Genomic DNA, 144,179 nt, shown 5'->3' with positions numbered 1-144,179 from the left:
TTGTGGAGACCCCATTGAACCCCGAGCTGGAGAGTGTTCCCTGGTAAGGTCGGGACAGCTCAGATCCAGGGTCCCAAATGGAGATGCAGGTATAAAAGACGAAGGTATGAGTAAAGCCGGGAGTGTAAGGTTGCAGAGGCAACTGGGGACGTGCGCATGAGGAACCCTCTGACACTGGTCATGGATGGGGCTGGGGGTCAGGGTAAATTAGACAGAGCGCTCACTAGATAGCAGTGTCCGGAGGCTCAGGTTCGGCTGCGACATACAGACATATGCTCAGAGTTGCCGGTGTAGTCTGCGGCGTGATATAGTCACTGAGGCACTGGTAAGAGTACAGAGGAAACTGTACCAGGGGCCTGAAAGCAGATACTTAGGTGACAGAATGACCCGCGGGGTTAGTGAACCCAAAATAAACAAGGTTGAGACCACCCAAAACTGGCCCAAATCTGCGGTTAATCAGAAAAGAGGGCTTGGCTTCTGCAATGGAGAACGGGGTGTGTGGACCTGTAATGAAATATGGAGGAGAAACGCCAAGAGGAGGGATGCATGCACCAATCGATGGTTCCGGTCCCTACTTTGGTTTCTTAGTGTAGTTTCAGGCGGGGATGTCATAGGGGCATGCAGATGCCCTGTCTCGCACCCATACAGGGTAACATATGTTCAACCCCACAAGTATGAATAGGGGGGAGGATATGTGAGGCAGTGACCCCTGTTACAGCCAGGGCCGCTGTTTGTGCTCTCCAGAATGTGCATGTAGGCGTAGTGAGGCCATGAGGCCGTATGGTAGTCACAGGTGTAGCTCTGATTAGAATGGTGAAGCAGTGACTGATTAAAAAGCCCTGTAGTAGAGGGGGAGGTGTGTCAGAGTTGGTCTTGGAAGCAGACAGAGCAGTTGTCTGCAGAGCTCTTTCTGTATGGAGCAACACAGAGACAAAAGGAACTAAAGAGACTGACACCCTGCATCCCGGGCTGTCTTATGTTTGCCAGGCTGCAATCCGGAGGATAGCGTGGTGCACGGTGTGAGTAAAGAGACTTGATAATGGCGTGCCGTTGCCCCAGGGAAACTGGACAAAGGGAAGTCTGGCCTGTGTAGGGACTGCAAACTGAAACTGTTTACTGTGTATTTCTAATGGACTGTGTGAAGAAGCCGTGTACTGTGTATTTTCCATTGGTCTGGATGAAGAAGCCGTTTACTGTACATTGCTCATAGACTGTGTGAAGTAACAATAAAGGAATATTTAGTCTGAACTTGTTGGGTCACTGCCGTTTCACTGCGTATGGTCCTACCGCTGTATCACAGTATCAAATATTTTTATTTATCATATTTGTTTTTTATGAGGGCGGGGTTATTAACAGTGCTTCAGATTGGCAGTCGCATTATCATTTTTTTATTTTATTTATTTAACCCATAAGGAGTTATAAAAATCTGAAGGTGTAGAGAAATGTCATCTTTCTGCATGACAATGACCCTAAGCATACCTCCAAATCAGCAAAAGAATGGCTTTGCCAGAAGAAGTTCAAAGTTCTGAAATGACCAAGCTAGTAACCAGACCTAAATTCGATTGAAAAAATGTGGGTTGACCTGAAAAGGGCACAGGGGATACCCTCGCGATCTGGCAGATTTGAAGCACTACTGTATGATTAGGAAAAGATTGTCAATCCTAGATGAGCCATTTTAATACTCTTAGCTAGGGTTGAGAGAAACGGATTGGTCATTTTCATAAGTCGCCGACTTTTGGCAAGGTCGGGTTTCATGAAACCTGACCTGATCCCTGTGTGGGGTCGGCCACGCGGTACGCAACTTTCGCGCCAAAGTCGCGTTTCGATGATGCGTTCAGTGCCATTTCTAAGCCAATGAAGGTGGACGCAGAGTGTGGGCAGCGTGATGACATAGTTCCTGGTCCCCACCATCTTAGAGAAGGGCATGGCAGTGATTGACTTGATTTCTGCGGCGTCACAGGGGCTAAAAGGGGCGTTCCCGCAGACCGCCATCTTGCTGCTGCTGATCTGAGCATAGGGAGAGGTTGCTGCAGCTTCATCAGAAGCAGGGATAGCGTTAGGCCGGGTACATTAACCCCCAAACTGCTTGTGCTGTAGCGATTTCCACTGTCCAACACCACCTTTTGTTTGCAGGGACAGTGGAGGGTTCATTTTTTTTTTCCTCAGCGCTGTAGCTCATTGGGCTGCCCTAGTAGGCTCCCTGATGGCTGCATTGCTGTTTGTACGCCGCTGTGCAAACCAACAGCTTTTTTCAAAGCACAAATCCTGTTGCTCCTTCATTTCTGCACAGCTATCTTGTTTGTTTATCCACACTTTTGACTTTTTTGTGCAGCAGTCCACTCCTTGTTATTGCTGAGATTACTGCAGGGAGATAGTAATTGTAGTACAGTCCCTTTTTTTCGTTATATATCTTCAAGCCACTTTCTGCCACAGAAAATATACTCAAATACAGTGGCCTAGATTTATTCACTAGTCTCCCTGAAGAAAAAAAAAAAAAGGGTGTAGATTAAAATTGGCAAATCTGCATCAGTGGCAGTCCTGTGTGTGGCATCTGTGTCTCATTTTCTGGCACAGAAAACATACAGTCTAACAGTGGGCCTGATTTCTTGCCAATTCTCCCATAAATAAAAATAAAATAGTGGGAGATTAAGATTGGCCATTCTGCCTCAGTGCCAGCGCTGTGTGTGGCATCTGTCTCTCATTTTGTGCCACAGAAAACCTAGTGTGTAACACTGTGCCAGATTTTTTGACAATTTTCCCAGAAAACAAAAATAGTGGGAGATTAAGATTGGCCATTCTGCCTCTGTGCCAGTCGTGTGTGTGGCATCTGTCTCTCATTTTGTGCCACATAAAACCTAGTGTGTAACACGGTGCCAGATTTTTTGACAATCCTCCCCCCCCCCCAAAAAAAAATAGTAGGAGATTAAGATTGGCATTTCTGCCTCAGTGCCAGTCTTGTGTGTGCCATCTGTCTCTCATTTTGTGCCACATAAAACCTAGTGTGTAACACTGGGCCAGATTTTTTGACAATTCTCCCAGAAAAAAAAATAGTGGGAGATTAAGATTGGCCATTCTGCCTCTGTGCCAGTCGTGTGTGTGGCATCGGTCTCTCATTTTGTGCCACATAAAACCTAGTGTGTAACACGGTGCCAGATTTTTTGACAATTCTCCAAAAAAAAAATAGTGGGAGAATAAGATTGGCATTTCTGCCTCAGTGCCAGTCCTGTGTGTGCCATCTGTCTCTCATTTTGTGCCACATAAAACCAAGTGTGTAACACTGGGCCAGATTTTTTGACAATTCTCCCAGAAAAAAAAAATAGTGGGAGATTAAGATTGGCCATTCTGCCTCTGTGCCAGTCGTGTGTGTGGCATCTGTCTCACATTTTGTGCCACATAAAACCTAGTGTGTAACACGGTGCCAGATTTTTTGACAATTCTTCCCCCCCCCAAAAAAAATAGTGGGAGATTAAGATTGGCATTTCTGCCTCAGTGCCAGTCCTGTGTGTGCCATCCGTCTCTCATTTTGTGCCACATAAAACCTAGTGTTTAACACGGTGCCAGATTTTTTGACAATTCTCCCACAATAAAGTAAAACAAGTGGGAGATTAAGATTGGCCATTCTGCCTCTGTGCCAGTCGTGTGTGTGGCATCTGTCTCTCATTTTGTGCCACAGAAAAACTAGTGTGTAACATTGGGCCTGATTTCTTGACAATTCTCCCAGGAAAAAAAATAAATAGTGGGAGATTAAGATTGGCATTTCTGCCTCATTGCCAGTCCTGTGTGTGCCATCCGTCTCTCATTTTGTGCCACATAAAACCTAGTGTGTAACACGGTGCCAGATTTTTTGACAATTCTCCCAGGAAAAAAAAAATAGTGGGTGATTAAGATTGGCATTTCTGCCTCAGTGCCTGTCCTGTCTGTGGCATCTGTCTTTCATTTTATGCCACAGAACATATACTGTATAAGAGTGGGCCACATTTCTTCAATATTCTCCCAGAAAAAATAAAAAGGGGGAGATTTTAATTGTTAGTGTCTGCATCAGCGTCAGTCCTGTTAGTGGCATATCTGTCTGCCACTAAAGCTGCGTACTGTTATACATTGGGCCTGATTTTCCCTGCAGTCTCACCCACCTATAAAGGGATATATAAATCCAACAGAAGTTTGAGTTCACCTTGTAACTGGTTTTACAGTAACAAATACCGTTAGTTTGGTTACGTATTTCAAACAATGAGGAAGTCTGGTGGAAGAGGTCGTGGCCGTGGGCGGTCATTGCCAGCTGGTAGTGATGGTGGTGGTGGTGGAGCATCAGGTGGTCGTGGGAAAAGCAATATAGCACCTAAGTCTCGAGTTGTTGAGCCTGCTTCGTCGTCTGGCTACACAAGGCCTCGAACGCTCCCTTTTTTAAAGCCGGAGCAGCAAGAACAAGTTTTGGCTTTCCTTGCTGACTCTGCCTCTAGCTCTTTCGCCTCCTCTTCTGAAACTGCTAAATGTAAAAGCAGTGCGTCATCAGTGGATGTTCACAGTCAGGGACAAGTCGCTTCCTTGTCTTCTTCACCAAGAACAACAGAGAAGGATGCGTCAGGCGACACAACGGGTTACTCCATGGAGCTCTTTACACATACCGTTCCTGGGTTAGAAAGTGAAATAGTTAACAGGCCATGCCCATTACAAGTTGAATCGGACATGGAGTGCACAGTTGCACAGCCACAGCCATATTACTATGCTGTTCCTTTGACTTAGACCAGAACATTGCCCTCGCAGTGTACTGATCCAGAATCTGACCCTGATGAGACTATGGTGCCCCGTCACGAACGCTATACCACCGGCTTACAGTGACACAGATGAAGTTGCACACGAGATAGAAGAGGAGGTCATAGATGACCCAGTTGTTGACCCCGATTGGCAGCCATTGGGGGAACAGGGTGCAGGCGGCAGTAGCTCTGAAGCGGAGGAGGAGGAGCCGCAGCAGGCATCAACATCGCAACAGGTTCCATCTGCCAGGCCCGTATCTGGCCAAAAGTGCGTGGCAAAACCAAAACCAGTTGGAGGACAGCGTGGCCATCCGGTTAAAGAAGCTCAGTCTGCAATGCCTGAAAAGGTATCCGATAGTAGAAAGAGTGCAGTCTGGCTTTTTTTTAAACAACATCCAAATGATCAGCGCAAAGTCATCTGTCAAAAATGTTCAACTACCTTAAGCAGAGGTCAGAATCTTAAAAGTCTAAATACAAGTTGCATGCAAGACATTTAACCACCATGCATTTGCAAGCCTGGAATAACTACCAAACGTCCCTAAAGGTTGTAGCACCCTCAGCCAATGAAGCTAGTCAGCAACGCTACATCCCTTCCCTCACTGTAAACCCACCATTTCCCGCACCACCTGAAGTAAATGTGCAGGTTTCATCGCCAGGACAAAGCAGTCAGGGAATCACCAGGTTCGTGGTAGGAAACACTGCATGTATGGCACCAGCAAGAATACCATCTCCAACCCTCTCTCAGTCTGCCATGTCCACCGGCACCCCCGCTAGTTCCGCGATCTCCAGCTCTCCAGTCCAGCTCACCCTACATGAGACTCTCGTTAGGGAAAGGAAGTACTCATCCTCGCATCTGCATACACAGGGTTTGAACACCCACATTGCTAGACTAATCTCGTTAGAGATGATGCCCTACCGTTTAGTAGAAAGCGAAGCTTTCAAAGCCCTGATGGACTACGTTGTACCACGCTACAAGCTACCCAGTCGACACTTCTTTTCGAGAAAAGCCATCCCAGCCCTCCACCAGCATGTAAAAGACCGCATCGTCCATGCACTCAGGCAATCTGTGATTACAAAGGTGCACCTGACAACAGATGCATGGACCAGTAGGCATGGCCAGGGACGTTACGTGTCCATCACGGCACACTGGGTTAATGTGTTGGATGCAGGGTCCACAGGGGACAGCAATATTGGGACAGTTCTGCCTAGCCCACGGTCTTGGAAACAGTTGGCTGTAGGCGTTCGCCCCCCTCCTCCTCCTCCTCGTCATCCTGCAGAAGCAAGGGCTCGTCCACGGACCGCAGTCGCACGAGCACTCCATCCGCAGCTGCCACTGTTGCACACGAGGTGTCCCATTATGGGACAGCTAGTGGCAAACGTCAGCAGGCTGTATTGGCAATTAAGTGTTTGGGCGACAACAGACACACCGCGGAAGTTCTGTCCGAGTTCTTGCAGCAAGAAACTCAGTCATGGCTGGGCACTGTACATCTTGAGGCAGGCAAGGTAGTGAGTGATAACGGAAGGAATTTTATGGCTGCCATAGCCCTTTCACAACTGAAACACATTCCTTGCCTGGCTCACACCTTAAACCTGGTGGTGCAGTGCTTCCTGAAAAGTTATCCGGGGTTACCCAACCTGCTCCTCAAAGTGCGCAGACTTTGCTCGCATATCCGCCGTTCGCCCGTGCACTCCAGCCGTATGCAGAACCATCAGCGGTCTTTGAACCTTCCACAGCATCACCTAATCATCGACATTGCAACAAGGTGGAACTCCACACTGCACATGCTTCAGAGACTGTGCGAACAGAGGCGTGCTGTTATGTATTTGTGGGAGGATACACATACACGGGCAGGCAGTTGGATGGCAGACGTGGAGTTGTCAGGTGTGCAGTGGTCGAAGGTACAAGACCTGTGTCAAGTCCTTCAGTGTTTTGAGGAATGCACACAGCTGGTTCGTGCAGACAAAGCCAGAATAAGCATGAGCATCCCCCTAATGTGTCTGCTGATGCAAAGTTTGACGCACATAAAGGAGCAGGCGTCTGCAGCCGAGGACGAGGGAAGCCTTGATGACAGTCAGCCATTGTCTGGTCAGGGCAGTCTACAGGACGAGGTAGCAGGCGAAGAGGAGGAGGATGATGGGGATCAGTATTTTTTTAATGAGGAAGCTTCTCCGGGGCCAAGAGAAACTCATGGCGTTGCAAGGCCGGGTTCAGGCTGAAACTGCCCCTCAACCCAGCACAAGCGCAGATTTGACAACTGGAACTTTGGCCCACATGGCGGATTATGCCTTACGTATCCTCAAAAGGGACCCACGCATTATTAAAATGATGACCGATGACGATTACTGGTTGGCCTGCCTCCTTGATCCTCGCTATAAAGGCAAATTGCAAAATATCATGCCATATGAGAACCTCGAACAAATATTAGCAACCAAACAAGCAACTCTTGTAGACCGTTTGATTCAGGCATTCCCAGCACACAGCACCGGTGATGGTTCTCACACGAGCTGCAGGGGGCAACAGGGAAGAGGTGTTAGAGGTGCACAAATCAGAAGTGGCGTTGGACAGAGGGGTTTTCTGACCAGGTTGTGGAGTGATTTCGCAATGACCGCAGACAGGACAGGTACTGCAGCATCAATTCAAAGTGACAGGAGACAACATTTGTCCAGTATGGTTACTAACTATTTTTCATCCCTTATCGATGTTCTCCCTCAACCGTTATTCCCAGTTGATTACTGGGCATCCAAAATAGACACCTGGCCTGAATTGGCAGAATATGCATTGCAGGAGCTTGCTTGCCCAGCAGCTAATGTGCTTTGAGAAAGAGTATTCAGTGCTGCTGGTTCAATATTGACCGAAAAAAGGACTCGTCTGGCTACCCAAAATGTTGATGATCTAACCTTCATTAAAATGAACCACTCATGGATTTTGAATTATTTTGCCCCACCTTTCCCGGCTGACACCTAGCTTTCCTATGAAAAGGTTTTGCTTGTGGACTGGTCCTACTGACTGTTCCAATCTCTTAATTTGCAGCAGCTGTTTGTCCAGCATACGACATGTTTACACCTCCCTAAATGGGCTAACTCCCCCCACGGGGCCATGGTCTCGCCACTTGGCGCAAGCACCCGTGAGAGTGCCATTTGTCTGAAGAGGTGGGTGTGCCCGCTTTTGGTCGACGGCACTGCCACTGGGTCCCTCATAGTACAATAAAGTGTCTCAGGCGGTGATGGCACGCACCCAATGTCAGACACACCGTTGTAACATGAGGGGCCCTGGGCCTGTACCGCCGGCCACAAGAGAGTTTCCCCTTCCCCCCAGCTCAAACAGTGCTCTACCACTTGCAAAATTATCTCTCACAGCTCCACCAATGTTTAGTCTATGCGCTGACATCCTTCAATGCCTGGCACTGACAATACCAATTTGTTGACATGTATGATGCTAGTTAAAATAGTCAGGGTCAGTGTCCTATATTGACACCAGTAAATACTTAGCGCCAAATTACTATGTCTGAAACTCAGCAGAGGAGCCCACCGCTGTACCTAAGTATGCCACCCTTTTTTGGGGGGTTTTGTTGTTTTGCGAGACATTAACATCTATTTCTTTTTTGGGAGTACTAACTGTGTCAGACACTCCTTCTAATCGTCCTCTGCTGACCACACCAATGCTGCCTGTGTACCCCTGCCACATAATCGAAGGTGCTTTGAGCCTATTATTTTAGTTTTAGGCCTGCTAAGTCTGTCTGCGGTCCCTCCTTCCAATAGTCCTCCGCTGACCACACCAATGCTGCCTGTGTACCCTTGGAACCTAATTAAAAGTGCATAGAGCCTACTTTTTTTTATTTTAGGCCTACCAAGTCTGTCTAAGGTCCCTCCTTCCAATAGTCCTCCGCTGACCACACCAATGCTGCCTGTGTACCCCTGGAACCTAATTAAAAGTGCATAGAGCCTACTTTTTTTAGTTTAGGCCTACTAAGTCTGTCTGCGGTCCCTCCTTCCAATAGTCCTCCACTGACCACACCAATGCTGCCTGTGTACCCCTGGAATCTAATTAAAAGTGCATAGAGCCTCCTTTTTTATTTTAGGCCTAATAAGTCTGTCTGCGGTCACTCCTTCCAATTGTCCTCCACTGACCACACCAATGCTGACCGTGTACCCATGTAACCTTTTTTAAACCTGCGTTGAGCCAAATTTGTGGTGTAAGGCCTACTAGCAGTGTCTGTCTGTGCCACTCTATTTAGCTGTCCTTTTAAAAAAAAAATGACCTGCAATTGTCAGGTTTTCAGCCTATCGGCATTTTAAAACTGCAGTGGGGCTACTAGTTTGGTTGGGGCCTACTAACGGTATCTGCCGTTCCTTGCTGTTCTCCTGGTTTCCTGTCCTGAACTTCCATTTTCAGGCTCTTGTGAAGTAGCTGTTAATATTTCACTGCATTTGACCTACTAGTGCGGTTGGGGCCTACTAACGGTGTCTGCCACTCCTTGCTGTTTTCCTGGTTTCCTGTCCTGAACTTCCATTTTCAGGATCTCGTGAAATAGTTGTTAATATTACACTGCATTTGGCCTACTAGTGTGGTTGGGGCCTACTAACGGTGTATGCCGCTCCTTGCTGTTCTCCTTGTTTCCTGTCTTGAATTTCCATTTTCAGGCTCTCGTTAAGTAGTTGTTAATATTACACTGCATTTGGCCTACAAGTTGGGTCTCGGTTGTAGGGACGGTGTATGCCGCTCCAAGGTGTTCTCCAGGGTGCCTCTCCCTAGCTTCTATCTTCAAGCTCTTGTTAAGTAGTGGTTGAAACAACACTGCATTAGGCCTACAAGTTGGGTCTGGGTTGTAGGGACGGTGTCTGCCGCTCCAAGGTGTTCTCCAGGGTGCCTCTCCCTAGCTTCTATCTTCAAGCTCTTGTTAAATATATAACACAGTACCCAAGATTATGAACAAATAAGATTAATAATGGAGATTAAATACAATAATATAAAATATATATAGGGTGCTGTGCACGTTGGTTGTAAGCTCTTGTTAAGTAGTTGTTGAAACAACACTGCATTAGGCCTACAAGTTGGGTCTGGGTTGTAGAGATGGTGACTGCCGCTCCAAGGTGTTCTCCAGGTTGCCTTTCCCTAGCTTCTATCTTCAGGCTCTCGTTAAATTGTTTTTAATATAACACTGCATTTGGCCTACTTGTTTTGTTGGCCCTACTAACGGTGTCTGCCGCTCCTTGATGTTCTCCTCCACTGAACAAACCAGTGCTGCCTGTTTACTTCTGTTAACAATTTTGAACTGCATTAAGACTACTTATTGATTTGGGCCTACTCACTGTGTCAGCCTCTCATTACAGTTGTACTCCACTGAACAAAGCAATGCCCCCTGGTTAGTCCTGTTACCAATTTTGAACTGCATTTAGCCCACTTTATTATTTGGGCCTATATCTGTGTTTCCTCCTCATCCTGCCCATTGCCCAGCCAGTGATAGATGAGTCTGCTGGTACATTGACCCAGAACGCTACATTCCCTGTGCACGCTACACAGCCAGAATGTGACCCTGCTGAAAGTCAGGTTCCCCTTCCCGCATACTATACCACCTTACACGGGGACAAAGAGGAAGGTGCAGATGAAAGTGCAGGTTCCTTCATCAGGTGGGGGGGGGGGAATACTCATTGGTGACGTCACTGGCACAGGGCCCCTCATAGTATGCAAAAGTGTCGCTGCCGGTGGGAGGCGCCCCAGCCGTGCAAACACACTGCCGTACTTTGAGGGGCCCTCTGCCAGTGCCAATGCGAATGAGTGGCCCCCCCCCTGCTTGCTCAGGATCACAGCACTTGCAAAGTTGAAATACTTACCTCTCCCTGCTCCACTGCCGTGACGTGGTCCACATTTCCTGGGCCCACTAAATACTTGAACCAGCCCTACCCCCCCAAACTTTAGCCAAATGACCCCCAATTTCCAATGCCTAACTATTATTATAAGGTAAATTAAGATTGATAAGCTTCAGTAACAAGAGTGGATGTTTTTGCCATTAAAATGGGCACTGTAGGTGTTTTCCTGGCCTCCACTCACTGCCGACTATGCTTCCCCATTGACTTGCATTGGGTTTCGTGTTTCGGTCGATCCCCGACTTTTTGTGATAATCGGCCGATTTCACTCGACTCGACTTTTGAGATAGTCGGGTTTCGCAAAACCCGACTCGACCCTAAAAAAGTAAGAGTCGCTCAACCCTACTCCTAGCCAAAAAGATTAAATGCTTTAATAAATTCAAAAAGCACTTTGCCAAAAATTAATTTAAGAATGTGCATATTTATGCAACCACATTATTTTAATTCCTTATTTTTCTTATTCAATCTGAAAAGATTTCAGTTTATTTTTTAATTCAAAATGTGCAGTGTGGGTAGCATTAAAAATGGATAGAGTTCGGAAATGATTTTCCTTAGTATGAATTTTTTTACATGACAAAAACCTGGAATTCTAACAGGGATGTATAGATTTTTAAAATTCACTGCCTATAGCAAAGTTTTCTAGATGCCCTGCAGGCTTTGTGTTCCAAATGAAGGAATTCGGGAGATGATAGATGTAGTAATGAAACAGGATTAAAAGAACGACAAAAAAACAGCATCAACTTTTGAGGCTGTAGTCATATACCTATCCAAACAAAAGGACATTTCATCACTGCTACAAGATTATATGCTCTAAAGGTACCATCACACTCAGCAACGCTGCAGCGATATAGACAACGAGCCGACCTAAACTAGATCGCTGGAGTGTCGCTGTTTAGGTCGCTGTAGACACAGCAACTCCAGAACGATGCAGGAGCGATCCAGTGACGTAACGGCGACTCACTTCTCGTTCTCGCTGGCTGTTAGCTCCATGTCAAACAGCCGGAGTGTACCGATCCGACACACATCTTGGGGCCCTATGCTTGTTGCTGGCGTCGTTGCTTTTGATGTCAACCATGACGAAACACGCCGACCTGGCGACGAAATAAAGTTCTGGACTTCTAGCTCTGACCAACGATGTCACAGCAGGATCCAGATCGCTGCTGCGTGTCAAACACAACGAGATCGCTATCCAGGATGCTGCAATGTCACGGATCATTGGCGTTCTCTTTGCAAAGTTGCTGAGTGTGACGGTACCTTTAGATTTGGAAGATTGAGACTTCCTAAAAATTTAGCCTGCTAAAGTTTAATCTACATATGCGATGAGAAATAATTACCTTCAAAATAAATAATCAAAACACTTTTATGTATTTCTGTTTGTCAGATATATTTAGTAATACTGGCAAGTGGCAAGCTTTAAAAAGTTAGAACAGTTTTGACAAGGAGATCAGTTTTAAAAGATGTACCCTTCCCAGATAGGATTGTAGTGATTGCCAGGACTGAATTTCTTGGTAATCGTTGTTATAATTGGAATAATGTTTGCCTGAGGGTTAGCTGTTAACATGTGTACCTTTAGGAATAGTGGGCAAACTGAAGTTTTCTATAGATATTCAGTGGAGATTAAGGTTCAGTATAATTTTCAATCACTATAATTCTTTAGACATTCCAATAAAAATTACACATTACCTAGTGATGTACCGTTCCTTTCCCTATATCCAAGAATAATTCTGACTAGAAAATTGGTAATTCATTAAATAGCACAAATGCACTTTTATCATGATGTCTTCAGCACCAGGGAAAGTGGAAGACTCTGTTCTACAGACTTTCTTATCTTGCTACGTACATGTCTATTTACATTCTTAAGCCATAAAGTCTCCATACTGATACCTAAAGCAAATGCCCTTTAGGGTACCGTCACACAGTGGCACTTTTGTCGCTACGACGGTACGATTCGTGACGTTCCAGCGATATCATTACGATATCGCTGTGTCTGACACGCAGCAGCGATCAGGGACCCTGCTGAGAATCGTACGTCGTAGCAGATCGTTTGGAACATTCTTTCGTCGCTGGATCTCCCGCTGTCATCGCTAGATCGGTGTGTGTGACACCGATCTAGCGATGCGTTCGCTTGTAACCAGGGTAAACATCGGGTTACTAAGCGCAGGACCGCGCTTAGTAACTCGATGTTTACCCTGGTTACCAGCGTAAATGTAAAAAAAAACAAACCAAACAGTACATACTTACATTCCAGTGTCCGTCAGGTCCCTTGCCGTCTGCTTCCCGCACTCACTGACTGCCGGCCGTAAAGTGAAAGCAGAGCACAGTGGTGACGTCACCGCTGTGCTGTGCTTTCACTTTACGGCCGGCAGTCAGTGAGTGCGGGAAGCAGACGGCAAGGGACAGACACCGGAATGTAAGTATGTACTGTTTGTTTTTTTTTACGCTGGTAACCAGGGTAAACATCGGGTTACTAAGCGCGGTCCTGCGCTTAGTAACCCGATGTCTACCCTGGTTACCCGGGGACCTCGGCATCGTTGGTCGCTGGAGAGCTGTCTGTGTGACAGCTCTCCAGCGACCACACTACGACTTACCAACGATCACGGCCAGGTCGTATCGCTGGTCGTGATCGTTGGTAAATCGTATAGTGTGACGGTACTCTTATTCCTGAGTTTTGGTGTTGTGGATGGACCAGGAATATTTTAATTGTTCACAACATCCCAATCTATTTGTATCATTTAGGGTATAGTGTATTGCTTTTCTCAGTTTTGTTCAAATCAGTGTTGGGACTTAAGCTGGCTTACTCATTAGATAGATATTGTTGACCAAAAGATGAAAGCAACCCCAGTCCATTGATATTATTGGACAATATTACAACTTTTAATAGTAAAGAGCTCTATGTGTAAATACAACCTACCATTGTAATAATACCCACAATGTCAATCATTTAAGATATCACTAGTGCTTTATAACACAAAAGAATTTAAACAAATTGAGACATACAGGAAGATCACTGTTTTGTGTATGTTCATAGTAGCATTAGAGATGGGTAAGTTCCTACTAGAATTCTGGAGAATATAGATTATTTTGTAATCCACTCCATGCGAGTTTAGCTACAAATGCAGCCAGCTGAGGTCGCTGTATTGCTGAATGGTGAGGAGCTGACAAAAGGCGAAAAAGAAAAAAAACATACTGTTCACGTCTCTGGACATCCCCACTACTCCCTGTCCAATGTACCGCTTTCCAAGCCTATTTCACATCATATGTCCGTCCAGTTGTTTACTGTAAGCTGGGGTTTCTGGCCACAAGTAGGCTTTGTAGTTCAAGTGGAATTCTCCGGGGCCTATTTAGCAATCATTCAGTGAACAGTGGGCCAGAGATATAATATGATTGAGTCATGAAGGACTAGACAGCTAATAGGGATGTGTAGGGACTGTCGGAAAGGTGAGTAGTGAGTTGCCTTTCTTTTATGTCTTTAACTTTTTGCCGACTGGTTACTTCCAGCTACTCCTGCTGCTCCCTGCTCACTGTCCGGTCTGTTGAGTTTAATCTCCGGCCCCAATCCCCAGAAGTGAGTGGTACATTTATTATCCTTTTGGATCTGGAGAGACCCCAGATCATAAACAGGAATATTGCATTGAATAAATTCTTTGCCATTCCAATTTCCTAGGAAAATTAAACGAAGCGACTATGAATTTTGTTTGGTCCAATTACACTGTGTTACAAAGGTTTTGTCCCTCGGACACTTTTGAGTGTTCCTGATAGATTTTTTCATGTTGATTTCAGAAATGACTTCAGATTTTTCCTATCACGTAAGGTTTTGAGAAATTGTACGAAACATTTTTAACTCTGACAGCGGGCATTTAAATGCACTTCCGGTCGCCGGTCCGGAAATCAAAGCACCAGAATTACATTTTTTTGGTCACTGCGACATTGTATTAAAATGAAATAACGGGCCATCGAATGAACATATCTGCACAAAAGTGGTATCATTAAAAATGTCAGCTCAGCACGCAAAACAAAATAAGCCCCGATCCAACCTAAGATCACGAAAAATGGAGACGCTACTGGTCTCTGAAAATTGCGTTGTTTTTTTTTTAAGCAAACTCTGGATTTTTTTTTCACCACATAGATAAAAGATAACCTAGACATATTTGGTGTCTATTAACTCGTAATGACCTGGAGAATTATAACGAAAGGTCAGTTTTAGCATTTAGTGAACCTAGCAAAAAAGCCAAACAAAAAACACTGTGGGATTGCACTTTTTTTGCAATTTCACCGCACTTGGAATTTTTTTCCTGTTTTCTAGCATGCGACATGCTAAAACCAATAATGTCATTCAAAAGTACAACTCATCCTGCAAAAACTAAGCCTTCATTTGGCCATATTGACAGAAAATTTAAAAAGTTATGGCTCTGGGAAAGAGGGGAGCGAAAAACGAAAACGCAAAAATGAAAAAAGCTCCGGTCATGAATGGGTTAATACTGGCTATTATTGTTCTCCTTGCTGGGCTAGACCATGTGATCAATTCTGTCCTTTATCTGCCTGCCCATTCCCTGTGTGATTTATATCTGCTTCTTTACAGCTTTTCTGTGACAGTCATAGCTTTCCTTCATGCTCCTGGACATGTCACAAACAAGCTGTGCAAATGCAGTTTGCGAGCGAATGCTGAACAAGCCATGACTGTGATAGTGTGCACTGTCATGTGTCAGGCAATGAGCTAATTAATCATCATATACACTGTCATGGTGTCAGATTGGGTGTCTTAACATACTACTGCAACTCCTGGCCTGACTGCTAGGCAATGCCAATCTAATACCATGGTTACTGTTGAATACCAACAACATGGGGCAATTTAGCTTTAAGATTGCTGAGACTAGTTGTTTCTTTCCCGTCCACCTGTTTTTTTGCTGCAGGGAACTGGTATGTATTTAAATTTCTGCTGGGAGCCATGAGCAGGACTCCATTTTATTTAGACAGTTTGTAGTGGCCAGCTAATTAGTTAGTTCATCTAGACCTGGTCACTGTGATCCTTTGCTATTTTGTATTTTTAGTTGTTTAACCTCAGTTTGTATTTTGACCACCTGCTTGCCTTCTGATTTTGAATCTGACATGATTTCACAATTTTGACCCCTCGTGAAGACCCATCTTTCCTCTGGTTGGCTCCTGGGGCTGGCAGCCCTTCCGTGAAAATAATCCAGAGTACCATAAGATCAAATTCCTGTACAGGTATTAAAGGGTGAAAATCGGATTTCCCCTGCTATATGTCAGAAGGAGTGTCCAAGGTAGCCTTTTTCAGCCTGTGGCCTCTAAAAGACATTACATATGACTTGTTTAGCTGATGCTTGGCACCAGCATCTGCACAGCTTGTCTGTTGCATGCTCAGGAGCATGGAGGAAAGCTATGACTATCAAAAAACGCTTTGAAAAAGCTAAGCATAGATCACATTGTGGATTGGGCATTCAGACCACAAAGGAGGAAAAGAAAAAGGGCATCATTCTTGATCAGGTGGCTGGCTTGCATAACGAGCAAGGAGCAAGCCATGCCCCCTAATCTGTGATTACATGTCAGAGGCATTATCACGTGGTTGCATTAGGATCCAGAGGCAGGCCATACACTCCTGATTGCTGGGACAATTGAAAATGCTACTATGGATGTGAACCTTTATAGTTTACGAAATTATGTGAAGGTGATTTTTTTTGTGACCCTGGATTACGTTTAAAATAGAGATAAAGTGGCTAAACCATTGAAATGTTTTTAAATTGGACTTGAACGTCTGATCAATAGAGATGAGCAAATCTGTTCGGATCTCTCCTTATTCGGCAAGCTATAGCGCTTACCGAATAAGCTGCAGTGGGAACCCGGATACCTGGAGCGCTCCCGATAATTACGTGTCCAGCACCGCAGCTGCATGTGTCATGGCTGTGTCGCTGTCAAAACACATGCATGGAGAGCCTGTGTGTTGGGCTCTCCATGCATGTGTTGTGACTGTCACACAGCAGCGACGCATGCAGCTGCAGAGCCGAACATCTGATCAGCAGGAGCGCTCCAGGTATCCTGGTTCCCTCTGGAGCTTATTCGGCAAGCACTATAGCTAGCTAGCTTTGATCATCTCTACTCATCAACTGTCTAAGGCTACGTTCACATTAGCGTTGTACGGGGCTGCGTCGGGCGCAGCCGCGGCTAAGCATGCGCCATGTGCCCCTATATTTAACATGGGGGGCGCATGGACATACGTTGTCTTGCATTTTGTGACGCATGCGTCTTTTTGGCACAACAGAAAACGCTGCATGATGCAGTTTTTTCTGCGCCAAAAATCATGAAAAAATGAACGCATGCGTCACAAAAAGCTGCATTTTGCATGCGTTGTGCGTTGCGTCGCCGACGCAGCACCGCACAATGCAAATGTGAACGTAAACTTATATAGACTGTGTTTTCTATAAAAACTGAATGTCCACAAAGAGTAGTTTGCCCAAAAAAGGCCACTCTAATAGCTAATAACAAAAAATTCCATAGGGTACAATGGCCCCTGGAAAATGAGTGATGTAGGCAAGAAATATATAAAAATATATTTTTATTGAAATAATAAGTGACCAAAAACAATAAACAGGGTTAAAACAACCTCCATAGGGAAGGGCAACTACAGACACAGCATGAAACAGTGAAATAATGTGTAAGGCCTGGCAGTGAACAATCACTGATCTATATGTCTATAAGAATATATATTTTATACTGGATACCCAATCATAGCAAGTAATATGTATACTCTATGTATAGAGAGCCTGCTGGTATAAATACACAGACGTATATAATAAATAGAAATAAAAATGCAATATAGTCAGCAGGTATTCTTATACAGGTCCTTCTCAAAAAATTAGCATATAGTGTTAAATTTCATTATTTACCATAATGTAATGATTACAATTAAACTTTCATATATTATAGATTCATTATCCACCAACTGAAATTTGTCAGGTCTTTTATTGTTTTAATACTGATGATTTTGGCATACAACTCCTGATAACCCAAAAAACCTGTCTCAATAAATTAGCATATCAAGAAAAGGTTCTCTAAACGACCTATTACCCTAATCTTCTGAATCAACTAATTAACTCTAAAGACATGCAAAAGATACCTGAGGCTTTTATAAACTCCCTGCCTGGTTCATTACTCAAAACCCCCATCATGGGTAAGACTAGCGACCTGACAGATGTCAAGAAGGCCATCATTGACACCCTCAAGCAAGAGGGTAAGACCCAGAAAGAAATTTCTCAACAAATAGGCTGTTCCCAGAGTGCTGTATCAAGGCACCTGAATGGTAAGTCTGTTGGAAGGAAACAATGTGGCAGAAAACGCTGTACAACGAGAAGAGGAGACCGGACCCTGAGGAAGATTGTGGAGAAGGACTGATTCCAGACCTTGGGGAACCTGAGGAAGCAGTGGACTGAGTCTGGTGTGGAAACATCCAGAGCCACCGTGCACAGGCGTGTGCAGGAAATGGGCTACAGGTGCCGCATTCCCCAGGTAAAGCCACTTTTGAACCATAAACAGCGGCAGAGGCGCCTGACCTGGGCTACAGAGAAGCAGCACTGGACTGTTGCTAAGTGGTCCCAAGTACTTTTTTCTGATGAAAGCAAATTTTGCATGTCATTCGGAAATCAAGGTGCCAGAGTATGGAGGAAGACTGGGGAGAAGGAAATGCCAAAATTCCTGAAGTCCAGTGTCAAGTACCCACAGTCAGTGATGGTGTGGGGTGCCATGTCAGCTGCTGGTGTTGGTCCACTGTGTTTCATCAAGGGCAGGGTCAATGCAGCTAGCTATCAGGAGATTTTGGAGCACTTCATGCTTCCATCGGCTGAAATGCTTTATGGAGATGAAGATTTCATATTTCAGCACGACCTGGCACCTGCTCACAGTGCCAAAACCACTGGTAAATGGTTTACTGACCATGGTATTACTGTGCTCAATTGGCCTGCCAACTCTCCTGACCTGAACCCCATAGAGAATCTGTGGGATATTGTGAAGAGAAAGTTGAGAGACGCAAGACCCAACACTCTGGATGAGCTTAAGGCCGCTATTGAAGCATCCTGGGCCTCCATAACATCTCAGCAGTGTCACAGGCTGATTGCCTCCATGCCACGCCGCATTGAAGCAGTCATTTCTGCCAAAGGATTCCCGACCAAGTATTGAGTGCATAACTGAACATTATTATTTGTTGGTTTTTTTGTTTGTTATTAAAAAACACTTTTATTTGATTGGATGGGTGAAATATGCTAATTTATTGAGACAGGTTTTTTGGGTTATCAGGAGTTGTATGCCAAAATCATCAGTATTAAAACAATAAAAGACCTGACAAATTTCAGTTGGTGGATAATGAATCTATAATATATGAAAGTTTAATTGTAATCATTACATTATGGTAAATAATGAAATTTAACACTATATGCTAATTTTTTGAGAAGGACCTGTATAATCTCCATATATATACAGGCTATAATATGGTGAAACAGACCGACATACCAAGCATATACAAAGCCATGCAATATGGTATAGAAAAAGCCAATAGTACAATAGGTGCCAATACTACCGGTCTGTTCCCAGTATAATCAGTAAGTCATAAATAGCAAGTGCCAAAACTCATATAGGTGTAGATATCCGTGTGCGAAAGCTTACCGCCTGGACATGCGTTGTCTTGCATTTTGTGACGCATGCGTCTTTTTGGCGCAACAGAAAACGCTGCATGATGCAGTTTTTTCTGCGCCAAAAATCCTGAAAAAATGAACGCATGCGTCACAAAAAGCTGCATTTTGCATGCGTTGTGTGTTGCGTCGCCGACGCAGCACCGCACAACGCAAATGTGAACGTAAACTTATATAACTTAAATAGGTTATTTTTTGTATTTTTTTTTCTCACCTTGAATCCATACATACCACCGTGACATGGTGGGATGGCTTTTTTCATTTTTTTTTTTAATCAAAACTACATTAAATAAGGACCCCATATTATTTTCATGCACTATTGCTGTATATTTACTGCAGGGTTTTTTGCTTTTTCTGCTTTTATCTTGGGTTTTATACTATATTTTAATGTAGGGAGAACTCCTTTAAGTGGTCAAAAATGTTGTGTTTAGTACGTTTTATAATGCTTCGGGTTTTTTATTTTTATAAATTTTTCCGGCACGTGAATTAACCGTAAACTTTCCATTTGTCGAAATAAAAATTATTGTTAATCTTGTCAATGTTTAGGCTATTAGGCATAAACCAATGGGCATCTATATGTCTAATAACTTTATATCTGCACCAACATACCTATACCAATAGTGTAATAAAACCTATATTGAGATTATCCCAAGTAGACAAGTAAGCATACTAAATAAACTGGTAAACCTCAATAGCGTAATATATGCACCAGTATATGTGCCCGTTCTATAATTTTCCTGAAAAATTACATACATGTATATCAGAAGCTGAATTAAATCCCACTGTGTGGACGGCTTTCGTATTGAAAAGGTCTTTATTGTCCCCATTCTGAAATCTCCTACTGCGCCGCTCAGTTTCCTAGTGATAATCTCTGGAAAGTGACTAGAATAAAGAAATGTAAGAAAGAGGTGGAAAAAAAAAACAGAGAGAGAAATTATTTCTGTGCGGCCGGAGATTAATTTCAGCATGTACAACCCAAAGGCAGTTATCTCTTTAACAGGGAAAACAGTTTGGCTCCATTGTCCGCCTGCCAGAGCCGCCTTTAGAGAAAGGGAGACTGGCCAGTCTTGTGATCCAACTCAAAGGTTAGTTAAAAGACAAAAAGAGCTGGAAATCTTCATGAATAATACTGTCCCCTTTAGCTCTGAGCAGTGCGGGCGCCCATTTCAATAGTGGAGCACTTTGTTTTTCTGCTCGCCTGAGTTGGGATTTCACAGAATAGTAAAAAAAAGAAAGCCAAAGAAAAGATTTAACAATTAGAGGTCGCCTGTCAGAAAACATTAACGCATTCCTCACCCCGGCTGTCAAACAGTCTGAAAATAAAAAATTACCGTAGAAAATTGCACATACGCCCTCTTTTCTGCCCTGGGAGGGAAAAGGACAAAAAGATCACCTTTTCTTCTGTGCAGTGACATCCCACCATTAGAATAGTCCAACATCTTGTTGCGTGTGTTTCTCTAGGTATTACCATCAGACTCTATTGGGTTGAAAATAAATCTTTATACTTCAAATGTTTCTTCAAGGGGTTTTCTGTGATCGCACTTTTTATCCTATGGGGTTGGGGATGTTTAAAATAGCATTTGCTATATTCTCCAATTGCAGCTCAAGAAAGGGCTTTCTGCTGCTGCGAGTTTTTGTTAGCAAATTGCAGTGGTGACATCACTACTATAGTGCAGTGATAGTTGTAGGCAATCACCCAATCACTGGGTTCTGTGCTCTTGTGCCTTTTACATTAACACGTCCACTGAGCCCAGTGATTGGCTGCAGTGTAGTCGTGATGTCATCACTGTAGCCTCTCAGCAAAGACGAGTGACAGTAGCTGAGAGGTAGTGACGGAGCATTCATAGGTGAGTATAGCAAATGTTCAAGAAAAGTAAAGTTGATTGGCACATCCAAAAAACAGATAAAATCTTCCAACTTTATTCCGTAAGTATCAAACAATTAAAATCCATAGGCGGGAGATAGAAAAACACTTTGATGTGTTTCTAATCTAAGCATGGTCTAAGAAGCTTCTGTATAGGTATAATGCATTGCAATGGTGGTGCATTACAATGAATTATACCTGCACTCAAAGTAAAAAAAAGTGAAAGTCCCATAGAGGCAGCTAAAAAAAATTAGAAAATATAGAAAAAATACAAAATACCGGTAATAATAAAAAAACATCCAGTATATCTAATATATAAAGCTGAATGTGTGTGTGTATGTGTCTGTGTGTATGTCCGGGATTGGCATCTGCACCGTCGCAGCTACAGCCACAACATTTGCACAGTCACACGTCTGGACCCCGAGAGCGTCTATGTTGTGAGGCAAAATTTTAACCCCGCGCATTCCAATTCACCAAAAAATTTTGCCCCTATCTACATAATGGGGAAAAAGTGAAAGGAAAAGTGTTGGAGGCAAATTGACAGCTGCCAGATGTGAACAAGGGGGACTTAAAGAGTGAGAGCGATGGCGCCAAAGAGTATATACTGTACAGTTGCTTAGATGGGGCCCCGACATGGGATACTCACCACACACGGGGATATGAACACACACACAAAATGCGCCACACACTACCACGTGCTTGAACACATATCACCCTCAGCACACATTTCACCACACATACACCAACCTCGCCACATAAAAGTGGAAACACAAAAGTCGCCGCTCAAAACTCGCCACATGCAAAACTAGGCTCACGCAAAACTCGCCACATGTGCAAAACTCACCTCATGGAAAACTCGCCACACGCAAAACTTGCACACGTGGAAAAATTGCCACATGCACAAAAGTTGCAACACATGCAAAAGTTGCCTCACACAAAACTTGCACATACTCAAAACGCACCATACATACAACTTGCCACACGCAAAACTCGCCATGCGCAAAACTTGCTGCACAGAACTTGCTACACTAACCTGTCACATGCAACTCGACACACAAAAAGTTGCTACACGCATGTCGCCACACAAATCTCATCTCACAAAAGTCGCTACATGCATGTCGCCACATGCCACTCAACACACACAACTTGACACATGAAACTCGCCCTAAAACACACACGTCTGGTATTATCCTTCAAAAATAAAAATCTGATTAATAAGCAGACAAATTACAAGAGCAACAAATGTACTATATAGGAAATACGGCAGCTGTCAGTCACATGACCTGTCTATTATGTGTATGTGTGAGCTAATATATACTGCCAGGGGGAGGGCTTCCTGTTGGCTGGGGATTTATCAGGCTGCCAATTTAGCTTACAAATACTGAGGTAAAAATACTGACCAAATAACGTGTGAACGCGGTCTAATACAGGAGGAGATGACATACAGATATATACTATATACAGGGGAGATGACACACAGATATATACTATATACAGGAGAGATGACACACAGGTATATACTATATACAGGACGAGATGACACACAGGTATATACTATATACAGGAGGAGATGACATACAGGTATATACAGGAGGAAATGACACACTGGTATATGCTATATACAGGGGAGATGACATACAGGTACATACTGTGATGTGCTGCTGCAGTGCAGTATGGAGCAATCTCCACCAGGGGGTGCTGGATAAGGAAAGGAGGCTGCACACACAGCACAGCTACACTGAACAACAACACAGGTGTCACAGGTAATGAAAGGGACATGAAACAAGCCAAGGTCATACACGGAGATAGCAGCGCGGTACAGAAGGGGCGAGCAGAGACTCGTCGGGGGCAAGCAAGATGTCAGAACCTACCGGGAACGTGGTAACCAAAACGTGAGGCGTAAGACAGAGTCGGGGTACAGGCCAAAGGTCAGAACAAGTAACAAACGGGTGCAGTCAGTCAGAGGCAAAGAGGAACACTTAGAACAGGGATCCAGGTTAGGAGCTCAAACAGTGCAGGATGAACTTATAGCTGACACTGGCCCCCAGGCTGCAGAGGACTTAAATAGCACAGCCAGCTCCAGGGTGAGGCAGAGAGGATTAACTCCCACATGACCAGTCCAGAGACAAGAGAGCTGAACATAATCTCAGAACTGGATCATGACACATACTATATACAGGGGAGATAACACACAGGTATATACTATATACAGGGGAGATGACACACAGGTATATACTATATACAGGGGAGAAGACACACAGGTATATACTATATACAAGAAGAGATGACACACATATATGCTATGTACAGGAGGAGATGACATACAGGTATATACTATATACAGGAGGAGATGACACACTGGTATATACTATATACAGGGAAGATGACATACAGGTACATACTATATACAGGGGAGATGACACACAGGTATACACTATATACAGGGGAGATGACACACATGTATATACTATAAACAGGAGGAGATGACACACAGGTATATACTATATACAGGAGGAGATGACACACGTATATACTATATACAGGAGGAGATGACATACAGGTATATACTATATAAAAGAGGAGATGACACATAGGTATATAGAGGAGGAGATGACATACAGCACTATACTATATACAGGGGAGATGACATACAGGTATATACTATATACAGGAGATGACATACAGGTATATACTATATAGAGGAGGAGATGATATACAGGTATATAGTATATACAGAAGAGATGACATACAGGTATATACTATATACAGGAGGAGATGACACATAGGTATATACAGTATACAGGAGGAGATGACATACAGCAGGTATATACTATTTACAGGAGAGATGACATACAGGTATATACTATATACAAGAGATGACATACAGGTGTATACTATGTATAAGGGAGATGACAAACATGTATATACTGAGGGGAAAATGAGATGTGTGAGGTGAAAATGAAAAGGTGAGAGTGCAAAATGAGAAGAGTGAGGGAAAATAGTGGAGTGATCGGAAAATGACAGATGTGAGGTCGAAATGACAAGTGTCAGGGGGCAATTAGAGGAGTGAGGGGGAAAATAAGAGGAGTGAGGGGAAAATGAGAGGTGTAAGGGAGAAAATGAGAGATGTGAGGGGGAAAATGAGAGGGGTGATGGGAAAATAAGAGAAGTGAGGTGCTATAACTAACCACAGATATTTACTATGCCCAGGCAATGCTGGGCTCTTCAGCTAGTATTGTGTATAAATGTCATGATATAGGGTTCCAAACTAATTTATAATAAATTCTATAGTAGCTGTGACTAATGTGAAAAGTGTGGAGACCCACAGGACTAGGTGGAAGGAATTATACCTATAGTAAATGGTAAGAAACATTACAGTTCACTATAATAAGCTATATAAAAAGCATAACTGTTTTTCTTGCATAAGAGGTGAGCAAAAACCACCTCAAGCTTCTTTACTTTCAAAAGAATAACCATTCTAAGCTCAGCGACCACACTTATTCTTTGTTCGCTTGCCCCCGACAAATTCTCAGGGTATCAACTGGACATACTGTCACTAGAGCTTCCTGTATGTCAGGCGGTGACAGCCATTGATATTTGTCAAAAAGCCAGTGTAGGATGCAGATTTCAGCTCTACCTCTGGTCTCGAAAACATTTTGTAAAACCACTAGTATATACATATATATATATATATATATATATATATATATATATATATATACACAGTACAGAGCAAAAGTTTGGACACACCTTCTCATTTAAAGATTTTTCTGTATTTTCATGACTATGAAAAGTATACATTCACACGGAATGCATCAAAACTATGAATTAACACATGTGGAATTATATACTTAACAAAAAAGTGTGAAACAGTTGAAAATATGTCTTATTCATTCTAGGTTCTTAAAAGTAGCCACCTTTTGCTTTGATGACTGCTTTGCACACTCTTAGCATTCTCTTGAAGAGCTTCAAGAGGTAGTCACCGGGAATGGTCTTCCAACAATCTTGAAGGAGTTCCCAGAGATGCTTAACACTTGTTGGCTCTTTTGCCTTCACTCTGCGGTCCAGCTCATCCCAAACCATCTCGATTGGGTTCAGGTCTGGTGACAGTGGAGGCCAGGTCATCTGGCGTAGCACCCCATCACTCTCCTTCTTGGTCAAATAGCCCTTACACAGCCTGCAGGTGTGTTTGGGGTCATTGTACTGTTGAAAAATAAATGATGGTCCAACTAAACACAAACTGGATTGAATAGCATGCCGCTGCAAGATGCTGTGGTAGCCAAGCTGGTTCAGTATGCCTTCAATTTTGAATAAATCCCCAACAGTGTCACCAGCATAGCACCCCCACATCACCACACTTCCTCCTCCATGCTTCACGGTGGGAACCAGGCATGTAGAGTCCATACGTTCACCTTTTCTGCGTCACACAAAAACACGGTGGTTGGAACCAAAGATCTCAAATTTGGACGCATCAGACCAAATCACAGATTTCCACTGGTCTAATGTCCATTCATTGGGTTCTTTAACCCAAACAAGTCTCTTCTGCTTGTTGCCTGTCCTTAGCAGTGGTTTTCTAGCAGCTATTTTACCATGAAGGCCTGCTGCACAAAGTCTCCTCTTAACAGACTCTTGGTCTTCCTTTCCTGGGCAGTCCTCATGTGAGCCAGTTTCTTTGTAGCACTTGATGGTTTTTGCCACTGCACTTGGGGACACTTTCAAAGTTTTGCCAATTTTTCGGACTGACTGACCTTCATCTCTTAAAGTAATGATGGACACTCATTTTTCTTTACTTAGCTGCTTTTTTCTTGCCATAAAACAAATTCTAACAGTCTGTTCAGTAGGACTATCAACAGAGTATCCACCAGACTTCTGCACAACACAACTGATGGTCCCAACCCTATTTATAAGGCAAGAAATCTCACTTATTAAACCTGACAGGGCACAACTGTGAAGTGAATACTTTTCCTGGCTCATCAAGAGAATGCCAAGAGTGTACAAAGCAGTCATCAAAGCAAAAGGTGGCTACTTTGAAGAACCTAGAATATAAGACATAATTTCAGTTGTTTCAATTTTTTTTGTTAAGTATATAACTCCACATGTGTCAATTCATAGTTTTGATGCCTTCAGTGTGAATGTACAATTTTCATAGTCATGAAAATACAGAAAAATCTTTAAATGAAAAGGTGTGTCCAAACTTTAGGTCTGTACTGTGTATATATATATATATATATATATAAATATATATATATATATATATATATATATATATATATATATATATATATATATTTACTACTCTAATAAATACACATTTTATGTAAAATTAAAATAAACCAAAAATGTACACAATATTTGTACCACCACGTCTGGAGTGACCGATCTATAAAAGTGTCACACTAGTTAACCACTTCAGTGAATGCATAAAAAAGTGGCACACTATGCTTTTTCATCATACTGCTAGAAAAAAGTGGAATAAAATGATATCAAAAAGACAAATGTGCATAAAAGTGATTTCTCTGAAAACATAATTTTGTCCTGCAAAAAACAAGCTGCCATACAGCTTCATCAGTGGAAAAATTAAAAAGTAATAGCTGTTAGGGGTCGAGTTCCCGCCTCTGCACAGGGGGAATCTTGAGCCATCTCTAATGCAGTCTCCCATTGCTCTCCTGCCGCAGTGGAGCCTGCTCAGCGGAGGCGTCGGACCCAGCGTCTTGCCCAGTCTGACACTGTGCAAAGGGTTATTGCTGCTTTTCCAGCTTCTGCCATTGTAGCCAGTACTGGTCAGCGGTGAGCAGACGTCTTTGGGACTAAGTCCTACTTTTCCCCTTCTGAGCATGCCCAGGGTACCCATTGGAGATCAAGGGTCACATGTTCAGGTACTGCAGCAACTCCCATTGGTCCTCTAGGAAGGTCCTGAAGTTGCTCAAGTTCTGTGGCAGCCTCCCATTGGTCCTTCTGGGAAGGTCCTGTAGTTGCTGCGGCTATAAAAGGTTTGCATGACCGCACGGCCATGCCCTAGTATCAATCTAAGTTATGTGCTTTGCGCCAGTGTGGTTATGTGTGTATGTATTCAGGGACCCAGCTGAAATAAGCCCCTAGAATACCGGCACCTCCGATGAGGAGATTGTGTTGTGTATGTATTCAGGGACCCGGCTGAAATAAGCCCCTAGAGTACCGGCACCTCCGGTGAGGAGATTGTGTGTTTGCATGACCACTGACAGCTATCAGCTCGGCAATTGGCTTGTGCTCCTGTGAGTCTAACAGGGCGCAGTGCTTTACTTTCACGGCGACTCTGTGAAGTATAACCAAAAAAGATTATTTCAGCTCACCCATATAGAAGAATTTCTCATAGTCCAAATAAAGTCCGAGCACGGAAGATGTCTCTGTCCAACGCTTTAGCATGCATACAGAAAAAAGGAAAAAAGATCCAGCTCCAGAATAAAAGTATCAAAATTTTATTATAGCAAATTAAAAATTGGAAAACTGCTTACAGACGATCAATCACATCGTTTAGATAGACACTGCCATTAGATCTCTGGACGCGTTTCGAGCACTGTCCGTGCTTTTAGACTTCATGCTCTGTCCCTTTCACATTATCATGTCCCCTTCCCACCAGGAGATTATTTCCCTTCTTGTCCTTCCCAAGGGAATGGACGAGATTCTGCTGGGAATACCCTGGCTCCGTTTCCACTCCCCACATATTGAGTGGACCTCTGGGAGGATATTGGGTTGGAGTGAATCATGTAAGGGCAGATGTGTGAAGGAGTGCGTTCAGGTTTCCACTACTGAGATACCCGCAGATCTTTCTTCCCTTCCCAAGTGCTATTGGTGGTATGCAGATGTCTTCTCCAAAAAGGCTGCAGAGACCCTTCCGCCTCACCGCCCCTATGACTGTCCTATTGATCTCATGCCTGGAGCAGAACCTCCTCAGGGACGGGTCTATCCCCTTTCTCTCCCGGAAACGGAGGTTATGTCCCAATACATCCAGGAGAATTTGGCAAGAGGGTTCATTAGGAAGTCAGTGTCATCTGCAGGGGCGGGGTTCTTCTTCGTGCAGAAGAAGAATGGAGAATTACGTCCATGCATAGATTACAGGGGTCTTAACGCCATCACCATTAAGAATAAGTACCCGTTGCCCCTGATTTCTCAGCTCTTTGATAGGCTACAGGGAGCAAGGGTATTTACCAAATTAGATCTGTGGGGTGCTTATATCCTGATTCGCATCCATGAGGGGGAAGAATAGAAGATGGCTTTTAATACCAGAGATGGGCACTATGAATATCTGGTGATGCCCTTCGGGCTCTGTAATGCCCCAGCCATTTTCCAAGACTTTGTTAACGATACTTTCTGGGTTATGCTCTCCACCTCGGTTGTAGTCAATCTAGATGATATTCTCATCTTCTGATATTGACTCCCACCGGAGAGATGTTGGCAGAGTCTTCGACCTCTTACGGGCAAATTCCCTCTATGCAAAGTTGGAGAAGTGTATGTTTGTGCAAGAGTCTTTATCTTTCCTGGGCTATATCATCTCCGCCCAGGATTTGCTCTGGATCCTACTAAATTACAGGCTGTGATGGACTGGCAAGAACCCCATTCTCTTAAAGCGGTGCAGCGCTTTATGGGGTTCATTAATTACTATCACCAGTTCATTCCCCACTTCTCAACTTTGGTAGCTCCCTTGGTAGCCCTCACCAAGAAGGGAGCAAATCCCAAATTGTGGTCTGAAGAGGTCTCCAAGGCTTTCTCTTCTATTAAGTCTCATTTTGCTAGCGCTCCAATCCTACATCGTCCCGATGTTGATAAGCCGTTTATGATGGAGGTGGATGCCTCATCCGTTGGTGCTGGAGCAGTCCTCTTCCAAAAGGATGCTCAAGGTTGGAAGCATCCCTGCTTCTTCTTCTCCAAGACCTTCACACCAGCAGAGAGGAATTATTCCATCGGGGAGAGGGAGTTGCTAGCAATGAAGTTGGCCTTCTCGGAGTGGAGACATCTTTTGGAGGGAGCTCGCTTTCCCTTCCAAGTCTTCACGGATCACAAAAATTTGGTATATTTACAAACAGCCCAGTGGCTAAATTCCACTTCACCCTCCATTATCTCGCTGGGGAGAAGAACATTCGTGCTGATGCCCTCTCTCACTCCGTTGTGTCTTCTTCTGAGGAGGAAGGGGAGCCTCGGCTTATTGTCCCTTCTGAGAACCTGAGAACCGTAGCTCCAGTTTCGCTGGAGTCAGTGCCTCTGGGCAAGACTTTTATACCTACTAATTTGCGACCGGAGGTTCTCTCTTGGGCTCATTCGTCTAGGGTGGGTGGACATTTTTGGACAAAGAAAACATCTGAGCTGCTGGCGAGGACATACTGGTGGCCGCATATGGTCTGTGACGTCGGAGATTATATTCGGGCATGTGTCTCCTGCACCAAAAATAAGTCTCCTCGACAATGGCCAGCTGGGTTACTTTATCCCTTACCGGTGGCAGACAGGCCCTGGGAGATGGTCGGCATGGACTTTCTAGTGGGCTTGCCCAAGTCTTGTGGCTGTACCATCATTTGGAAAATGAGAGCTTTTAGCGCATAAAAATGGCCAATTTTATGTGTACCTCGTAGCCACTTTACGGCATCTCTCTTATACGAGGTCCTACGCTTGACCTACCTCGCTGAGAATAAACGTCTCCATCTGAATGGGTACATGTGAAACCTCTTCCTAGCCTTCTGATCGTGCACTCCCCGCCTCCTAGCTTCAGGTGTTTTAATTATAGTAGGTCCAATACCCCTCCACAGAGAGAGAGAATTTGAGTCCAGGAAGAGGTTTCACATGTACCCATTCAGATGGAGACGTTTATTCTCAGCGAGGTAGGTCAAGCGTAGGACCTCGTATAAGAGAGATGCCGTAAAGTGGCTACGAGATACACATACAATTGGCCATTTTTATGCGCTAAAAGCTTTCATTTTTCATATTTCTAGTGCAGTAATGCAGTTCAAATTTCGTGTTTTCAAGCTTGCATGTTTTGGCGCTGCAGTGTGCTGCCCTATTTACTTAACTATATACGAGTTGGCGACTCTGGGTTCAGCACCTGTTCACACTTAGTCTATGTTTGGATGTGCAGGTCAGGTTTTTGAAATGTATTCTCTAGCCTTCTGATCGTGCACTCCCCGCCTCCTAGCTTCAGGTGTTTTAATTATAGTAGGTCCAATACCCCTCCACAGAGAGAGAGAATTTGAGTCCAGGAAGAGGTTTCACATGTACCCATTCAGATGGAGACGTTTATTCTCAGCGAGGTAGGTCAAGCGTAAGACCTCGTATAAGAGAGATGCCGTAAAGTGGCTACGAGGTACACATACAATTGGCCATTTTTATGCGCTAAAAGCTCTCATTTTTCATATTTCTAGTGCAGTAATGCAGTTCAAATTTCGTGTTTTCAAGCTTGCATGTTTTGGCGCTGCAGTGTGCTGCCCTATTTACTTAACAATATACGAGTTGGCGACTCTGGGTTCAGCACCTGTTCACACTTAGTCTATGTTTGGATGTGCAGGTCAGGTTTTTGAAATGTATTCTCTAGCCTTCTGATCGTGCACTCCCCGCCTCCTAGCTTCAGGTGTTTTAATTATAGTAGGTCCAATACCCCTCCACAGAGAGAGAGAATTTGAGTCCAGGAAGAGGTTTCACATGTACCCATTCAGATGGAGACGTCTATTCTCAGCGAGGTAGGTCAAGCGTAGGACCTCGTATAAGAGAGATGCCGTAAAGTGGCTACGAGGTACACATAAAATTGGCCATTTTTATGCGCTAAAAGCTCTCATTTTTCATATTTCTAGTGCAGTAATGCAGTTCAAATTTCGTGTTTTCAAGCTTGCATGTTTTGGCGCTGCAGTGTGCTGCCCTATTTACTTAACTATATACGAGTTGGCGACTCTGGGTTCAGCACCTGTTCACACTTAGTCTATGTTTGGATGTGCAGGTCAGGTTTTTGAAATGTATTCTCTAGCCTTCTGATCGTGCACTCCCCGCCTCCTAGCTTCAGGTGTTTTAATTATAGTAGGTCCAATACCCCTCCACAGAGAGAGAGAATTTGAGTCCAGGAAGAGGTTTCACATGTACCCATTCAGATGGAGACGTTTATTCTCAGCGAGGTAGGTCAAGCGTAGGACCTCGTATAATAGAGATGCCGTAAAGTGGCTACGAGGTACACATAAAATTGGCCATTTTTATGCGCTAAAAACTCTCATTTTTCATATTTCTAGTGCAGTAATGCAGTTCAAATTTCGTGTTTTCAAGCTTGCATGTTTTGGCGCTGCAGTGTGCTGCCCTATTTACTTAACTATATACGAGTTGGCGACTCTGGGTTCAGCACCTGTTCACACTTAGTCTATGTTTGGATGTGCAGGTCAGGTTTTTGAAATGTATTCTCTAGCCTTCTGATCGTGCACTCCCCACCTCCTAGCTTCAGGTGTTTTAATTATAGTAGGTCCAATACCCCTCCACAGAGAGAGAGAATTTGAGTCCAGGAAGAGGTTTCACATGTACCCATTCAGATGGAGACGTTTATTCTCAGCGAGGTAGGTCAAGCGTAGGACCTCGTATAAGAGAGATGCCGTAAAGTGGCTACGAGGTACACATAAAATTGGCCATTTTTATGCGCTAAAAGCTCTCATTTTTCATATTTCTAGTGCAGTAATGCAGTTCAAATTTCGTGTTTTCAAGCTTGCATGTTTTGGCGCTGCAGTGTGCTGCCCTATTTACTTAACTATATACGAGTTGGCGACTCTGGGTTCAGCACCTGTTCACACTTAGTCTATGTTTGGATGTGCAGGTCAGGTTTTTGAAATGTATTCTCTAGCCTTCTGATCGTGCACTCCCCACCTCCTAGCTTCAGGTGTTTTAATTATAGTAGGTCCAATACCCCTCCACAGAGAGAGAGAATTTGAGTCCAGGAAGAGGTTTCACATGTACCCATTCAGATGGAGACGTTTATTCTCAGCGAGGTAGATCAAGCGTAGGACCTCGTATAAGAGAGATGCCGTAAAGTGGCTACGAGGTACACATAAAATTGGCCATTTTTATGCGCTAAAAGCTCTCATTTTTCATATTTCTAGTGCAGTAATGCAGTTCAAATTTCGTGTTTTCAAGCTTGCATGTTTTGGCGCTGCAGTGTGCTGCCCTATTTCCTTAACTATATACGAGTTGGCGACTCTGGGTTCAGCACCTGTTCACACTTAGTCTATGTTTGGATGTGCAGGTCAGGTTTTTGAAATGTATTCTCTAGCCTTCTGATCGTGCACTCCGCCTCCTAGCTTCAGGTGTTTTAATTATAGTAGGTCCAATACCCCTCCACAGAGAGAGAGAATTTGAGTCCAGGAAGAGGTTTCACATGTACCCATTCAGATGGAGACGTTTATTCTCAGCGAGGTAGGTCAAGCGTAGGACCTCGTATAAGAGAGATGCCGTAAAGTGGCTACGAGGTACACATAAAATTGGCCATTTTTATGCGCTAAAAGCTCTCATTTTTCATATTTCTAGTGCAGTAATGCAGTTCAAATTTCGTGTTTTCAAGCTTGCATGTTTTGGCGCTGCAGTGTGCTGCCCTATTTACTTAACTATATACGAGTTGGCGACTCTGGGTTCAGCACCTGTTCACACTTAGTCTATGTTTGGATGTGCAGGTCAGGTTTTTGAAATGTATTCTCTAGCCTTCTGATCGTGCACTCCCCGCCTCCTAGCTTCAGGTGTTTTAATTATAGTAGGTCCAATACCCCTCCACAGAGAGAGAGAATTTGAGTCCAGGAAGAGGTTTCACATGTACCCATTCAGATGGAGACGTTTATTCTCAGCGAGGTAGGTCAAGCGTAGGACCTCGTATAATAGAGATGCCGTAAAGTGGCTACGAGGTACACATAAAATTGGCCATTTTTATGCGCTAAAAACTCTCATTTTTCATATTTCTAGTGCAGTAATGCAGTTCAAATTTCGTGTTTTCAAGCTTGCATGTTTTGGCGCTGCAGTGTGCTGCCCTATTTACTTAACTATATACGAGTTGGCGACTCTGGGTTCAGCACCTGTTCACACTTAGTCTATGTTTGGATGTGCAGGTCAGGTTTTTGAAATGTATTCTCTAGCCTTCTGATCGTGCACTCCCCACCTCCTAGCTTCAGGTGTTTTAATTATAGTAGGTCCAATACCCCTCCACAGAGAGAGAGAATTTGAGTCCAGGAAGAGGTTTCACATGTACCCATTCAGATGGAGACGTTTATTCTCAGCGAGGTAGGTCAAGCGTAGGACCTCGTATAAGAGAGATGCCGTAAAGTGGCTACGAGGTACACATAAAATTGGCCATTTTTATGCGCTAAAAGCTCTCATTTTTCATATTTCTAGTGCAGTAATGCAGTTCAAATTTCGTGTTTTCAAGCTTGCATGTTTTGGCGCTGCAGTGTGCTGCCCTATTTACTTAACTATATACGAGTTGGCGACTCTGGGTTCAGCACCTGTTCACACTTAGTCTATGTTTGGATGTGCAGGTCAGGTTTTTGAAATGTATTCTCTAGCCTTCTGATCGTGCACTCCCCACCTCCTAGCTTCAGGTGTTTTAATTATAGTAGGTCCAATACCCCTCCACAGAGAGAGAGAATTTGAGTCCAGGAAGAGGTTTCACATGTACCCATTCAGATGGAGACGTTTATTCTCAGCGAGGTAGATCAAGCGTAGGACCTCGTATAAGAGAGATGCCGTAAAGTGGCTACGAGGTACACATAAAATTGGCCATTTTTATGCGCTAAAAGCTCTCATTTTTCATATTTCTAGTGCAGTAATGCAGTTCAAATTTCGTGTTTTCAAGCTTGCATGTTTTGGCGCTGCAGTGTGCTGCCCTATTTACTTAACTATATACGAGTTGGCGACTCTGGGTTCAGCACCTGTTCACACTTAGTCTATGTTTGGATGTGCAGGTCAGGTTTTTGAAATGTATTCTCTAGCCTTCTGATCGTGCACTCCCCGCCTCCTAGCTTCAGGTGTTTTAATTATAGTAGGTCCAATACCCCTCCACAGAGAGAGAGAATTTGAGTCCAGGAAGAGGTTTCACATGTACCCATTCAGATGGAGACGTTTATTCTCAGCGAGGTAGGTCAAGCGTAGGACCTCGTATAAGAGAGATGCCGTAAAGTGGCTACGAGGTACACATAAAATTGGCCATTTTTATGCGCTAAAAGCTCTCATTTTTCATATTTCTAGTGCAGTAATGCAGTTCAAATTTCGTGTTTTCAAGCTTGCATGTTTTGGCGCTGCAGTGTGCTGCCCTATTTACTTAACTATATACGAGTTGGCGACTCTGGGTTCAGCACCTGTTCACACTTAGTCTATGTTTGGATGTGCAGGTCAGGTTTTTGAAATGTATTCTCTAGCCTTCTGATCGTGCACTCCCCACCTCCTAGCTTCAGGTGTTTTAATTATAGTAGGTCCAATACCCCTCCACAGAGAGAGAGAATTTGAGTCCAGGAAGAGGTTTCACATGTACCCATTCAGATGGAGACGTTTATTCTCAGCGAGGTAGATCAAGCGTAGGACCTCGTATAAGAGAGATGCCGTAAAGTGGCTACGAGGTACACATAAAATTGGCCATTTTTATGCGCTAAAAGCTCTCATTTTTCATATTTCTAGTGCAGTAATGCAGTTCAAATTTCGTGTTTTCAAGCTTGCATGTTTTGGCGCTGCAGTGTGCTGCCCTATTTACTTAACTATATACGAGTTGGCGACTCTGGGTTCAGCACCTGTTCACACTTAGTCTATGTTTGGATGTGCAGGTCAGGTTTTTGAAATGTATTCTCTAGCCTTCTGATCGTGCACTCCGCCTCCTAGCTTCAGGTGTTTTAATTATAGTAGGTCCAATACCCCTCCACAGAGAGAGAGAATTTGAGTCCAGGAAGAGGTTTCAAATGTACCCATTCAGATGGAGACGTTTATTCTCAGCGAGGTAGATCAAGCGTAGGACCTCGTATAAGAGAGATGCCGTAAAGTGGCTACGAGGTACACATAAAATTGGCCATTTTTATGCGCTAAAAGCTCTCATTTTTCATATTTCTAGTGCAGTAATGCAGTTCAAATTTCGTGTTTTCAAGCTTGCATGTTTTGGCGCTGCAGTGTGCTGCCCTATTTACTTAACTATATACGAGTTGGCGACTCTGGGTTCAGCACCTGTTCACACTTAGTCTATGTTTGGATGTGCAGGTCAGGTTTTTGAAATGTATTCTCTAGCCTTCTGATCGTGCACTCCGCCTCCTAGCTTCAGGTGTTTTAATTATAGTAGGTCCAATACCCCTCCACAGAGAGAGAGAATTTGAGTCCAGGAAGAGGTTTCACATGTACCCATTCAGATGGAGACGTTTATTCTCAGCGAGGTAGGTCAAGCGTAGGACCTCGTATAAGAGAGATGCCGTAAAGTGGCTACGAGGTACACATAAAATTGGCCATTTTTATGCGCTAAAAGCTCTCATTTTTCATATTTCTAGTGCAGTAATGCAGTTCAAATTTCGTGTTTTCAAGCTTGCATGTTTTGGCGCTGCAGTGTGCTGCCCTATTTACTTAACTATATACAAGTTGGCGACTCTGGGTTCAGCACCTGTTCACACTTAGTCTATGTTTGGATGTGCAGGTCAGGTTTTTGAAATGTATTCTCTAGCCTTCTGATCGTGCACTCCCCGCCTCCTAGCTTCAGGTGTTTTAATTATAGTAGGTCCAATACCCCTCCACAGAGAGAGAGAATTTGAGTTCAGGAAGAGGTTTCACATGTACCCATTCAGATGGAGACGTTTATTCTCAGCGAGGTAGGTCAAGCGTAGGACCTCGTATAAGAGAGATGCCGTAAAGTGGCTACGAGGTACACATAAAATTGGCCATTTTTATGCGCTAAAAGCTCTCATTTTTCATATTCCTAGTGCAGTAATGCAGTTCAAATTTCGTGTTTTCAAGCTTGCATGTTTTGGCGCTGCAGTGTGCTGCCCTATTTACTTAACTATATACGAGTTGGCGACTCTGGGTTCAGCACCTGTTCACACTTAGTCTATGTTTGGATGTGCAGGTCAGGTTTTTGAAATGTATTCTCTAGCCTTCTGATCGTGCACTCCCCGCCTCCTAGCTTCAGCTGTTTTAATTATAGTAGGTCTAATACCCCTCCACAGAGAGAGAGAATTTGAGTCCAGGAAGAGGTTTCACATGTACCCATTCAGATGGAGACGTTTATTCTCAGCGAGGTAGGTCAAGCGTAGGACCTCGTATAAGAGAGATGCCGTAAAGTGGCTACGAGGTACACATAAAATTGGCCATTTTTATGCGCTAAAAGCTCTCATTTTTCATATTTCTAGTGCAGTAATGCAGTTCAAATTTCGTGTTTTCAAGCTTGCATGTTTTGGCGCTGCAGTGTGCTGCCCTATTTACTTAACTATATACGAGTTGACGACTCTGGGTTCAGCACCTGTTCACACTTAGTCTATGTTTGGATGTGCAGGTCAGGTTTTTGAAATGTATTCTCTAGCCTTCTGATCGTGCACTCCCCGCCTCCTAGCTTCAAGTGTTTTAATTATAGTAGGTCCAATACCCCTCCACAGAGAGAGAGAATTTGAGTCCAGGAAGAGGTTTCACATGTACCCATTCAGATGGAGACGTTTATTCTCAGCGAGGTAGGTCAAGCGTAGGACCTCGTATAAGAGAGATGCCGTAAAGTGGCTACGAGGTACACATAAAATTGGCCATTTTTATGCGCTAAAAGCTCTCATTTTTCATATTTCTAGTGCAGTAATGCAGTTCAAATTTCGTGTTTTCAAGCTTGCATGTTTTGGCGCTGCAGTGTGCTGCCCTATTTACTTAACTATATACGAGTTGGCGACTCTGGGTTCAGCACCTGTTCACACTTAGTCTATGTTTGGATGTGCAGGTCAGGTTTTTGAAATGTATTCTCTAGCCTTCTGATCGTGCACTCCCCGCCTCCTAGCTTCAGGTGTTTTAATTATAGTAGGTCCAATACCCCTCCACAGAGAGAGAGAATTTGAGTCCAGGAAGAAGTTTCACATGTACCCATTCAGATGGAGACGTTTATTCTCAGCGAGGTAGGTCAAGCATAGGACCTCGTATAAGAGAGATGCCGTAAAGTGGCTACGAGGTACACATAAAATTGGCCATTTTTATGCACTAAAAGCTCTCATTTTTCATATTTCTAGTGCAGTAATGTAGTTCAAATTTCGTGTTTTCAAGCTTGCATGTTTTGGCGCTGCATTGTGCTGCCCTATTTACTTAACTATATACGAGTTGGCGACTCTGGGTTCAGCACCTGTTCACACTTAGTCTATGTTTGGATGTGCAGGTCAGGTTTTTGAAATGTATTCTCTAGCCTTCTGATCGTGCACTCCCCGCCTCCTAGCTTCAGGTGTTTTAATTATAGTAGGTCCAATACCCCTCCACAGAGAGAGAGAATTTGAGTCCAGGAAGAGGTTTCACATGTACCCATTCAGATGGAGACGTTTATTCTCAGCGAGGTAGGTCAAGCGTAGGACCTCGTATAAGAGAGATGCCGTAAAGTGGCTACGAGGTACACATAAAATTGGCCATTTTTATGCGCTAAAAGCTCTCATTTTTCATATTTCTAGTGCAGTAATGCAGTTCAAATTTCGTGTTTTCAAGCTTGCATGTTTTGGCGCTGCAGTGTGCTGCCCTATTTACTTAACTATATACGAGTTGGCGACTCTGGGTTCAGCACCTGTTCACACTTAGTCTATGTTTGGATGTGCAGGTCAGGTTTTTGAAATGTATTCTCTAGCCTTCTGATCGTGCACTCCCCGCCTCCTAGCTTCAGGTGTTTTAATTATAGTAGGTCCAATACCCCTCCACAGAGAGAGAGAATTTGAGTCCAGGAAGAGGTTTCACATGTACCCATTCAGATGGAGACGTTTATTCTCAGCGAGGTAGGTCAAGCGTAGGACCTCGTATAAGAGAGATGCCGTAAAGTGGCTACGAGGTACACATAAAATTGGCCATTTTTATGCGCTAAAAGCTCTCATTTTTCATATTTCTAGTGCAGTAATGCAGTTCAAATTTCGTGTTTTCAAGCTTGCATGTTTTGGCGCTGCAGTGTGCTGCCCTATTTACTTAACTATATACGAGTTGGCGACTCTGGGTTCAGCACCTGTTCACACTTAGTCTATGTTTGGATGTGCAGGTCAGGTTTTTGAAATGTATTCTCTAGCCTTCTGATCGTGCACTCCCCGCCTCCTAGCTTCAGCTGTTTTAATTATAGTAGGTCTAATACCCCTCCACAGAGAGAGAGAATTTGAGTCCAGGAAGAGGTTTCACATGTACCCATTCAGATGGAGACGTTTATTCTCAGCGAGGTAGGTCAAGCGTAGGACCTCGTATAAGAGAGATGCCGTAAAGTGGCTATGAGGTACACATAAAATTGGCCATTTTTATGCGCTAAAAGCTCTCATTTTTCATATTTCTAGTGCAGTAATGCAGTTCAAATTTCGTGTTTTCAAGCTTGCATGTTTTGGCGCTGCAGTGTGCTGCCCTATTTACTTAACTATATACGAGTTGGCGACTCTGGGTTCAGCACCTGTTCACACTTAGTCTATGTTTGGATGTGCAGGTCAGGTTTTTGAAATGTATTCTCTAGCCTTCTGATCGTGCACTCCCCGCCTCCTAGCTTCAGGTGTTTTAATTATAGTAGGTCCAATACCCCTCCACAGAGAGAGAGAATTTGAGTCCAGGAAGAGGTTTCACATGTACCCATTCAGATGGAGACGTTTATTCTCAGCGAGGTAGGTCAAGCGTAGGACCTCGTATAAGAGAGATGCCGTAAAGTGGCTACGAGGTACACATAAAATTGGCCATTTTTATGCGCTAAAAGCTCTCATTTTTCATATTTCTAGTGCAGTAATGCAGTTCAAATTTCGTGTTTTCAAGCTTGCATGTTTTGGCGCTGCAGTGTGCTGCCCTATTTACTTAACTATATACGAGTTGGCGACTCTGGGTTCAGCACCTGTTCACACTTAGTCTATGTTTGGATGTGCAGGTCAGGTTTTTGAAATGTATTCTCTAGCCTTCTGATCGTGCACTCCCCGCCTCCTAGCTTCAGCTGTTTTAATTATAGTAGGTCTAATACCCCTCCACAGAGAGAGAGAATTTGAGTCCAGGAAGAGGTTTCACATGTACCCATTCAGATGGAGACGTTTATTCTCAGCGAGGTAGGTCAAGCGTAGGACCTCGTATAAGAGAGATGCCGTAAAGTGGCTACGAGGTACACATAAAATTGGCCATTTTTATGCGCTAAAAGCTCTCATTTTTCATATTTCTAGTGCAGTAATGCAGTTCAAATTTCGTGTTTTCAAGCTTGCATGTTTTGGCGCTGCAGTGTGCTGCCCTATTTACTTAACTATATACGAGTTGGCGACTCTGGGTTCAGCACCTGTTCACACTTAGTCTATGTTTGGATGTGCAGGTCAGGTTTTTGAAATGTATTCTCTAGCCTTCTGATCGTGCACTCCCCGCCTCCTAGCTTCAGGTGTTTTAATTATAGTAGGTCCAATACCCCTCCACAGAGAGAGAGAATTTGAGTCCAGGAAGAAGTTTCACATGTACCCATTCAGATGGAGACGTTTATTCTCAGCGAGGTAGGTCAAGCGTAGGACCTCGTATAAGAGAGATGCCGTAAAGTGGCTACGAGGTACACATAAAATTGGCCATTTTTATGCGCTAAAAGCTCTCATTTTTCATATTTCTAGTGCAGTAATGTAGTTCAAATTTCGTGTTTTCAAGCTTGCATGTTTTGGCGCTGCATTGTGCTGCCCTATTTACTTAACTATATACGAGTTGGCGACTCTGGGTTCAGCACCTGTTCACACTTAGTCTATGTTTGGATGTGCAGGTCAGGTTTTTGAAATGTATTCTCTAGCCTTCTGATCGTGCACTCCCCGCCTCCTAGCTTCAGGTGTTTTAATTATAGTAGGTCCAATACCCCTCCACAGAGAGAGAGAATTTGAGTCCAGGAAGAGGTTTCACATGTACCCATTCAGATGGAGACGTTTATTCTCAGCGAGGTAGGTCAAGCGTAGGACCTCGTATAAGAGAGATGCCGTAAAGTGGCTACGAGGTACACATAAAATTGGCCATTTTTATGCGCTAAAAGCTCTCATTTTTCATATTTCTAGTGCAGTAATGCAGTTCAAATTTCGTGTTTTCAAGCTTGCATGTTTTGGCGCTGCAGTGTGCTGCCCTATTTACTTAACTATATACGAGTTGGCGACTCTGGGTTCAGCACCTGTTCACATTTAGTCTATGTTTGGATGTGCAGGTCAGGTTTTTGAAATGTATTCTCTAGCCTTCTGATCGTGCACTCCCCGCCTCCTAGCTTCAGGTGTTTTAATTATAGTAGGTCCAATACCCCTCCACAGAGAGAGAGAATTTGAGTCCAGGAAGAGGTTTCACATGTACCCATTCAGATGGAGACGTTTATTCTCAGCGAGGTAGGTCAAGCGTAGGACCTCGTATAAGAGAGATGCCGTAAAGTGGCTACGAGGTACACATAAAATTGGCCATTTTTATGCGCTAAAAGCTCTCATTTTTCATATTTCTAGTGCAGTAATGCAGTTCAAATTTCGTGTTTTCAAGCTTGCATGTTTTGGCGCTGCAGTGTGCTGCCCTATTTACTTAACTATATACGAGTTGGCGACTCTGGGTTCAGCACCTGTTCACACTTAGTCTATGTTTGGATGTGCAGGTCAGGTTTTTGAAATGTATTCTCTAGCCTTCTGATCGTGCACTCCCCGCCTCCTAGCTTCAGGTGTTTTAATTATAGTAGGTCCAATACCCCTCCACAGAGAGAGAGAATTTGAGTCCAGGAAGAGGTTTCACATGTACCCATTCAGATGGAGACATTTATTCTCAGCGAGGTAGGTCAAGCGTAGGACCTCGTATAAGAGAGATGCCGTAAAGTGGCTACGAGGTACACATAAAATTGGCCATTTTTATGCGCTAAAAGCTCTCATTTTTCATATTTCTAGTGCAGTAATGCAGTTCAAATTTTGTGTTTGCAAGCTTGCATGTTTTGGCGCTGCAGTGTGCTGCCCTATTTACTTAACTATATACGAGTTGGCGACTCTGGGTTCAGCACCTGTTCACACTTAGTCTATGTTTGGATGTGCAGGTCATGTTTTTGAAATGTACCATCATTTGGGTTATCACCGATCATTTTTCCAAAATGGTGCACTTGGTGCCGCTTCTGCGGCTACCTTCTGCACGGGCCTTGGCAGCGTTGTTTATAAATCACATCTTCTGTCTACACGGTATGCCGGACAAAATCGTCAGTGACCGGAGTCCCCAGTCTGCATCTAGGTTCTGGAGAGAGCTTTGTCGTCTTCTCAGCATTGAGTTGAATCTCTCTTCTGCATATCATCCCGAGACGAATGGGTTGGTAGAGAGGGCCAACCAGACCTTGGTCACATATCTGTGACATTTTGTCTCAGCCAGGCAGGATGACTGGGCATCCTTGCTATCGTGGGTGGAGTTTGCGCTGAACAATGCCGACTCCACTGGACAGACCCCATTCCTCCTTAACTATGGTCAGCATCTGCGGACACCTGTGCCTATGCCCGTGTCTTCCACCGGCTCCAGGGTGGCAGACTGGGCTGTGGAGGCACGGGACATTTAGGACCACATTAAGGATGCCATTCGGGCCTCAAAGGAGAGAATGAAGGGTTCCGCTGATGCACATTGGCGCCCCGCTCCGACCTTTGCTCCTGGCGACTTAGTGTGGCTCTCTGCCCGTAACATCAGGCTGCGAGCTGAGTCCACTAAGTTTGCACCTCGCTACTTGGGCCCCTTCAAGGTCCTCGAACAGGTTAACCTTGTGGTCTATCGTTTGGCCCTTCCCCAACGCTTGGGTGTCACCAACACCTTTCATGTGTCCCTCTTGAAACCCGTATACATGTCCCGGTTTTCCAAGTCATCTGCTGGGACATCGGGTTCCTCTACAGACGATTACGAGGTGAACGCTATTTTGGGGTGCAAGGAAGTAAGTGGCAAAAATTTTTATCTGGTGGACTGGAAGGGCTATGGTCCTGAGGACAGGTCCTGGAAGCCTGCTGAGAATATTCAGGCTCTGCAGCTCATTCCAGCTTTTGAGCGTGGCGAGGTCCAGGGAGAGGGGGGCCCTGGGGGGGTGATGTTAGGGGTCAAGTTCCCGCCTCTGCACAGGGGGAATCTCAGGCCATCTCCACTGCGGTCTCTGTTGTGAATTCTGTTGTCAAGCTCCCTCCTGTGGTCATGAATGGTACTTCGGCTGGTTCTGTCCATGGGCTTCCTCTGGTGGTTGTGAGTGGAGCTGCGGCTTCTGAGTTTCCTTCTACAGGTGACGAGGTTAATTCGTTAGCTGGCTGCTCTATTTAACTCCACTTAGAAAATTGCTCCATGCCACCTGTCAATGTTCCAGTATTGGTCTAGCTCTCTCCTGGATCGTTCTTGTGACCTCTCTTCCCAGCTGAAGCTAAGTTACTGCTTGTTTTTCTCTGGTTTGCTATTTTTCTGTCCAGCTTGCTATTTTGATTTTTGTCTTGCTTGCTGGAAGCTCTGGGACGCAGAGGGAGCGCCTCCGCACCGTGAGTCGGTGCGGAGGGTCTTTTTGCTCCCTCTGCATGGTCTTTTTGTAGGTTTTTGTGCTGACCACAAAGTTACCTTTCCTATCCTCTGTCTGTTCAGTAAGTCGGGCCTCACTGTGCTAAATCTATTTCATCTCTGTGTTTGTAATTTTCATCTTTACTCACAGTCATTATATGTGGGGGGCTGCCTTTTCCTTTGGGGAATTTCTCTGAGGCAAGGTAGGCTTTATTTTTCAATCTCTAGGGCTAGCTAGTTTCTTAGGCTGTGTCGAGTTGCATAGGTAGCGTTAGGAGCAATCCACGGCTATTTCTAGTGTGTGTGATAGGATTAGGAATTGCGGTCTGCAGAGTTCCCACGTCTCAGAGCTCGTCCTATATTATTAGTAACTATCAGGTCATTCCGTGTGCTCTTACCCACTAGGTCCATTATTGTTCTTACCACCAGGTCATAACAGTACAGGTGGCCCAAAGTATTAATGCATCTTAATAGAGGGATAAGAGAAGTTCTGAGACCATTTTTTTTTCTATGCAGTGTTTTTTGTCTCTCTTTTCCCCTTTACCTCTGGGTGGTTCAGGATACAGGTGTAGATATGGACATTCAAGGTCTGTCCTCTTGTATGAATAATCTCACTGCAAGGGTACAAAACATTCAAGATTTTGTGGTTCAGAATCCAATGTTAGAGCCTAGGATTCCTATTCCTGATTTGTTTTTTGGGGATAGATCTAAGTTTCTGAATTTAAAAAATAATTGTAAATTGTTTCTTGCTTTGAAACCTCGCTCCTCAGGTGACCCTGTTCAACAACTGAAAATCATTATTTCTTTGTTACGTGGCGACCCTCAAGACTGGGCATTTTCCCTTGCGCCAGGAGATCCGGCATTGCGTGATGTTGATGCATTTTTTCTGGCGCTCGGATTGCTTTATGATGAACCTAATTCAGTGGATCAGGCAGAGAAAATCTTGCTGGCTCTGTGTCAGGGTCAGGATGAGGTAGAAATATATTGTCAGAAGTTTAGGAAGTGGTCTGTACTCACTCAGTAAAATGAATGTGCCCTGGCAGCAATTTTCAGAAAGGGTCTCTCTGAAGCCCTTAAGGATGTCATGGTGGGATTTCCCATGCCTGCTGGTCTGAATGAGTCTATGTCTTTGGCCATTCAGATCGATCGACGCTTGCGTGAGCGTAAAGCTGTGCACCATTTGGCGGTATTATCTGAGCATAGACCTGAGCCTATGCAATGTGATAGGACTTTGACTAGAGCTGAACGGCAAGAACACAGACGTTGGAATGGGCTGTGTTTTTACTGTGGTGATTCCACTCATGCTATCTCCGATTGTCCTAAGCGCACTAAGCGTTTCGCTAGGTCTGCTACCATTGGTACAGTACAGTCTAAATTTCTTTTATCCGTTACTCTGATTTGCTCTTTGTCATCCTATTCTGTTATGGCATTTGTGGATTCAGGCGCTGCCCTGAATTTGATGGACTTGGAGTTTGCTAGGCGCTGTGGTTTTTTCTTGGAGCCCTTGCAGTATCCTATTCCATTGAGAGGAATTGATGCTACCCCTTTGGCCAAGAATAAGCCTCAGTACTGGACCCAATTGACCATGTGCATGGCTCCTGCACATCAGGAGGATATTCGCTTTTTGGTGTTGCATAATCTGCATGATGTGGTCGTTTTGGGGTTGCCATGGCTACAGGTCCATAATCCAGTATTGGATTGGAAATCTATGTCTGTGTCCAGCTGGGGTTGTCAGGGGGTACATGGTGATGTTCCATTTTTGTCTATTTCGTCATCCACCCCTTCTGAAGTCCCGGAGTTTTTGTCGGATTACCGGGATGTATTTGATGAGCCCAAATCCAGTGCCCTACCTCCTCATAGTGATTGCGATTGTGCTATCAATTTGATTCCTGGTAGTAAGTTTCCTAAGGGCTGACTGTTCAATTTATCTGTGCCAGAGCATGCCGCTATGCGGAGTTATGTAAAGGAATCCTTGGAGAAGGGTCATATTCGCCCGTCGTCATCACCGTTAGGAGCAGGGTTCTTTTTTGTGGCCAAGAAGGATGGTTCTTTGAGACCTTAGCAAAGGGATTGTGGGTCACGAGGGCCCAAAAAGAACGATCAACATGTCCAAATAAAAAAATGTATAGAAATAAACAACTTTATTGATACCACATGTATAGAAAAATACATACATATACATATAGTACTAAGAACAGAATGAATGAGTAGTGCCGTCTGGTGTACAGAGACACCACATAGGCATAAAAACATATTAGGGGCGCATGGAGCCGGGAACATCCGTACCCATATTGGTGGATAGGTTGATCAATAAGGGGTGAATATAGCTCATAAATCACACGAATAAATATAAATCATAAGGAACTGTCCTTTATCTAATGTGATACAATATATAAAACTCCCTTATGAGCAACCATAACGGATAGCATGGTAAACATATCACGAGAGGACCAATGGTCCACAATGTCTGATCTGCATAAAAAATGTGACAAATACCTCTAAGTAGAGCACCAGGTGGGATGTACACAGGGTCCGTGACCCACAATCCCTTTGCTATATATCTCAGCGATTCGTCCTGAATTGTAGCTATTATATCTCTATAACATAGCGACACTTTTGCCTGGTGTGGCAATTACATTTAGATTATTTGTAGCTATGTTGTACTTAGTTGTGCTTTTGTTTATTCTTTGAGACCTTGTATTGATTACCGCCTTCTTAATAAGATCACAGTCAAATTTCAGTACCCTTTGCCGCTGCTGTCGGATTTATTTGCTCGGATTAAGGGGGCTAGTTGGTTCACCAAGATAGATCTTCGTGGTGCGTATAATCTTGTGCGTATTAAACAGGGCGATGAATGGAAAACAGCATTTAATACGCCCGAGGACCATTTTGAGTACCTGGTTATGCCATTCGGGCTTTCCAATGCTCCATCAGTATTTCAGTCCTTTATGCATGACATTTTCCGAGAGTACCTGGATAAATTCCTGATTGTATATTTGGATGACATTTTGGTCTTCTCGGATGATTGGGAGTCTCACGTGAAGCAGGTCAGAATGGTGTTCCAGGTCCTTCGTGCGAATTCTTTGTTTGTGAAGGGGTCAAAGTGTCTCTTTGGAGTTCAGAAGGTTTCATTTTTGGGTTTCATTTTTTCCCCTTCTACTATCGAGATGGACCCTGTTAAAGTCCAGGCCATTTATGATTGGACTCAGCCGACATCTGTGAAGAGTCTGCAAAAGTTCCCGGGCTTTGCTAATTTTTATCGTCGCTTCATCAGTAATTTTTCTAGTGTTGCTAAACCGTTGACTGATTTGACCAAGAAGGGTGCTGATGTGGTCAATTGGTCTTCTGCGGCTGTGGAAGCTTTTCAGGAGTTGAAGCGTCGTTTTTCTTCTGCCCCTGTGTTGTGCCAGCCAGATGTTTTGCTTCCGTTTCAGGTCGAGGTTGATGCTTCTGAGATTGGAGCAGGGGCTGTTTTGTCGCAAAAAAGTTCTGATGGCTCGGTGATGAAACCATGTGCCTTCTTTTCTAGAAAGTTTTCACCTGCTGAGCGCAATTATGATGTTGGCAATCGAGAGTTGTTGGCCATGAAGTGGGCATTCGAGGAGTGGCGTCATTGGCTTGAAGGAGCCAAGCATCGCGTGGTGGTCTTGACGGATCACAAGAATTTGACTTATCTCTAGTCTGCCAAACGGTTGAATCCTAGACAGGCTCGTTGGTCGCTATTTTTCTCCCGTTTTGATTTTTTGGTTTCGTACCTTCCAGGCTCTAAGAATATGAAGGCTGATGCCCTGTTAAGGAGTTTTGTGCCCGACTCTCCGGGTGTTCCTGAGCCGGCGGGTATTCTCAAAGAGGGGGTAATTTTGTCTGCCATCTCCCCTGATTTGCGGCGGGTGCTGCAAAAATTTCAGGCTGATAGACCTGACCGTTGCCCAGCGGACAAACTGTTTGTCCCTGATAAATGGACGAGTAGAGTTATCTCTGAGGTTCATTGTTCGGTGTTGGCTGGTCATCCTGGAATCTTTGGTACCAGAGATTTGGTGGCTATATCCTTTTGGTGGCCGTCTTTGTCGCGGGATGTGCGTTCTTTTGTGCAGTCGTGTGGGACTTGTGCTCGGGCTAAGCCCTGCTGTTCTCGTGCCAGTGGGTTGCTTTTGCCCTTGCCAGTCCCAAAGAGGCCCTGGACGCATATCTCTATGGATTTTATTTCGGATCTCCCTGTCTCTCAAAAGATGTCGGTCATTTGGGTGGTTTGTGATCGCTTCTCTAAGATGGTCCATTTGGTACCCTTGTCTAAATTGCCTTCCTCCTCTGATTTGGTGCCATTGTTTTTCCAGCATGTGGTTCGTTTACATGGCATTAAGGAGAACATCGTTTCGGACAGAGGTTCCCAGTTTGTTTCGAGGTTTTGGCGAGCCTTTTGTGCTAGGATGGGCATTGATTTGTCTTGTTCCTCGGCTTTCCATCCTCAGACAAATGGCCAAACCGAACGAACTAATCAGACTGGAAACATATCTGAGATGCTTTGTTTCTGCTGATCAGGATGATTGGGTGTCCTTTTTGCCTTTGGCTGAGTTCGCCCTTAATAATCGGGCCAGCTTGGCTACTTTGGTTTCGCCGTTTTTCTGCAATTCTGGATTCCATCCTCATTTCTCTTCAGGGCAGGTTGAGTCTTCGGACTGTCCTGGTGTAGATACTGTGGTGGATAGGTTGCAGCAGATTTGGACTCATGTGGTGGACAATTTGACATTGTCCCAGGAGAAGGCTCAACGTTTTGCTAACCGCCGGCGCTGTGTGGGTCCCCGACTTCGTGTTGGGGATTTGGTTTGGTTGTCGTCTCGTTATGTTCCTATGAAGGTTTCCTCTCCTAAGTTTAAGCCTCGTTTCATTGGTCCGTAAAAGATTTCTGAGGTTCTCAATCCTGTGTCATTTCGTTTGACCCTTCCAGCTTCTTTTGCCATCCATAATGTATTCCATAGGTCATTGTTGCGGAGATACGTGGCGCCTGTGGTTCCATCCGTTGATCCTCCTGCCCCGGTGTTGGTTGAGGGGGAGTTGGAGTATGTGGTGGAGAAGATTTTGGATTCTCGTATTTCAAGACGGAAACTCCAGTACCTGGTCAAGTGGAAGGGTTATGGTCAGGAAGATAATTCCTGGGTCTTTGCCTCCGATGTTCATGCTGCCGATCTGGTTCGTGCCTTTCATTTGGCTCGTCCTGGTCGGCCTGGGGGCTCTGGTGAGGGTTCGGTGACCCCTCCTCAAGGGGGGGGTACTGTTGTGAATTCTGTTGTCAAGCTCCCTCCTGTGGTCATGAATGGTACTTCGGCTGGTTCTGTCCATGGGCTTCCTCTGGTGGTTGTGAGTGGAGCTGCGGCTTCTGAGTTTCCTTCTACAGGTGACGAGGTTAATTCGTTAGCTGGCTGCTCTATTTAACTCCACTTAGATCATTGCTCCATGCCACCTGTCAATGTTCCAGTATTGGTCTAGCTCTCTCCTGGATCGTTCTTGTTACCTGTCTTCCCAGCTGAAGCTAAGCTACTGCTTGTTTTTCTCTGGTTTGCTATTTTTCTGTCCAGCTTGCTATTTTGAGTCGGTGCGGAGGGTCTTTTTGCGCCCTCTGCGTGGTCTTTTTGTAGGTTTTTGTGCTGACCGCAAAGTTATCTTTCCTATCCTCTGTCTGTTCAGTAAGTCGGGCCTCACTGTGCTAAATCTATTTCATCTCTGTGTTTGTAATTTTCATCTTTACTCACAGTCATTATATGTGGGGGGCTGCCTTTTCCTTTGGGGAATTTCTCTGAGGCAAGGTAGGCTTTATTTTTCTATCTCTAGGGCTAGCTAGTTTCTTAGGCTGTGTCGAGTTGCATAGGGAGCGTTAGGAGCAATCCACGGCTATTTCTAGTGTGTGTGATAGGATTAGGAATTGCGGTCAGCAGAGTTCCCACGTCTCAGAGCTCGTCCTATATTATTAGTAACTATCAGGTCATTCCGTGTGCTCTTACCCACTAGGTCCATTATTGTCCTTACCACCAGGTCATAACAGGTCTCCCATTCTTCTCCTGCCACAGTGGAGCCTGCTCAGCGGAGGCGTCGGTCCCAGCATCTTGCTCAGTCTGACACTATGCAAAGGGTTACTGCTGCGTTTCCAGCTTCTGCCATTGTAGCCAGTACTGGTCAGCGGCGAGCAGACATCCTACTTTTTTCCTTATGAGCATGTCCAGGGTAGGATCTCTCATTGGAGATCAAGGGTCACATGCTCAGGTACTGCAGCAACTCCCATTGGTCCTCTTGGAAGATCCTGAAGTTGCTCAAGTTCTGTGTCAGCCTCCCATTGGTCCTTCTGGGAAGGTCCTGTAGTTGCTGCAGCTCTAAAAGGTTTGCATGACCGCACGGCTATGTGCTAGTATCAATCTAAATTATGTGCTTTGCGCCAGTTTGGTTATGTGTGCATGTGCAGCGCCCCAGGGTGCTGGGCGTTGCAGTAATGTCATTTTCCTCTAGGGGGGAGTGATGTTACGTTTTGAGGCAATGAAGGAGAACTCTTTGTCAGGTAACACAATGCATGCAACATGTTCGCACTCCAGACCACAAGGGGGAGCTCTAAGCCTGTTTAAGATGAACTTCCCTATAAGAACATCCTGATCTGGAGGGAAAGAGTTCAGTTCCTGTCCGGAAGACAGAGGGAGAGGAAGGATAGGAGCCCTGTGGCCTGAAGTGCTGCTGCTCCTAGTAACCAGATGGATAGAAAGCAGAACATATTGCAGCAAACGTGAAGGAAAGCAAAGCAGAGGATATCAGAGGGAGATCAGCCAGGAGCAGGCTGCTTCCTTCTGAGGTGCAGAAATCCGGTGACCGGAATACCGAGGGAGTAATGATTTCTACGCTTTACTTCAGAGACCGGCAGGACATCTATTTCCACAGTACCTGTCTGACCTATACCCAGGATACACGGTGGCAACTCTCAGAGGCTGGGGCATGCTAGAGTTCCTATAAACCGCCTCAAGCCACCAGTCATACGGGTTTGTCCTATCCTATCTGGGGGAAAGAGAGAGAGACATAACATCTACAACAGTTGTGAGGACCTTATGAGAAGCTTAGCAGTAAGGGACTACAACACTGCAGTGCAAAGGAAGGCTACTGATTTCCACCTGGATAAGGGGACTCTGGACTTGCCTCCAAACCGGCCGGACTCTGCCTGCCCTGTGGTCAGGTACCCTGGACTGTGGATGCTGAAGCCTTCAGTAAAAGGTAAAGAGACTGCAACCTTGTGTCCTCGTTCTTCACTGCGCCTCTCCCCATCCACCATCTATACACTGGGAAGCCCTGGGGACATACTTCACCTGTGGTAAGGTATACCATCTAGCTGCCATAACATCACCCCAGCGGACCCCTTAAAGAGGGGTGGTCACTCTGAACGAATACCACTCTGACCAGGTGGCGTCACGAACATATCCCTTTAAAGACCTTTCCCTTTTACACGGACGTCTCAAGGGTCACGGACCGGGTCAGCCACCGTGACATCCCCCTGTGAACCGAAGGACCCGGTTACGAGTACCCCTTAGCCCTTCGGGGCACTCCATATGTATTCAGGGACCCGGCTGAAATAAGCCCCTAGAATACCGGCACCTCAGGTGAGGAGATTGTGTGTTTGCTTGACCACTGACTGCTATCAGCTCGGCAGTTAGCTTGTGCTCCTGTGAGTCTAACAGGGTGCAGTGCTTTACTTTCGCGGCAACTCTGTGATGTAACAGAGCTAGCTTATACCGCCGAATAGTGCCACCATTCAGTAGCAGCAGGTTCCTCCTGCATGGTGGACCCCGGGCTGCGAATGCACCAATAATAAACATCTATATTTACTCAATGCGTTCCGCTAGCCCTAACAATAGCTCTCAGAATATAGCGATGCAAAAATAATATTTTTTCCTATAAATGTTTTTATTGTGCAAAATCAACAAAACATAAAAAAAGATATAAATGAGGTATCGTTGTAATCGTACTGACCTGAAGAATAAAACTGCCTTATTAATTTTACCAATGGCATAAAGTAAATCAATTCCTGATCTGCTGGTTTATGTTCATTCTGCCTCCAAAAATCAGACTAGAAAGTGATCAAAAATTGTTATGTGCCCGAATATGGTACCAATAAAAATGTCAACTTGTCCTGCAAGAAACAAGCCCTCACATGACTCTGCTGACAGAAATATAGAAAAATTAAAGCTCTCAAAATATGGCGATGCAAAAACTAGTTTTTGCAAAAAAAAGCATCTTTCTGTGTGTGACAGCAGCCAAACATAGAAAAATGATTTTTGGCATTGCTGTAATCGCACCGACCCAAAGAATAAAGTCAACTAATCACTTATATCTAGTGTTGAGCGATACCGTCCGATACTTGAAAGTATCGGTATCGGATAGTATCGGCCGATACCCGAAAAGTATCGGATATCGCCGATACCGATATCCGATACCAATACAAGTCAATGGGACACCAAGTATCGGAAGGTATCCTGATGGTTCCCAGGGTCTGAAGGAGAGGAAACTCTTCTTCAGGCCCTGGGATCCATATTAATGTGTAAAATAAAGAATTGAAATAAAAAATATTGATATATTCACCTCTCCGGCGGCCCCTGGACATCACCGCGGGTAACCGGCAGGCGTCTTTGTTTAAAATGCGCGCGTTTAGGACCTGAGGAATGACGTCGCGGCTTCTGATTGGTCGCGTGCCGCCCATGTGACCGCCACGCGACCAATCAGAAGCCGCGACGTCATTCCTCAGGTCCTAAATTCCTAGAATGAGGAGTTTAGTGCCTGAGAATGACGTCGCGGCTTCTGATTGGTCGCGTGGCGGTCACATGGGCGGCACGCGACCAATCAGAAGCCGCGACGTCATTCCTCAGGTCCTAAACGCGCTCATTCTAGGAATTTAGGACCTGAGGAATGACTTCGCGGCTTCTGATTGGTCGCGTGGCGGTCACATGGGCGGCACGCGACCAATCAGAAGCCGCGACGTCATTCCTCAGGTCCTAAACGCGCTCATTCTAGGAATTTAGGACCTGAGGAATGACGTCGCGGCTTCTGATTGGTTGCGTGGCGGTCACATGGGCGGCACGCGACCAATCAGAAGCCGCGACGTCATTCCTCAGGTCCTAAACGCGCTCATTTTAAACAAAGAAGCCTGCCGGTTACCCGCGGTGATGTCCAGGGGCCGCCGGAGAGGTGAATATATCAATATTTTTTATTTTAATTCTTTATTTTACACCTCACTATGGATCCGATACCCGATATCACAAAAGTATCCGATCTCGGTATCGGAATTCCGATACCGCAAGTATTGGCCGATACCCGATACTTGCGGTATCGGAATGCTCAACACTACTTATATCGCATGAGGAACGGCGTAACAAATAAATAAAACCAATTCTTCACATGCTGTTGATTTAATTATTCTGCCTCCCAAAGATCGCGGTATGGCTTGGTGTACATTTATCCTGAACTATGCGCTTAGCACTTGCACCAGGGTTTCCATGTAAATATCTGAAATATGTGATTCAGGCGGATCCCCTGGCAGAAAATTGTCTATAATGAGGCAGATGGATCCGACGGTGAAAATTTTTGAGGCGTGCATAAAGCGTAGTCAACCATAGTTTTGTGCACTTCTGAAAACAAGGACACTGCTGAACAGAGACCAGATAGAGTCAAGAGTAATTCTGCTGTCTCATTATAGTGAACGGATCTGTCAGGGGTTTCATCTGAATCATGACATTGGGAGATTTAGATGGAAACCCTGATGTAAGTGCTCAGCATAGAGAGCCAGATAAATGTGATCCCAAACATTATGTAAAATGTTCCCAATAAAAGATTAATCTCAATCTACAAAAAAAGAAAGTCTCCATTCAGATCTGTCACCTATCAATGGAAATATAGTGGGCTTCCACGTTACTGGTAGTTGAAAGGCTCTGGAAAGCACTATGGCACCTTACCCCGAAAAGAAATCCTGCAAATTCTGAGCTCCCAAATTCAAATGGCCAGTCCCGTCTCAGCCCCACAGTATGTCTAAACCACATTTAAGGTCCACATGTTTGGCAAGGGTATCATTTCCAAAATGGGGGCATTTGAGGGGGTATTCTGCTCTTCTTGCACTTATGGGCTTTGTATATGAAGTCCACAAAATATCCTAGGCAAATATGCACACCAGGAGGCAAATACCTCTCTGTCTCTCTCAAGTCCCACCATGTGGCTAAGCAGTACTGCACAGTCACGTATGTAATGTGACACATTTTTTGGCCAGCTTTACCTATTTCCCAGTGTGAAAATTTAAAATCTGGGGCTAAACCAAAATTTTTGTGGTAAAAAAAGTATTATTTTTTCTTTACTACCCAATGGTACAAAATTCGGTAACTCACCTGTGCTGTTAATATGATCACTGCATGCGTAGATGAATTAATTGAGAGGTGTAGTTTGTAAAATGGAGTCACTTATGGGGAAATTCTGTTGTTCTAGCACCTCAACGGCTCTCCCAGAGGGTCATGGCACCCACAAACCATAACAGTAAAATCTGCACTATAATATGGCTCTCCTTGGGTATTGTAGGGTATCAGGAGACATTGCACAACAAACTGAGAAGTCGTTTGTTTTTCCTTTTAGCCCTTATAAAAGTTGAAAATGTTGGGCTAAAACAACATTTTAGTTTAAAAAATTTAATTATTCTTTCTTAACCGCCAAATGATATAAATGTCTGTGAGGCACATGCAGTGTCAACATGCTCACTGCACCCCTGGATAAATTCATTGAGAGGTATAGTTTGTAAAATGACGTAACTTATGTGGGGTTTCTGCTGTTCTACTCCTGGGCTCTGCCAATGTGACATGACACCCTCAAAACATTTCAGCAAAATCTGAACTCCAATATGGCGCTTCTTCCCTTCCAAACTTTGCACTGTGCATTAAAATTAGTTTTCAACCACATATAGGATATTGGCGCACTCTGGAGACCTTGCACAAAAAATTGTACTGTGTATTTTCTCCTGTTTCCCTTGTGAAAATAAGAAAATTGGGATTAAAAGAACATTTATGTGGAAAAAGTGTGATTGATCATTTTTAATGCTCTATGCTATAAAATTCAGTGAAGCACCTGGGGATTAATGTGCTCTTCACATATTTAGATATGCCTCGTGAGGGGTCTAATTCTTAAAATGTGGTCAGTTGTGGGGAGTTTCTACTGTTTAGGCAAATCAGGGGCTCTCCATATGTGACATGGTATCTGCTCTCGATTCCAGCCTTTTCTGTGTTCAAAAAGTAAAACTGTGCTCCTTTCCTTCCGAGCCCTGTCATGCATACAAACAGCAGTTTTCACCGACATATGGGGTATCGGCTTACTCGGGAAGCACAGCAAATTTTGTGGTCCATTTTCTCCTGTTACCCTCATGAAAATAAAAAATTGGGACTAAAAGAACATTTTTGTGGGAAAAATGTGGTATTTTTATTTTCACAGCTCTACATTTTTAACTTCTGTGAAGGACCTGTGAATTCAAGGTGCTCACCACACATCTAGATAAGTTCCCTGAGGGGTCTAGTGTCCAAATTGTGGTCATCTGTGGGGGGTTTCCACTCTTTAGGCACATTAGGGGCTTTAAAAATGCGATATGGCATCCGCTCTCGATTCCATCCATTTTTGTGCTTAAAAAATCAAACAGTACTTTTTTCCTTCTGAGCCCTGCGAAGCATTCAAACAGTAGTTTTCCCCCTCATATGGAGCAGCGGCTTACTCAGGACAAACTGCACAATAAATTTGAGGGTCCATTTCCTCACATTACCATTGAGAAAATAAAAAATTTGAGGCTAAAAGAACCTTTTTATTGGAAAAATTTGATTTTTTATTTTCACGGCTCCACGTTATAACTTCTGTGAAGCACCCAGAGGTTGAAGGTATTCACAACAGATCTAGATTCATTCCTTGAGGGGTCTAGTTTCCAAAATTATGTCAGTTGTGTGGGGTTTCCACTGTTTAATCACATCAATGGCTCTCCAAACTCAACATAGCATCCACTAATGATTCCAGCCATTATTGCCTTCAAAAAGTTGAACAGTGCTTTTTCCCTTAGAAGCCCAGCCATGTGCCCAAATTGTAGTTTTCCCCCACATATGGTGTATTGGTGTACTTAGGCGAAATTGCACAACACATTTTCAGGTTCAATTTCTCCTGTTACCTTTGTGAAAATAAAAAAATTTGGGCTAAAGTTAAATTTTGGGGGAAAAAAACGAAATGTTCATTTTTCCTTCTACGTTTCTTTACTTCCTGTGAAGCACCTTAAGGGTTTATAAACTTCTTGAATGTGGATTTGAGGCCTCTGGGTGGTGCAATTTTTAGAATAGTGTCACTTTTGGGTATTTTCTGTGATATAGGCACTCCAAAGTCACTTCAAATGTGAAGTGGTCCCTAAAAAAATGGTTTTATGAATTTTTTATATTAAATGAGAAATTGCTGATAAACTTTCAACCTTTCTAAAGGTACCGTCACACATAACGATATCGTTAACGATATCGTTGCTTTTTGTGACGTAGCAACGATATCGTTAAGGAAATCGTTATGTGTGACAGCGACCAACGATCAGGCCCCTGCTGGGAGACTGTTGGTCGCTGAGGAAAGTCCAGAACTTTATTTCGTCGCTGGACTTCCCGCTGACATCGCTGGATCGGCGTGTGTGACACCGATCCAGCGATGTCTTCACTGGTAACCAGGGTAAACATCGGGTTACTAAGCGCAGGGCCGCGCTTAGTAACCCGATGTTTACCCTGGTTACCAGCGTAAGCATTAAAAAAACAAACACTACATACTTACCTTCAGCTGTCTGTCCCCGGCACTGTGCTTCTCTGCACTCCTCCTGCATCCTGTGTCAGCGCCAGCCAGCCGGAAAGCAGAGCGGTGACGTCACCGCTCTGCTTTCCGGCTGACCAGCGCTGACAGTGCAGAGAAAAGCACAGCGCCGGAGGACAGACACTGAATGTAAGTATGTAGTGTTTGTTTTTTTAACGTTCATGCTGGTAACCAGGGTAAACATCGGGTTACTAAGCGCGGCCCTGCGCTTAGTAACCCGATGTTTACCCTGGTTACCGGGGACCTCGGGATCGTTGGTCGCTGGAGAGCTGTCTGTGTGACAGCTCTCCAGCGACCAAACAGCGACGCTGCAGCGATTGACATCGTTGTCGGTATCGCTGCAGCGTCGCTTAGTGTGACGGTACCTTAACTTCCTAAAAAAAAAAAAGTTTAAAAAATTATGCTGATGTAAACTAGACATGTGGTAAATGTTTTTTTATCAACTATTTTGTGACATAACTCTCTGGTTTAAGGTCATAAGAATTAAAAGTTTGAAAATTGTGATATTTTCAATATTTTCGCCAAATTTCCGATATTTTCACAAATAGAAGTCATATCGAACAAATTTTACCACTGTCACAATGTACAATATATCACGAAAAGACAGTCTCAGAATCAATGGGATTACCTTGTAAAATGACATTGATCAGATTTTAAAAAATGAGGTCCTGTCATTAACCCCTTCCTTAATCCCATGTCGTACTATCCCATCAAGGTGACCTGGGACTTAATTCCCAGGGACGGGATAGTACGTCATAGCGATCGGCCACGCTCACGGACTATTACAGCTGACATCCGGCACTATGTGCCAGGAGTGGTCACGGACCATCCCCCAACAAGTGACTCCATATTGGAAACTAGACCCCCAAGGAACTTATCTATATGTGTTGTGAGAACTTTGAACCCCGAGTTGTTTCACTACAGTTAATAACGCAGAGACATGAAAATAAAAAATCTTTTTTTTTTCCACAAAAATTATCTTTAACACCCAGTTTTGTATTTCCCCAAGGGTAACAGGAGAAATTGGTCCCCAAAAGTTGTTGTCCAATTTGTCCTGAGTACGCTGATACCCCATATGTGGGGGGAACCACCGTTTGGGTGCATGGCAGAGATCGGAAGGGAAGGAGCGCCATTTGGAATGCAGACTTAGATGGATTGGTCTGCAGGCGTCACGTTGCGTTTGCAGAGCCCCTGATGTACCTAAACAGTAGAAACCCCCTACAAGTGACCCCATATTGGAACCTAGACCCCCCAAGGAACTTATCTAGATGTGTTGTGAGAACTTTGAGCCCACAAGTATTTCACTACAGTTTATAACGCAGAGCCGTGAAAATAAAAAAATCATTTTTTTTCCCACAATTTTCCACAATTTTTATTACCCTCCCCCCCCCTCCAATTTTTATTTTCCCAAGGGTAACAAGAGAAATTGGACCCCAGAAGATGTTGTCCAATTTGTCCTGAGTACGCTGATACCCCATATGTTGGGGTAAACCCCTGTTTGGGCGCATGGGAGAGCTCGGAAAGGAAGGAGCACTGTTTTACTTTTTCAACGCAGAATTGGCTGTAATTGAGATCGGATGCCATGTCGCGTTTGGAGAGCCCTGATGTGCCTAAACAGTGGAAACCCCCAATTCTAACTGAAACCCTAACCCAATCACACACCTAATCCCAACCAGACCCCTAACCCCAACCCTAACCACACCCCTAAATCCAACACACCCCTAACCCTAATCCCAACCGTAAATGTAATCCAAACCCTAACCCTAGCTCCAACCCTAACCCCAAACCTAGCCCCAACCCTAACCCTAGCCCCAACCCTAACCCTAGCCCTAACCCTAGCCCCAACCCTAGCCCCAACCCTAACCCTAACCCTAGCCTAACCCTAGCCCTAACCCTAGCCCTAACGGGAAAATGGAAATAAATACATTTTTTTAATTTATGTTTATGTTTCCATAACTAAGGGGCTGATGAAGGGGGGTTTAAATTACTTTTATATCAGTTTTTTTTAGCAGATTTTTATGATTTGCAGCTGTCACACACTAAAAGATGCTTTTTATTGCAAAAAAATTTTTGGGGCGTCTCCACATTTTGAGAGCTATAATTTTTCCATATTTTGGTCCACAGAGTCATGTGAAGTCTTGTTTTTGTGGGACCAGTTGACGTTTTTATTGGCAACATTTTCGGGCACATGACATTTTTTGATCGCTTTTTATTCCGATTTTTGTGAGGCAGAATGAATAAAAACCAGCTATTCATGAATTTCTTTTTGGAGGGGGCGTTTATACTGTTCCGCGTTTGGTAAAATGGATAAAGCAGTTTTATTATTCGGGTCAGTACGATTACAGCGATACCTCATTTATATCATTTTTTATGTTTTGCCGCTTTTATAAGATAAAAACTATTTTAGAGAAAAAAGAATTATTTTTGCATCGCTTCACTCTGAGGACTATAACTTTTTAATTTTTTCGCTGATGATGATGTATGGTGGTTCGTTTTTTGCAGGACAAGATGACGTTTTGAGCGGTACCATTCTTATTTATATCTGTCTTTTTGATCGCGTGCTATTTCACTTTTTGTTCGGCGGTATGATAATAAAGCGTTGTTTTTTGCCTGTTTTTTTTTTACGCTGTTCACTGAAGGGGTTAACTAGTGGGACAGTTTTATAGGTCAGGTTGTTACGGACGCAGCGATACTAAATATGTGTACTTTTATTGTTTTTTTATTATTATTTAGATAAAGGAATGTATTTATGAGAACAATATTTATTTTTTTTTCTTTATTTTGGATTTTTTTTTTTTTTACACACCTAAACATTTGTTTTTTTACTCTATAACATTGCCCCGGGGGGGCATCATGTCAGCGATCTGACATGCAGGGCTGCAGACTTACCAGCTCCTGCTTTGAGCAGGCGCTGGTAAGCCACTTCCCTGCAGGACCCGGATGCAGCCCCGCGGCCATTTTGGATCCGGGGCCTGCAGGGAGGAGACGCTCGGTACAAGGTGAGCACATCGCCTTGTACCGAGGGTCTCAGGGAAGCCTGCAGGGAACCCCCTCCCTGCACGATGCTTCCCTATGCCCCCGGAATGCTGCAATCATGTTTGATCGCAGTATGCTGGGGGTTAATGTGCCGGGGGTCTACTTTCCAAAATGGTGTCACTTGTGGGGGGTTTCAATGTTTAGGCGCATCAGGGGCTCCCCAACGCAACATGGCGTCCCATCTCAATTCCAGCCAATTTTGCATTGAAAAGTCAAATGGCGCTCCTTCCCTTCTGAGCTCTGCCATGCACCCAAACAGTGGTTTACCCCCACATATGGGGTATCGTGGTACTCAGGATAAATTGTGCAACAACTTTTGGCATCCATTTTCTCCTGTTACCCTTGGTAAAATAAAACAAATTGGAGCTGAAGTAAATTTTTTGTGAAAAAAAATTAAATGTTCATTTTTTTTAAACATTCCAAAAATTCCTGTGAAACACCTGAAGGGTTAATAAACTTCTTGAATGTGGTTTTGAGCACCATGGGGGTGCAGTTTTTAGAATGGTGTCACACTTGGTTATTTTCTATTATATAGACCCCTCAAAATGACTTCAAATGTGATGTGGTCCCTAAATAAAATGGTGTTGTAAAAATGAGAAATTGCTGGTCAAATTTTAACCCTTATAACTCCCTAACAAAAAAAAATTTGTTTCCAAAATTGTGCTGATGTAAAGTAAAAATATGGGAAATGTTACTTATTAATTATCTTGTGTGATATATCTCTGTGATTTAAGGGCATAAAAATTCAAAGTTGGAAAATTGTGAAATTTTCAAAATTTTTTGCCAAATTTCCATTTTTTTCACAAATAAACACAGGTAATATCAAAGAAATGTTACTACTATCATGAAGGGCAATATGTCTCGAGAAAACAATGTCAGAATCACTGGGATCTGTTGTAGCGTTCCAGAGTTATAACCTCATAAAGGGACAGTGGTCAGAATTGTAAAAATTGGCCCGATCATTGACGTGCAAACCATCCTCGGGGCTTAAGGGGTTAACCCACAAAATGGCTTGGTGCTTAAGTGGTTAAGCTTATGGCAAGCTGAATGTAGCCATTATGGGAACAAGAATAGTTACCATTACTGTACATGTTGTCACTGGAGAGCATGGTAACTTGTGGTAATTCATAGAAACATTTTAAGCAATGAAAATAGTCTTTACTTTAGATTACAAGTCAAAGCCTTTTATTTTCAAGTATTAATTTCTCTCTTAGCAGTAATGCTTGTTTTAATTATGATCCACATGACAGGGAAATAAAGTGTGATTCACAATGCTCCATTTCAGTCTTAGATTCTAGTGGTCCACTGCTCAACACCATTAATCACAACTTAAGAAGTGAATTTACTAACTTTGAAATAGTTGCCACAGAATAAAGTTCTACAAGAAGGAAAACTGTAAAGAGAATTATTACTGGTGGTTAAAAGTTTATTTATTTTTCATCCACTGTTAAAAGGAACATTTTGAGGGCAATTGATGATTTGCTATTTCTTTAATCTTGTGGTATTCGTTGATGTTTATTGCATCAAATTAGTCTTAAAAATGTAAAAGCCCACATTTGCAGTAAATTAGCAACTTTTTGAAAAACTGCAAATTATTAAACATATAATAACATCTGGCAGCACAATGGCTCAGTGTTAGCACTGCAACCTTGCATCACAGAGGTTCTGTGTTCAAATCCAAACAAGGGCCAAATCTTCAAGGCGTTTTTATGTTCTCCCATGTTTGCGTGGGTTTCCTCTGGGTTCTCCTGTTTCCTACCACTTTCCAAAGACATATTGATAGGGAGTCTAAATTTGAGGCCCAATTGGGACAGTGCCAATATTGTCCGTAAAGCGCTGTGGAATTAATAACGCTACATACAGTGGGGCAAAAAAGTATTTGGTCAGTCAGCAATAGTGCAAGTTCCACCACTTAAAAAGATGAGAGGCGTCTGTAATTTACATCATAGGTAGACCTCAACTATGGAAGACAAACTGAGAAAAAAAAATCCAGAAAATCACATTGTCTGTTTTTTTAACATTTTATTTGCATATTATGGTGGAAAAGAAGTATTTGGTCAGAAACAAAATTTCATCTCAATACTTTGTAATATATCCTTTTTTGGCAATGACAGAGGTCAAACGTTTTCTGTAAGTCTTCACAAGGTTGCCACACACTGTTGTTGGTATGTTGGCCCATTCCTCCATGCAGATCTCCTCTAGAGCAGTGATGTTTTTGGCTTTTCGCTTGGCAACACGGACTTTCAACTCCCTCCAAAGGTTTTCTATAGGGTTGAGATCTGGAGACTGGCTAGGCCACTCCAGGACCTTGAAATGCGTCTTACGAAGCCACTCCTTCGTTGCCCTGGCGGTGTGCTTTGGATCATTGTCATGTTGAAAGACCCAGCCACATTTCATCTTCAATGCCCTTGCTGATGGAAGGAGGTTTGCACTCAAAATCTCACGATACATGGCCCCATTCATTCTTTCATGTACCCGGATCAGTCGTCCTGGCCCCTTTGCAGAGAAACAGCCCCAAAGCATGATGTTTCCACCACCATGCTTTACAGTAGGTATGGTGTTTGATGGATGCAACTCAGTATTCTTTTTCCTCCAAACACGACAAGTTGTGTTTCTACCAAACAGTTCCAGTTTGGTTTCATCAGACCATAGGACATTCTCCCAAAACTCCTCTGGATCATCCAAATGCTCTCTAGCTTAAGCAGTGGGACACGTCTGGCACTGCAGGATCTGAGTCTATGGTGGCGTAGTGTGTTACTTATGGTAGGCCTTGTTACATTGGTCCCAGGTCTCTGCAGTTCATTCACTAGGTCCCCCCGCGTGGTTCTGGGATTTTTGCTCACCGTTCTTGTGATCATTCTGACCCCACGGGGTGGGATTTTGCGTGGAGCCCCAGATCGAGGGAGATTATCAGTGGTCTTGTATGTCTTCCATTTTCTAATTATTGCTCCCACTGTTGATTTCTTCACTCCAAGCTGGTTGGCTATTGCAGATTCAGTCTTCCCAGCCTGGTGCAGGGCTACAATTTTGTTTCTGGCGTCCTTTGACAGCTCTTTGGTCTTCACCATAGTGGAGTTTGGAGTCAGACTGTTTGAGGGTGTGCACAGGTGTCTTTTTATACTGATAACAAGTTTAAACAGGTGCCATTACTACAGGTAATGAGTGGAGGAAAGAGGAGACTCTTAAAGAAGAAGTTACAGGTCTGTGAGAGCCAGAAATCTTGATTGTTTGTTTCTGACAAAATACTTATTTTCCACCATAATATGCAAATAAAATGATAAAAAAACAGACAATGTGATTTTCTGGATTTTTTTTCTCAGTTTGTCTCCCATAGTTGAGGTCTACCTATGATGTAAAATACAGACGCCTCTCATCTTTTTAAGTGATGGAACTTGCACTATTGCTGACTGACTAAATACTTTTTTGCCCCACTGTAAGTAAGATAGATAAATATTTTTTTTTAAAAATGCCCTAAACCATGCCCACAGTGGTAAACTAAGAAAAAAAAGGTGAACACATATAAAAAAAATTAAAAAGGCACAAATGAAAAGAATAAATTGGCACAATCCAAAGAAGGTGCAAAACACCAAAAACTAGACGAAAATAGGAGCAGATGCAATAATAATTAAGGCCCTTTGTGTATTTAAAAGCAAAGTGAAAAGCAGGGATCAGAGTTTTAATTTAGATGCGTACTCAGCATAAGAAGGATTGTACAGTACATATCTGGTGGAGGTTTACAGTCCTGATTACATTTGTAACTAATTTTTTGAATTAATGAACTGTCCTTTTAATATGATGGTTGTTGTTATAGGGCTATGAAGCATATTAAGGTTTCACTTCTTCTACAGTAACTATTTCATCTCTATGTGGACTGTGACTGTCTTGTTGTTTTTGCCCCTCCTGTTTGCTTGTCCCTTACAATAGGGTCATGTAGTTAGCTACTGGCCTTTTGTTTTTATGGTCATGGGTCAGATTTAGAGCCAGTGTTTGTGCTAATGTTGTGCAACCCTTGCATTGTAAATGTCTCCTTACACATCTGGACAGTTGCCCAATGGAGCACCACAGTGTTAGTCCTGTAAAACTAGTCAAATAGCATGTCCTAGCAAAAAAAAAGCACATGCAAAGCACCATTGAGTTCTACCATTTTACAAAACTGTTCAAATATTGTAGCTGATTGAAATCTGATATGGCTACCATAATTGTTTCCCAAAGGGTTGTCTTCTGTTGTTCCTAAACTGCTAGAGCCAATTTTATTGAATAACTTAGCAGTTTTCCTATTCATTTTTGCCATTGTTGCTCTGCCCCTAAAAAAAATATAAATAACTAGATGGCAGCCCGATTCTAAAGAATCGGGAGTCTAGAATCCATATATACTTTATTTATTCAAATGTAAGAATAATACAATTAATAAATAATAGTAAGAAAGAACAAAAATAATAGGCAGTATATGGAGAAAACACCAAACAAAAGTTCAAAATTGGTGTGAAAATGTCACTGAACCACTTCACAACTAAATATATATAGTTTTGGTAAATGGTATTATCATTTTTTTGACGAAATTCGGCAGGAGCTTGAAGAGCAACGTCACTGGGCCCGCCTCCACGCAGTAGAAACATGCTGTGAGGTAAAAATTTAAAAATCACACCAAAATGGCGGGCGGAGTGTGTCACAGTACGGCACATTTCTGATTGGTCGCTCGCAGCAGGCGGCAACCAATCAGACACTGGACACTGTTGACGTCACTTATCTCCGGACATTAGCTCCGGACATTAGCTCCGGACATTATCTCCGCACATTAGCTCCGGACATTACCTCCGGACATTAGCTCCGGACAAAGCCACGGAAGTTGGCACAAATTGCAGGAAGTAGTATTCTAGGCAATTAATCTCCGGACATTAGCTCCGGACATTAGCTCCGGACATTAGCTCCGGACATTAGCTCCGGACAAAGCCACGGAAGTTGGCACAAATTGCAGGAAGTAGTATTCTAGGCAATTATATATTAGATTAAGACAAGTCTAAAGACTCAAAAGAGGAAAACTGAAACATCTACATTACATATATGTAAAATTATTGTTAGCAAAATTTTTTTATTTTTACACCATCAAATTTATATAGACTTTTTTATGCTTTACTGCCTTTACTAGTAGATCTATGACAGGCTAGGGTCACACGACCGTTTTCTCTTACCAGAGCAGTTTTCAGATTATCAGTGGGAGTGCCAGGTGTTGGACCTCCACTGCTCCCATATTGCCAGCCTATCCCATGGGTAAGGTATCAATAGTGAAACTCAGGACACTCTTTTAAAGGATATATAAGAATAAACGCGTGCACAGCCGTTAGAGAGGTGCCAGAGTAGGTTCCAATACCATGAATAATAGCACTGACTTGCGGTGGATACCGCGTCGTCCACTAACCAGGACACGCAGGCTGACCAGGATACCGCCGGACTTATCCCCCTGAGACACTGGCTGTGTTCACCTATATCTATGACCTTAATGAAAACCCATCTTTCAGGTCCACTAACTTCTGTTCACGATCAAATATTGTGACTGATGAAGGTCTGGCTATAGGACCGAAACGTTTCTTCGGTTATTTACCATGGACACCATTAAATCACTTTATCTGATTAAGTTAAGTCTGAGTGCCGAGTTTTTTGCTATTAGGCTGGGATCACACATGCGAGAAACACGTCCATGTCTCGCATGTGAAATCCAAGCTCTGGCACCGGCACTGTGGAGCGGAGCATGCGGCCGCATAGCAACACATGGAGCTGCACGCTCCGCTCTGGAGTGCCGGCACCAGAGCTTGGATTTCACATGCGAGACACGGACGTGTTTCTCGCATGTGTGATCCCGGCCTAATAGCAAAAAACAGTGGTGGGTGTGATTTATGTGTGAATATGGAGGACTACCTGGCAGCAGGTTTACTAGTTCTCTAGTGATGAAGCACTTTGGACTCTGGCATTTGTTACAGCAGTGTCCCTTCTTCTTGCACACAGCAACCACACATTTTTAAAAAGAAATCTGAAAATACAGAAACCACTGGATCATAAGCCAGAGTACATTATCTCCATCTAACTACAGCTAATGGTAGCATCGGGGGTTTTATCTGAATTGCGTTTTTGAGGGATTTTTTAAACTGAAACTCTGAGGTGAGTGCTCAGCGTATAGCGTATAGTTTTTTTTACACAGTTCACCATGTAGTATAAGTGATAAGACAGCTTTATTTTTTGTGTAATTAAAATAACAGCAAAACAGCCGCAGATATACACACATGGTCAAAATTGCTCCTACCCCTCGTTTAATGACAGAAAAACCCACAATGGTCACAGAAATAACTTGAATCTGTCAAAAGTAATAATAAATAAAAATCTATGAAAATGAACAAATGAAAGTCAGACAGTCAGACATTGCTTTTCAACCATGCTTCCACGGAATTTTTAAAAAATAAAAGTCATGAAATAGGCCTGGACAGAAATGATGGTACCCTTAACTTAATATTTTGTTGCACAACCTTTTGAGGCAATCACTGCAATCAAACGATTCCTGTAGCTGTCAATGAGACTTCTGCACCTCTCGACAGATATTTTAGCCCACTCCTCAAGAGCAAACTGCTCCAGTTCTCTCGTGTTTGAAGGTTGCCTTTTCCAGACGGCATGTTTCAGCTCTTTCCAAAGATGCTCAATAGGATTTAGGTCAGGGCTCATAGAGGCCACTTCAGAATAGTCAAATGTTTTCCTCTTAGGCCAGCGTCACACTCAGCGTATGAAAATACGGTCCGTTTTTTACGGCCGTAATATGCACAAATGTCCCAAAGATAGTGATCCGTATGTCATCTGTAGGCAGGGTGTGGCAGCGTATTGTGCACGCCATCCTCCGTATGTAATCCATATGGCATCCGTACTGCGAGATTTTCTTGCAGGCTTGTAAAATGGACATACAATGGATCCATGGCCTCAAATATTTGTTAAAACATATATACTGTATATATATATATATATATATATATATATATACCAGTGAGACATATATATATATATATATATATATATAAATTTATTAATATTCCATACAGCGCTAGATAGCAGAAAAGCCGGTAATTCAATTGCCGGCTTTTGCTATCTCCTTCCCAAACCCGGTTATTGCCCCCCCCTGGCTAAAAACATCTGCCCCCAGCCACCCAGAAAAGGCACATCTGTAAGATGCGCCTATTCTGGCACTTAGCCTCTCTCTTCCCACTCCCCTGTAGCCCTGGGACATGGGGTAATGAAGGGTTAATGTCACCTTGCTATTGTAAGATGACATTAAGCCAGATTAATAATGGAGAGGCGTCAATTATGACACCTATCCATTATTAATCCAATAGTACGAAATCGTTAATAAAACACACACACATTATTACAAAGTATTTTAATGAAATAGACACAGGGTGTTTTCATATTTTATCATACTCTTAATCCACCTGAAGACCCTTGTCACCTGAAACGAAGTTCAAAAAAACAAACAACAATATTCCATACCTTCCGTCGTTCAGTCTTGTCCCACGCTGTAAATCCATCTGAAGGGGTTAAATCATTTTACACCCAGGAGCTCTGCTAATGCAGCTGTGCTCCTGCCTGTAAAACTTGGTGAATAAATGGAATGCAGGGGAATGACCTGTAGTTAGCTCGAGTCGTGGTGATGCGCCCTCTGCTGGATGTCCTCATATGAACTCGAGCGTGGGAAAATATACTGAAAAGTTCCCAGGCTCGAGTTCATATGAGTTCATCCAGCAGAGGGCGCATCACCGCGACTCGAGGTAACTACAGTACATTCCCCTGCATTCCATTCATTCCCCGGGTTTTTACAGCCACGAGCACATGTCGGTCCAGGCCTATTTCATGAGTTTTATTTTTTTAAATATTCTGTGGAAGCATGGTTGAAAAGCAATGTCTGACTTTTATTTGTTCATTTTCATAGATCTTTTATTTATTATTACTTTTGTCAGATTCAAGTTTTCTGTGAAATTTTTCTGTCATTAAACGAGGGGTACCAACAATTTTGACCACGGAGCCCTTGCAGGGTAGATAAAAATGAGGTCAATATGGCCAGTCAGATTACCTGATCAAAGGCAGTGAAAATGAGAGCGGAGCCACAGGAACCCATTCTCCACTTCCTGCCCAGCGTTTTCTCTGTAAGGCCAGTCTCACACGTCCAGATAATTCTGGTACCGGAAAAATCGGTACCGGAATTATCCGTGTCCGTGTGCTTACGTTGAACATCAGTGTGGCACACGAGCGGCAGCCGTGTGCCGATTGAGGACCATATGGACCGTGCAGGAGACAACGCTAGAGTTAAGCGCTGTCCCCTGCGTTCGGTGCTGAAGCCGGTATTCATCCCTTCTTCCCAGCAGCGTTCGCTGAAAAGAAGGAATGAATATTCTTTTTTTTTAATTTATTTTTGTTTTTAAAATAAAGTTGCCGGTAATCTGCCCCCTCCCACCCCCTGTGCGCCCCCCCGCTGGCATTAAAATACTTACCCAGCTCCCTCGGTGCTTACATCTTCTCAGCGTCGCAGCTCTTCCTGTATGAGCGGTCATGTGGTGCCGCTTATTACAGAAATGAATATGCGCCTCCACCCCTATGGGAGGTGGAGCCGCATATTCATCACTGTAATGTGCGGCACCATGTGACCGCTCATACAGGACAAGCAGCAACGATGAGAGGATGTAAGCGCCGAGGAAGCTGGGTAAGTATTTTAATGCCAGCGGGGGGCACACAGGGGGTGGGAGGGGGCAGATTACTGGCAACTTTATTTTAAAAACAAAAATAAATAAATAAATTTAAAAAAAAGAATATTCATTCCTTCATTCCAGCGAACGCTGCTGGAGAGAAGAAATGAATGGGGCTTCAGCACCACACGCGGGGGGGACAGCGCACACGGCACACGGACTGAACACGAACAACATCCGTGTGCGGTACGTGTTTTACACGGACCCATTGACTTTAATGGGTCCGTGTGATCCGTGCGCTCCGACGAACACTGACATGTCTCCGTGTTTTCCAAACGGACACACGGTCCGTGAAAACACGCTGACAAATGCAGAGACACATTGATTTTAATGTGTCTACGTGAGTCAGTGTCTCCGGTACATGTGGAAACTGTCACCTCACGTACCGGAGCCGGAGCCACTGACGTGTGAAACCGGCCTAATACAGGTGCGAGACTTGAATTCCTGTCAAGAAGAGGAAAGCAGATACCTTGTGGGAATGTACAGAGAGGTAAGTGGGTTAGAAGAACTTCAGTGACTTTTAAAACAAGTGGAGGGGGAGGTGTCCATTTAATATGGATTTGAAATTAAGTGGTGTTGGAGGAGGATACTGAGTCCCTGATAGTGTTATATTGAATTGTGGGGTGGGAGAAGATGCTATCAGGGTCTTGCAATGAATAGGGAGATGGTAGAGGATGCTAAGTACCTGATAGCATCCACCCCCACCGCCCATTCATTGGTAGACCCTGATAGCGTCTTGTCACACCCCACAATTCATTACAAAGTGTTTTTATTGTGTTTTTTTGCATTTATTTTTGTTGCAGATTTTGCCCCACTTATTAGTTTGGGTGGAATCTGCTGCAAAAGCGCTGCAAAAATTGACATGCTGCAGATTTAAATCTGTTGTAAAACTGCAAATAAGCAACTCCTGCATGAGACTTCAGGGATTGCGTATGTTTGTATTCAGGGGCATGGTCTGGGATATTTTTTATTCAGGAGAAAAATGTATATATACATTATATGTGACCTTTTTATTTTCACGGCTGCAGTGATCATCGTGGCAAGACAAGTCATGGCTGGAACATGAGCTTTGGACATGTAAAGGTATTGCTGAACATGTCTTATATATATATATAGTTTGGAGTGTGAAATCTTGTTGACAAATTCCCTTTAAGGGGTTAAACAATGAAAACCTGTAGCAGAGCCGATCGGGTTGTGGCAGCTTCTAGTTTCCAAGGGAGACTATTGAAGCATGCCAAAAGTTTAAAAAAAAGTTTTTAAAAGTAGAAAATATATAAAAGTTCAAAACATCCCCTTCGCCCATTCAAAATAAAACAATAAAAAAAAATCAAACATACACATATTTGGTATCACAGCATTCAGAATCACCCGACCTATCAATAAAAAGGGATTAGCCTGATTGCTAAACGGTGTAGCAAGAAATAAACTCCTTTATTACGTTTTTTGGTTGCCGCGACATTACATTAGAATGAATTAATGGGCGATCAAAAGATCGTATCTGCACCAAAATGATATAATAAAAAACATCAGCTCGGCACACAAAAAATAAGCCCTCATCTGACCCGAGATCACGAAAAATGGCATATCGGAAAATGGCACACTTTTTTTAATAAAGTTTGGAATTTTCTTTCACCACTGAGATAAAAAAGTACCTAGACATGTTTGGTGTCTATGAACTCGTAATGACCTGGAGAATCATAAAGGTAGGTCATTTTTTAGCATTTAGTGAACCTAGTAAAAAACCCAAACAAAAAACAATCGTGGGATTTCACTTTTTTTTAAATTTCACTGCACTTGGAATTTTTTTCCTGTTTTCTAGTACACGACATGGTAAAACCAATGGTGTCGTTCAAAAAAAAATAATCCCTCACATGGCCACTTTGACCAAAAAATGCAAAGTTATGGCTTTGGGAAGAAGGGGAGAAAAAAAATGAAAATGCAAAGCCAAAAATACCTTTGGTCATTAAGGGGTTAATGGGTTAAATATAGACACCTTTGTAAAATTGTTTCTTAAATTATGGACAAAAAATACTGGCACATTGAATATAAGAAAGGCAAGTGTGTATTTTAGCATTAGGTAGAGAATAAAAAACAATATTTGGCAATTTCAGCAAATTTTCATTTTTTTCTGATGCTATAAATATTTTATTCCATCTGTCATATCCAATAAAGTAGAAGAGATGAGGTTCTATATTTTGAAAAGTTCAGCAACTACGCAATGTGTCCATAGACAAAGTAAGTGACGACTTAAAAAAGAAACTTGAAATTAGATTATAGGACTTTCCCTGCATCACCAGGGGATGGATTAAAGAGCCATTTTAATTTCCACTTGGACATCTGTATTATTCCAGAGAAAGGAGTAGAGGCGCGTATTGGTAAAGTGTGAAATGCAGTTTTGATTGAAAGAGGAAGCTATTTCAACAGGATTATACCGTGACAGTATAGATTAAACACTACCATATGGTCCACATAGACTTCTATTTCATCCAGGTAACAATGCATTGTTAATTAAGTGGTGATGAAAATTCTAAATGAAAAATAAGGCCACCTGTATGGGTCATAAAGAAAGTCAAGAAAGACAAGATGGTTCAGGCCTTAGTGACACAGAGGCTGTAATCCTGTTTGATCCCTGGCGTCTATTTTCAATGAGATATTTGTGTCTGGACTGTGCCTGCTGTATTAAAACACCTAGTGCAAGAACATTAACCGTATAACGTGCCTAGAATTGTAGAGTTAGGCCCAAGCTACCCTGGATATTTTTGTTGTAGCATGTGTTTGAAATAATTTTGTAAGATTTATTGTTAAATAAATGCCTTTTTTGAGGCATTGATTAACATTATTTTTATTATTTCATAAAATTTAGTTACCTTTATTGGTCAAAAACATACTCATAAAATATTAGTTACTAATATTAGATACTAAAGAGTTTGCAAAAAATCTAATTTTTAGCTTTGGTTTTAGAGGAAACTTTTTATCAGTTTCCAAGAAGGGCCGTCATATCAGAGAGCTACATTTTCTACTGAAATGCTGTGAAAGCTGGCAAAAAGTGGTAGACAGTTAAAACATAACCTTTAACCCCTTTACCCCCAAGGGTGGTTTGCACGTTAATGACCGGGCCAATTTTTACAATTCTGACCACTGTCCATTTATGAGGTTATAACTCTGGAACGCTTCAACAGATCCTGATGATTCTGACAATGTTTTCTCAAGACATATTGTCATTCATGATAGTGGTAAAATTTCTTTGATATTACCTGCGTTTATTTGTGAAAAAATTTCGCAATTTTCCAACTTTGCATTTTTATGCCCTTAAATCACAGAGATATGTCACACAAAATACTTAATAAGTAACATTAACCACATGTCTACTTTACATCAGCACAATTTTGGAACCAAAATTTTTTTTGTTAGGGAGTTATAAGGGTTAAAAGTTGACCAGCAATTTCTCATTTTTACAACACCATTTTTTTTAGGGACCACATCACATTTGAAGTCACTTTGAAGGTTCTATATGATAGGAAACACTCAAATATGACACCATTCTAAAAACTGCACCCCTCAAGGTGCTCAAAACCACATTCAAGAAGTTTATTAACCCTTCAGGTGTTTCACAGGAATTTTTGGAATGTTTAAAAAAAAATGAACATTTAACCTTTTTTCACAAAAAATTTATTTCAGCTCCAATTTGTTTTATTTTACCCAGGGTAACAGGAGAAATTGGACCCCTAAAGTTGTAAAATTTGTCCTGAGTATGCTGATACCCCATATGTGGGGGTAAACCACTGTTTGGGTGCACGGCAGAGCTCGGAAGGGAAGGAGCGCCGTTTGACTTTTCAATGCAAAATTGACTGGAATTGAGATGGGACGCCATGTTGTGTTTGGAGAGCCCCTGATGTGAGCACTTTGAACTACCGAGTGCTTCACAGAAGTTTATAATGCAGAGCCGTAAAAATAAAAAATCATATTTTTTCACAAAAATAAACTTTGCCCCCCAATATTTTATTTTACCAAGGGTAACAGAAGAAACTGGACACCAAAAGTTGTTGTAAAATTTGTCCTAAATACGCTGATACCCAATATGTGGGGGTAAACCACTGTTTGTTTACTTTTTCAATTCAGAATTGGCTGGAATTGAGATCGGACGCCATGTCGCGTTTGGAGAGCCCCTGATGTGCCTAAACAGTGGAAACCCCCAATTCTAACCGAAACCCTAACCCAAACACACCCCTAACCCTAATCCCAACATTAACCCTAACCACACCCCTAACCTTAATCCCAACGATAAATGTAATCCAAACCCTAACTTTAGCACCAACCCTAACTCTAACTTTAACCCCAACCCTAACCCTAACTTTAGCCCCAACCCTAACCCTAACTTTAGCCCCAACCCTACCCTAACCCCAACCCTAACCTCAACCCTAACTGTAGCCCTAACCCTAACTTGAGCCCCAACCCTAACTTTAGCCCCAACCCTAACCCTAACCCTTACTTTAGCCCCAACCCTAACCCTAATGGCAAAATGGAAATAAATCCATTTTTTAAAATTATATTATTTTCCTAACTAAGGCGGTGATGAAGGGGGGGAAGATTTACTTTTATAGTGGGTTTTTTAGCGGATTTTTATGATTGGCAGCCGTCACACACTAAAAGACGCTTTTTATTGCAAAAAATAGTTTTTTGCATCTCCACATTTTGAGAGCTATAATTTTTTCCATATTTTGGTCCACAGAGTCATGTTAGGTCTTGTTTTTTGCGGGACGAGTTGATGTTTTTATTGGTACCATTTTCAGGCATGTGACATTTTTTGATTGCTTTTTATTCCGATTTTTGTGAGGTAGAATGAACAAAAAACAGCTATTCATGAATTTCTTTTAGGGGGGCGCTTATACCATTTCACGTTTGGTAAAATTGGGAAAAAAAAAAAAACGCAAAAAAACCGCAAAAAATCCGCGCAAAAAACGCGCAAATTCCGTGAGAAATCCGCGCTGAAAAAAACGCGAATTTCTGGCAGAATTCTCAGGATTTTGTCAGGAAAAAACCTGACGTGTGCACATACCCTAAAGGGTCCAAAAGGTGTCTTTGGCCCATGTGAGAATCTCAGAGATTAGTGGAGTCAAGCTCTACGTTCTGCTGCTTAGATGCAGCCAACTTTGGACCTCATCGTTGTATGCTCATGACACAGCCTTTCTGTATGGATGGCACATTATTATTATTACTAATATTATTATTTATTATTATAGCGCCATTTATTCCATGGCGCTTTACATGTGAGGAGGGGTATATATAATAAAAACAAGTACAATAATCTTGAACAATACAAGTCACAGCTGGTACAGGAGGAGTCTCCTTTACGCAGTAGTTGAGGTGTAATAAAACAGGTGTCCAAGCTCTATTGGGTTCTGCACCCTATCATGATTGGAGCTATTGTAAGCGTATTGTATAGAATTGTCACGCAATGTCACTAATATATTATTGTATATCAAAATGAGAACTTATAACATAGGCCAAGATCAAAACTGAGAACTATAATTATTACTGAATTGCTTGTAGACTGCCTTGGAGATTTAAAAGCTATTCCCATGTGAGAAACATTCAGGGTGGGCCATGTATATGGATACATTTAAATAAAATGGGAATGGTTGGTGATATCCACTTCCTGTTTGTGGCACATTAGTATATGGGAGGGGGAAAACATTTCAAGATGGGTGGTGACCATGGTGGCCATTTTGAAGTCGACCATTCCCATTTTATTTAGGTGTATCCATATACATGGCCCACCCTGTATTGTAAATTCATATGCTATATCATAAAAGTCTGAAAGATGTCTTACTTCTGAAACCTCCTACGATCAGGAGAACGTTGGTTCCTCTGTCAAGGTTGCCTACAGATCTACAATTGCTGCCGTTCCCAATTAGTGCAGCTTACTCTAAATTTGACCAAAGCAGAATATATAGAAGATGAAATTATTCTAGCACTAGCAACTCTTGTTTACTGCATTTATTTGACATTGTCCATCGTGGTGAGGCTGTAATTTCTAAGCAAACAGGAAACCCATCAGGTAATCATGCTCCATATAGCATCAATCTTTTTCTAGGTTACACACTTGAACCTCCCACTGCCATAAAAATGCCTGCACTATACAGATAAGAAGGAACACACATCACCTAATTGTTTCTTTCGGAGACAAATAAACCATTGCTAGGATTTTCTAGTTTGAGAGGCTGCTTGCCAGTCTTTAGGGTCTAGGCTAAATGTTTAGTATTATGTACTGAGATTACAGTGAAACCATCACCGGTGACAGATCTCTACCATGGAGAAAAATTTTGGGTAGTGAAACCTGAGACAGTAGTGACTGAGAATTCATGTCTTCATTAATTCATTAGTCAAAATCTTGAATTTTACCTTAACAATGGGAAATGGGATAAATTGTGTAGAGCAGTACTTGATAGCTTATTTACTTAGTGCTTCCATCTAAAGAAGCAGCTTTTGTCTAAGAAGAAAATATAATATTGAGCATGATCACTCTCAAAATACCATTCATTGCAGGGTGAACTAATTATTTTGGTATTGGTGCATTGGGCCCATGGCCCATGCCAGTTTAACCCCGTTGATCAATTAGATTGTTAATCAATGTGTAGGGCTTAAAAATGCAAGTGATGTGCTCCTCAAATGCATTTTATTAATCCAAATCAAGAGTTTCATGACGAGTAAGGGGCCCGTGACACTTAGTGGTGATTTCTTGTGTTCTTAATGGCTATGGGCTTGCTCAAGGTGAAAATAATAAACTCAGATGACCTCTCCTGCCTCAGTGATCCTTCTTTGCTCCTGTCTTTGACAAACTGCAGCAGTAACGTTACAATTACAGACCACTGCAGCCGATCACTGGGCTCAGAAATGATGTAGAGGAAGTCAGCTTGAAAGATTTGAACCCAGTGATTGGCTGTAACTTTCATAAGTGCTCTAATCATAATGTCAAAACTGCAGCTTGTCAACAAAGATGAGAGCAGCAGTGGAGAGGCATTTCTAGAGCAGGGGAGGGTGAGATAGAGATGAGTTTAATATTAAAACCTACAACAAGCCCATAGTTATTAAAAACCTATACTTAGAAAACCCATTTAAAACGTGACTCTTTAAACACGCTCCGGTGGCCCTCAGTGGGTATTCTGAACTCCAAGGTCCTATCCTAATATGTAGTAGGTGTAATAATAATAATATTAACAAATACCTACAGTTTAGAAATGTTGAACAGTTCTTCTGATTTGCTATGTTGCTTGCACAATGTAGTAGGCCATTGCAGTAGCTTAGGTATCCATGGTTATGAGCACTCACATAGTGACAGTTAAGGTACCTTCACACATAACGATATCGTTAACGATATCGTTGCTTTTTGTGACGTAGCAACGATATCGTTAACTAAATCGTTATGCGTGACAGTGATCAACGATCAGGCCCCTGCTGGGAGATCGTTGGTCGCTGGGGAATGATCAGGACTTTATTTTGTCGCTGGATCACCCACTGAGATCGCTGAATCGGCGTGTGTGACGCCGATTCAGCGATGTCTTCACTGGTAACCAGGGTAAACATCGGGTTACTAAGCGCAGGGCCGCGCTTAGTAACCCGATGTTTACCCTGGTTACCATTGTAAAAGTAAAAAAATAAAACCACTACATACTTACATTCCTGTCACATCCTTCAGCGTCCGCTTCCCTGCGTCCCCCAGTGTCAGCGCCGGCCGGCCGTAAAGCAGAGCACAGCAGTAACGTCACCGCTCTGCTTTCCGGCCAGTGCTTATACAGTGCAGGGAAGCTGACGCTGGGGGACGCGACAGGAATGTAAGTATGTGCTGTTTGTTTTTTTACTTTTACAATGGTAACCAGGGTAAACATCGGGTTACTAAGCGCGGCCCTGCGCTTAGTAACCCGATGTTTACCTTGGTTACCCGGGGACTTCGGCATCGTTGGTCGCTGGAGAGCTGTCTGTGTGACAGCTCTCCAGCGACCACACAACGACTTACCAACGATCACGGCCAGGTCGTATCGCTGATCGTGATCGTTGGTAAATCGTTAAGTGTAACGGTACCTTTAGTTAGCTGTTAGTGATTGTAACCATGGATACCTAAGCTACTGGAAGGCCCTGCACATGGGGTAAGATACATAGATTATCAGGAGAACTATACTACATTTCTAATTGGAGTGCATACAAACAAACCCAGGTGCATCATAAATGCCATTAGGCGGGGGTACTAAGTAGTAACCCGACACATACAAAACAATTCCAACTCCATAAATACTTCAGAATTCAGGAGAAAAACATGAGAGCAACTCGAATTAAGATATGTAGAAAAGGTATACATTTTATTTAGACAAATATTTAAAAAAAATCACACAAAGTGTAGTAAGGATTCAGGATATACAGTATACGGTAGTGTGCACACATAAGTCAAGGAGAAAGTAACAATACCTTCAATGCTACAATAGTTATATGTCGGGTAAGTACTGATATAGTTATAATTATGGCTGCAACCCGCAATAAGCGGTAAGGGCAACAGGTGGGATCTAGCAAATAGCCAAGTGTGGCCCTAATAGGCATAGAATAAGCACATATTGGGCTGTAGTGCAGAGCCCTATATAACTAGCCATACATGCAGAGTAGCATGTGAATAACACTGAGATAGTGTCAGCAAAGCTTACCGCTGTGTGCACAGAAGACCCTCACTAGATGGTGAGTGACCCATTTCTAATTGGAGGTATTTGCCAATATTATTATTTTACACCTACTGCATAGTGGGCTTGGATTTTGGAGATGGCAATACCCCTTTAGTTTAAACTAGCACTTCAAGCATTTTTTTTATTTTGTAGTCGCTTAGCCATAGTTATTATATACTTACTGATCACCTTTTCCTTTCTTTCTCAATGCTGTTCCAGTTCCCTTTGCAGCATGTGACTGCCCATTCGCCTAGCTTCTTTTGTGATAAGTTTAACCAAAAATCATTTACCCATTGCAAACCTATGAGAGCCTTGCGTAGAAGACTCTGTATAATTCATTTGGACATTGGTGTCACATGTCTCAGAAGAGAACCAGAACAAAACTGAAAATTGAAGAAAATTTGAATCGGTAAATATATGTACTGTGCAAATAACTATAGCTACGGGGATAGAAAATTAAAAAAATAATTGGTGTAGTTTACTCTTAAAGCTAGTATCTCAGAAACATTATCTTATCTCTCCTTCTGGACTGATCATTCTCAAAATTCTCAATTCACTGTTAGAATGTGTCTTCTCAGTGAAAACAGATTTTCCCATTACCGAGATAGGAGTTGATAGTTGGCGCCCATGAAGTTCTATGGAGGACTTCATTTCAGAAGAACTTATAGTACAACAGAATGTCTGTCTGTCTGTAGCTCCTCTTCCTCCTCCTAAGTCCATAGAATTTAAAAGGAAGCAACTGTCGTCCTGAATCCCATTGATGGGAAAGTCTGACTTCACTAAATATAGAATTTATATATCATCCATGAAGTAAGAATAAATGATGAGTCCAGGAGGAGAAAGCAGCAGATCTCTCTGATAAGATATATTACAAAGTTATTATTATTATTTATTGTTATAGCGCTATTTAATCCATGGCACTTTACATGTAAGGAGGGGTATACATAATAAAAACAGGTACAATAATCTTAAACAATACAAGTCATAACTGGTACAGGAGGAGTGAGGACCCTGCCCGCGAGGGCTCACAATCTACAAGGGATGGGTGAGGATACAGTAGGCGAGTATAGAGCTGTCATGCAGCGGTTTGGTTGATCGGTGGTTACTGCAGGTTGTAGGCTTGTCGGAAGAGGTGGGTCTTCAGGTTCTTTATTATTAGGTTGCTTATTTTTACGTGCAATATTGATTTATGTAATAAAAATGAAAATGATGGTTACTCTTCACTCCATTAAATGAATTATTTTTTTTGGTCTATTCTATGAAACATCTTTGGCTCCAGGGTTTTTTAGAAAAATGTTTAGTTCCGAGATAATAATGTTTTGTTTCTAAGAAATTGCCCACACAATTCTAGTTGTATATTATTATCCTATTTATGGCTGCTTCGTGATTTTATTGCTGCTAATGAAAATAATAGACTGAAGCAAGAGCGAAACGTTTCACGTATATAACGCAAACATCCGTAGACACCGTCTCAATATCCGAGGGGTAATAAAGCAACATTTAAAGAATGGTCCATAAAATATGACCGCTAGAGTCAACACTGTGAATCCCATATGCATATATCATCCTATACCATTGTCCTCTATTCTTTGCTGATCATATTTTTTTTTTTTCTCTTTGGGCTGCACAGTCATTTATTTAATCTTGGTTTTTATTCCAGCTCAATGTGTGTGTGGGTTTTGGGTGGGCTGTGGAAATTGATTTACGAGTCAACCACTTTCCTCTATTCTTGCCATCTCTCGCTTGAGTGGTTACCAGGCCTAGGCCTTTTCTTTTTCTCAAGGAGAATAAGGTTGTCTATGGAAGAGGTCAGCGTTTCAAATTGCTGGAGTTCAACTGCACAAATGACACAAAACTGACAAGAAAAGACAGGGGATTGGAGGTCAGAGACTGCTGAGGTCCTGGTTATTTTTTTTCCTGCTTTGTGATAGGGCTCCGTAGGAAAATGAATTAAATAACAGGCTTAAGGACCATTGAGGGAGGGCTGAATGCAAATCAAAGATAAGTAGAAGTTTTCTTTCATAAAAGAGGAATTATTTTTTTTTCTACCTTCTCCAGCCCCCCTTTTCATATCTGCACAGGCAATGACTGCATGTTAAACATGATTTAGCAGGCATTATTCTTCGGCCTTTTCATCAGGTTTCTGCAGTGATTGCCTATCTTGGTCTATGATTAATGAGCTGCTGTGCAATTTGGAGGCCATAATGACTCAACAATCCACACACAAACTATATAGTCACATTCCTTTTTCAGATTTGCCAAGCAGTTACCAAGGGGCCCACGGCTGCGGGATTGTTAGAGAGATAACCAAGTATTGCTGCAAATGCCATTCAGCCCTTATCTTTTCCAACATAATGCGTGGCGCTGCCGTCTCCCTTTTTAGATTTGAAGGCCAGATTTTTAGGGCGCTTCTTTATGTGTTTATCCAAACTAGCCATAAAATGAGGAGGGGTTAGCATGTAAAAAGCACTGAGGATCTTCTGCTGATTACGCTGAGGAAATCTTTTCTTTGTTTCGCAAATTTGAATCTGATTAATTGAGGCCCTCATGCTTTTAATGTAATGTGACAGAGGAAAGTTAATCTTTAGAAAACCTTTGGCTCGTACAAAATCAGATGAGCAATGCTGATTTATTAAAAAAAAAAAAAGGGAGAAAAAGAAATTTGCATCTCAAACCTAAATTAGTTTAAATATTCCAGTGACCCAGTTGGTATCGTTTCCATTCCTTGAAGTAACAGCACATCGGATTGCATTGGACTGAATTCACTATAGAATATGAGGTGTACTCTAATTAACAGTAAATTGTAATATTCATTAAAAAGCTAGATTAGTTGTTTTTTTAATGTATGCCAAATATGAAGTTAATTAATAGGGTAACACAAACATAATATTGGCATCAAAAACTGGTTTGTGTCATATTGGTGTGACTGCTGGTTTTTAATGCTGTACGTACATTCACTGTAATATGACGTTCTCATTTACACAGTCATACAGTGGGGCAAAAAAGTATTTAGTCAGTCAGCAATAGTGCAAGTTCCACCACTTAAAAAGATGAGAGGCGTCTGTAATTTACATCATAGGTAGACCTCAACTATGGGAGACAAACTGAGAAAAAAAAATCCAGAAAATCACATTGTCTGTTTTTTTAACATTTTATTTGCATATTATGGTGGAAAATAAGTATTTGGTCAGAAACAAAATTTCATCTCAATACTTTGTAATATATCCTTTGTTGGCAATGACAGAGGTCAAACGTTTTCTGTAAGTCTTCACAAGGTTGCCACACACTGTTGTTGGTATGTTGGCCCATTCCTCCATGCAGATCTCCTCTAGAGCAGTGATGTCTTTGGCTTTTCGCTTGGCAACACAGACTTTCAACTCCCTCCAAAGGTTTTCTATAGGGTTGAGATCTGGAGACTGGCTAGGCCACTCCAGGACCTTGAAATGCTTCTTACGAAGCCACTCCTTCGTTGCCCTGGCGGTGTGCTTTGGATCATTGTCATGTTGAAAGACCCAGCCACGTTTCATCTTCAATGCCCTTGCTGATGGAAGGAGCTTTGCACTCAAAATCTCACGATACATGGCCCCATTCATTCTTTCATGTACCCGGATCAGTCGTCCTGGCCCCTTAGCAGAGAAACAGCCCCAAAGCATGATGTTTCCACCACCATGATTTACAGTAGGTATGGTGTTTGATGGATGCAACTCAGTATTCTTTTTCCTCCAAACACGACAAGTTGTGTTTCTACCAAACAGTTCCAGTTTGGTTTCATCAGACCATAGGACATTCTCCCAAAACTCCTCTGGATCATCCAAATGCTCTCTAGCAAACTTCAGACGGACCTGGACATGTACTGGCTTAAGCAGTGGGACACGTCTGGCACTGCAGGATCTGAGTCCATGGTGGCGTAGTGTGTTACTTATGGTAGGCCTTGTTATATTGGTCCCAGCTCTCTGCAGTTCATTCACTAGGTCCCCCCGCGTGGTTCTGGGATTTTTGCTCACCGTTCTTGTGATCATTCTAACCCCACGGGGTGGGATTTTGCGTGGAGCCCCAGATCGAGGGAGATTATCAGTCGTCTTGTATGTCTTCCATTTTCTAATTATTGCTCCCACTGTTGATTTCTTCACTCCAAGCTGGTTGGCTATTGCAGATTCAGTCTTCCCAGCCTGGCGCAGGGCTACAATTTTGTTTCTGGTGTCCTTTGACAGCTCTTTGGTCTTCACCATAGTGGAGTTTGGAGTCAGACTGTTTGAGGGTGTGCACAGGTGTCTTTTTATACTGATAACAAGTTTAAACAGGTGCCATTACTACAGGTAATGAGTGGAGGAAAGAGGAGACTCTTAAAAAAGAAGTTACAGGTCTGTGAGAGCCAGAAATCTTGATTGTTTGTTTTTGACCAAATACTTATTTTCTACCATAATATGCAAATAAAATGATAAAAAAAACAGACAATGTGATTTTCTGGATTTTTTTTTCTCAGTTTGTCTCCCATAGTTGAGGTCTACCTATGATGTAAATTACAGACGCCTCTCATCTTTTTAAGTGGTGGAACTTGCACTATTGCTGACTGACTAAATACTTTTTTGCCCCACTGTATATGTAACACACTCCACCCCTTATAGTATTTGTGACTACACATTTTTAATATATAGTCACTATATCTACTGGCCTCTGCTTGTTACGTCTGTAAGAGGTCACCGGATCAAAAAGGCTACCTCAAACAGACTTGGCACAGCCACTCCGTGAGAAACCTGGACATCAGTCTGTACAGGGATCTGATCTTACATTGAGATCCAATTGATGGCTTCCACGAAAAGGTTGTGGTCTGGAAGTTTCAATCAGAGGCAGGATAAGTTGCCAAGCAATGTCAAAGTCAAAAAGTCTTGTCAAAGACAAAATCAGGACACAAGCAGGTAGTTAGAATTTGAGCCAGATTCAGAACATGGGGAATACAAAAGACACCTTAGGAGTTGAGTTAGAGAGCCTATGCCAATAGCTGAACATTAACTATTGATTGGCAGCTAGAGTTAATCTGCTGAGAGGTCTTCTCTGTAATAACCAGTAAAGGCTAAGCAAACGGCTGTGAGCTGATATTAGTAGCCTGGAAACCTTTACGGCTATTGGCCCCTTCCCAAATATTAACATTAGCCCACAGCCTTTCCCTCAGCTGATTATGAAAATTACGGGGAACCCCATGCCATTTTTTTCATTTATTTTTTATTTATTAACAAGGATAGTAAAATCAATACCCAAGGTAACTTTAATTCACAGCCTCCGGGTGCTCCAGCAGCTGCAAACACAAGTAAGCTTAACCCCTTTCTGACATCGGAAGTACTATCCCGTCGAGGTGGGGTGGGCCCCCATGACCACGGATGGGATAGTATGTCCAGCGCGATCGGCGGCGCTCACGGGGGGAGCGCGGCCGATCGCGGCCGGGTGTTAGCTGCCTATTGCAGCTGACATCCGGCACTATGTGCCAGGAGCGGTCACGGACCGCCCCCGGCACATTAACCCCTGGCACACCGCGATCAAAGATGATCGTGATGTGCCGGCGGTGCAGGGAAGCATCGCGCATGGAGGGGGCTCCCTGCGGGCTTCCCTGAGCCCCCCGCAGCAACGCGATGTGATCGCGTTGCTGCGAGGGTCTTACCTCCCTCCCTGCTTGCTCCAGGCCCGGATCCAAGATGGCCGCGGATCCGGGTCCTGCAGGGAGGGAGGTGGCTTCCCAGAGCCTGCTCAGAGCAGGCACTGTGAAGCAGCCTGCACTGCTCTCAGATCGGTGATCTGACAGAGTGCTGTGAAAACTGTCAGATCATCGATCTGTGATGTCCCCCCCTGGGACAAAGTAAAAAAGTTAAAAAAAAATTTCCAAATGTGTAAAAAAAAATAAAAAAAAATATTCCTAAATAATGAAAAAAATATATATATTATTCCCATAAATACATTTCTTTATCTAAATAAATAAAAAAAAACAATAAAAGTACATATATTTAGTATCGCCGCGTCCGTAACGGCCCGACCTATAAAACTGGCCCACTAGTTAACCCCTTCAGTAAACACCGTAAGAAAAAAAAAAAAAAAAACAAGGCAAAAAACGACGCTTTATTATCATACCGCCGAACAAAAAGTGGAATAACACGCGATCAAAAGGACACATATAAATAACCATGGTACCGCTGAAAGCGTCATCTTGTCCCGCAAAAAACGAGCCGCCATACAGCATCATCAGCAAAAAAGTAAAAAAGTTATAGTCCTCAGAATAAAGCGATGCCAAAATAATTATTTTTTCTATAAAATAGTTTTTATCGTATAAAAGCGCCAAAACATAAAAAAATGATATAAATGAGGTGTCGCTGTAATCGCACTGACCCGAAGAATAAAACTGCTTTATCAATTTTACCAAACACGGAACGGTATAAACGCCTCCCCCAAAAGAAATTCATGAATAGCTGGTTTTTGGTCATTCTGTCTCACAAAAATCGGAATAAAAAGTGATCAAAAAATGTCACGTGCCCGAAAATGTTACCAATAAAAACGTCAACTCATCCCGAAAAAACAAGACCTCACATGACTCTGTGGACCAAAGTATGGAAAAATTATAGCTCTCAAAATGTGGTAACGCAAAAAATATTTTTTGCAATAAAAAGCGTCTTTCAGTGTGTGACGGCTGCCAATCATAAAAATCCGCTAAAAACCCCACTATAAAAGTAAATCAAATCCCCCTTCATCACCCCCTTAGTTAGGGAAAAATTAAAAAATGTATTTATTTCCATTTTCCCATTAGGGCTAGGGCTAGGGTTAGGGCTAGGGTTAGGGCTAGGGTTAGGGCTAGGGTTAGGGCTAGGGCTACAGTTTGGGTTGGGGCTAAAGTTACGGTTAGGGTTTAGATTACATTTACAGTTGGGAATAGGGTTGGGATTAGGGTTAGGGGTGTGTCAGGGTTAGAGGTGTGGTTAGGGTTACCGTTGGAATTAGGGTTAGGGGAGTGTTTGGATTAGGGTTTCAGTTATAATTGGGGGGTTTCCACTGTTTAGGCACATCAGGGCTCTCCAAAAGCGACATGGCGTCCGATCTCAATTCCAGCCAATTCTGCGTTGAAAAAGTAAAACAGTGCTTCTTCCCTTCCCTGCTCGCCCGTGCGCCCAAACAGGGGTTTACCCCAACATATGGAGTATCAGCGTACTCAGGACAAATAGGACCACAACTGTTGGGGTCCAATTTCTCCTGTTACCCTTGGGAAAATACAAAACTGGGGGTTAAAAAATAATTTTTGTGTGAAAAAAAAGATTTTTTACTTTTACGGCTCTGCGTTATAAACTGTAGTGAAACACTTGGGGGTTCAAAGTTCTCACAACACATCTAGATAAGTTCCCTGGGGGGTCTAGTTTTCAATATGGGGTCACTTGTGGGGGGTTTCTACTGTTTAGGTACATTAGGGGTTCTGCAAACGCAATGTGACGCCTGCAGACCATTCCATCTAAGTCTGCATTCCAAATGGCACTCCTTCCCTTCCGAGCCCTCCCATGCGCCCAAACGGTGGTTTCCCCCAACATATGGGGTATCAGCGTACTTAGGACAAATTGGACAACAACTTTTGGGGTCGAATTTCTCCTCTTACCTTCGGGAAAATACAAAACTGGGGGCTAAAAAATAATGTTGGGGGGAAAGATTTTTTTTTTTAATTTTCACGGCTCTGCGTTACAAACTGTAGTGAAACACTTGGGGGTTCCAAGCTCTCACAACACATCTAGATGAGTTCCTTAGGGGGTCTAGTTTCCAAAATGGTGTCACTTGTGGGGGGTTTCTACTGTTTAGGTACATTAGGGGCTCTGCAAATGCAATGTGACACCTGCAGACCATTCCATCTAAGTCTGCATTCCAAATGGAGCTCCTTCCCTTCCGAGCCCTCCCATGCGCCCAAACAGTGTTTCCCCCCCACATATGGGGTATCAGCGCACTCAGGACAAACTGGACAACAAATTTTGGGGTCCAATTTTTCCTGTTACCCTCGGGAAAATACAAAACTGGGGGCTAAAATATAATTTTTGTAGGAAAAAATTTTTGTTTTATTTTTATGGCTCTCCATTATAAACTTCTGTGAAGCCCTTGGTGGGTCAAAGCGCTCACCACACATCTAGATAAGTTCCTTAGGGGGTCTACTTTCCAAAATGGTGTCACTTGTGAGGGGTTTCTACTGTTTAGGTACATTAGGGGCTCTGCAAACGCAACATGGCGTCTGTTAGGAGTCGAGTTTCCTCTGCTGCACAGGGGGAATCTCGATCCGTGTCTGCTGCGGTCTCCCATTCTGCTTCGGCCGCAGTGGGCTCTGCTCAGCGGAGGCGTCGCTCCCAGCGTCTCGCTGGGACTGATTCTGTGCAAAGGGTTACTGCTGCCTTTTCCGGCTCTCCTGTTGTACCCTGCACTGATCTGCGGCGAGCGGGCTTCCCTGGGACTAAGTCCTTATTTGCACACACTGAGCATGCCCAGGACAGGATCTCCCGTTGGAGATCGAGGGTCACATGCTCAGGTGCTGCAGCACATCCCATTGGTCCTCTTGGCAGGTCCTGAAAGGGCAAAACTTCTGTAGCAGCTTCCTGTGCTGCAACTATATAAACTGCGCATGACCGCACGGCCATGCGCTAGTATTGTCTTGATAATATGTGTGTGTGTTGTGAGTGAAAGTCGCTCTTTAAAATACCCTCCCTATTGTATGACTGTTCGCGGAAGGTGTATGTTTGCTATCTAGCGCCCGACTTATCCAACAGCACGTTACACACATAACAGCGTCTAGTTGCTGTGACCACCTGTACGGCGCCATGCGCTTTCTCTGCGCTTTCCTTACCCAAGCCTGGGTGGTTAGTGGCGTCCGTCAGTGCGGCACTGCATGCACTCTCGTGCCTTTATATACTATCTTAATAGTTTCCTTACACACCCAGTTGCGGTGTTGTGCCAGCAAGTGGTCTAATCGGACTTCAATCCTGTGTTGGGGTTGTGTTCGCTGACTTCTTGCTCGTGCTCTATGTGCGGTACCGCGGTCCTGTGACTCAACAGGATCGCTTCCTTCACGCAGGGTGAAGTTAACCCGTGCGTGTATACTTATAGTACCGTCATATAGTCCGTCTTACTAGCAGCAGGGTTTTTACCTGCACGGTGGACCTCGGACTGCGAACGCAGCTAGTTTCATATCATCTATACTTGGTGCGTTCCGCCAGTCCTTAACAGCGTCTCATCTCAATTCCTGTCAATTTTGCATTGAAAAGTCAAACGGCGCTCCTTCCTTTCCGAGCTCTCCCATCCGCCCAAACAGTGGTTTACCCCCACATATGGGGTATCGGCGTACTCAGGACAAATTGTACAACAACTTTTGGGGTCCATTTTCTTCTCTTACCCTTGGAAAAATAACAAAATTGGGGGCGAAAAGATAATTTTTGTGAAAAAATATGATTTTTTATTTTTACGGTTCTGCATTATAAACTTCTGTGAAGCACTGGGTGGGTCAAAGTGCTCACCACACCTCTAGATAAGTTCCTTAGGGGGTCTACTTTCCAAAATGGTGTCACTTGTGGGGGGTTTCAATGTTTAGGCACATCAGTGTCTCTTCAAACGCAACATGGCGTCCCATCTCAATTCCTGTCAATTTTGCATTGAAAAGTCAAACGGCGCTCCTTCCCTTCCGAGCTCTCCCATCCTCCCAAACAGTGGTTTACCCCCACATATGGGTATCAGCGTACTCAGGACAAATTGTACAACAACTTTTGGGGTCCAATTTCTTCTCTTACCCTTGGAAAAATAAAAAATTGGGGGCGAAAATATAATTTTTGTGAAAAAATATGATTTTTTATTTTTACGGTTCTACATTATAAACTTCTGTGAAGCACTTGGTGGGTCAAAGAGCTCACCACACCTCTAGATAAGTTTCTTAGGGGGTCTACTTTCCAAAATGGTGTCACTTGTGGGGGGTTTCAATGTTTAGGCACATCAGGGGCTCTCCAAACGAAACATGGCGTCCCATCTCAATTCCAGTCAATTTTGCATTGAAAAGTCAAATGGCGCTCCTTCGCTTCCGAGCTGTGCCATGCGCCCAAACAGTGGTTTACCCCCACATGTGGGGTATTGGCGTACTCAGGACAAATTGTACAACAATGTTTGGGGTCCATTTTCTCCTGTTACCCTTGGTAAAATAAAACAAATTGGAGCTGAATTAAATTTTTTGTGAAAAAAAGTTAAATGTTAATTTTTATTTAAACATTCAAAAAATTCCTGTGAAGCACCAGAAGGGTTAATAAACTTCTTGAATGTGGTTTTGAGCACCTTGAGGGGTGTAGTTTTTAGAATGGTGTCACACTTGGGTATTTTCTATCATATAGACCCCTCAAAATGACTTCAAATGAGATGTGGTCCCTAAAAAAAAATGGTGTTGTAGAAATGAGAAATTGCTGGTCAAATTTTCACCCTTATAACTCCCTAACAAAAAAAAATTTTGGTTCCAAAATTGTGCTGATGTAAAGTAGACATGTGGGAAATGTTACTTATTAAGTATTTTGTGTGACATATCTCTGTGATTTAATTGCATAAAAATTCAAATTTGGAAAATTGCGAAATTTTCATAATTTTTGCCAAATTTCCGTTTTTTCACAAATAAACGCAGGTACTATCAAAGAATTTTTACAATTGTCATGAAGTACAATATGTCACGAGAAAACAATGTCAGATTCACTGGGATCCGTTGAAGCGTTCCAGAGTTATAACCTCATAAAGGGACAGTGGTCAGAATTGTAAAAATTGGCCCGGTCATTAACGTGCAAACCACCCTTGGGGGTAAAGGGGTTAAAGTGTCCCTCAAAGTTTCCCTTGAAGTTTACAGGTCTTGCAGCTGTCTGGAGACTTGGTGGCTGTGAACTCTGGTAGCCTTTAAGGTTATCTGAGTTCACAGTCACCTGGTATCATGGTATCTCAAGTGTGGGGCTGATGAATGCCAGAATACCGACTGCTGGACTATCAGTCTATCGTCAGTCCGGCACTTGCACTGCACAGCATGAGAATCTGCTGCTATGAACTCAGGTGACCTTACATTAAGGCTATTTCAGTTCACAGCGGCCCTGCCCTCGTGACATCCGGGCGCTTTGAAGTTAGATAACCTTACTGACATTACCTCAGTTTCCAGAAGCCAGGTTTCAGAGAGTGCAGTTTCAATTAATTTAAATAAATAATTTTAAAAAATGGCGTGGGGTCATCCCTCCATCTTTGATAACCAGACAAGCTAAAACAGACAGGTTGCATCCCTCAGATGTCAGTTTTATCTTGGCTGGTTATCAAAAATAAAGGCATCTCTAATCCATGCATTATTTTTAATTATTTAAATAAATAATTTAAAAAAATGGCATGTGGTTCCTCACATTTATCATCATCCAATCTAAAGCAGACAGCTGGGGGCTGGTATTTTCAGACTCATAGTTGTCCTTGAATATTGGTCCACCCCAGTCTAAAAATATGAGTCCATAGCTGGAGTATATCAGACACTCCTCCATTACTAATCCCTGGGCTTGATGTCATTGCCCATAAAACAGCTGACATCAATCACACAACTATTACCTCATTTGCCACCACACCAAGGAAAGTGAGAAGAGATGGACAAAGCACCAGAATTATTGCATCTAATAGATGCACCTATTCTGGGGCTTCTGTGGGTGGCTATTTTTAGGCTGAGGAGTGCCAATATTCATGGTCCCTTCCCAGTCTGAGAATACTAGCCCCCAGATTTCTTCTCAAGCTTGGCTGGTTGTCAAAAATGGAGTAGACCGCATGCCAGGTGTTACGCTGGTGTCTTGCCACCGATCTATTTTTGATAACCAGCCAAGAAAACGCTGACAGCTGGGGGCTGCAGTCTGCAGCTGTCAGCTTTACCTGCACTGGTTATCAATATTAGAATGGACACTATGCCATTTTTATATTTAATTTATTTATTACACAGGCGCCGGCTGGTGAATACTCTCATCATCATACAATGACGAGGTGTATGATGATGAGAGTAGTACCCTCATCAGCCGAAGCCGATGCCTGTGACAGGCGATTACTTTTTTACTGCCGGTTACAGCTGTTGGCTTACAAGCTGTGATCTGTGTGACAGCGTGGTAACCACAGCGCTCTGACAGGCAGGCGATTCAGAGTTGGTGTTTCAAACACTGACTCACAGATCACAACATGGGAAACACCGGATGTTCGGGCCTCCCATTCATTTAAATGGGGTCCGGATTCGGGTTTGAATTTGGGTACCATTCTGGTACCCGAACCAACTTTATTTTTACTGTTTGGCCAAACCCAATGGACATGAACATCCACGGGTCCTCCCATGACTACATTTTAAGTCTTGGCATATGACATCCAAGTTCACTTGCAGCACAGAATGGATCAATCTTGGAACCAGTGGAATGGCTACTTCTCCAAAATGTCCCAGGAGCAGTTTTTCAACACAATACCTGGATGCATGCTGCTTGTGCTAATGTGGGCAGTCAGCATGTCCTAAACAAGCTATCATGGCCTGTAGTGCCTCCAAGCTTGTCTCCCATCACACACATCTGGAAATCATTCATCGACAATTGTAAAGGGAGCTACCAGCAGCTGATCTTGATGATTAGCATGTCCTAGTGCATTCAGCATTGCAGAATATTTCTCAGACAGCTTTTAATAACCTCATTGATAGCATGTGTGGGTGTGTGTATTTCAGCAAATGTTGCTCTTATTAAGTTTTGAAGTCGAGATGTTTTGAAAATTTTGTTTCCATTTTTTATCATTAACATGTCTATCGCTCCTGTGATTTCCACCATTTTATGATTTTTCCTTCTTGGTGCTGCAATTTAATTGTTTTAACAATTTAAATACCCATAAACATCCATACCCCAAATGTTTAAAAAAATTACTTTGAAGTGTCGTAATGTGAATAGCAGCTGAGGCTATAATTGCTATAATTGAGGTGTTAGGCTGCTTTCACACCTCCGTCGGTACTCGGCCGTCACAAAGCGTCACACATCAGTTTTTTGCCGTCAGGCAGGATCCGGCGAACTTTTGAAAAAATGGATCCTTTGCAAATTGTGAAAAACTGATGCAACGAATCCGTTTTGTTTTTTTTTTAAATTAACCCAGGGATAGAGTTTGGACTTCCTGGTCCAGGGTAAAAAGGAGAGAGAGAAAAAAAACGTCCCTCTGTACGTTTTCTCCGTCCGCCGGAAACAACTTTCTTGATGATCCGGCAAGAAACGGATGAAACGTGTGGCCATCAGGCACAATCCGGCGCTAATACAACTCTATGAGAAAAAAACAGATGCGGCGGAAAAAAAACGGATCTGTTTTTTTCAAAACTTACCAGATTGTGCCTGCCAGCAAAAACCTGATGTGTGAAAGTAGCCTTATTATCGCCTCCTGTATTTTTTGGACAAGATTATATTGTACATTGGGAAATCTTGAATTACAAGCATAGTCACGCATTCCTTCAAATAGGTTATCCAGTGTTCGTTTCAAAAATGTCATCAGAGATTTCAACATTACCCCAACTTAACACAAGAATTAAGAGAGTGGAATATTTCTCATGTTTTTTTTAATTTTGATCTTGTCTAATGCCACTGTTTCCCTTTTGCATTTACTAGGCTTAAAGGGAATCTGTCAGCAGGCTCCCCATTTACAAGACCATAGACAGTGAGGTGCCTAACACAAGAGGGGGTGTGGGACTAGAGATCACAGACTAGCTAGTCAGAGCAAAGATAAGCTCCTGGTGCTAAAATAATCATTGTATGCAAACAAAAACAGGAGCTTGATAAGAGAGGCATTGCTGAAATCTGTGGTTTAGCCCCTACCTCATGCTGTATTCAGATTACATATTAGAAACCTGCTGACAGGTTCCCTTTAAATTACGCTTTGCCCACAGTGGCACAGGAGCTGCAGGCCACAAAGACTGTCATTATTGGTTAGATAATATTCTTACACAATAGATGGTGAAACAATCTAACAAAAGTCGATATGTTCAATGGACATTCATTGAATATGTATAGCTGGAAAGTGTCACATGGTGGGTGCTAAGCACGTTGCTGAATCTATAAGATTGTTGAACCTGATACGGTTCTGCAGGTTTCACCAACATTCATATAATGTTTCGGACCTCCTTAAGCTTTAATCCACATTCCTTATTTTTTTATGCTGGTGATTTTAAAGGTAAGTATTCTTCTCACGGTTCCACACTTTAGTGTGTCTGGGATGCAGTTAGTGACAGCTCAGCTTGGACATCTCTTTCAGCAACTGTTGTTTGAGGAAAACAAGAGGATCAATGGTTGGAAATCCATGGGGCCCATCCTTCTCTCCCGTGACATCATTGATCAGAGGACAGTAGCCCATAGATGTATTAGACTATCTGATGGTACAGTCAACTTTAGTGTGTTATTGAGAGCCTTAAGGTACCTTCACACATAACGATATTGTTAACGATATCGTTGCTATTTGTGACGTAGCAACGATATCGTTAATGAAATCGTTATGTGTGACAGCGACCAACGATCAGGCCCCTGCTGGGAGATCGTTGGTCGCTGAATAAAGTCCAGAACTTTATTTCGTCGCTGGACTCCCTGGAGACATCGCTGGATCGGCGTGTGTGACACCGATCCAGCGATGTCTTCACTGGTAACCAGGGTAAACATCGGGTAACTAAGCGCAGGGCCGCGCTTAGTAACCCGATGTTTAGCCTGGTTACCATGCTAAAAGTAAAAAAAAAAAAACACTACATACTTACCTACCGCTCTCTGTCCTCCAGTGCTGTGCTCTGCACTCCTCCTGTACTGGCTGTGAGCCGGAAAGCAGAGCGGTGACGTCACCGCTCTGCTTTCCGGCTCCCAGCCAGTACAGGAGGAGAGCAGAGAAGCAGAGCGCAGCGCTGGAGGACAGACAGCGGTAGGTAAGTATGTAGTGTTTTTTTTTTTTTACTTTTAGCATGGTAACCAGGGTAAACATCGGGTTACTAAGCGCGGCCCTGCGCTTAGTTACCCGATGTTTACCCTGGTTAACGGCATCGTTGGTCGCTGGAGAGCGGTCTGTGTGACAGCTCTCCAGCGACCAAACAGCGACGCTGCAGCGATCCGGATCGTTGTCGGTATCGCTGCAGCGTCGCTTAATGTGAAGGGGCCATTAAGCTAGGTAGAAAAGCTAGTAGCATCATTGCATATTATTACTACTAGCCAGTCATTCCAGTGACAAAATTGCTTCTCAGTAAATAGAGATAAGGGAGTTTCAAGATCTAAGCTGCCCTTATACCATATGCATTATATTAATTTTGGTAGGATCCATGTACCTTGTAATAGATTGATTTTCTGACTTTACTGATGATAGAAACTAGGATTAGACATTGTTGGATTTTATCATGACCATTCTTTTGTTTGCCTGGAGATAGGCTGTTGACAGATTTGTCTCCAAGCTGCTTGTCAAATGAAAATAAACATGCCAGCATGGGCAAGTGTGCATGTTTGTGGGTCGATGACGGGAACAATTATCTTTTCAAATTACCCCAAGCATATGAACGACTGGCTTGGGTAAGTGTTTATGTGTTTTTAGTAGAGGGAACAAAGTATGCATTGACAGACACCTCTAGCATTGGCTTATCTACAGGAAGATAAATGCTAACTGAATTGTGAGACCCCATACATATTATTTAGTTCATGTGTATGGCATATGAGGGCATTAAAGGTACCGTTACACTTAACGATTTACCAATGATCACGACCAGCGATACGACCTGGCCGTGATGGTTGGTAAGTCGTTGTGTGATCGCTGGAGAGCTGTCACACAGACAGCTCTCCAGCGACCAACGATGCCGAAGTCCCTGGGTAACCAGGGTAAATATCGGGTTACTAAGCGCAGGGCCGCGCTTAGTAACCCGATGTTTACCCTGGTTACCATTGTAAAAGTTAAAAAAAAAACACTACATACTTACATTCCTGTCGCGTCCCCCAGCGTCAGCTTCCCTGCACTGTGTAAGCGCTGGCCGGAAAGCAGAGCGGTGACGTCACCGCTGTGCTCTGCTTTACGGCCGGCCGGCGCTGACACTGCGGGATGCAGGGAAGCTGACACTGAAGGACGTGACAGGAATGTAAGTATGTAGTGTTTTTTTTTTTACTTTTACAATAGTAACCAGGGTAAACATCGGGTTACTAAGCGCGGCCCTGCGCTTAGTAACCCGATGTTTACCCTGGTTACCAGTGAAGACATCGCTGAATCGGCGTCACACACGCCGATCCAGCGATGTCAGCGGGTGATCCAGCGACAAAATAAAGTCCTGATCATTTCCCAGCGACCAACGATCCCCCAGCAGGGGCCTGATCGTTGGTCGCTGTCACACATAACGATTTCGTTAACGATATCGTTGCTACGTCACAAAAAGCAACAATATCGTTAACGATATCGATATGTGTGACGGTACCTTAGGGCAAATTGTTTTGCTGAAGTGAGCTGGTAGGTAATTTGCTCTCTGCTGGAAGCCATGAGCCAGGCACCTTCTACATAAACCCCTAAAAAATGACTTGGGTCCCCTCTATATTTACTAACTAGCAAAGGCTATGCAAACAGCTGCGGGATGATATTAATAGTATAGAAAGGGCCAAGGATATTGGCCCCCTCCTAGACTGAGATAATCATTCTTCACAAGTTCCAGAAATGGCACATCGATAAGATGCACCAATTTTGGTGCTTATCCTTGCTCTTCCCACATGCCCTGGTGAGGTGACAAGTGAGGTAATAGTTGTGGGATTGATGTCAGCTGCTTTATCGCCGCTGACATCAAGTCCACAGTTTAGCAATGGAGAGGCATCTATAAGACACCCCCCATTACTAATCCCATAGTCAAATGTACTAAATACACAGAGTAAAATCCTTAAATTGAAATAAACACACTTTTACTCATTTATTCACCAAAAATTAAATTAAAAAAGCCAAGCTATACTCACCTATCTGCAGATAATCCATTAATAGCCATGTCCCAAGACCATCCGGATGGTTTGGAGAGCAGTCACATCAGTGATGCAACTCCTCTCCACGCCAAGTGGCTCAAACTGAGCAGAGTGTGAGAGGCTCTGCCTGTGACTGACAGTTACATCATTAAGATTACTGTTGGTCACAGGCAGAGTTTCTCATGCTCTGCTCAGTGTATTGCGGCTGACGTGGTGAGCAGTCACAACACTGATATAACTGCTCTCCAAACCATCCGGATCGTCGTGAGACATGGTCTTTAATGGGTTATCGTTGGAAATGTGAGTATAATTTTGCTTTTTTATTATTAATTTTGTTGAATAAATGGGTGAAAGAGGATAGGGAAGTTTTTGTTTCAAATAAAGAACTTTTCTCTGTGTTAAATTTGATTATGGGGTAAGTAATGAGCAGAGATGAGCGAATATTTTAATGTTCGGTACAGATTACAGTTGCCGAATTTGCAATATTCGCCAATTAATTTGTCGAATATTCGCCGAACATAACCAAATGCCTTTCATGTCAATGGGAGGCAAAAACAAACGCATGCACAACACCTTTAAATGGCCCTAAATGATGCCAAAACACATCAAATGAGCGACAGACATCAGGAAAGTGGTCTCAATTTACCCACAGTACAAATTATAGCATGGCACTGCAGAAATCCACCATGCATGAGGTATCGGGGTTTGGGCCAGGATTTACAGCTTTCATTTGAACTTCACAGTAACACGAGGTGGGAGACGGATCGTTGTAGGCCTCCTGTGCTAGAAGCCCTGATACCACATGCAACAGCTCAACCTGCTTTCATGCTCAGCCACACTCAGGTGACACAAGTATCATATAAATTTCATAGACTACTATTGCCAGAAAAATCTAAGGATAGTAACGCGGGTAGTTGACTCCAAGGAAGAGAAGGCCGGACGGTCTTGGAGGCCTACTGCTTAAGGCAACATGCATGAAGGAGACCCAACCAGGAGTCTACACATTTACAAAAATTAATGGCAGACACCAACAAAATGACATCCATTGTAATAGAGTAGAACTAGTATAGTGTAGACCGACACCTCTTCCACTACAGCCAACCCAGCAGATGGACACCGTAACAGGCAATGTGGTGGAACCACTGTGCCGTATCGCTCTGAAAGCCTAGAGGGCCGTAACTAGGTGGCCAACCAAATCCCAACTCTGACAAGTGGCAGCAGGCGAAAACTGAAACCCAAGAAGGGACAAAGAGGTGGCACCAGGTGCTATTCCATGGCTGACCTACAGAAGGTGGCAGCTGACCCCCTACAGTGGGTAAGCTGCTATGGCCCAAAGGAGGGATGAAGAATGCAGGCAGGCACTGTAGGGACTCTGGAGCCAAGGGTGCAGATGGGACCGGCTAAGGAACAGAAAAGCACTGACAGGTAAGAGCAGACAGGTACAGGGTAGACAAGCAGATGGGCAGACCTGGGGAACCTGACAACTAGCAAGCATGCAAGGCAAACTAACAATGTAGCTCAGTCACCTCCATATTGGAGGAGAAGCCTTAAATAGCTGTTGCCAAGCTATAGACTGGGAAAACCTAAGGTTGATGCGGGTGGTCCCTTTAAGAGGGAGGGAGTGCAAGCATAGTGCCAGTCCTACAACTGAACCTTGGTGGACACTGACACATAGGGGGCAGGATGAGAAGGTGGTGTGTGGGAGATACTGAGTGTCCTGTCTGTTAGGTATGAGGAGATCCAACAAAGGGCCAATTCCGTAATGTCAACAGATCAGAAAGTCAGTAGTAAGAAGGAATGGTTCACTGCATCAATGGCAGATGCCAGGAGGAGGACAAACTCATGTCGCTTTCATTTGGCGGTTAGTAGGTCGTTAGTGACTTTAGTCAGGGCAGTTTCAGTGGAATGGTGCAGTCTGAAGCCAGATTATAAGCACTCCCATAGGCGTGGAGTGCATATTCATTACTTTAATGAGCTGTACCATGTGACCGCTGAACACAGAAACAAGCTGCCGGCCCACGCCGGAGACCATCAAAGAAGCAGAGACATACAGAGAGACCACGCCAGGAGGGGGTTAGTATGACAGGGGAGGGTGAGCGATATTCACCTGTCTCCGATCCACCGCCGGGCTCCATCTTCCGCATCCTCTGGCTGTGATGTTCATGTCAGAGGGTGCTATGATATAGTTAGTGCACACCCTCTGCCTGAACAGTCACTGCAGAGACCCTGAAGACACAGCAGCACGCAGAGGTGGAACGGGGACAGGTGAATATCACATGGCTCACCCTCCACTGTGAATATCGCAAGTGCCGGTAGCCTGAGCCAAAGGCAAGACAGACACCATGCATCCAGCGATGAGAGGTGAGTTTCTAATTTTTTTTTATCGCAGCAGCAGCATACGGGGCATATTATTCTATGGGGCACCTTATGGGGCCATCAACCTTTGTGCAGTATTATATGGGGCATAATATTCTATGGAGCATCTTATGGGGCCATCAACGTTTATGGAGCAGCATATGGGGCATATTATTCTATTGAGCATCTTATGGGCCATCAACCTTTGTGCAGCCAGCATTTTATGGGGCATAATATTCTATGGAGCATCTTATGGGGCCATCAACCTTTGTGCAGCATTATATGGGGCATAATATTCTATGGAGCATCTTATGGGGCCATCATTAACCTTTTATGCAGCATTAAAAGGGACATATTTTAATGTGGATTATCTTATGGGGCCCATCATGAACTTTATGGAGCATTATATGGGGCTCCTGATTCAATAAGGATATTCAAAAACACTTAACCTACTGATGTCTCAATTAATTTTACTTTTATTTGTATCTATTTTTATTTTTGAAATTTACCGGTAGCTGCTGCATTTTCCACCCTAGGCTTATACTCGAGTCATTAAGTTTTACCAGTTTTTTGTGGCAAAATTAGTGGTCTCGGCTTATACGCGGGTCGGCTTATTCTCGAGTATATACGGTATCTTAAAACAAATAAACTCAATTAGAAAATATTATTAACAAGATGCCTCTTGTGTGAGGTAAGAACTGCCAGAAAGAACCGCATTTATATTATTTTAGCATAAATGTCCATGTGGACCATGTTGAACGGAATCCCATTCACATATCCTTAGTACTACATAAGAAAAAATCCCAAACTTGGATGGTGTACTCAGCAGTCTCTTTTTGAGACATCGGCATGAAAAAAGGGGTACAAGTGCACAAATATATATATTAACAATATCTGCCAAAAGATCCCGTATTTTAAATATTACATGCATACGTTAAAATCCTTTGAAACTTCCTTTGAAAATGATGTATAAATGACTTAGAGAATTTCTCGATGTAACGCTCATGTTAAAATCGCATTGCAGTCGGACAGCAATCTCACTGCATTTGGATATAAATCGGATGCTAGGTGTGAAAAATCGTATTGAACTCACATGAAAAACCCACTACACTTGCATTACACTCGTCCGACTCTCCTGCATCAAAATCGGACCGATTTTAAAATCGCTAGTGTGACTGCAGACTCCAGCGTAAGGCTGGAGACACACTAGTGAGTTTAAAATCGGTCCAATTTTGATGCAGGAGAGTCGGACGAGTGTAATGCAAGTGTCAAGTGAGTGTAATGCGTTATTTATGCAAGTACAATATGATTTTTCACACCTAGCATCCGATTTACATCAAAATGCAATGAGATTGCTATCTGATTGCAATGCGATTTTAGCATGAGCTTTTACATACAGCAATTCTCTGTCATTTACATATCATTTTCAAATGAAATATTCTTCAAAACACACACACACATACATTTATATATATTTTAGATACAGTTCAGGCATACAGTATACTCACACTGACTGGTTAGAATAGAATAAAAAGATATTTACACATAGAATAGATGTGTGTGTGTGTGTATGTATATGTATATATATATATATATATATATATACATACATATATATGTGTGTCATTGACATATATATATATATATATATATATATATATATTAGTATTTTCTGGCGTATTAGGGTATGTTCACACGTTCCTGATTTCCATCCTTTTTTTTTCAGGACTGTTTTTTAAAAAACTGCAGCTCTTGGCAGAAAACGCAGGTCCTTTTTTTGGTCCTTTTTTGGTCCTTTTTTGATGCGTTTTTTGATACGTTTTTTGATGCGTTTTTTGATGCGTTTTTTGATGCAGTTTTCTAGCCAGAGTCTGTGTGTTTTCTAGGAATTTTTTTAGGGTTAAAATGGATGAAAATACCCTAACCCTACCCCTAACCCTAACCCTAACCCTACCCCTAACCCTACCCCTACCCCTACCCCTATTCTAACCTTAGTGAAAAAAAAAAAAAAAATTCTTTATTTTTTTTATTGTCCCTACCTATGGGGGTGACAAAGGGGGGGGGGGGGGGTCATTTACTATTTTTTTTATTTTGATCACTGAGATAGGTTATATCTCAGTGATCAAAATGCACTTTGTAACGAATCTGCCGGCCGGCAGATTCGGCGGGCGCACTGCGCATGCGCCCGCCATTTTGCAAGATGGCGGCGCCCAGGGAGAAGACGACCGGACGGACACCGGGAGGCCGGGTAAGTATAAGGGGGGGAGATTAGGGCACGGGGGGGCATCGGAGCACGGGGGGGTGACATCGGAGCACGGGGGAGGGGCATCGGAGCATGGGGGGGTGGGATCGGGACAGCCACACTCCACCCACGCACTTCCGCCCGCTTCCCCGCACTTCCTGCTGCAGCGGTTCTGCACCACGAACCGCAATAAAACCCGCAGATCTATTTTTGATCTGCGGGTTTTACTGCGGGTTTGACCTCACAATGGAGGTCTATGGGTGCAGAACCGCTGCTGTTTTACAAAAAGAAGTGACATGGTACTTCTTTTTTACCGCAGCTAATCAGTGCGGTTTTTTTTTTTCAATTCAGGACCATGTGCACAGTGGGTCCTGTTTTCCATAGGGTACAGTGTACTGTACCCTGCATGGAAAACAGCCGCGGAACCACAGCGGCAAAACCGCTGCGTTTCCGCGGTAAAAAACGCACTGTGTGAACATGGCCTAAGACTACTTTTTAACCCCTGAAAATCTTCTCAAAAGTCGGGTATCGTCTTATACGCCAGGTGTCGTCTTATAGGGCAGGTGCGGAGTAATCTGCGGTCGCCGCATATTGTGGGGGGAGCGACCCCAATGACGAGGTGAGGGGGCACCTCACCGGGAAGGTGTAAGTGAAGCAGAGGCAGAGAAGGAGATAATAAGATACAAGGGTGAGCCAGATTAATGAAAGAGGAGTGTTTTTCTAGGCACAGCACCGCTCTCTCTCTTTTTTGCATAACCCTGGCATCCCAGACGCTGACAGTTTGCTTCACTTACACCTTCCTGGTGAGGCGCTCCCTCACCTCGTCATCGGGAACACTCCCCCCCCACTATATACGTCGACCGCAAATTGCTCCGCACCCACCCTATAAGACGACACCCGGCATATAAGACAACCCCCGACTTTTGAGAAGATTTTATATTTTAACTGGAAAAGTTGGGGGTCGTTTTATACGCCCAGTCGTCTTATACGCCAGAAAATAAGGTATATATATATATATTGCAGAAAGATAGAAGAAAGGCCGGTAATTCATCTGCCGGCTTCTGTAAAATCACTGCAGAAGCCGACAGAATAGAAGATTGAATTAAGGCTTGCAAGAGATGTCAAAAGCAATGAAAAAGGATTCGGGGGAAATGTTAAAAGTAAAAGAAAAGTCAAAGAAGCTATAGGATTTTTACAGCATGAAAATGATGAAATGGTAAGAAAGGATATTGACAAGGCCGAACTTTTAAATTCCTATTTTGCATCTGTTTTCTCTCAGAAAGGAAAAGTAACATCAACTGATCTTCACTGTGCTAGGGCTAGCGGAACGCACCAAATAATAAGATAGATTAAGGTGCGTTCGCAGCCCGGGATCCACCGTGCAGAGATGGAACCTGCTGCCAAGTAATGACGGACTATGTGGCGGTACAATGTGAAAACACACACAGGTTAACTTCCCCACCCTGTGTGAAGGAAGTTAAGTCACAGGGCCGTGGTACCGCACACAAGAGCGCAAGGAAGGAGTCACCAAGCTCAGTCCCAAGACTTGGGATCCGAGTCCGACTAGACTACTTGCGCTCGACACCGCTAATGGGGTGTCAGCATAACCAAAGTAATAATAGAAGATGCACGAGAGTGCATGCGGTGCCGCACTGGCGGACGCCACTAACCACCCAGGCTTGGGTCAGGAAAGCGCTGTGAAAGCGCACGGTGCCGCACTGGCGGTCACAGCAATTAGATGCTGTATGGTGTGTAACGTGCTGGTAGCAAGTCGGGCGCTAGATAGCAATCACCCACCTTCCGCGAACAGTCATACAATAGGAAGGGGATTTTAATGAACGACTTTCACTCACAACACACACACGTTAACAAATGTACACTAGCGCATGGCCGTGCAGTCATGCGCAGCTTATATAGCTGGAGAACGTTCAGTACCTTCCAATAAAGGACCAATGGGAACCGCTGCAATATCTGAGCATGTGACCCTCGATCTCCAATGGGAGATCTCACCCTGGGCATGCTCAGAAGGGAAAAAGCAGGACTTAGATCCCAAAAAGTCTGCTCGCCGCTGCCCAGCACTGGCTTCAATGGCAGAAGCAGGCAAAGCAGCAGTAATCCTATGCACAGAGTGAGACTGAGCAAGACGCTGGGAATGACGTCTCCGCTGAGCAGACTCCACTGCGGCCGGAAAAGAATGGGAGACCGCAGCAAAGATGGTTCGAGATTCCCCCGTGCAGAGGTGGGAACTCGACACCTAACACACTGTTCTATTAAAGAAATTGAAGAATCCAGGATATCTATAAACATAAAGATAGTGAGGAAAGACTTAGCTAACATAAATGAATTCAAGTCTCCAGGTCCAGATGAATTACACTCCAGAGTACTGAAAGAGATAGCAGAAGAAATTTTTGAACCACTCTCCATAATCTTTGAAAATTCTTGGAGAACAGGAGAAGTCCCAGAAGACTGGAGAAGAGCAAATGTTCCTATCTTCAAAAAGAAGAAAAAGGTGAACCCAGAGAATTATAAGCTGGTGAGTTTGACTTCTATACCAGGAAAGATCTTTGAACAAATTATTAAACAACATGTATGTAAGTATCTGGATAAGAATGAAGCGATTAACCAGAGTCAGCATGGGTTTGTAACTAATAAGTCATGTCAGACTAACTTAATTTCCTTCTATGACAGAATCACTGACTGGGTGGATCAGCAAAATTCTGTAGATATAGTATAGCTTGACTTCAACATAGCATTGGACAAAGTATCTCACACCATCCTTATTGAAAAAGTGACTAAGTATGGAATGGACAAGGCAACTGTTAGATGGATTCATATCTGGCTTTGTGATCGGACCCAAAGAGCGGTCGTGAATGGCTGCACATCCAGTTTGAAGAATGTCTCAAATGCGGCACTACAGGGTTCTGTCCTGGGCCCTGTATTGTTCAACATCTTTATCAATGATTTATATGAAGGAATTGAGGATACACTGATTAAATTTGCTGATGACACAATGCTAGGAGGGATAGATAATACTAAAGAAGAGAGAGAGGATTCAAAAAGATATAAATAAACTGGAACAGTGGGCAACAACTAACAGAATGATTTTTAACAGGGAAAAATGCAAAGTATTATATCTGGGCAAAAAAAAGGAAAAAGCACATACAGGATGGGAGGAATAGGGATAAGAAACAGCATATGTGAAAAAGACTTGGGAATACTAATAGATCATAAACTGAACATGAGTCAAAACTGTGATGCAGCAGCAAAAAAGACAAATGCAATTCTGGGATGTATTAACAAAAGCATACAGTCTAGATCACGTGAAGTCATTATCCCCCTCTACTCCTCTTTGGTCAGACCTCATCTGGAATACTGTATCCAGTTTTGGGCACAACATTTTTAAAAAGACATCAACCAACTCGAGCAAGCTCAGAGAAGAGTGACCAGAATGTGATCAGTCTGCAAACCATGTCCTATGAGGAACAGTTGCAGGATTTGGGAATGTTTAGCTTGCAAAAAGAATACTGAGAGGAGACTTAATAGCTGTCTTCAAATATCTCAAAGGCTGTCACATCGTAGAAGAATCATCTTTATTCTCATTTGCACAAGGAATGACTAGAAACTGAATGGGAGGAGACACAGATTAGATATTAGAAAAAACTTTTTGACAGGGAGATCAATGTGTGAAACAGGCTGCCACAAAAGGTGGTGAGTTCTTCTTCCATGGAAGTCTTCAAGCAGAGGCTGGACAGGTATCTGTCTGGGATGATTTAGTGAATCCTGCTTTGAGCAGTGGGTTGGACCAGATGACCCCGGAGGTCCCTTCCAACTCTACCATTCTATGAAGAGATTGATTAAAGACAGTAAATACAAATAGAATAGGTAGATATGTAAATGTCAGTGATAAATACAATTAGTACAGTGTGTGTGCAAATTCCTGGACATGTGTTTAATTAATAAAAGATTATTTTATGGAAAAAAAGGGCGTGGGCTCCTGCGCAATTTTTGCCACCAGCAGAGGGAAAGCAAACGACTGGGGCAGATGTTCATAGCCTGGTAAGGGGGTAATACCCATGGAGCTTCCAAGGCTATTAATATCAGCTCACAACAACTGTATACTTAGCCTTTACTGTTTATTAAAATGGTGAACCCAGCACTCAACTTAAAGGGAACCTGTCACCTGAATTTGGCGGGACCAGTTTTGGGTCATATGGGCGGGGTTTTTGGGTGTTTGATTCACCCTTTCCTTACCCGCTGGCTGCATGCTGGCTGCAATATTGGATTGAAGTTCATTCTCTGTCCTCCATAGTACACGCCTGCACAAGGCAAGATTGCTTTGTGCAGGCGTGTACTATGGAGGACAGAGAATGAACTTCAATCCAATATTGCAGCCAGCATGCAGCCAGCGGGTAAGGAAAGGGTGAATCAAACACCCGAAAACCCCGCCCATATGACCCAAAACCAGTCCCGCCAATTTCAGGTGACAGAGTCCCTTTAAGTGTATGTTGCAGCGAAGTTTATTGTAGCAGTAACAGAAAAACGTTTCGGTCCGTGGCGACCTTCATGAGTTACGTAATATTCAATAGCAAAGGTAGACTGTGGATACGTAGTGCCCTTCAAATGAGGCAAATAGAGAACTTCTAGTGCAGTAAAGTTTGCTGTGCAAGAGAATGAATGAAGGTAGTACCTAGAGCCAACGTGCTCACTGACGCGGTGTTCACTGCTCGCGTTGAAAAACTGCGTCCGCTGCTCACGTTTGGCACAATTTCCCCAACGTCCGTCGGTACGTCGCGCCGACGCTTTGTGACGGCTGAGTACCGATGGAAGTGTGAAAGAAGCCTAACAACAGCTCAGATTAGAGACCAGGTCAATGCCACACAGAGTTCTAGCAGCAGACACATCTCTACAACAACTGTTAAGAGGAGACTTTGTGCAGCAGGCCTTCATGGTAAAATAGCTGCTAGGAAACCACTGCTAAGGACAGGCAACAAGCAGAAGAGGCTTGTTTGGGCTAAAGAAAACAAGGAATGGACATTAGACCAGTGGAAATCTGTGCTTTGGTCTGATGAGTCCAAATTTGAGATCTTTGGTTCCAACCACAGAGTCTTTGTGTGATGCAGAAAAGGTGAACAGATGGACTCTACATGCCTGGTTCCCACCGTGAAGCATGAAGGAAAAGGTGTGATGGTGTGGGGGGTGCTTTACTGGTGACACTGTTGGGGATTTATTCAAAATTGAAGGCATACTGAACCAGCATGGCTACCACAGCATCTTCCAGCGGCATGCTATTCCATCCGGTTTGCATTTAGTTGGACCATCATTTATTTTTCAACAGGACAATGACCCCAAACACACATCCAGGCTGTGTAAGGGCTATTTGGCCAAGAAGGAGAGTGATGGGGTGCTACGCCATATGACCTGTGTTGTGGATTCTGTTTTTGGGCTCCCTCTGGTGGTTACAGATGGTACTGGGTGACTTGTGTTCTCTGCGGTCTCTGGTGTCCACCTGTTCTATCAGGATATGGGAGTTTCCTATTTAACCTGGCTTTCTTGTCATTTCCTCGCCGGCTATCAATGTAATCAGTGTGTCTTGTTACCTCTGCTTCCCGCTTCTGTATTCTTCTGGACAAGCTAAGTTTTTGATTTTCCTGTTCCACGTTTTGCTTAATTTTTGTCTTAGTCCAGCTTGCAGATATGTGATTCCTTTTTGCTGGTTGCTCTAGTGGGCTGATATTACTCCTCATGTTCCATGAGTTGGAACATGAGTTCAAGTAATTTCAGGATGGTTTTTTGTAGGGTTTTTCGCTGACCGCGCAGTTCACTTTTGTATCCTCTGCTATCTAGCTTTAGCGGGCCTCATTTTGCTGAATCTGTTTTCATAACTACGTATGTGCTTTCCTCTCATTTCACCGTCATTACATGTGGGGGGCTGCTATTTCTGTGGGGTGTTTCTCTGGAGGCAAGAGAGGTCTGTATTTCTTCTAATAGGGAAAGTTAGTTCTTCGGCTGGCGCGAGACGTCTAGGAATCATCGTAGGCACGTTCCCCGGCTACAGCTAGTTGTGTGTTGAGGTTCAGGATCGCGGTCAGCTCAGTTTCCATCACCCTAGAGCTTGTTTTGTTTTTTGTGCTTGTCCTTTTGTGATCCCCTGCCATTGGGATCATGACAGTATAGCCGGTCTAAAAATGGGTTGTGTTTTTATTGTGGTGATTCAGCTCATGTTATATCAGCATGCTCTAAACGCACAAAAAAGGTTGATAAGTCTGTTGCCATTAGTACTTTACAGTCTAAGTTCATTCTGTCTGTGACTCTGATTTGTTCATTATCAGCCATTTCCGTCGATGCCTATGTGGATTCAGGCGCTGCCCTGAGTCTTATGGATTGGTCATTTGCCAACCGCTGTGGGTTTAGTCTGGAGCCTCTGGAAGTCCCTATTCCTTTGAAAGGAATTGACTCTACACCTTTGGCTATGAATAAACCTCAGTACTGGACACAAGTGACCATGCGTATGACTCCCGTTCATCAGGAGGTGATTCGCTTCCTGGTACTGTATAATTTACATGATGTCTTAGTGCTTGGTCTGCCATGGTTACAAACTCATAACCCAGTCTTGGACTGGAAAACGATGTCTGTGTTAAGCTGGGGATGTCAGGGGGTTCATGATGATGCACCTCCGATTTCTATCGCTTCATCTACTCCTTCTGAGGTTCCGGTATTTTTGTCTGATTATCGGGATGTTTTTGAGGAGCCTAAGCTCAATTCGCTTCCTCCTCACAGGGATTGCGATTGTGCTATAGATTTGATTCCTGGCAGTAAATTTCCTAAAGGTCGTTTGTTCAATCTGTCAGTGCCAGAGCATACTGCTATGCGGGATTATGTTAAGGAGTCCTTGGAAAAGGGACATATCTGTCCATCTTCGTCCCCTTTGGGAGCAGGTTTTTTTTTTGTGGCCAAAAAAGATGGTTCCTTGAGGCCTTGTATAGATTACCGTCTTTTGAATAAGATTACAGTTAAATATCAGTATCCTTTGCCATTGTTGACTGATTTGTTCGCTCGCATTAAGGGGGCTAAATGGTTCACTAAGATTGATCTTCGGGGTGCGTATAATCTTGTGCGGATAAAGCAGGGTGATGAGTGGAAAACCGCATTTAATACGCCTGAGGGCCATTTTGAGTATTTGGTGATGCCTTTTGGACTTTCTAATGCTCCTTCTGTCTTCCAGTCCTTTATGCACGATATTTTCCGTGAATATCTGAATAAATTTATGATTGTGTATTTGGATGATGTTTTGGTTTTTTCGGATGACTGGGAGTCCCATGTTCAGCAGGTCAGGAAGGTGTTTCAGGTCCTGCGGGCCAATTCTTTGTTTGTAAAAGGTTCAAAGTGTCTCTTTGGAGTCCAGAAGATTTCTTTTTTGGGGTATATTTTTTCCCCTTCTACTATTGAGATGGATCCCGTCAAGGTTCAGGCTATTTGTGACTGGACGCAGCCTACATCTCTTAAGAGTCTACAGAAGTTCTTGGGCTTTGCTAATTTTTATCGTCGTTTCATAACTAATTTTTCTAGTGTTGTTAAGCCTTTGACGGATTTGACTAAGAAGGGTGCTGATGTTGCTGATTGGTCTCCTGCGGCTGTGGAGGCCTTTCAGGAACTTAAGCGCCGGTTTTCTTCTGCTCCTGTGTTGCGTCAGCCAGATGTTTCGCTTCCTTTTCAGGTTGAGGTTGATGCTTCCGAGATTGGAGCGGGGGCGGTTTTGTCACAGAGAAGCTCCGATTGCTCGGTGATGAAGCCATGTGCGTTCTTTTCTAGAAAGTTTTCGCCCACTGAGCGGAATTATGATGTTGGTAATCGGGAGCTTTTGGCCATGAAGTGGGCATTTGAGGAGTGGCGTCATTGGCTTGAGGGTGCTAGACATCGTGTGGTGGTCTTGACTGATCACAAAAATCTGATTTACCTTGAGTCTGCCAAGCGTCTGAATCCTAGACAGGCTCGTTGGTCACTGTTTTTCTCCCGTTTCGATTTTGTGGTTTCATACCTGCCAGGTTCAAAGAATGTGAAGGCGGATGCTCTTTCTAGGAGTTTTGTGCCTGACTCCCCTGGAAATTCTGAGCCCACTGGTATCCTTAGGGATGGGGTGATTTTGTCGGCTGTCTCCCCAGACTTGCGACGTGCTTTGCAGGAGTTTCAGGCGGATAAACCTGATCGTTGTCCGCCTGAAAGACTGTTTGTTCCGGATAATTGGACCAGTAGAGTCATCTCCGAGGTCCATTCTTCTGCGTTGGCAGGTCATCCTGGAATATTTGGTACTAGAGACTTGGTGGCCAGGTCTTTTTGGTGGCCATCCTTGTCGAGGGATGTGCGTTCTTTTGTGCAGTCTTGTGAAGTTTGCGCTCGGGCTAAGCCTTGCTGTTCTCGGGCCAGTGGATTGTTGTCACCTTTGCCTATCCCGAAGAGGCCTTGGACGCACATTTCCATGGACTTTATTTCGGATCTCCCTGTCTCTCAAAAAATGTCCGTCATCTGGGTTGTGTGTGACCGCTTTTCTAAGATGGTTCATCTGGTACCCTTGCCTAAGTTGCCTTCCTCCTCTGAGTTCGTCCCTCTGTTTTTTCAGAACGTGGTTCGTTTGCATGGGATTCCGGAGAACATCGTTTCTGACAGGGGATCCCAGTTTGTGTCTAGATTTTGGCGGACGTTCTGTGCTAAGATGGGCATTGATTTGTCCTTTTCATCTGCATTCCATCCTCAGACGAATGGCCAGACGGAACGAACTAATCAGACCTTGGAAACTTATTTAAGGTGTTTTGTTTCTGCTGATCAAGATGACTGGGTTACCTTTTTGCCGCTTGCCGAATTTGCCCTTAATAATCGGGCTAGTTCTGCTACCTTGGTTTCTCCTTTCTTTTGTAATTCGGGGTTTCATCCTCGTTTTTCCTCTGGTCAGGTGGAGCCTTCTGATTGTCCTGGAGTGGACATGGTGGTGGATAGGTTGCATCAGATTTGGAGTCATGTGGTGGACAATTTGAAGTTGTCCCAGGAGAGGGCTCAGCAGTTTGCTAATCGCCGTCGCCGCGTGGGTCCTTGACTTCGTGTTGGGGACTTGGTGTGGTTGTCTTCTCGTTTTGTTTCTATGAAGGTCTCTTCTCCTAAGTTCAAGCCTCGGTTCATCAGTCCCTATAGGATCTTGGAAATTCTTAACCCTGTGTCGTTTCGTTTGGATCTCCCGGCATCGTTTGCTATTCATAATGTGTTCCATCGGTCGTTGTTGCGGAAGTATGAGGTACCTGTTGTTCCTTCGCTTGAGCCTCCTGCTCCGGTGTTGGTGGAGGGAGAATTGGAGTATGTTGTGGAGAAGATCTTGGATTCTCGTGTTTCCAGACGGAAACTCCAATATTTGGTCAAGTTATGGTCAGGAGTAGGGTTGAGCGACCTTGACTTTTTTAGGGTCGAGCCGGGTTTCGCGAAACCCGACTATCTCAAAAGTCGAGTCGAGTGAAATCGGCCGATTATGGCGAAAAGTCGAGGATCGACCGAAACACGAAACCCAATGCAAAGGCAATGGGATTTTTTTTTTTTTTCTTTTTTCTCTCTCTCTCTCTCTCTCTCTCTCTCTCTCTCTCTCCCCCTCTCCCCTCCGTCCGTCCCTGAACTGAAAAGCTGGTGTTACACAGTGCAAATCGCTACAGCGCACAAGCGACAACATGGCGATAGGCGTCCACGCCCCTAAGACCTATGTCATCACTCTGCCCACGCCCCTTCATTGGCTGAAAAAAATGGCGCCAAGCGCGTCATACGAAACGCGACTTTGGCGCGAAAGTCGCGTACCGCATGGCCGACCCCACACAGGGATCGGGTCGGGTTTCATGAAACCCGACTTTGCCAAAAGTCGGCGACTTTTGAAAATGAACGATCCGTTTCGCTCAACCCTAGTCAGGAGGATAATTCTTGGGTGGTTGCCTCTGATGTTCATGCTGCTGATTTGGTCCGTGCATTTCATAGGGCTCATCCTGGTCGCCCTGGTGGTTCTCGTGAGGGTTCGGTGACCCCTCCTCAAGGGGGGGGTACTGTTGTGGATTCTGTTTTTGGGCTCCCTCTGGTGGTTACAGATGGTACTGGGTGACTTGTGTTCTCTGCGGTCTCTGGTGTCCACCTGTTCTATCAGGATATGGGAGTTTCCTATTTAACCTGGCTTTCTTGTCATTTCCTCGCCGGCTATCAATGTAATCAGTGTGTCTTGTTACCTCTGCTTCCCGCTTCTGTATTCTTCTGGACAAGCTAAGTTTTTGATTTTCCTGTTCCACGTTTTGCTTAATTTTTGTCTTAGTCCAGCTTGCAGATATGTGATTCCTTTTTGCTGGTTGCTCTAGTGGGCTGATATTACTCCTCATGTTCCATGAGTTGGAACATGAGTTCAAGTAATTTCAGGATGGTTTTTTGTAGGGTTTTTCGCTGACCGCGCAGTTCACTTTTGTATCCTCTGCTATCTAGCTTTAGCGGGCCTCATTTTGCTGAATCTGTTTTCATAACTACGTATGTGCTTTCCTCTCATTTCACCGTCATTACATGTGGGGGGCTGCTATTTCTGTGGGGTGTTTCTCTGGAGGTAAGAGAGGTCTGTGTTTCTTCTAATAGGGAAAGTTAGTTCTTCGGCTGGCGCGAGACGTCTAGGAATCATCGTAGGCACGTTCCCCGGCTACAGCTAGTTGTGTGTTGAGGTTCAGGATCACGGTCAGCTCAGTTTCCATCACCCTAGAGCTTGTTTTGTTTTTTGTGCTTGTCCTTTTGTGATCCCCTGCCATTGGGATCATGACAGACCTGGCCTCCACAGTCACCAGACCTGAACCCAATCGAGATGGTTTGGGGTGAGCTGGACCGCAGAGTTAAGGCAAAAGGGTCAAAAAGTGCTAAGCATCTCTGGGAACTCCTTCAAGATTGTTGGAAGACCATTCCCGGTAACTACCTCTTGAAGCTCATCAAGAGAATGCCAAGAGTGTACAAAGCAGTCATCAAAGCAAAAGGTGGCTACTTTGAAGAACCTAGAATATAAGACATAATTTCAGTTTCACACTTTTTTGTTAAGTATATAACTCCACATGTGTTAATTCATAGTTGTGATGCCTTCAGTGTGAATGTACAATTTTCATAATCATGAAAATACAGAAAAATCTTTAAATGAGAAGGTGTGTCCAAACTTTTGGTCTGTACTGTGTATATATATATATATATATATATATATATATATATATATATTTATATATATAATATATTTCTATTCTATGTGAATACACCTATTCTTTCTATTTTATTCTAACCTGTCAGTGTGATTTAACCGCACCCGCATATAAATTGCCGGCTTTTCAAAGGACACCAATGCGTAAAAATTGGACGGCAATCGCATGGTGCTAGTAGTGCTGTGCGATTTTTAATTATTTTTTTTCCCCTCGCATCCATTGACTTCTATTGCGTGATGTGATCCGATTTCTGATTACAATCGACTTTTTTCCAGTCTGATCGTGATCCGATCCGAGCTGGAAAAAAAACGCAGATGAAGACGCAATCATAAAATTACTGATGTGTCCATATGCAAGAAAAATGGTCCGGTTATTCTTGTCAGCAGAGGCGTAGCTAGGGTTTTGGTTGAGGGGGGGCGAAGCTTCTGAGTGGGCCCCTAACCAGGTAACCTTGATTACAACTCGGCGATGCGCCCTAATAGTGGAGGAGAACCTCAGCAGATGACAGCGATGTTACTGAAGATAATCTCTATATAACGACCAACATGGATATTACCTCCATATGTTCAGTGGTAGATACCAGTCCTACAGAACATACAGTATAAGAGATCACTGCACAGTTACAGATAATGACTTACCGCTGACGTTCTTTATGATGGAGTCGTCACTTTTTCCGTCTTTTCCATCTGGACCAGAGCGACATGACAACTTCTTCCAGCTATGACTCGGCTGCGGAGAATACAACAAAGACACATTTATCTTCTCATATTCCAGCCCCATCACCATCTATTCCCATCCTGCACAAACGCCTCATCCTGCTGATACCCCAATACTGAGCCACTGCTGCCGTATGTGTCCCTATTACTGCCCCTGATACCCCAATACTGAGCCGCTGCTGCCATATGTGACCCTATTACTGCCCCTGATACCCCAATACTGAGCCGCTGCTGCCATATGTGACCCTATTACTGCCCCTGATAGCACAATACTGACCCGCTGCTGCCATATATGTCCCTACTACTGCCCTTGCTGTGTGGTTCTGTGTGCCCTCTAAATTCTAAAGCACCCCTCTATAATATAGCAATGCCAGGTGCAGGTGCCCTAGAAAACAGTGCCCATATTTTGCCCCTTAGGAAGTAATATTGCCCTGTGTGCCCCTTTGATAGTCACAGTAACCTGAGTTCCACTATAACAATAAGTGCCCACTTTACATTTAATAATGTCCTGAGTCTGCCCCTGTACAGCTCCCTTATACACAGTATAATGCTCTCTTATTCACAGTATACCCTTGGTAGCCTCCAAACTGTTTGATCTCTCCAACATTGTAATCCCCACTCTGTATGATATCCTCTAGATAGCCTCCATATAGTATAATGCACCAGATCGTCCTCAATATATTATAATTAGAGTCGAGCCGAGTTTCGCGAAACCCGACTATCTCAAAAGTCGAGTCGAGTGGAATCGGCCGATTATCGCGAAAAGTCGGGGATCGACCGAAACACGAAACCCAATGCAAGTCAATGGGGGAGCATAGTCGGCAGTGAGTAGAGGCCAGGAAAACATGTACAGAGCCCATTGTATTGGCAAAAACATCCATTCTTGCTACTGAAGCTTGTCAATCGTAATTTAGCTTATAATAATTGTAAGGCATTTGAAATTGGGGGTCATTTGGCTAAAGTTGTGGGGGGTAGGGCTGGTTCAAGTAATTAATGTGCCCAGTAAATCTGGACCACGTCACGGCAGTGGAGCAGGGAGAGGTAAGTATTTCAACTTTGCAAGTGCTGTGATCCTGAGCAAGCAGGGGGGGCCCACTCGTTGGCATTGGCACTGGCACAGGGCCCCTCAAAGTACAGCGGTGTGTTTGCACGGCGGGGGCGCCTCCCACCGGCAGCAACACTTTTGCGTACTATGAGAGGCCCTGTGCCAGTGACGTCGCCAACGAGTATTCCTCCCCCCACCTGATGAAGGAACCTGCACCTTCATCTGCACCTTCCTCTTTGTTCCCGTGTAATGTGGTATGGTATGCGGGAAGGGGGACTTGACTTTCAGCAGGGTCACAATCTTGCAGTGTAGCGTGCACGGGGAATGTTGCGTTATGGGTCAATGTACCAGCAGACTCATCTATCACTGGCTGGGCAATGGGCAGGATGAGGGGGAAACAGATATGGGCCCAAAGAATAAAGTGGGCTAAATGCAGTTCAAAATTGGTAACAGGACTAACCAGGGGGCATTGCTTTGTTCAGTGGAGGACAACTGGAATGAGAGGCTGACACAGAGAGTAGGCCCAAATCAGTAAGTATTCTAAATGCAGTTCAAAATTGGCAACAGTAGTAAACCGGCGGCACAGCTTTGTTCACTGGAGGAGAACAGCAAGGAGCGGCAGACACAGATAGAAGGCCCCAACCCAACTAGTAGGCCTAATGCAGTGTAGTTTTCAACAACTACTAAACGAGAGTCGGAAAACCGAAGCAATGTAGACGAAACCTGGGGAACACCTTGGAGTGGAACACACCGTCTCTACACCCCATACCCAATGTGGAGGCCTAATGCAGTGTAGTTTTCAACAACTACTAAATGAGAGTCGGAAGACCGAAGCAATGGAGAGGAAACCTGGGGAACACCTTGGAGTGGAACACACCGTCTCTACACCCCATACCCAATTTGTAGGCCTAATGCAGTGTAGTTTTCAACAACTACTAAACGAGAGTCAGAAGATTGAAGCAATGGCGAGGAAACCTGGGGAACACCTTGGAGCGGCAGACACCGTTAGTAGGCCCTAACGAAGTAGTAGCCCCAATGCAGTTTTCAAATTCCTAGAGGCTGAAAACAAGACTATTGACGATCTGCTTTTTTCAAAGGAGGACAGCTGTATTGAGTGGCGCAGACAGACACAGGTAGTAGGCCTTAAACCAAAAATGTGGCTCAATGCAGTTTAAAAAAGGTTACAGGGGTACACAGGCAGCATTGCTCTGGTCAGTGGAGGACAATTTCAATAGTGGACCGCAGACAGACTTTGTACGCCTACTATTAAAAAAAGGATGCTCTATGCAATTAAAAATAGGTTCCAGGGGTCCACGGGCAGCAGTGGTGTGGTCAGTGGAGGAGTATTGGAAGGAGGGACCGCAGACAGGCGTAGTAGGCCTAACATAACAAAATTAGGCTGTAGGCACTTTAAAATTGGTTCCAGGGGTACACGGGCAGCGTTGTTGTGGTCAGCGGAGGACAATTTGAATTAGGGACTGCAGACAGACTTTGTAGGCTGTCCCCTGTGGACCATGCATCCAACACATTAACCCAGTGCGCCGTAATGGACACGTAACTTTTTGTGGACATGCCTACTGGTCCATGCATCTCTTGTCAGGTGCACCTTTCTACTGTTTGATTGCCTGAGTGCTATGACAATGCAGACTTTTTCATGCCGGTGGAGGGCTGGGATGGCTTTTCTCGCAAAAGAAATGTCGACTGGGTAGCTTGAACCGTGGTACAGCGTAGTTCATCTGGGCTTTCTAAATATAAAACAAAGAAAAAAAGGAGGCTCCATGCACTTTCTGCTGGGTTCCAGGGGTACACGGCCAGCATTGGTCTGGTCAGTGGAGAACTATTGGAAGGAGGGACCGCAGACAGGCTTCGAAGGCCTAACATAATAAAATTGGGCTGTAGGCACTTTAAAATTGGTTCCAGGGGTACACGGGCAGCAGTAGACAGGTCAGTGGAGGATTAGTGGAAGGAGGGACCGCAGACAGGCTTCGAAGGCCTAACATAATAAAATTGGGCTGTAGGCACTTTAAAATTGGTTCCAGGGGTACACGGGCAGCAGTAGACAGGTCAGTGGAGGCCTAGTGGAAAGCGGGACCGCAGACAGGCTTCGAAGGCCTAACATAATAAAATTGGGCTGTAGGCACTTTAAAATTGGTTCCAGGGGTACACGGGCAGCAGTAGACAGGTCAGTGGAGGCCTAGTGGAAAGAGGGACCGCAGACAGGCTTCGAAGGCCTAACATAATAAAATTGGGCTGTAGGCACTTTAAAATTGGTTCCAGGGGTACACGGGCAGCAGTAGACAGGTCAGTGGAGGACTAGTGGAAGGAGGGACCGCAGACAGGCTTCGAAGGCCTAACATAATAAAATTGGGCTGTAGGCACTTTATAATTGGTTCCAGGGGTACACGGGCAGCAGTAGACAGGTCAGTGGAGGACTAGTGGAAGGACGGACCGCAGACAGGCTTCGAAGGCCTAACATAATAAAATTGGGCTGTAGGCACTTTAAAATTGGTTCCAGGGGTACACGGGCAGCAGTAGACAAGTCAGTGGAGGCCTAGTGGAAGGAGGGACCGCAGACAGGCTTCGAAGGCCTAACATAATAAAATTGGGCTGTAGGCACTTTAAAATTGGTTCCAGGGGTACACGGGCAGCAGTAGACAGGTCAGTGGAGGCCTAGTGGAAGGAGGGACCGCAGACAGGCTTCGAAGGCCTAACATAATAAAATTGGGCTGTAGGCACTTTATAATTGGTTCCAGGGGTGCACGGGCAGCAGTAGACAGGTCAGTGGAGGACTAGTGGAAGGACGGACCGCAGACAGGCTTCGAAGGCCTAACATAATAAAATTGGGCTGTAGGCACTTTATAATTGGTTCCAGGGGTACACGGGCAGCAGTAGACAGGTCAGTGGAGGCCTAGTGGAAGGAGGGACCGCAGACAGGCTTCGAAGGCCTAACATAAAAAAATTGGGCTGTAGGCACTTTAAAATTGGTTCCAGGGGTACACGGGCAGCAGTAGACAGGTCAGTGGAGGACTAGTGGAAGGAGGGACCGCAGACGGGCTTCGAAGGCCTAACAATAAAATTGGGCTGTAGGCACTTTGAATTCTCTTGCAGGGGTACACAGGCACCATTGGTGTTGTCAGCGGAGGCCGATTGTAATGAGTGTCTGCCAGTTAGTAGTCCCAAACAATAAATACATGTTAATGTCTCGCATTACAACAAAACTAAACCACAAAAGGGTGCAATCATTAGGTACAGGGGTGGGCTCCTCTGCGTAGTTTCAGACCTAGTAATTTGGCGCAAAGTATTTACTTGGGTAAATATAGGACACTGCCCCTGATGTTAAGTACCATCATACATGTCAATACAATTGTATTGTTAGTGGCAGGAATTTAAGGATGTCAGCGCATAGACTAAACATTGGTGGAACTGTGAGAGATAATTGTGCAAGTGGTAGAGCAATGTTTGAGCTGGGGGTGGGGGAACTCTCTTGTGGCCGGCGGTACAGGCCCAGGGCCCCTCATGTTACAACAGTGTGTCTGACATTGGGTGCGCACCACCACCACCAGAGACACTTTATTGTACTATGAGGGACCCAGTGGCAGTGCCGTCGACCAAAAGCAGGCACACCCACCTCTTCAGACAAACAGCACTCTCACGGGTGCTTGCGCCAAGTGGCGATACCACGGCCCCGTGTGGGGAGTTTGGCCATTTAGGGAGGTGTAAACATGTCGTATGCTGGACAATCAGCTGCTGCAAATTACGAGATTGGAAAAGTCATTCAGAGTAGTCCACAGGCAAGACCTTTTCATAGGAAAGCTAGGTGTCGGCCGGGCAAGGTGGGGCAAAATAATTCGAAATCCAGTTGTGGTTCATTTTAATGAAGGTTAGATCATCAACATTTTGGGTAGCCAGACGAGTCCTTTTTTCGGTTAATATTGAACCTGCAGCACTAAATTCTCTTTCTGATAGGACACTAGCTGCCGGGCAAGCAAGCTCCTGCAATGCATATTCTGCCAATTCTGGCCAGGTGTCTAATTTGGATCCCCAGTAATCAAATGGGAATGACGGTTGAGGTAGAACATCGATAAGGGATGAAAAATAGTTAGTAACCATACTGGACAAATGTTGTCTCCTGTCACTTTGAATTGATGCAGCAGTACCTGTCCTGTCTGCGGTCATAGCAAAATCACTCCACAACCTGGTCAGAAAACCCCTCTGTCCAACGCCACTTCGGATTTCTGCACCTCTAACACTTCTGGTCTGCTGCCCCCTGCAGCTCGTGTGAGAACGATCACGGGCGCTGTGTGCTGGGAATGCCTGAAGCAAACGGTCAACAAGAGTTGATTGTTTGGTTGCTAATATTAGTTCCAAGTTCTCATGTGGCATAATATTTTGCAATTTGCCTTTATAGCGAGGATCAAGGAGGCAGGCCAACCAGTAATCGTCATCGTTCATCATTTTCGTAATGCGTGTGTCCCTTTTGAAGATACGTAAGGCATAATCCGCCATGTGTGCCAAAGTTCCAGTTGTCAAATCTGCGGTTGTGCTTGGTTGAGGGGCAGTTACAGGCAAATCTACGTCACTTGTGTCCCTCAAAAACCCAGAACCCGGCCTTGCCACGCCACCAATTTCCTGTGGCCCCGGAGAAGCTTCCTCATTAAAAAAATACTCATCCCCATCATCCTCCTCATCCTCCTCCTCCTGTTCGCCCGCTACCTCGTCCTGTACACTGCCCTGACCAGACAATGGCTGACTGTCATCAAGGCTTTCCTCTTCCTCGGCTGCAGATGCCTGCTCCTTTATGTGCGTCAAACTTTGCATCAGCAGACGCATTAGGGGGATGCTCATGCTTATTATGGCGTTGTCTGCACTAACCAGCCGTGTGTATTCCTCAAAACACTGAAGGACTTGACACATGTCTTGTATCTTCGACCACTGCACACCTGACAACTCCATGTCTGCCATCCTACTGCCTGCCCGTGTATGTGTATCCTCCCACAAAAACATAACAGCCCGCCTCTGTTCGCACAGTCTCTGAAGCATGTGCAGTGTTGAGTTCCACCTTGTTGCAATGTTTATGATTAGGCGATGCTGGGGAAGGTTCAAAGACTGCTGATAGGTCTGCATACGGCTGGAGTGTACGGGCGAACGGCGGATATGTGAGCAAAGTCCGCGCACTTTGAGGAGCAGGTCGGATAACCCCGGATAACTTTTCAGGAAGCACTGCACCACCAGGTTTAAGGTGTGAGCCAGGCAAGGAATGTGTTTCAGTTGGGAAAGGGAGATGGCAGCCATGAAATTCCTTCCGTTATCACTCACTACCTTGCCTGCCTCAAGATCTACTGTGCCCAGCCACGACTGCGTTTCTCTCTGCAAGAACTCGGACAGAACTTCCGCGGTGTGTCTGTTGTTGCCCAAACACTTCATAGCCAATACAGCATGCTGACGCTTGCCAGTAGCTGGCCCATAATGGGACAACTGGTGTGCAACAGTGGCAGCTGCGGATGGAGTGGTTTGCTGACTGCGGTCTGTGGACGAGCTCTCGCTTCTGCAGAAGGACAAGGAGGAGGAGGGGGTGCGAACACATACAGCCAACTGTTTCCTAGACCGTGGGCTAGGCAGAACTGTCCCGAAATTGATGTCCCCTGTGGTCCCTGCATCCACCACATTCACCCAGTGTGCCGTGATGGACACGTAACGTCCCTGGCCATGCCTACTGGTCCATGCATCTGTTGTCAGGTGCACCTTTGTACTCACAGATTGCCTGAGTGCATGGACGATGCGCTCTTTAACATGCTGGTGGAGGGCTGGGATGGCTTTTCTCGAAAAGAAGTGTCTACTGGGTAGCTCGTAGCGTGGTACAGCATAGTCCATCAGGGCTTTGAAAGCTTTGCTTTCAACTAACCGGTACGGCATCATCTCTAACGAGATTAGTCTAGCTATGTGGGCGTTCAAACCCTGTGTACGCGGATACGAGGATAAGTACTTCCTTTTTCTAACCAGAATCTCATGTAGGGTGAGCTGGACTGGAGAGCTGGAGATCGTGGAACTAGCGGGTGTGCCGGTGGACATGGCAGAATGAGAGACGGTTGGAGACGGTATTGTTTCCGCCGGTGCCCTACATGCAGTGTTTTCTACTACGAAACTGGTGATTCCCTGACCCTGACTGCTTTGGCCTGGCAAAGAAACCTGCTCAGATACTGCAGGTGGTGCGGAAAATGGTGGCCTTACAGTGACGGCAGGGATGTAGCGTTGCTGACTAGCTTCATTGGCCGAGGGTGCTACAACCTTAAGGGACGTTTGGTAGTTAGTCCAGGCTTGCAAATGCATGGTGGTTAAATGTCTATGCATGCAACTTGTATTGAGACTTTTCAGATTCTGACCTCTGCTTAAGGTAGTTGAACACTTTTGACAGATGACTTTGCGCTGATCTATTGGATGTTGTTTAAAATAATGCCAGACTGCACTCTTTCGAGCCTCGGATCCCTTTTCAGGCATTGCAGACTGAGCTTTAACCGGATGGCCACGCTGTCCTCCAACAGGTTTTGGCTTTGCCACGCGTTTTGTCCCATCTATGGGCCCGGCAGATGGAACCTGTTGCAATGTTGATGCCTGCTGCGGCCCCTCCTCCTCCGCTTCAGAACTACTGCCGCCTGCACCCTGTTCCCCCAATGGCTGCCAATCGGGGTCAACAACTGGGTCATCTATAACCTCCTCTTCTAGCTCGTGCGCAACTTCGTCTGTGTCACCATGTAAGTCGGTGGTAGAGCGTTCGTGACGGGGCAACATAGTCTCATCAGGGTCTGATTCTGGATCAGTACCCTGCGAGGGCAATGTTGTGGTCTGAATCAAAGGACCAGCATAGTAGTCTGGCTGTGGCTGTGCATCAGTGCACTCCATGTCAGATTCAACTTGTAATGGGCATGGCCTGTTAACTGTTTCACTTTCTAAGCCAGGGATGGTATGTGTAAAGAGCTCCATGGAGTAACCCGTTGTGTCGCCTGCTGCATCCTTCTCTGTTGTTGTTTTTGCTGAAGAGGACAAGGAAGCAACTTGTCCCTGACCGTGAACATCCACTAACGACGCGCTGCTTTTACATTTACCCGTTTCAAAAGAGGAGGCAAAAGAGCTAGAGGCTGAGTCAGCAAGGTAAGCCAAAACTTGCTCTTGCTGCTCCAGCCTTAAAAGCGGTTTTCCTACTCCCAGAAAAGGGAGCGTTAGAGACCTTCTGTAGCCAGACGACGAACCTGGCTCCACAGCTCCAGACTTAGGTGCAATATTTTTTTTCCCACGATCACCTGATGCTCCACTACCACTACCATTATTACCAGCTGACAATGAACGCCCACGGCCACGACCTCTTCCACCAGACTTCCTTATTGTTTTAAAAACTTAACCAAAGTAACGATATTTGTTGCTGTCAAACAACTTACACGGTGAGCTATAACTTCAGTATGATTTAGATATCCCTTTACAGGTGGGTGAGACCGCAAGGAAAATCAGGCACAATGTTACACACTCTGTTTTCGGTGGCACCAAATGAGAGAGATGCCACACACGCAGGACTGTCTCTCAAGCACAAATGTCAATATTGATCTCCCACTTTTTTTTTTTTTTTTTTTCAGGGAGAATTTAGAAACCAAATAAAAAAAATTGATTTTTTCAGGGAGAATTTAGAAACCAAATAAAAAAAATAGGCTTTCTATGGCCCACTATTTGAGAGAGAGAGATGGCACACCCAGGAGTCAAGACTGGCACACAAGCAGAAAGGCCAATATTAATCTCCCACCGATTTTTTTTTTATTTTTTCAGGGAGAATTTAGAAACCAAATAAAAAAAAATAGGCTTTCTATGGCCCACTATTTGAGAGACAGAGATGGCACACCCAGGAGTCAGGAATGGCACACAACAGAAAGGCCAATATTAATCTCCCACTGATTTTTTTCTTATTTTTACAGGGAGACTTTAGAAACCAAATAAAAAAAAAATTATATTTTCAGGGAGAATTTAGAAACCAAATAAAAAAAATGATTTTTTCAGGGAGAGTTTAGAAACCAAATAAAAAAAAAAATAGGCTTTCTATGGCACACTATTTGAGAGAGAGATGGCACACCCAGGAGTCAAGACTGGCACACAAGCAGAAAGGCCAATATTCATCTCCCACTGATTTTTTTTTATTTTTTCAGGGAGAATTTAGAAACCAAATTAAAAAAAAAATTGGCTTTCTATGGCCCACTATTTGAGAGAGAGAGATGGCACACCCAGGAGTCAGGAATGGCACACAAGCAGAAAGGCCAATATTAATCTCCCACTGATTTTTTTTATTTTTTCAGGGAGAATTTAGAAACCAAATAAAAAAAATAAATAGGCTTTCTATGGCCCACTATTTGAGAGAGAGAGATGGCACACCCAGGAGTCAGGAATGGCACACAAGCAGAAAGGCCAATATTAATCTCCCACTGATTTTTTTTTTATTTTTCCAGGGAGAATTTAGAAACCAGATAAAAAAAAATAAATAAATAGGCTTTCTATGGCCCACTATTTGAGAGAGAGATGGCACACTCAGGACTGGCACACAAGCCCAAAGGCCAATATTAATCTCCCACTGTTTTTTTTTTATCAGGGAGAATTTATAAACCCCACAAAAAAAAACAGAAAAATAAAAATGCTTTCTATGGCCCACTATGTGAGAGAGATGGCACACACAGGGATGGCACTCTAGCAGAAATGCCAATCTTAATCTCCCACAACTTATTTTTTTAGGGAGAATTCAAAAAAAAAAAAAAAAACCAGGGACTGTCCTACAATTACTATCTCCCTGCAGTAATCTCAGCCAGGTATGGCAGGCAGCAATAACAAGGAGTGGACTGCTGCACAAATTAAATAAAAAGTGTGTACAAACAAAAAAGATAGCTGTGCAGAAAGGAAGGAACAACAGGATTTGTGCTTTGAAAAAAGCAGTTGGTTTGCACAGCGGCGTACACACAGCAATGCAGCTATCAGGGAGCCTTCTAGGGCAGCCCAATGAGCTACAGCGCTGAGGAAAAAAAAAAAAATGTAGCTTCCACTGTCCCTGCAAACAAAAGGTGGTGTTGGACAGTGGAAATCGCTACAGCACAAGCGGTTTGGTGGTTAATGGACCCTGCCTAACGCTATCCCTGCTTCTGACGAAGCGGCAGCAACCTCTCCCTAGGCTCAGATCAGCAGCAGTTAGATGGCGGTCGGCGGGAACGCCCCTTTATAGCCCCTGTGACGCCGCAGACAGCAAGCCAATCACTGCAATGCCCTTCTCTAAGATGGTGGGGACTGAGACCTATGTCATCACGCTGCCCACACTCTGCGTCCACCTTCATTGGCTGAGAAATGGCGCTTTTCGCGTCATTGAAACGCGACTTTGGCGCGAAAGTCGCGTACCGCATGGCCGACCCCACACAGGGGTCGGGTCGGGTTTCATGAAACCCGACTTTGCCAAAAGTCGGCGACTTTTGAAAATGAACGATCCGTTTCGCTCAACCCTAATTATAATGTACCAAATAGTCCTCAATATAGTATAATGCACTCCCCATAGGCCTACTCTATATTGCATAATGCACCCTCCATAGGCACAAGGCAACATCCATAGGCAGACTCTGTAGTGTAAGGCAACACCCCATAGGCAGACTCTGTAGTATAAATTAGCACCCTGCAGGCAGACCATGTAGTATAAAGCAGCACCCCTATAGGCAGACCCTGTAGTATAAGACAGCACCCCTATAGGCAGACCCTGTAGTATAAGGTAGCACCCCTATAGGCAGACCCTGTACTATAAGGCAGCACCCCCATAGGTAGACCTTGCACTATAAGGCAGCACCCCATAGGCAGACCCTGTACTATAAGGCCGCACCCCCATAGGCAGACCCTGTACTATAAGGCAGCACTCCTATAGGCAGACCCTGTACTATAAGGCAGCACCTCCAAAGGCAGACCCTGTAGTATAAGGCAGCACCCCCATAGGCAGACCCTGTACTATAAGGCAGTACCCCCATAGGCAGACCCTGTACTATAAGGCAGCACCCCTATAGGCAAACCCTGTAGTATAATGCAGACCCCCATATGCAGACCTTGTAGTATAAGGCAGACCCCCCATAGGCAGACCCTGTAGTATTAGGCAGACCCCCATAGGCAGGCCCTGTAGTATAAGGCAGACCCCCCACAGGCAGACCCTGTAGTATTAGGCAGACCCTCATAGGTAGACCCTGTAGTATTAGGCAGACCCCCCATAGGCAGACCCTGTAGTATTAGGCAGACCCCCATAGGCAGATCCTGTAGTATAATACAGCACCCCTCCCATAGGCAGATTCTGTAGTGTATGGCAGCACCCTTTAAAAAAATAAATAAATACTCACCTCTCTTCTTCCTGGTTCCTGCTCTGAGCTCCCGCTCATCTCCTGACAGCAGGCGTAGCGCTCCTTCCCTCATAATTGCGGTCAGCTGTATCAGATAAATGCGGGTACAGCTGACCCTGCGATGACAGGCGGGGGGCCCACTGCTGGCCCTGGGCCCCGCCGCCTACTCAGGGTTCCCATAGCGGCCGGCGACAGAACAGGGAGATCGATTCTCCCTGCTCTTCCGCAGAAGGTAATTGTATCGGTGCACAGCGCGCCAATACAGTTACACTAGCATAGCTCCGGGTGGGCCCCCTCTGAGCACCGGGCCCGGGGCGCCCGCACCCTCTGCCCCCCTGGTAGCTATGCTGCTGCTTGTCAAACTTCAACAGAATTTGATCAGAGTTTGATCAAAGTGGCATCAGTTTTTTTTGGACCTGGAAAGAAAAAAAAATGTCTCCACCTTCACCATTCTGCCAGTCTGTGAAAATCAGACTGCATTGGGATGTCATGTGAGTGCGGTCTGATTTTTTTCACAGACCTGCAGACTTGCATTACTGATTTTGTCATGTCTACGATTATTTTCTGTGAACCACTCAGTCCGATGAAAAAAATCAGTCATGTGCACAGGCCCATAAAGTATCAGAGATCCGAGTGCCATCCATGGTTTTCAAAGAAACTAGAGAAAATTGGTCGTGTGCAAGCGCTCTAAAGGTACCGTCACACTGAACGATATCGCTAGCGATCCGTGACGTTGCAGCGTCCTGGCTAGCGATATCGTTCAGTTTGACACACAGCAGCGATCAGGATCCTGCTGTGATGTCGTTGGTCGCTGCAGAAAGTCCAGCACTTTATTTGGTCGCTGGACTCCCTGCAGGCATCGCTGACACCGATTCAGCGATATCTTCACTGGTAACCAGGGTAAACATCGGGTTACTAAGCGCAGGGCCGCGCTTAGTAACCCGATGTTTACCCTGGTTACCAGCGTAAAAGTGAAAAAAAACAAACACTTCATACTTACCTTCCGCTGTCTGTCCCTCGGTGCTCTGCTTCTCTGCCCTGTGTAAGCCCAGCGGCCGGAAAGCAGAGCGGTGACGTCACCGCTCTGCTTTCCGGCTGCTGTGCTTACACAGGGCAGAGAAGCAGAGCGCCGAGGGACAGACAGCGGAAGGTAAGTATGCAGTGTTTGTTTGTTTTTTTACTTTTACGCTGGTAACCAGGGTAAACATCGGGTTACTAAGCGCAGCCCTGCGCTTAGTAACCCGATGTTTACCCTGGTTACCGGCATCGTTGGTCGCTGGAGAGCTGTCTGTGTGACAGCTCTCCAGCGACCAAACAGCGACGCTGCAGCGATCCGGATCGTTGTCGGTATCGCTGCAGCATCGCTCAGTGTGACGGTACCTTAACGATAAGTTCACCAATTGTGTTTATTTTGTCACTTTTTGCTGCAACAATCCTTTACTGCTAATCTTTTTACTATTTCACTTAACTTGTGCAGGGAAACAATGCAATATGTGAACTTAGTCTAATGTGGCCTCCGAGGCATTTATACAAGCTATGATAGTCCTTCATGATACAATATAGCACATATACTGTATACATACAGAGTATGTATACACATTTAATACATACGATATAAATACTATTACTATTAGCTGCTAAAAAAGTATTTGTTGCCAGTGCGAAATGTCAGTTTTGGCTACATCTAATTGTTTATTCATTCGAATTTTACTTTGCCACTTAGGTTTTTTCCCTTCTACTTTTTTTTTTAGTAAAATAATACATCTATAGCGGTTTTTCAGAGGCAAGATAATTGCAACTCCTACTTCCATATTGTTCTAGTCTACGGGGCACTACAATGGCCGCAGTCTGATTCTGTCTGATGCACACTTCTGCTGCCCTTTAAACTACAAAGAAGCAGTTCCTCTGTAATAGCGGCTCGTCTATTGGTATGCAGACAGTGTTCATGGACATTACTGATCACGTATTGTCATTTCTGAATTGACTCACTAATGTGTTTAAGCCCCCTGTGTTTAGGTAGATAAATCTTTTTGTGTGTAGACATATTATTTCCTTGTTTTACTACACATTTTCAGTAGATGAGGTTGCACCTAAGTATTTATTTTTTATTTTTACAGTCCTAGCATTCACATAACTATTTGTTACTACTACATTTTAATATAGAGTTTATTTGGGATGACTTTTCCTTCTGTTTTCCCGAAGTAAGTTTAGACACAAAAAGTTCTGGAGAAATTACAAGTTGAAATAATAAAAAGGATTTATGGGATTTTTTTTTGTGTTTGAAGAGTATACTCTAGCAGAATTGACAAGCACGTGTTGTGGAGACTATTGAATGGCTGCTTGCATAAATAAAGCAGTCCGCTTGCCCTTAGCGTTGCTAGGAAATATCTGGCAACCAGCAACAATACTTCTTTAAAAGAAGCCTGCAGGGCAAACATTGGCCATGATAATGGAGCGGGGTTTGAGAGAGGCGCTCTCGCTCAGCTAAAGAGCAAAAAAAAAACCCCTCTATGCACTCACATATAGCTGTGTGTTCCGGAAATTCTGACCACAATACCAGATTTCAATGGAAGGAGGTGCAAATCGTGTGCTTTTTTTTTTTTTATATATATCTGAATGAGGGAGGTATAGCTAGCTTTCTTGCCAAAAAAAAAAGTGTTTTTTTTTCCCCCTATGTCTAAGAGCCAAAGGCACAAAAAGTGCTAAGTTTGTAAAAGAAGCTGAAAGGACTCAAAAAAGAGGACAAAGAGTAGGAAAAACGCCCCTTGAATTTTTAACAGAGAACCAAAAAGAGCCCTAAAAAGCAATTAGTGATGCTGCTTGTAAATGAGGTGTTTTTTTTTTTAAGATGGGAGGTTAATCCTGTAAAGAAAAAAGATGCATGTGTGAGACTGCAAAGCAGAAAAGGCCTCATCAAACACAGTTCATTTTTCGAGAAGGCTTAGATTTTTCTAGACTAAAATTCGAACTTTAATAATTTTTTAATACATTTTGGAGATTTAAGTTTAATATATTTATAATTCAAACCCAATATACAAAAAATGGAAACATATCTGAAGAATGACTGCTTTTTTTCATGGATGGTGTAAAGTTATTTTTTATTCACGGTAACATAAATTCCTCTGGTCTTCTGCCTCAAGGCCGGGATCACTCTAGCGTATAACACGGCCGAGTGCTGCCTGATGTTTTATCGGATAGCACTCTGACCAATGTTATACTATGGGGCAGCTCGCATCCACGATTATTTTCTTATGATGATTTGGCATGAGAGAACAATCGCAGCATGCTGCGAATGGCAGCGAGATTCGGCTCACTCCCACCCATACAAGTCTATAGGTGCTTGTGTTTCATCGGACTGCACTCGCATGTCATCATAATGCAGTCCAATATACGCTGAGACGGGCAATGGAGGAGATGGAGAAATTACTTTCTCCATCTCCTCCACAGCTGTGTTGCGATTCTCTGATACAAGAGGATTGGAGGACAGTGCACCGACACTCGGCTCACGCTCTTAGCAGAGATGGACCTGAGGGTCATTAGCATATCGGATCCGATACTCTCACATGTGATGCCATGTGCTACTGTGATCCCAGCTTAAGAGAGAATTCCCTTCCTGCAGATAATATTGCAAAAATACCTGCGACTATTAATCGGTTCCATTTAGGACACAAATCTCAAAGAAATTTATGAACTGTTGAGCCACGCGTCCACGTTGAGTATTTCGTCAGTTTTCTACCTCAGTATTTGTATGCCAAAACCAGGAATGGGACATTCAGAGTATGTGCACACGTTGCGGATTTTGCTGCGGATCTGCAGCAGTTTTGACGCTGCGGATTCGCAGCAGTTTTCCATGCGTTGTACAATACCATGTAAACCTATGGAAAATAAAATCCGCAGTGCACATGCTGCGGAAAAAAAAATATGCGGAAACGTAGCGTTGTTTATTCCGAAGCATGTCAATTCTTTGTGCGAATTCCACAGCGTTTTACACCTGCTCCATAATAGGTGTAAAACCACAGGTGGAATCTGCACAAAATCCGCAAAATATCGTGGTAAATCCGCAGGAAATCCACAGTGCGATTTACCTGCGGATTTAGCAAAATCAGTCCAGAAAAATCCACACCACTTTCTGCAACGTGTACACGTAGCCTCAGAGGTAAGTGTTAAAGAACCATGGGTGTGCATGGTCCTAGGCTAAGTTTCCACGATGAATATTTGGTGAGTTATTAATGTTGCATTTCTGCACCTATTAACTAAATTAGATTATTTTCTTTTTTCTGTTTTCATTATGCTTTTTTAGTGTCTTTTTTTACAGGCGTTTTTCATGCATTTTTTTCTAATGTGGTTTTTCATATGTCATGTTTTAAATAAATCTGCTTTGTTTTGGAAATTTCCAGTTACTTAGCTTTGAAAAAAATGTCATTGCTACAGTCATGTGTAGATTACTTGTGTTTTACGGTAAAGGAATGCACTAAAAACACATGAGCACATTTTCTCTTTTCATTCAAGCCTGTTGGGAAAATCCACAAATAAAACACATATTTACCGCAAGAGAAAATAACATGTTTACAGCAAGAGAAATTACCGTATGTCGCGGATTTTAAAAACGCACCACAAGTCAGTTTATACTACCCATAAAAAAGGACGGCGAGCAGAGATATTTCTATGAATGCAATCCACTTTGCTGGACCTGCATTACAATGCATTTTTTAGGAGCATATACTTGCAGTGTCAAAATGAACAAAATAATTACTGTGGGAACTGAGCCAAAATAGGCTGATAAGCAGTTAAACAAGAACCCACAGTTCTATTTCCTATTTTCATCCAAATCTGCCTGTAGTGTGGTGTAATTGCATTAACATACCTATCAATACCTATCGATCACTACCTTTTCAAGTTTTAGATCTTTAAAGCATAACTGTTATTTTTATTTTTAATTTTTATGTAACATAGTAACATAGTAACATAGTTAGTAAGGCCGAAAAAAGACATTTGTCCATCCAGTTCAGCCTATATTCCATCATAATAAATCCCCAGATCTACGTCCTTCTACAGAACCTAATAATTGTATGATACAATATTGTTCTGCTCCAGGAAGACATCCAGGCCTCTCTTGAACCCCTCGACTGAGTTCGTCATCACCACCTCCTCAGGCAAGCAATTCCAGATTCTCACTGCCCTAACAGTAAAGAATCCTCTTCTATGTTGGTGGAAAAACCTTCTCTCCTCCAGACGCAAAGAATGCCCCCTTGTGCCCGTCACCTTCCTTGGTATAAACAGATCCTCAGCGAGATATTTGTATTGTCCCCTTATATACTTATACATGGTTATTAGATCGCCCCTCAGTCGTCTTTTTTCTAGACTAAATAATCCTAATTTCGCTAATCTATCTGGGTATTGTAGTTCTCCCATCCCCTTTATTAATTTTGTTGCCCTCCTTTGTACTCTCTCTAGTTCCATTATATCCTTCCTGAGCACCGGTGCCCAAAACTGGACACAGTACTCCATGTGCGGTCTAACTAGGGATTTGTACAGAGGCAGTATAATGCTCTCATCATGTGTATCCAGACCTCTTTTAATGCACCCCATGATCCTGTTTGCCTTGGCAGCTGCTGCCTGGCACTGGCTGCTCCAGGTAAGTTTATCATTAACTAGGATCCTCAAGTCCTTCTCCCTGTCAGATTTACCCAGTGGTTTCCCGTTCAGTGTGTAATGGTGATATTGATTCCCTCTTCCCATGTGTATAACCTTACATTTATCATTGTTAAACCTCATCTGCCACCTTTCAGCCCAAGTTTCCAACTTATCCAGATCCATCTGTAGCAGAATACTATCTTCTCTTGTATTAACTGCTTTACATAGTTTTGTATCATCTGCAAATATCGATATTTTACTGTGTAAACCTTCTACCAGATCATTAATGAATATGTTGAAGAGAACAGGTCCCAATACTGACCCCTGCGGTACCCCACTGGTCACAGCGACCCAGTTAGAGACTATACCATTTATAACCACCCTCTGCTTTCTATCACTAAGCCAGTTACTAACCCATTTACACACATTTTCCCCCAGACCAAGCATTCTCATTTTGTGTACCAACCTCTTGTGCGGCACGGTATCAAACGCTTTGGAAAAATCGAGATATACCACGTCCAATGACTCACCGTGGTCCAGCCTATAGCTTACCTCTTCATAAAAACTGATTAGATTGGTTTGACAGGAGCGATTTCTCATAAACCCATGCTGATATGGAGTTAAACAGTTATTCTCATTGAGATAATCCAGAATAACATCCCTCAGAAACCCTTCAAATATTTTACCAACAATAGAGGTTAGACTTACTGGCCTATAATTTCCAGGTTCACTTTTAGAGCCCTTTTTGAATATTGGCACCACATTTGCTATGCGCCAGTCCTGCGGAACAGACCCTGTCGCTATAGAGTCACTAAAAATAAGAAATAATGGTTTATCTATTACATTACTTAGTTCTCTTAGTACTCGTGGGTGTATGCCATCCGGACCCGGAGATTTATCTATTTTAATCTTATTTAGCCGGTTTCGCACCTCTTCTTGGGTTAGATTGGTGACCCTTAATATAGGGTTTTCATTGTTTCTTGGGATTTCACCTAGCATTTCATTTTCCACCGTGAATACCGTGGAGAAGAAGGTGTTTAATATGTTAGCTTTTTCCTCGTCATCTACAACCATTCTTTCCTCACTATTTTTTAAGGGGCCTACATTTTCAGTTTTTATTCTTTTACTATTGATATAGTTGAAGAACAGTTTGGGATTAGTTTTACTCTCCTTAGCAATGTGCTTCTCTGTTTCCTTTTTGGCAGCTTTAATTAGTTTTTTAGATAAAGTATTTTTCTCCCTATAGTTTTTTAGAGCTTCAATGGTGCCATCCTGCTTTAGTAGTGCAAATGCTTTCTTTTTACTGTTAATTGCCTGTCTTACTTCTTTGTTTAGCCACATTGGGTTTTTCCTATTTCTAGTCCTTTTATTCCCACAAGGTATAAACCGCTTACACTGCCTATTTAGGATGTTCTTAAACATTTCCCATTTATTATCTGTATTCTTATTTCTGAGGATATTGTCCCAGTCTACCAGATTAAGGGCATCTCTAAGCTGTTCAAACTTTGCCTTCCTAAAGTTCAATGTTTTTGTGACTCCCTGACAAGTCCCCCTAGTGAAAGACAGGTGAAACTGCACAATATTGTGGTCGCTATTTCCTAAATGCCCGACCACCTGCAGATTTGTTATTCTGTCAGGTCTATTAGATAGTATTAGGTCTAAAAGTGCTGCTCCTCTGGTTGGATTCTGCACCAATTGTGAAAGATAATTTTTCTTGGTTATTAGCAGAAACCTGTTGCCTTTATGGGTTTCACAGGTTTCTGTTTCCCAGTTAATATCCGGGTAGTTAAAGTCCCCCATAACCAGGACCTCATTATGGGTTGCAGCTTCATCTATCTGCTTTAGAAGTAGACTTTCCATGCTTTCTGTTATATTTGGGGGTTTGTAACAGACCCCAATGAGAATTTTGTTACCATTTTTCCCTCCATGAATTTCAACCCATATGGACTCGACATCCTCATTCCCTTCGCTAATATCCTCCCTTAAAGTGGACTTTAGACAAGACTTTACATAGAGACAAACCCCTCCTCCTCTCCGATTTTTACGATCCTTTCTAAACAGACTGTAACCCTGTAAGTTAACTGCCCAGTCATAGCTTTCATCTAACCATGTCTCGGTTATTCCCACTATGTCAAAGTTACCTGTAGATATTTCTGCTTCTAGTTCTTCCATCTTGTTTGTCAGGCTTCTGGCGTTTGCGAGCATGCAGTTTAGAGGATTTTGTTTTGTTCCAATCTCCTCACTGTGGATTGTTTTAGAAATGTTCTTACCTCCCTTCAGAGTATGTTTTCCTGGGTCGTCTTTGTTCGAGTCTAATGTTTTTCTTCCCGTCCCCTCTTCTTCTAGTTTAACGCCCTCCTGATGAGTGTAGCGAGTCTTCTGGCGAATGTGTGTTTCCCAGGTTTGTTGAGGTGTAGTCCGTCTCTGGCGAGGAGTCCATCATACCAGTAATTCACACCGTGGTCCAGGAATCCAAATCCTTGTTGTCTGCACCATCATCTTAGCCAGTTGTTTGCATCAAGGATCCTGTTCCATCTCCTGGTGCCATGCCCGTCTACTGGAAGGATAGAAGAAAAAACTACCTGTGCATCCAGTTCCTTTACTTTCTTCCCCAACTCTTCAAAGTCCTTGCAGATTGTCGGTAGGTCCTTCCTTGCCGTGTCATTGGTGCCAACATGTATCAGAAGAAATGGGTGGACGTCCTTGGAGCTGAAGAGCTTTGGTATCCTATCGGTCACATCCTTGATCATCGCACCTGGAAGGCAGCATACTTCTCTTGCAGTTATGTCCGGTCTGCAGATGGCTGCTTCTGTGCCTCTCAGTAGTGAGTCTCCCACCACCACCACTCTTCGTTGCTTCTTGGCTGTACTTTTTGCTGTCACTTGTTGCTGTGTGCCCTTTTCTTTTTTGCTTGCTGGTATTGCTTCATTCTTAGGTGTGCCATCTTCATCCTCTACAAAGATTTGATATCGGTTCTTCAGTTGTGTGGTTGGTGATTTCTCCATGGTCTTCTTGCTTCTTTTGGTCACATGCTTCCACTCATCTGCTTTTGGAGGTTCTCTGACACTTTTTTCACCTTCTGTGACCAGTAGAGATGCTTCTGTTCTGTCTAGAAAGTCTTCATTCTCTTTGATGAGTTTCAAAGTTGCTATTCTTTCTTCCAGACCCCGCACCTTTTCTTCTAACAGGGCCACTAGTCTACACTTCTGACAGGTGAAATTGGATTCTTCTTCTGGTCGATCTGTGAACATGTAGCACATGCTGCAGTTCACCATGTAGGTTGTCACATCTGCCATGTTGCTCCTAGATCCTGCTGACTTGCTGTGTGTTTTCCTTCTTGTGTAATCTACTCAGCCAAGCTCTCTTGCAATAATGTCCTTACGGCGCGCGGTTTGGTGATGCTTTCGAAGCAGCTGGTCCCGGCTGTACCCAACGATCTTCTAGCTTAGGGAGACTTCGCTTCTCCCAGAAGGCACCTGGAATATGCAAATTAGCCTCCTGAAGCTTGAATCCCTGGTTTGGTGATGCTTTCGAAGCAGCTGGTCCCGGCTGTACCCAACGATCTTCTAGCTTAGGGAGACTTCGCTTCTCCCAGAAGGCACCTGGAATATGCAAATTAGCCTCCTGAAGCTTGAATCCCTGGTTTGGTGATGCTTTCGAAGCAGCTGGTCCCGGCTGTACCCAACGATCTTCTAGCTTAGGGAGACTTCGCTTCTCCCAGAAGGCACCTGGAATATGCAAATTAGCCTCCTGAAGCTTGAATCCCTGGTTTGGTGATGCTTTCGAAGCAGCTGGTCCCGGCTGTACCCAACGATCTTCTAGCTTAGGGAGACTTCGCTTCTCCCAGAAGGCACCTGGAATATGCAAATTAGCCTCCTGAAGCTTGAATCCCTGGTTTGGTGATGCTTTCGAAGCAGCTGGTCCCGGCTGTACCCAACGATCTTCTAGCTTAGGGAGACTTCGCTTCTCCCAGAAGGCACCTGGAATATGCAAATTAGCCTCCTGAAGCTTGAATCCCTGGTTTGGTGATGCTTTCGAAGCAGCTGGTCCCGGCTGTACCCAACGATCTTCTAGCTTAGGGAGACTTCGCTTCTCCCAGAAGGCACCTGGAATATGCAAATTAGCCTCCTGAAGCTTGAATCCCTGGTTTGGTGATGCTTTCGAAGCAGCTGGTCCCGGCTGTACCCAACGATCTTCTAGCTTAGGGAGACTTCGCTTCTCCCAGAAGGCACCTGGAATATGCAAATTAGCCTCCTGAAGCTTGAATCCCTGGTTTGGTGATGCTTTCGAAGCAGCTGGTCCCGGCTGTACCCAACGATCTTCTAGCTTAGGGAGACTTCGCTTCTCCCAGAAGGCACCTGGAATATGCAAATTAGCCTCCTGAAGCTTGAATCCCTGGTTTGGTGATGCTTTCGAAGCAGCTGGTCCCGGCTGTACCCAACGATCTTCTAGCTTAGGGAGACTTCGCTTCTCCCAGAAGGCACCTGGAATATGCAAATTAGCCTCCTGAAGCTTGAATCCCTGGTTTGGTGATGCTTTCGAAGCAGCTGGTCCCGGCTGTACCCAACGATCTTCTAGCTTAGGGAGACTTCGCTTCTCCCAGAAGGCACCTGGAATATGCAAATTAGCCTCCTGAAGCTTGAATCCCTGGTTTGGTGATGCTTTCGAAGCAGCTGGTCCCGGCTGTACCCAACGATCTTCTAGCTTAGGGAGACTTCGCTTCTCCCAGAAGGCACCTGGAATATGCAAATTAGCCTCCTGAAGCTTGAATCCCTGGTTTGTAATAATAAAAATAATAATAAACCAAATCAAACCACTTTTGTACCCCAAAATTTGTTGTGCAATTTTTCCTGAGTATGCTTATACTCCATTCAGTGGCATGTAAAAGTGTGGGCACCCTTGGTCAAAATTACTGTTATTGTGAACAGTTCACCAAGTTGAAGATGAAATGATTTATAAAAGGCCAAAAGTTAAAGATGACGCATTTCCTTTGTATTTAAGACACAAAAAAAATATATGTAGTCATTTTTTACATTTTTAAAAATTAGTACAAAAAGGAAAATGGGCCCGTGCATGGTCATTATCTAGTAGCACCACCATTTTGCAAGTATTAAAGGTAAATTCTTTTTGTAGCTGGCCAAGAGTCATTTTGTTTGAGGGAATTTCATCCGTTCTTCCTTGGAAAATTCTTACAGTTCTGTGGGATTCCTGGGTCGTCTTGCATGCACTGCTATTCTGAGGTCTTGCCAGATTTTCAGTGATGTTCAGATCAGGGGACTGATAGTGAGGGCCATTGTAGAAATGTTGACTTGTGTTTAGGATCATTATCCATTTGCAGAAGCCATCCTCTTTTCAACTTAAGCTTTTTTACAGATGGTGTTATGTTTGCATGAAAAATTTGTTGAAATTTCCTTGAATCCATTCTTCCCACTACCCTTTAAATGTTCCCCGTAACATTAGCCGCAACACAACTCCAAAGCATGATTAATCCATCCCCATGCTTAATGGTTAGTGATGTTCTTTTCTAGTGATGGGCGAGCACTAAAATGCTCGGATGCTCATTGCTCGGGTGGAGCAAATGGGAATACTCGGGTACTCGGCCAGAACAACGAGCCCAATGTAAGTCTATGGGAGACCCCAGTATTTTTACCATGATCCTCCCCGGGAGTCCATTTAAGGTCTAAAAATGTCTGAAAATGAGGTAAACACTGCTCAAATGACACAGGGACCTCATGGGGATCACCCCTGGAAGTATTTCTGACTCCTAGATCACAGCCTTAATCATTTTTTTCCGAGATTCATGCCATTTTTCCTGGTGCCACCAAAAACACATGAAAATGAAACCAAAACGGGTTTTGCTTGGAAATATGTCAAGGTACATCCTTTGCAGGTTAATAACTTGCCTGTAAGGCCAAATATTTAACCCCAGCCCCAAAATTTCCTCTCCCACTTAGGCTTAGTTCAGACGCTGCGTTTTTGAAGCGTTTTTCAACTTTAACATTGCTTTCAACCACTACAAATGCATTGACTGGGAAATGTCATTGTAATATTTAACACCCCTAGCTGGCCATGTGGTGTGTGACACATAAGCAGACCCATCTTGTTTCATTTACAAAGGAGGGACTCTTGAAGTCACAGGGCCTATTTTTACTGGTGCATCAGGCGGCATTAATCTTCTTAAAGGGCCATTGTGAAACAGTTGGCGTCCTAAGCTGTTGTAGCCTACGCTGTGAGTGGATGGGCTGCCAAGAATTACGACTCACTACAATACCCCTTTCATAAGATGTCCAGGAGGGCCTCCTAAAAAAATGTTGTATTGAATGCAAGGCCAGCCCTGCTACCAATTCATTTGCACCCCAATAAGCCTTGGAACCCACACAGTGGATGGGCCCATGAAAATCCACTTCACAATATGCATTTTGTACTCCCGTACTCCTTGGTTTTATACATTGGCAGGAAGGCCAGCCCTGCTGCATAGTCATATGCACCCCATTAGGCCTTGGAACCCACATAGTGGATGGGCCCAGGAAAATCCACTTCACAATATGCATTTTGTGCTCCATACTCCTTTGTTTTACACATTGGCAGGAAGGCGAGCCCTGCTGCATAGTCAGTCATATGCACCCCATTAGGTCTTGGAACCCACATAGTGGATGTGTCCATGAAAATCCACTTCACAATATGCATTTTGTGCTCCATACTCCTTGGTTTTATACATTGACAGGAAGACGAGCCCTGCTGCATAGTCATATGCACCCCATTAGGCCTTGGAACCCACATACTGGATGGGCCCAGGAAAATTCACTTGTATTTTTTAATGGTATGATGGTTCCCTCTTTGCATAATTATTTACAGGAGAATTTTGCAATTTTATTTGACATGTTTTTAGCACTAAGGTTCAGATACGGCTTTAAAAAAGGCAAATACTTGCAATACAAGGCAATTTTATTGCAAACTACAAAATTCATGGAATAGTATGATTGAATAGTGTGAGTGTGTACACTTTTGTATGTGTTAACATACACAGTTTAATAAGTACATATAAGGATTAAATACATGCGATATTACGTACATATGAAGATTAACTACATGCATATATATATAGTCAGATCATCACCAAGAGGCTTTTAAACATCATCCGTCTGGAATATCAGAGAAGCAACACCAAGACAGAGAACCCCTAGAAAATAAAAGCCACAAGGATTTTGATCAAACCACCAACGGCATAGTTTCAGTAAACCTTAATGTTTTACAATGACAAACAGTAAACATATAGAGGCTTAGAACTGCTTGTGAAGTGAATAAACAAACATTTATGAAGATTGTGTCACTATGACCATTGTCTGTCACATCTCTAAATGTTTTACAAGAAATGCAGCTATGTGATTGTCTGAATGCATTCTGTGTACAGTATTTCAATCTTGTTTACAAATCGCCATTTGTATATTCTCCATTTGTACATTTGAGGCAGAGAAAGTTAAGGCTCGCAAGGAGAGAAACTAATATAGTGGACAAAGCTATATTTTAATTGAACTACTGAGGCAAAGTAACAGCATTGCTTTATCAAATTTATATGAAGTGTATCATGTCCAATGTTAGCAACCAGGTAACACAAAAAGGAGCTTTTCAAGTGAGCTCTTTAAGGTACACAAATGTTATGAAGTGTTTTCCAAAAAGGATGTGGTTTCAACAATGGGGGGTACCTTTTGTAAAAATAGACTAGTGGCATCACAGTCCCCCTTGACCAAACTTCACCGGCCTATAATAGTACAAAGCACGTTCATCCTGGTGATCTAGTGGAAGTTGAACAAGAGACATTGCAGGAGTCAGAGATAAGAAGTAGGTCCAATGGAATGCCATGCCCAATTCCCCAATGTGGGGTCCTTTTTGGACTGATTAAAATAGTGCCATCACTACCCCCTACACCTAAATGCCAAGTACAGACCACGATCACCCTGCTCATCTAGTGGCAGTTAAAGGACACATTGCAGGAGACAGACTTAAGAAGTAGGCCCAATGTAATGCAATTCTCAAGACCCCAATGTGGGGTCCTGTTTTTACAAAATGAAATAGTGCCTTCATAGCCCCGTGCCCAAAAATCACCAGCCTATAACAGTACTGAGCACGTGCACCCTGGTTATGTCGTCGGAGATAAGGAAGAGACATTGCAGGAGACAGAGTTAAGAATTAGGGCCAATGTAGTGGTGTGAGTCTCTGAGACTTTTAATGCAGTGCATGATCTGCCAAACAATTCCCCAATAGGGGTACCTTTTTTAAAAATACACTAGTACCATCGCATGCCCATAGCCCAAACTTCAACGGCCTATAACAGTACTGAGCACGTTCACCCTGGTGATCTAGTGGCAGGTACATTTTAGATTGAAGGAGACCGAGTTAAGAAGTCAGCCCAATGGAATGTCATGCTCAATTCCTCAATGTGGAGTCCATTTTTTTTTAAATAAAAGAGTGTCATCACAGCCCCCTTGCCCAAAATGCACCGTACAGAGCACGTTAAACCTGGTGATCTAGTGGCAGGTAAAGGACACATTGCAGGAGACAAAATGAAGAAGTAGGCCCAATGTAATGTCATGCCCAATTCCCCAATGTAGGGTCCATTTTAAAAAAAATAAGAGTGCCATCACAGCCCCCTTGCCCAAAATTCACTGGCCTATAACAGTACAGAGCATGTGTGTTAGGGGTCGAGTTCCCACCTCTGCACAGGGGGGATCTCGAGCCATCTCCGCTGCGGTCTCCCATTCTTCTCCTACCGCAGTGGAGCCTGCTTAGCAGGGGCGTTGGTCCCAGCATCTCGCTCAGTTTGATACTGTACAAAGGGTTACTGCTGCCTTTCTAGCTTCTGCCATTGTAGCCAGTACTGGTCAGCGGCGAGCAGACGTCTTTGGGACTAAGTCCTACTTTTCCCCTTCTGAGCATGCCCAGGGTAAGATCTCTCATTGGAGATCAAGGGTCACATGCTCAGGTACTGCAGTAACTCCCATTGGTTCTCTAGGATGGTCCTGAAGTTGCTCAAGTTCTGTGGCAGCCTCCAATTGGTCCTTCTGGGAAGGTCCTGAAGTTGCTGCAGCTATAAAAGGTTCGCATGACCGCACGGCCATGCGCTAGTATCAATCTATGTTATGTACTTTGCGCCAGTGTGGTCTTGTGTGTATGTATTTAGGGCCCCGGCTGAAATAAGCCCCTAGAATACCAGCACCTCCGGTGAGGAGTTTTATGTGTATGTATTCAGGGTCCTGGCTGAAATAAGCCCCTAGTATTCCGACACCTCCGGTGAGGAGTTTGTGTGTGTGCAAGACCACTGACTGCTATCATCTCAGCAGTTAGCTGTGTACTCCTGTGAGTCTAACAGGGCAGAGTGCTTTCTTTTGTCGGCGACTCTGTGAAGTAACAGAGTTCGCTTATACGCCACATAATGCCATTTGCTAGCAGCAGGTTCCTCCTGCACGGTGGACTCCGGGCTGTGAACGCACCAATAACTTCATCTATTTACTCGGTACGTTCCGCTAGCCCTAATAATGTGCACCCTGGTGATCTACTGGCAGGTACAGGACAGATTGCAGGCGACCGAGTTAAGAAGTAGGCCCAATATAATGTCATGCCGAATTCCCCAATGTGGTGTCCTTTTTTCAAAAAATAAAACAGTGCCATCACAGCCCCCTTGGCCAAAATGCACCGTACAGAGCACGTTCACCCTGGCGATCTACTGGCAGGTACAGGACAGATTGCAGGAGACAGAGTTAAGAAGTTGGCCCAATGTAATGTCATGCCCAATTCCCCAATGTAAAATCCTTTTTTTTTTAAAAGAAAAGAGTGCCATCATGGCACCCTTGGCCAAAATGCACCGTACAGACCACGTTCACCCTGGTGGTATAGTGGTTCTGGATGAGGAGGATGAGGATAAGGAGGAGGATAAAAACAAACAGACCAAATCTGGAAGCATATACCCATGTGTGGTTGTGAACAGGTGCATGAGAATACACCTCCCCAAAACAGAGAATGCCACGTGTCAAGCTTGGATACCCAAAAATTAAAAGGCAAGGGAATCACGGAGGACATTTGTACGATCTGCAAGGTACTCCCTCACCATCTTCCCAAACATTGCACTTCTTGCGACAGCACACCTTGCCTCTGTGCTGCCACGATGGGAGGGTCTGAGAAAACTGTCCCAGAACTTGGCCATTGTTCCCCTGCCTGAGCTGGATTGTACTTCTGTCTCTCTCGCTTGGAGTCCTTGGTTGTACAACAAACTCTGACGTCTCACATGGGAATTTTCTAAGTAATTCCGCTAAAAGGGACCTCTGGTACTGCAACATTTTTGCACACCTCTCTGCCTCAGGTAGAAGAGATTGAAAGTTCTCCTTGTAGCGTGGGTCTAGAAGTGTCACCAACCAGTATTGAGTGTCACCCAAAATTTTGATAATCCGAGGATCACATGAAATGCAGCACAACATAAAGTCAGCCATGCGTGCCAGACTGCTAACAGGCAAGACTTCATTGTTCTCACCAACAGGACAACTGACCATGCTGTCCTCCTCATCCTCCTCCTCCTCCTCGCTGTCCTCAGGCCATCCCCGCTGAACAGATGCTAATACAGATGTGTTTGTAGTACCGTCTATAGCGCATGAAAGTAGCTCCTGTTCTTCCTCCTCCTCCTCATCTACCAATCCACGTTAAGAAGACATGAGGCTGGGCTAAGTGTAATCCCCCTGTATGTTTCCTTGCTCCATGTCCTCGTGCTCTGCCTGCAATGCATCCTGTTTCATTGTGAGCTGAGAGTTTTTCAGAATGCTGAGAAGCGGGATGGTGATGCTAATTATGGGGTCATTGCCGCTCACCATCTTGGTGCAGTCCTCAAAGTTTTGGAGGATGTTACATATGTCTGACATCCATGTCCACTCCTGAGGTCTTATGTGTGGAGTCTGACCTGAAATTCGACGGCCTTGTTGATGTTGGTAGTCAACAATAGCCCTCTTCTGCTCACAAATCCTTTCTAACATATGCAGCGTAGAGTTCCAGCGCGTGGGGACATCACAAAACAGTCGGTGAGCTGGAAGCTGAGACTGCTGCTGTAGCACGGCAAGGGCGGCTGAAGCTGTAGCTGACTTTCTAAAAAGGGCAAACGGACAGCGTACTTTCACTAGCAGATCTGGCAGCTCCGGGTAGCTTTTCAGAAAATGTTGAACCATGAGGTTAAGCACATGGGCCAAGCAAAGTGCTTGTGTGAGCTCACCTTGCCTCAGAGCCGCCACCAGGTTATGGCCATTGTCACACACGACCATGCCTGGCTGTAGGTTCAGCAGTGTCATCCAAACATCTGAATGGTCTTTCAGCGCTGTCCACAGCCTGTTGCCGCTTGGCTGAGGCAGTGCTACAGTGCTTCCAGCTTCTGACTGATGTGTTGATTTCAGACATGGAGGATGAAGAGGAGGAGGAGGTGCAGGAGCTGTAGACTGTGGGGGCAAGCCTGATTGACGTAGGGCCAGCAATCCTTGGCATTGGAGGATGTGTTCCATACCAAGGTCTGACTGGGTCCCGGCTTCCACTATGTTAGCACGGTGTGCCGTTATTGAGATGTACCATCCCTGCCCACAAGCACTTGTCCATGTGTCCGTAGTTAGGTGGACTTTCCCGGTAACAGCATTGTTGAGGGCACAAGTAATGTTGTGGGACACATGCTGGTGTAATGCCGGTACGGCACACCGGGAGAAATAGTGGCGACTGGGGACCGAGTACCTTGGGACGGCTGCCGCCATCAGGTTGCGGAAAGCTTCCATCTCAACAAGCCTAAAAGGCCGCATTTCTAGCAGAAGCAGAAGAGAAATATTAGAATTGAGGACTGTGACCTGTGGGGCATTGGCTGGGTATTTCTGCTTGCGTTCCAAAGACTGGGTTATAGACAACTGAATGCTGTGCTGGGACAAGGATGTGGACGCGCTTGCTGATTGTGCTGCTTGATTGTGGGCCACAACAGGTGCAGTGCTAGAAGCATCTTTACATGCACGGTGTACTGGGGATTGGCTTCTATGCAAAACAGTGGAAGAAGCAGTGGTGTGACCAGCAGGCAGTGGTCCTGGAGCCTGGGGTTCGGCCCACAAAGTCGGCTTCTTTGCTTGCATGTGCCTGATCATGCTGGAGGTGGTCAGGCTGGTTGTTTTGCTACCCCTTCTGATGCAGGCATGGCAGGTGCTGCAAATGGCCTGTTTAGGGGTATTGGCATAGTCTTTAAAAAATAGCTAGACTTGGGAAAATCTCACAGGTGGAATGACAACGTCACTCATGTTGGTGTTACGGGGGACGGATGCATGCCTTCTGTCTGTGGCCACCACACTGCTTCTTCCTGCCTGTTGGAAGGAAATGCCTTATTCCCCATTTGTGCTGCTGTCCTCGCTATGCATGTCCTCCTGCCAGGTTGCGTCAGTCACTGTCATCCACCACCTCATCTTCCACATCCGCACCCTGCTCCTCCTCCTGACTTTCTGGCAATTGTGTCTCATCATCGTCCACCTCTTGTGACACTTTCCAACCATCGCCGTCGTGTGACCGGGGCTGGTCAAAACATTGGGCAGCTCTACATGTGATCTCATCTTTCCCCACTTCAAGTTGACCGGCAGAGATTTCTGAATCTTGAAATGGAAAACTGAACAGCTCTTCAGAGTGTCCAAATGTAGGATCAGTTGTCTCAGGGCACTCGGCATGGTGGGAGGAAGGAAGATCATGGTGAGGAATATCCTGGCCACACTCACGGCTACTCAGATCTGACCATATGGAAGACAAGGTGGTGGTGGTGGCTAAGTGACTGGAAGCATTATCCGCTATCCAACCAACAACCGTTTCACACTGCTCTGGCTTCAATAGTGGTGTGCTGCGGTCCCCTAAAACTGGGACAGGACGGTCGAGCGAGAAGATGTGGGTCTCTGTTGTTGCCCACTTTCACCTTGCCCACGGCCTCGTCCTCTGGATGCACCATCAGCAGCACGCCCACTTCCCCATTACTTGTCAATTTAAATGGACTACTGCACTATTTCAAATGCTCAACACAAATGTCTTTATTAGTAGCTAAATAATGTGATCCGTATGCCTGCAAATCTACGATTTTTCAAACCCAAACACCAGGCAGGCCTCAGCCTGACCTCACAGACTGTATTCCATTTTTTTTAAGATAATTTATGCAAAATAGCGCTGCATAGGATTTGAGTATCTCACAGCCAAAAAATAAGCACACCAGCCTCCAATGGCAAAACTTGGAGCAGAGATATATGACGGCTGTAACAGAAATACCACACTGGCAAATCTGTGGCCTTTCAAATTTTTGCGGGGCTAAATAGCGCTGTATAGACTTCGAGTATCACACAGCCACAAAGTAAGTACTCCGGCCTCCAATGGCAAAACTTGGAGCAGAGATATATGACGGCTGTAACAGAAATACCACACTGGCAAATCTGTGGCCTTTCAAATTTTTTGGGGGGCTAAATAGCGCTGAATAGAATTTGAGTATCACACAGCCGCAAGGTAAGTACTCCGGCCTCCAATGGCAAAACTTGGAGCAAAATTTTTCAATGGCCTTTTCTTAAAGGGAACATGTCACCCTCTCAGGCGTTTGTAAGAAAAAGAGCCACCTTGTGCAGCACAAATGCTGCATTCTGACAAGGTGGCTCTTTTAGTTATGATGCCTGCACACACTGAAATAAACGTTTATAAAATGTGCCCCCTCATACCCTGAAATGTTCCCGGAGGCGGGTCTTTCTCTCCTAATCAGACGCAGCACAGCCGTCACTCCGGACCTGTGCACGCCGGGCGCCGCTTCCTCTTGCTTCATTATTGTCCCCGGCGCCTGCGCATTAAATTTTTTTTCCGGGCGTCCGCAGTGGCGCTGCCCTTCATACTTACAGCGCAGGCGCCGGGGACGATAATGCAGCAAGAGGAGGCGGCTCCCGGCGCGCACAGGTCCGGAGTTACGGCTGTGCTGCATCTGATTAGGAGAGAAAGATCCGCCTCCGGGAACATTTCAGGGTAAGAGGGGGCACATTTTATAAACGTTTATTTCAGCATGTGCAGGCATCGTAACTAAAAGAGCCAACTTGTCAGAATGCAGCATTTGTGCTGCACAAGGTGGCTCTTTTAGTTACAAACGCCTGAGGGGGGTGACAATCCTTTCAAGGCTGCAGTTATTCCGGTTGCTTGTGCACCTTTTTCTACCACACGTTTTCCTTCCACTCAACTTTCCATTAAAGGGACTCTGTCACCTGAATTTGGAGGGAACAATTTTCAGCCATAGAGGCGGGGTTTTCGGGTGTTTGATTCACCCTTTCCTTACCCGCTGGCTGCATACTGGCTGCAATATTGGATTGAAGTTCATTCTCTGTCCTCCGTAGTACATGCCTGCACAAGGCAATCTTACCTTGCGCAGGCGTGTACTATGAAGGACAGAGAATGAACTTCAATCCAATATTGCAGCCAGCATGCAGCCAGCAGGTAAGGAAAGGGTAAATCAAACACCCGAAAACCCCGCCTCTATGGCTGAAAATTGTTCCCTCCAAATTCAGGTGACAGAGTCCCTTTAATATGCTTGAATACAACACTCTGTAAACAGCCAGCTTCTTTAGCAATGACCTTTTGTGGTTTACGCTCCTTGTGGAGTGTGTCAGTGACTGCCTTCCAGACATCTGTCAAGTCACCAGTCTTCCCCATGATTGTGGAGCCTGCTGAAAGAGACCTTTTTAAATGCTTAGAAAGCCTTTGCAGGTGTTTTTGGTTAATTATTCTAATTTACTGAGATAATGACATGTGAGTTTTCATTGGCTGTTAGCCATAATCCTCAACATAAACAGAAATAAACACTTTAAATAGATCACTCTGTTGGTTATGACTAGGGTTGAGCGACTTTTACTTTTTTAGGGTCGAGTTGGGTTTCGCGAAACCCGACTATCTCAAAAGTCGAGTCGAGTGAAATCGGCCGATCATGGAGAAAAGTCGGGGATCGACCGAAACACGAAACCCAATGCAAAGTCAATGGGAAATCTTTTTTTTTCTTCGATCTCTCTCTCTCTCTCTCTCCCCCCTCCGTCCCTGAACAGAAAAGCTGGTGTTACACATTGCAAATCGCTACAGCGCACAAGCGAGAAGATGGCGATAGGCGTCCACGCCCCTAAGACCTATGTCATCACTCTGCCCACGCTCCTTCATTGGCTGAAAAAATGGCGTCAAACGCGTCATACTAAACGCGACTTTGGCGCGAAGATTGCCAACCGCATGGCCGATCCCACACTAGGATCGGGTCGGGTTTCATGAAACCCGACTTTGCCAAAATCGGTGACTTTTGAATTTGTCCGATCCATTTCGCTCAAGCCTAGTTATGACGCTATATAGCATATGAGTTTCACATTTTGCATTGAAGAACTGAAATAAATTAACTTTTTGATGACATTCTAATTTAGTGAGAATCACTTGTATATGCTAAATGAAATGATATTAAAAGAAAACCGTTCGTTTCACAAGTCCAAAATAATCATGAATTATACATATATCTATATTTTATTATGCATTTATTCTCTATTTAATTATTAATTTATTTAATATTGCATATGTAAACATCTTCCACATAGATTTATTTTAACTAATATTACATCTATAAAAATTCTTTGTATAATGCAATAATATATCAAAAACTAAATCTAATTCTATATACAATGGGTACGGAATGACCCCTATAAAATTTTCACTCTTTGTTTCATTGCAGCCATTTGGTAAATTCAAAAAATTTCAATTTTTTCTCATTAATATACACTCTGCACTCCATCTTGACTAAAAAAAAACAAGAAATGTAGGAATTTTTGCAAATTTAATAATAAAGAAAAACTGAAGTATCACATGGTCATAAGTATTCAGACCCTTTGCCCAGTATTTAGTAGAAGCACCCTTTTGAGGTAATACAGTCATGAGACTTCTTGGGAATGATGCAACACGTTTTTCTCACCTGGATTTGGGGATCCTCTGCAATTCTTCCTTGCAGATACTCTCCAGTTCCGCCAGGTTGGATGGCGAACGTTGGTGGACAGCCATTTTCAGGTCTCTCCAGAGATGCTCAATTGGGTTTAGGTTAGGGCTCTGGCTGGGCCAGTCAAGAATGGTCACAGAGTTGTTCTGAAGCCACTCCTTTGTTATTTTAGCTGTGTGCTTAGGGTCATTGTCTTGTTGGAAGGTGAAACTTTGGCCAAGTCTGAGGTCCAGAGAACTCTGGAAAAGGTTTTCATCCAGGATATCTCTGTACTTGGCCGCATTCATGTTTCCTTCAATGACAACCAGTCATCCTTTCCCCGCAGCTGAAAAACACTGTTAGGGCTAGCGGAACGCACCAAATAATGAGACTGATAGTGTACGGTGCGTTCGTAGCCCGGGGTCCACCGTGCAGAGATGGAACCTGCTGCTGAGTAATGATGGACTATATGGCGGTACTCATAAGTATACTCGCGTGGGTTAAACTTCACCCAGCGTGAAGGAAGCGATCCTGTTGCGTCACAGGGTCGCGGTACCGCACATAGAAGGCGAGCAAGCAGTCAGCGAACTTAACCCCAACTAGGATTGAAGTCCGATTAGACCCTTGCTGGCACAACACCGCAACAGGGTGTGTTAGGCAACTCTTATAATTAGATCACCGAAGTGCGAACTGTGCCGTGCTGGCAGGCACCACTAAGCACCCAGACGTGGGTCAGGAAGCGCACTGCTGGCGCGTGGCGCCGCACTGGCGGTCACAGCAATAGACGCTGATACGTGTGTGACACGTTGAGTGATTTGTCGGGCGCTAGATAGCAGCCATACTCCATACGCGAACAGTCATACAATAGGGTAGGGGTATTTAATGAACGACTTGCACTCACAACAAACACACGTATTCAATTGTACACTAGCGCATGGCCGTGCGGTCATGCACAGTTTATATAATTGCAGGACAGGAAGTGGCCACAGAAACTTTGCCCTTCCAAGACCTGCCAAGAGGACCAATGGAATGCGCTGCAGAACCAGAGCACATGACCCTCGATCTCCAACGGGAGATCTTGCTCTGGGCATGCTCAGTGTGCGCAAACAAGGACTTAGTCCCAGGGAAGTCCGCTCGCTGCTGACCAGCACTGACTTTAATGGCAGGAGCTGAAGAAACAGCAGTAACTCTCTGTACAGAGTGAGAGCGAGCAAGACACTGGGAGCGACGTCCCTGCTGAGCAGACTCCACTGCGGCTGGAGGAGAATGGGAGACCGCAGCGGAGACGGATCGAGATTCCCCCTGTGCAGCAGAGGAAACTCGACTCCTAACATTACCCCCCCTCCTAGGGCCCCCCCTCCTTGGGCCTCGCTACGCTCGAAGGCAGCAATGAGCTGTGGGGCCCGAATGTTTTCA

The sequence above is a fragment of the Ranitomeya imitator genome, chromosome 4 (genome assembly GCF_032444005.1).
Source record: "Ranitomeya imitator isolate aRanImi1 chromosome 4, aRanImi1.pri, whole genome shotgun sequence".
Classification (NCBI taxonomy): Eukaryota; Metazoa; Chordata; class Amphibia; order Anura; family Dendrobatidae; genus Ranitomeya; species Ranitomeya imitator.
The sequence above is the reverse complement of the archived record's forward strand: the minus strand, read 5'-3'. Positions refer to the sequence as shown.